Here is a 112156-nt window from a genome sequence, read left to right on the forward strand (position 1 = left end):
AGCATCATGGACTCTATCAGCCTACCAATTTTTATCCAAATCGGAGATGTGATCCAAATGTACAAACTTTTCGGGAATTGCACAAGTGCGTTTTCACATTATCCGATCCGATATCGGATGTCGGACCGATATCCCATACATCCAAGCCGCCATATTTCAATTTTGCCTTTGAAATCCTTTAGACATCCGATATCGGATCGGATAATGAGAAAACGCACTAAGAAGTAAGGTTGGTTAGGGTAGGATCTGCGGGCCGATTTTTGAGTCTCACGCGTACGAATTTAGAAAATTGTCACTGAAAATAATAAGCAAGTCACCGTTTTCAACCGGTATTTTAGTGACAAAATCCTGTATGCGTGATTCAAAAATCGCCCTCCCGAGGGTAGAAACTGTGGTAGAGAACGTAGAACAAGGGTGTCGACTGTCGGCGCGGCGCAGCAGCGGCGGCGGTCGCGGGTGCGCGCGCACTGTATCGAGCGCGGAGCGGACTTACACCACTCTGCCCACGTTCGTTCGCTTGCTGCTACGCGACGCGCGTACCACGTACCGTACCTAAGGTACCTACTACCTACACAAAATCTATACTGATTTTGCTGAACAGTTATGAATTATTTGTGCTGAATATCCAAACTGAAAAATTACTTCAAACATTGACTTTGGACGCTGTCAGATCTCAGATCACATCCATATCAAATCTTGATCAAATTCATTAAGTACCTTTTGTTATAATTCGAATGCGCCTCCACTAGGCTCGCCGATTCGAGCCTCGTCAATTCGCTTTCTATTTCTTAATCATTGAGACTGCGTCCATTAGCGACGCGTCGAGTCGCATTCAATTGTATGAGAACACGGTGCGACGCGGCTCGATTTCGCCTTAGTGGATTAGGGATTTAGACTAAATGACGACGTACCTTTTTTGCGTATTTGAAAATAACCGTAGGTACAGTCTTCTTCGTCCGCTGCAGGTTTAACCCAAGGCTGATTTATAATATATTATTGACAATGTTCATACTAGGAATCGTAAATACATCAATTTTCTAATGCCAACTATTAAATACTGTCATAAAACTATACTGATGATGCCTACAATTTTTAGGGTTCCGTACCAAAAAGGTACAACAGGAACCCTTATGGTGCGACTCTGTCCGTCTGTCTGTCCGTCTGTCACATTCCTAAATATCTCGAGAACTACTAATGCTATCAACTTGAAATTTGGAATAGTTGTGAACATTGTAAACCTCTACAAATAGAAAGTATAATTTTTTTAAATATATTAATTTTAATTGTAGAAAATGGCCAAAATGAAAGGGGGGCAAACTGTAAATTTCAAGTTACTAGGTCAAGTGGGGTATCGTTGGAAAGAGCTCAAATTGAACGTAAATAAGCTATTTTTTATAATTTTTTTGTTGTGGAAAAAAAAAAGAATTTTGAAGGAAAATGTAAAAAAAAATACCGTTCCCCCCCCCCCCTTATCTCCGAAGTTTACCAACGAAAAATTATGAAAATTTTAGTAAACATTGGTTTTATGCTATATATTACAGGAAAAATATAATCGTGTTTGTATTTTGAAATTTACTTTTTTTTTAATTCACAAAAAACTTTTCAGATTTTTACTTTCAATTTACCCACCCTTGCGGATGTATATCGTACTTCAAATTAATACGAGATGTTACGTAAACCATCTTCTGTCCAATAAAGTAAAAACTGTTTAAATCGGTTAACATTATAAAGAATTATCCCTGAAAAACCAGGTCGCGCAAATTAGTTAGCAAATTGACCGGGAGATGGCGCTATACACTATAATACTCATTAGTGCCTATACTTTTGTCTTCTAGTCAAGTCATTAGAGTTATATGAAAATATGAGAATATTTTTACTAGGTAGTTTGAAAGAAAGTTTGTACGGAACCCTCGGTGGGCGAGTCTGACTCGCACTTGGCCGGTTTTTTTTAATGTGTATTGGCGTAATATCATGATAATATAATTTTTAAGAAAAAAAACCGCCGCCTTTGGGGTTCTGGTGAAAGTTGGGTGAAAGCTACTTGCGAATGTTGGATTATGTAGAAATGTGTAGGTATTCTTTGTAACTGCTTTTAATGCTTTAATTATTCGATGGCAACAAAAATCAATATACGTATACCGTTAAGTTAAGGTTAGAGGAGTTTCCTCAATTCCTCATGAATCCGATTATATAAGAAATCGAAGCTTGACAAAATTTGACTTGAAAACTCAATATGCTTAACATACATACATACATACATACATATAATCACGCCTGTGCCCCATGAAGGGGCACTGAAACTAGTAGTTTCAGTGCCACTCTTGGCAAATAAGGGGTTGAAAGAAACCGAAACTGTGACATTGCAGTGACAGGTTGCCAGCCTCTCGCCTACGCCACAATTTAACTAAATAAATGTTACTGTTCTGAACTTAAATGCATGCTGTTCTAATAAAAATACCAAAGTCACTATAAGTGTACCGTTCAGATTTGAGGAGTTCGGTTCTGACCACCATCAGCAGTTCCACTGCACCAAATGTCACTATTCTGGACGTAAGTGCATGCTGTTCTTATAAAAATACCAAAGTCACTATAAGCGTGCCGTTCAGATTTGAGGAGTTCGGTTCTGACCATCATCAGCACTTCCACTGCACCAAATGTCACTGTTCTGGACGTAAGTGCATGCTGTTCTTATAAAAATACCAAAGTCACTATAAGCGTGCCGTTCAGATTTGAGGAGTTCCGTTCTGACCATCATCAGGAGTTCCACTGCACCAAATGTCACTGTTCTGGACGTAAGGGCATGCTGTTCTTATAAAAATACCAAAGTCACTATAAGCGTGCCGTTCAGATTTGAGGAGTTCCGTTCTGACCATCATCAGCAGTTCCACTGCACCAAATATCACTGTTCCGTACGTAAATACATCAGAACTGGATCCTGAGAAAAATAGGACCAATCTGTATGCATATACATTCAATCAAAAAAAAAATTCAAAATCGGTCCAGTAAGACCGTTTTCACATTATCCGATCCGATATCGGATGTCGGAAGGATTTCAATAGAAAAATCCAAGATGGCGCCTGTAATGTATGGGATATCGGTCCGACATCCGATATCGGATCGGATAATGAAAAAACGCACTAACGACGGAGATATCGTGGAACAAACATAAAAAAAAACATACAGACGAATAAACATACAGAGAACCGTCCTTCCTTGAGAGATTTGAGGCGGTGGTTAAAAATAAGGATGAGTCATTTGGTGTTATAAAAAATAAAATCACGCAAAAATATTTGGGAAAATATGATTTCTGCCACTTCCAGGCTGCGAAACAGCGCCATCTAGTTTTATCCCTAAGTTTAAATAAAAAAGTATGAAAGTTGGCATGACCATAGACATGGATGTTTAGGTCAAATGAGTCGTGGGCCGTGGCAAATGTCGGGGAGGATGATGACGTCAGAGATTGGTTAAGAAGAGGTACCGAGGTACCCACCTAAAGTGCTAAAATATAAGAATGTTTCATCATCATCTTTTCACCATATCCAATAGGACTTTTTAACCACCAACTGCCTCCTAATTTAGTATCTCACAACTAATCCTTTTTAGGGTTCCGTAGTCAACTAGGAACCCTTATAGTTTCGCCATGTCTGTCTGTCTGTCCGTCCGTCCGTCCGTCCGTCCGTCCGCGGATAATCTCAGTAACCGTAAGCACTAGAAAGCTGAAATTTGGTACCAATATGTATATCAATCACGCCAACAAAGTGCAAAAATAAAAAATGAGAAAAAATTTTTCATTAGGGTACCCCCCCTACATGCAAAGTGGGGGCTGATATTTTTTTCATTCCAACCCCAACGGGTGATATATTGTTGGATAGGTATTTAAAAATGAATAAGGGTTTACTAAGATCATTTTTTGATAATATTAATAGTTTCGGAAATAATCGCTCTTAAAGGAAAAAAAAGTGCGTCCCCCCCCCTCTAACTTTTGAACCATATGTTTAAAAAATATGAAAAAAATCACCAAAGTAGAACTTTGTAAAGACTTTCTAGGAAAATTGTTTTGAACTTGATAGGTTCAGTAGTTTTTGACAAAAATGCGAAAAACTACGGAACCCTACACTGAGCGTGGCCCGACACGCTCTTGGCCGGTTTTTTATTTATTTTTACATTTTATAATGTGCCTCCAATTATGGATCTTTGGGTTGAATGAAAATCTTAACCTTAACAGAATTATGTTATCTGAAATCTATTATAACATTAACAACTACTTCAATCTGATATAGGTATGTATAGGTATAGGTAGTATAGGTAGTTATTATACATGTAGGTATTTATTATTAGCTTCGATCTCCGTTTCCTTTCTAGCCACATTCTAAAGTGCCATATAGCTGTGATAAATGCGATATTTGTAATTTATCGCCACCTGATGTTCCAGGTAGGTAGGCGCTTCATTGAGAGTTGCCGCCGTCGCTCCTGCGCCCGCGCGCCGCGTCGATATCTCATAATTTCATAAGCGCCAGCGACCACTGACTCAGTTCACATACAGGGCCTCTAAGTAGGTAATATTTATCTGAGATCTCAGGCTGAATTGAATCGACTCGATGCCGCAGCGAAAGTCTCAAATGCTGTTTTAACTGCAACATCATTCGAAGATCGTTGCACAAACAGTTAGGTACGTAGTTTAATACGAATTAGGTACTTATAAGACTCGTAGAGCGAGCAATGAACTAAAAACGAGTTTAATTTTATTTGTAAGTATTATAAGTACAAGGGCGCAAAGTTGAATTTTAACGCCGAGTGGAATTGAAAAACGAGCACGCTAAAGGATTCTATAGGGTTGAACCTGGTTCGAGAATAGAATCCTGAATTTGCGAGTTTTTCAACACACTAGAAGTAAAATACATTTGCACCCGAGTTTAACACAAAACTTTACCCCTCACTATAGCGCGGAAAGTACAACGCAAAAAAACGCCTTTATCACTGCTTCCAGTAATTTCACAGGCGGTAAATCATCTTCATCACTAGATTCACCCCTTTATCAATTTTAAAGTAGAAAATTTGACTTGATTTTTATTCAAGGTCAAATTACTTTATCCACCAGTGGATAAAATGCGTTTTTATCCGCTGGCATTAAAGGATAAACCACGTGTTTCCTAGCTAGTGAGGGAAAAAATCCATTCAGATAATATGTACCTACTTAAAAGTACCATAAACTACCAAAGTTGCTATTATAAAAGGGATGTCTCATTTCTTATTATTGATAAATATTACGGGTAGAAAAAAATTAAAAGAGTCTAACGGAAGGCGCCTGGTTTATTTTTATTGTATTTGTGGATCACAATGACTAAGAAGGCACTTTGTCGGCACATCGGAATGGTGGAATGTTTTTCTGCTAACTGACACACTAGGTAGAGCAAAAAGGTTAGAGGTGGTTGAATTCGCGCTAGCTTTCTTGCTAACTACTTAGTTAAATTATATTCGAGCTGCGTTTTATACACTGCCTGCATATTTTTCTTTTCGATTGGAACGTAATAAATAAAATTAATAATTTTGAATCCAGTTCTCATTAGAGACTGCACTTATGTCAACCCTCAACGAAAGGAGTTGACTACCGACTTTCGGTTTGCGATGACTAATAGCGCCTCAAGGCATTGTATGTTCCTAGTGTTCCTACAACTACATAAAATACTTAGGCACCTTCGCTACCTAGCTGTTTCCTACAAGAATAGCCTAGGTATCTATTTCAAAGCTCTTATTTTCATTGTGAAGTAATTACTCTGATTCTTTGAAATGTCAACAACGTTTAAATACGTGCCACTACTAGTTTCCTAGGCTCTCCACCCTCTCCCCGGCTGTATATAGGTACCTAATTAAATGTACAAGTTCCGTATGGATGCAGTACATAACTATATATATTATGTTAACTACTCTTTTTTTCTTAATACCTAAGTACAGTTACATACTTTTATAGACGTGATATGATATGATTTTGATAAGTATGTTATTCCTAGCTTCCTACTTGCAGAGTGTCACAAATTGGTGCACTGTGATTATTGCGAAGCGAAGATGGATAAGAAAGGAAAGGATCGGCATTTACAAAATTTGTATTACTGACAAAGGTGAATGAAATGTTACGAGGCATGTTCCGTCTTGTCGTCACAGGTTGGCATGACTAACACAGCTCGACCCAAAGTCGGCCAAAAAAACTATGGATTGGCGTGAACAATGTGCGGATCAAAATATTTTAACCATGAAACAACTTAACCAAATAAATATTCGATTATAACATTCTTAACCAGCTAATACTTTAAATATTAAAACGTACTAAGTACGGACACATTTTGTATATAAGTAAATAAACTAATTATGCAATCACAATCAGTTAGATATCTAGAAATGCATGGGTGCTAACGGATTATCTCGCGCTTGTCCTTTGAAGAACGACCTGCGGCTAACGTTGAAATAAGTTTGTAACAATTGTACTATTATAATTATATTCTGTGGTAACAGGTAGAGTAAGTTCCTAATGTCAGATAAATCCACATCCACAATCAAACATAATTCCATCAATTGACTCCATAATAAGTGTTTTGTTTGCATGTTCAATTCTTCTAAAGCAGTATGATAACGACAACATAAACTGGTGGTCGTAATATACTCGTATTGCACCCCGTCCCCGATAAAAACAAATCAGTGTGCGGCGCTGCACTGCAGAAGTGCAGGCTGCGCATCGGAGCCCGCGCACGGCGTGAGCATGAGCAACGCGATCGGAATGCGTCCTCGTTCACGATGCGCAGTGCACACGCCGCCGCCGCGCGCCGTGCCGTCCCGGGCGGCGCGCTGCGGCTTAGTTAGACCTCCGATCACGCGCATTTATTGACTCTCTCGAGGACAAGTTGTATTAGACACTAACTTAAAGCGAAGACAATGTTTGGTGAACAGAAGGTGAGATGCGCGGGACCCGCGCCATCGCCCGTGGCGTTCGCCTCCCCCGCCCCCGTTTATATATGATACTAGCTTTTTTTTTTGCCCGCGGCTTCGCTCGCGTTAAATTCAATAATCGCGGAATGCGCCATACAAATTTCTTTCCCCCATTTTCGCGAAGTGGGGGATTAGAAAGAGACAAATAGTATGCATGTCACTCTCCACCCCTAACTAATCTTCACTTAAGAAATCACGTCAATTCGTCGCTCCGTTTTGACGTGAAAGACGGACAAACAAACAGCAAACAGACACACACACTTTCCCATTTATTATATTAAGTATGGATTCACAGCAATCTAGATATTTTATTAACTAATCGTTTTTTTCTCTAGGCACCTCTGGTTTATTTACTTTATCTTTATGATTTACCTACTTACTCAAATAGGCTACTTGACCCTTTTTTAAAGTTTGTCTTATATTACTACTTACTGTCCAATTAAGCGAAAAAAAAAACACTATATCTATAAACAGACAAACATTTTTTTAAAGAATACTTTTACGTAATCAGGCAAAAACATCAGCCATGTCATCTATAGATTTTCTGTGAATAAAGTCATTCAGTGCGAAAACAACACTTTCTGACACTTTAAGTACGAGGCATAAAGGTCATTATGTCAGTGATTGATTTGACATGAATTCTATGACGTCACTACACGGCAGCCAGCGTTTTCGGTGGCCAACAAAAAAAAATACTCACATTTTTGAATTAAAAATACGTAGTCAATAGTCATCGACGTCATCGTATACATTTAATACCCAAAATCATTAAATATTGGTTTCTTATGTCAAATATTACAGAAGACAATCATTTATTGTGCCACATTAGATATGAGTCTAGTAGCTTAATGTAAAGTACAGTCACGTCTGTAAACATCTATTCATATCGAAACTTATTATCTACTGGAGAAGAAGGTTCAACATTGAATATAGGTGTGTACATATTTATGTAGCTGACTGTAAATATTACTTAGTATATTTTTAGGGTTCCGTACCAAAAAGGTACAACAGGAACCCTTATGGTGCGACTCTGTCCGTCTGTCTGTCCGTCTGTCACATTCCTAAATATCTCAAGAACTACTAATGCTACCAACTTTAAATTTGGAATAGTTGTGAACATTGTGAACCTCTACAAATAGAAGGTATAATTTTTTTTATTTATAAATTTTAAATGTAGAAAATGGCCAAAATGAAAGGGGGCAAACTGTAAATTTCAAGTTACTAGGTCAAGTGGGGTATCGTTAGAAAGAGCTCAAATTGAACGTAAACTATTTTTTATAATTTTTTTGTTGTGGAAAAAAAAAATTTTTTTGAAGGAAAATGTAAAAAAAATACCGTTCCCCCCCCTTATCTCCGAAATTTACTAACGAAAAATTATGAAAATTTTAGGAAACATTGGTTTTACGATAAATATTACAGGAAAAATATAATCGTGTTTGTATCTTGAAAACTTTTTTTTAATTCACAAAAAACTTTTCAGATTTTTACTTTTAATTTACCCACCTTTGCGGATGTATATAGTACTTCAAATTAATACGAGATGTTACGTAAATCATCTTCTTTCCAATAAAGTAAAAAATAAATTTAAAAGTGGAAAATGTCTGCCTTGGGTGAGACTTGAACTCACGGCCTCTGGATCGATACTCCAGCGCTCTGCCAACTGAGCCACCAAGACTTCAACCAAGCCAGCGAAATTTTCCACTACTAAGGTCAATGGGACCCGTAGCGACATCTACCGTAAGAGTGTTAAACTTCTTAAACGCCAACCGGACGATTGCAGACGTTTCTGCTAATCAGAAGTTAAAGTAAAAAATGTTTAAATCGGTTAACATTATAAAGAATAATCCCTGAAAAACCAACATACTATGGTCGCGCAAATTAGTTAGCGAATTCACCGAGAGATGGCGCTATACACAATAATGCTCATTAGTACCTATACTTTTGTCTTCTAGTCAAGTCGTTAGAGTTATGTGAAAACATGAGATTATTTTAACTGGGGAGTTTGAAAGTTTGTACGGAACCCTCGGTGGGCGAGTCCGACTCGCACTTGACCGGTTTTTTTTAAATATATTTATGTAGATGAGTATGATTTCAAATCAAAGACCTTTACAGTTACAGGGGACACGGCAATCACATTTTTTGCCATACTAAATTGAACCTTATCTTATCACTGATACAGAAAGGTGATCGTATCAGACTAGTGAAAACGGTCCATATGAGAGGGCATTGTTTGGTTTGGTTGCCATAGTAGTAGTATTTTTATCTGTATATTACCTGACTTTATAACTTCTTATATATTATTTTAGTGTTATATTCAAGCAAGGATTTCGATAATATATTTTAAAGAATTGGCAAATAATTATAATGTAATTATTTTGATGCCAATAAATCAAAGATTTGTATAATTAAAAAATACCTTCAATTGGGTATTAGTAGATTATTTGGTCTTGGGGACTTTGAAAATTGACTGGTATCACAGAATATATAATAGTACAAGTACAGAAGGCCCACTGCTTTGATGTTCACGACATGCCGCCTTTTTAAATGCCTACAAAATTCTTACAAAGAAACGAGCCGCACGTGCGCGGCGTCCGGCGATAGGGTTGCCTATGGATTAAAACGAATTTAATACTCCGATAAAATGTTATACTACTTGGGTACTTTCTAGGTATATCTATAGTATTTATATATTTTTGTTTAAGTTCCAACATCACAAGCCTTATTGAACCTTTCCGGGGTACTTATTAATAGTAGATCTGTGTAAAAATGTCCTATGATATTTATTTTATTCATGATATCTATTTAAATAAGCATTATTAGCCATTCCACAAGCGGACATCGCATAAGAACCTTAAAAAAAACACTCGCGACGGAAAGTAACAATAGAACGTGCGAACGTGCGTTCCGTGAGAACGCGCGCCACCCCTGATTAGGCCGCGAACTCGCGGCCGCAAGCATGTACTTGCAGCGCGGCGATAGAATCGCAGAGTGAGCCGCCCCTGCTGGTATCCCCAATTTATGACAGTGATGACGTCACTGAATAATGTTGATATTGTCAGTAAGTGCGAGAGGGACACCAGGCCACCAGCCCAAACAATGCCCTCTCATGTGGACACATTTTTTGACCTACCTACTCATTCTGGCTATGTACTTATAAGAAAACACGTAACCTAGCACTTGTGTTATAGTCTGGCACAACCATTTTGTCAGTAGAAAAAGACACGAAATTCAAATTTCGTTCACTTTTCGAAGCTTCCTAAAGCTGAGTTTAGAGTTGCAAGTTTTGAAATAGAACTATATATGCAAGAAAGAGATTCAGATATTTACCACTCACTCTTACCTATAGTTGCGTCTCAATACTTGCACGTCTAAACTCAGCTTTAGGAAGCTTCGATAAGTGAACGAAATTTGAACTTCGTTTCTTATTCTACTGACAAAATGGTTGTGCCAGACTATAACACATTGAGTGCTAGGTTAGCGGGTTCTCTATTCCTAGTATAGGGTAGGTGAAGTAAGGTGTATGTTAACATTAGTGTTCATTAAATTCAATGTTATTGAAGGGAATTTCCAAAGTTCAGGGGTGTTTAGACGTTGATCAGTCCATCAGGGATGCTGATACGCAATAATGTGTTATCCCACATGAATTTTGCAATAAAATGTCAACTTTAATCATCAAATTTTTGAGTTGACATCTTATTGCAAAATGCATGTGGGATAACACATTATTGCATATCAGCATCCAGTTATGGTTAGTACAGTTGACCCTTAGTTGCTTTATCTGCAAAGCAGGAAAACTCTGTATAGGCTAGGAGCGTAGCCCTAGGGAATTAAAAGTTGGCAGCGAGTTCGTTTAATATGGAGTGGACCTATGAGAATGTAATAAGAAATATATTCAAAGGTGTGTGTTTAATCTAATTTATTTAACAATACAAAAATGGAATTAGAACGAATTGACGTAATACACAGAGGGCGGAATTGCTCATGGCAAAAATCAAACGTCAATAGAGTTGGAACGTTAAATTCTATCGACTATCGATTACACTGAAATTATCAGTATATTGTTGAGTTGTTTTCGACGTAAGTACGACAAGGATAATTCTTTATCCATTTGTTGACTGTTTTCCGTTTTGGATTAACCATTTTTTTCAAACGTGAATTAGTTTCAAAAGGACTAGTGACAGAAATGGTAATTGTAATTATATGTCATACAATTTACTTTTAAATTAATCAAAGAGGTCAAAATCAAATGGTCGAATAGCTAATCAAAGAGGTTTAAAGTCAAAGAGGTTAAATGTAAAAGGAGACTGAATTTATCGATAGCTGAAAATGTCGATAAAATTTTACATTCCAACTCTATTGACGTTTGATTTTTGCCATGAGCAATTCCGCCCTCTGGTAATACATCATTAAAAGTACTTAAAACAACATCATTATTCATAAAACGGAACATTTTAGTAAGTAGTGTAAGTACTTATAGTAAAATAATGCCATTACAAATTTGGATGTTGATATGCAATAATGTGTCATGCATTAACTTTTTGACGACGACGACACAAAATTTGACGATTAAAGTTGACATTTTATTGCAAAATGCATGTGGGATGAGGATGACACATTATTGCGTATCAGCAGCTACTTAACACGATTGTTAAAAGAGCTATTTTTACTAAAAAACAACACAAATTGACAAAACTCATGAATAATGACAGTAGTCGGTAAAGTTATGATGCAGCCTACAAAACTAAAAAGATCATAAATTATTCTAGTTGCATTTCTGTTTGTCTAAATACTGTGAGGCGATGGTCGAATCCCCCGCGCAATTTATGGTTTATAACTTGAAGGAGAGATCATAACATAATGTAGGAACGTACCGCGTGGACAATTGAAATGCAACGAAAATATCTTAGCACTAAATATAAAAGGTAGTGGTAAGGTAAGATTAGGTGCAGTAGAGGCAGGTCACATGAAGGTGATCTTGGTGCGCACCTGGTTGACCTGCCACACGTTCAGGTTCTCGTACTCCTCGATGCACGCCTCCACCTGCAACGGCCGACAACTCTCTTAACACCTTCCTCACTACTACTCTTCTACCTTTACACATTCATTCAATACACCAATATTCGAATAATATCATTGCTGAATTTTCATTATAAGCAAAAAGTACAAGATGTAAAGTATACGAAAAAACCGTGCCCGTACTTGATAGATAAGATGTATGTGAAATTCAATCTCCCAATTGCTCTTACAAAATTACCAATGTATACATATATTTGGAAATGAGAATATATCTGAAAGTGAATTAAAATGGCAATAGCGTTGATCTGTTCAGTGTATGGTTATGTAGTAAGCACGCAAAATATGTGCAGCCGCTGTGGACAGAACAGGCACCTGGTCGGGTTTGAAGCCCTTGTCGACGCAGCGCTCGATGACGTCCGCGATCCGGACGGTCTGGCTGGCGCCCGCCAGGTCGCGGACCACGGCGAAGATGCGGTCCGTCGAGCTGATGCCCCTGCATACAAACATTACACTCTTTATCCGAACATCTAAACCTACAAACCAACTACAATCGTTTACAACTTTTAACAATCAAATACCACGCCTACCACGAGTCAATAATTATTAATCTTGTTGAAAAGCACATGTAGGTTCCGCCGCGCGAGTACGGCGGTAGGCAAGCGCGAGGCGGAGGTACGGCGTTGACTTTGACGGCGGCCAAAGCGTTACTAGTTCGAATGCGCATTGTACCCAGAATTATGCTGTTCTCGAGGTCCTCGAGGATTTGTGCTTCTTCATCGCTCGTTCCTCGTACTCTACTGACCAGGGAACGTTATCGAGAATAGCACAACTCTATCAGTACCAGATTAAAGTTCCGTCGTGCACACAGTCAGTCATAATTAATTAATGGTTTGTTAAGAGTCTCGTTGGTGATCTTACCTCTGAACATTTTCATCGACATGCTGTAGCGACTGTTTAGACATCTCCACCAAGCGGATAGCCTCTGAAACGTCTTCTTTTTCTACTACGTCTGACAATCTGAAATAGATTGATTACATATTGATAGTACATAGACAAAAGAAGAATATACAGTCTGTCAACAAAGTTTATAAGTAGTAGCAAGACATTAAATCTTAATCAAAGTATTGGAGTTTATCGTGTCACCTGTGATCCATTTTCAAAGCTAAAATGTACAAGTTAGAGGTACAGTATTAGACAGCGGCTATCACTTGTAATTTGTAGCTTCGTAAATGGGCCACTGATCTGATCATTTCTCAACTACGAGTAAATATTGGTTGCTTTTAAGTTTATACCTATTACGAAAACAATAGGGAACTTGACTGTAGTTAAAATAAAATATTTTATACCATGCACGAAATAAAGCATCAGATAATTACAAGAAAAACCTTATTTTTAAATCTAATTTCAATTTAACAAGTCAGGTAGAAATATATAAAGTAACTGAATTGACCGTGATGTCACTCAATTCGATTTCATATAAATTCCATATTAGCAAGTCGTTCAAATTCGTTTTGACAGTTCTTAAAAAGAAGCTGATTTGGCTAGGAGGCAAGTAGCCTATAGGGAATAGCCGGGGTTTTGCTCGGCAAAGCAACGGCCTCGATCAAAACACGTCTACAATGAATGTATGCCGCGTGAGCACGTTGGTTCGCTGTATGGATGCACCCGGCTAATTTGAAGTGTAAATATTTGATTTCGATGAATGGTGAATAAGTAAAGTGATACCTGAGCCGAGCCAAGGCGGTGGAGAGGCGCAGGATCGCCAGCAGGTTCCGGGCGGAGGTGAAGGTGACGTCGCGCGCGCTGCGCGCCTCCCGCCGCAGCTCCACGTACGACGCTGCCGACAACATCCGCCCATCATTAACCCCACTCACCCACCATCACGACTTTCCACCGCAGGTGGCGTTCTTCATTAACGCTTTACAAACACTAATTACCTAATAAACGTTAGTTTTTATCTGTCATATAAACTTAGGTATTTGTGGGAAAGAGATCACATAATTTAACCGATTGAGATCCGAAGTTTTTATGAATGACTGGGTAAACACACACCGAGTTTACGCAGAGCTCAAACCGGAAAGATATTCACTCCTAAAGTGCTACGTTTCGTTGGACGCAGTTCTAAATTAAAGGGTCAACGGCATATGACCTTATTTTTTAATCCTGCAAAGTTTCCTTTGAATAGAGCTTCTATATTGAATAGATATTACTCAAGGACTTACTTAAAAAAGAAATGTTTACGACTTTACGCCACGACAATCGACTAGACGAAATGACCTGTAACTTGAAGTTTTACTGCCTCATTGTTCATACGCCGGAATAGATTCATCAATTATAGATAATTGACGTAGACGATTCTTGCCTTCGTCTTGTTGGCATTACTTACAGTTACTTTTCTGTATTTATTAGTGTTACTTGCGCAGTTCAGTTCAGTAGAAACGCAAAAATCAATCTTCACCACACTAACTGGTAAAGCCTCTTTTTGCTGTTCGAAAGTGGTATCCACTTTTTGATATTGGAATCTTTCGCTTTGAACGCGAAACAACTTTGAAGCTTTGTAAACAAATAACTATTTTCCACAAGAAGCTCACAAGGACGAGTGATTAGATCACCTCTTCGGGCTTCATTTTAGTGAAGTGTAGGTTGGCGTATGCGTGGGTAGGATATGGTAGGGTAGGGTAGGGTACTCACAGACGATGTAGTCGGCGAGGTGGCGCGGCACGACGGGCTGCTTGCGGCGCGCGAGCGCCACGTAGCGGCGCACGAGGCGCATGGGCAGCGCGCGCGTCTCGGCCGCCGGCTGCGCGCCGTGCTGGTGCACGTACGCGATGTGCTTCGCCAGCTCCAGGTCCTTCTCGCTGTGCACACAACGCCCAATGGTTATACCGACAACACATTACACGTTACACACCTAAGGGCCGGAATTATTGCATCAAACCGTCTGACACCGTTAAAGCGTTCGTGAAATTTTATTGTAGCGGAAGTTCCATAGACATCTGCTGCATGACGCAAACATGATGCAAACTGGTTAGCAGAAAAAAAAAGTTTCGTTAAGCACGTTAATTAGAGGAACGGTCATCTGATAAAATAAGTTGGGTTACGCGGTTATTGCACATGTTAGCTTTATATAATTTACAACGTAATGTTTGCATTAATTTCTACTTATCGATTAGTCTAAAAATATTAAATGTTCTGTTTGGGCCGAATCTGGCAGATCAGGCAGATGCTACGTCGACTAATCCGGCTGCACTGCTGACGGCCCTTTTGACAGTTCTGTCATAACCTTGCTTTGCGAAGGAGTTCACAAATATTCAAGTAAACTTCGAAATGTATAAATTGCCGAAAACCATAACTTTAATGTTTGTAATTGGTGAGTTAAGACCCCTTACTCCTTAGAGCGCTCATCAATTTCACGAAACGGCCATCGATAGATGGCGTTGGCGCTCGGTACGCGAGCACCGGCAACTCAACGCGCGTTTCAACGCAGACACAAATAATCTTGATAGTTTTGAATTAAATTGCTAATAACATAATTTTCAATTTTATATGGGGACTCTTTATTTAATTTCATATTCATGGTATGGTAGTAGTAAATAAGGTATATGAATGTAGTAAAAGTATAGTATTAGTCTACATGTACATATATAAATTCAGGTTTCCTAATTGATTGATTCAACAACCAACACCGCTGAGCCGAAACTACGAAAGCTAGAGTCGAAATTTGTATAGATTGCATTAACAAAATTTCGAAGAGATAAGAATCGATTATGAAAATTTACACCCCTAGTAGAGGGAAAAAGGGGGTGAAAATTTGTAGCGGGATCAATTTGTTTTTTTTTTATTAGGAAAATTTTAGTTAGGAACTTGAAATTAGAGAATAGTTTAATAGTGATTTCTGTTTTTTAGGATTCCGTAGTCAACTAGGAACTCTTATAGTTTCGCCATGTCTGTCTGTCCATCCGTCCGTCCGTCCGTCCGTCCGTCCGTCCGTCCGTCCGCGGATAATCTCAGTAACCGTAAGCACTACAAAGCTGAAATTTAGTAACAATATGTATATCAATCACGTCAACAAAGTGCAAAAATGAAAAATGGAAAAAAATGTTTTATTAGTGTAAAGTGGGGGCTGATTTTTTTTTTCATTCCAACCCCAACGTGTGATATATTTTTGCATAGGTATTTAAAAATGAATAAGGGTTTACTAAGATCGTTTTGATAATATTAATATTTTCGGAAATTATCACAGTTATACTGACTTTCATATTTTTATAAGAACAGCATGCACTTACGTCCAGAACAGTGACATTTGGTGCATTGGAACTGTTCATGATGTGTCACTTTTTAACCGTCGCCTCAAATCTGAGAGATTTGAGGCGAGGTTCTCAATTCGTCTGTATGTTTATTTATTTATTTCATTTTTTTATGTTTGTTCCTCGATATCTCCGTTGTTACTGGACCGATTAAAAAAAAAATATTGAATGTATATGAATACAGATTGGTCCCATTTTTCTCAGAACCCAGTTCTGATGATGGGATCCTGGAGTAATCGAGGGAACTCCTCGAATCTGAAAGGCATACGTATGGTGATTTTTGTGTTTTTAATCTGTGTTCTTCTCAAATCTGAACGGAACACTTATAGTGACTTTGGTATTCTTATAAGAACATCATGCACTTACGTCCAGTCCAGAACAGTGATATTTGGTGCAGTGGAACTGCTGATGATGGTCAGAACACTCAGAACCAAACTCTTCAAATCTGAACGGCACGCTTATAGTGACTTTGGTATTTTTATAAGAACAGCATGCACTTACGTCCGGAACAGTGACATTTGGTGCAGTGGAACTGCTGATGATGGTCAGAACCGAACTCCTCAAATCTGAACGGCACACTCATAGTGACTTTGGTATTTTTGTAAGAAAAGCATGCATTTAAGTTCAGAACAGTGACATTTATTTAGTTATGTTTGTTAAGCATAATTATTGAGTTTTCAAGTCAAAGTTTGTCAAGCTTCGATTTCTTATAATCGGATTCATGAGGAATTGAGAAACTCTCAAACCTTAGCGTTATACGTATATTGATTTGTGTTGCCATCAAATAATTAAAGCATTAAAAGCAGTTTTAAAAAATACCTACACATTTCTACATAATTTAACATTCGCAAGTAGCTTTCACCACAACCCGAAAGGCGGCGGTTTTTTTTTCTTAAAAAATATTAAACGTTTTTTTATGGGATAGGAGGCAAACGAGCAGACAGGCTGCCTGATGGTAAGCGATCACTGCCGCCCATGGACACCAGAAGCACCAGGTGCGTTGCCGGCCTTTAAGATGGATGTACGCTCTTTTCTTGAAGGTTTTATGGTCGCATTGGTCCGGAAATACCGCTGGCGACAATTCATTCCACATTCCTAATTCATTTTTAAATACCTATCTAACAATATATCACACGTTGGGGTTGAAATGAAAAAAAATATCTGCCCCCTCTTTACATGTAGGGGTACCCTAATAAAACATTTATTATTATTAACGACCTTCCACATATTTAATTATAATGAGCCCAAACATGATGGGGTTATGATGAGGAGAATAGCAGTTCTGTTGACCACCTCCTGACTCCATCATGAGAACTTGGACCTCGTCTAGTTCGATGGTGCTCGTCAGCCCAAATCTAATGAGCCCGAACATGATGGGATTATGATGAGGAGAATAGCAGATCTGTTGGCCACCTCCTGACTCCATCATGAGACCCTGGACCTAATCTAGTTCGATGGTGCTCGTCAGCCCAAATCTAATGAGCCCAAACATGATGGGGTTATGATGAGGAGAATAGCAGCCCATATAACCATAATCGGTCGCCGTTCCTACGCAAATCCTCCTATTTTGTGTACACACAGGTCTTCGGGTCTCAATGCTTAGTCGCAGTACGGTCGACGTTTAGTCGCGGCGACCCAAATGGGGACGATTGGTAACAGGCACAAATGGTCACAGAAGTGACAGAAGTGTGCACTACGCGTGCACACATTGTTACCGTTTGGCGACTACTTTCCCAAAATCATTCGTTCATTTCATTCTTTTCAAATGGCGACTGTCAGAGACGTCAAAGTAAAAAAGAAATAAAATCATTTGACATTAAAATGTAATGGCGTAAGAATTTGTTAAAGATAAATATTGTTTGCATTTGTAATATAATGTGGGCTAATTACCATGGCCAATTAAATTGCTCGAGTGATTTCATAAAATAAGTCTAAATTTATCAACGCGCCATCAATTTACCTCAGTTTAACCAGTAATAATATTATTGACTACTCGGTGTTTGCGTGTTATGTATATTGATTGGTGAAGTTTTAGTGCTCTGGTGCATATACTATACTGAAATAATAAAAATAATGCCTAGAAAACCAATAAAGTTGTTAAAATATGGATTAAGACGGTAATATTCCATGTAAAAAACAGTCGCCAAACGGTCACCAAACGGTCAACAAACGGTCGCAAAATGGTCGCGGCGTACACGCGTGACCGAAAGCAGAATGGCTTCTTGTATTCATTTTTTTTCAGGTATCCTCAAACTTTATAAACAATTAAATATGCCGTCGTACTCAGTTGCCCTCACTAAAGAAGATTAAAAAAAAATTGTAACGTGCGTACCGAGCTGCTGGGTTGTAAAGGATCGGGGATCATATTATTATGGTCTTCTATAGTATAGATAAGTGTCTACAAATTTGTAATGTTAAAGAGACATAAATAAAACGTAGTAGAGTAAATAATGTGTTTTTTTTGTAACCCAAACAAAATACTTGTAGATACGAGTGCGGAAAAGAGGAAAATCGATACAAGTAGCAATAAATTAATACACGAACGAAGAGAGTGTTTTAAATCGACACGAGTTGTGAATGTCCTTTTCGCACGTGTATCGTACGACGATTTTCAGTACCTAAATCTAAGCTAAGAGTTTCGACCAGACAAGAAATGAATCATTGCTTGATTTGCTCGCACTACTGCGTTAAAAAAAGCAGCATCTGTACTGAAAAAAACTATCATTGCGCAACAGGAATTCTATTAATATCACAGTAAATACTCTATTTCATTTGATTCCTACTTTTATTGTGTAAAGCAACACTACACTTCATTTTTATCAATAAGAATTAAAAATTATATATTTAATACATTAAGTAACTATAAAGTGCTTATCTATTTGTATTATCATTCTGCACTTTTCTTAACTTTCCCACATTTCTATAAAATGTCGAAGAGTGCTTAAATGGTCGTCGTCGTTTATTATTATTTAATTCGCTCATATTTAAATGATTCAAAGCAACCAGTCCACAACTTCACAAGACAGTTTGAGAAACCTTCGTATTTCAGATTGTCATTTGCGGATACAGTGGTTTAGGAGCAGTTCGGTAATCAGACCTACACATGTGTGTACAAATTCTGTCAATGTCACTGTCAGAAACCGTTCTGACAGTGACAATGACAGCCACAAATTCGTCCACATGTTGTTACCGTTAAACGTCGACTAATAAAGTGTCGTTAAAAGTCATTCTGACAGTGACATTGACAGCCACAAATTCGTACACATTTTGTTACCGTAACGAGTGCACACGACGACTACATTTTGTTATTGTATCAATACGGTCGCATTGTTTGCACGCCGTTACCACGCGTTATGTCACATTTGACAGTTAGTTACTGATTTGAAGATTTTGCGACTGAAATGGTTGTATGGGAGTTCTGTTGACCACCTCCTGACTCCATCATGAGACCTTGGACCTCATCTAGTTCGATGGTGCTCGTCAGCCCAAATCTAATGAGCCCGAACATGATGGGGTTATGATGAGGAGAATAGCAGTTCTGTTGGCCACCTCCTGACCCCGTCATAAGACCTTGGACCTCATCTAGTTCGGTGGTGCTCGTCAGCCCAAATCTAATGAGCCCAAACATGATGGGGTTATGATGAGGAGAATAGCAGTTCTGTTGACCACCTCCTGACTCCATCATGAGACCCTGGACCTCATCTAGTTCGATGGTGCTCGTCAGCCCAAACATGATGGGGTTATGATGAGGAGAATAGCAGTTCTGTTGACCACCTCCTGACTCCATCATGAGACCTTGGACCTCATCTAGTTCGATGGTGCTCGTCAGCCCAAATCTAATGAGCCCGAACATGATGGGGTTATGATGAGGAGAATAGCAGTTCTGTTGGCCACCTCCTGACCCCGTCATGAGACCTTGGACCTCATCTAGTTCGATGGTGCTCGTCAGCCCAAATCTAATGAGCCCAAACATGATGGGGTTATGATGAGGAGAATAGCAGTTCTGTTGACCACCTCCTGACTCCATCATGAGACCTTGGACCTCATCTAGATCGATGGTGCTCATCAGCCCAAATCTAATGAGCCCAAACATGGTGGAGTTATGATAAGTAGAATAGCAGTTCTGTTGAACATCTCCTGCCTGACTCCATCATCATGAGAACCAGAACCTCATCCTGGTCCCAAAATATAATAATAATTCAAACTCTCAACAAACTTTACGTATAACTTAAAATCCAAAATCATATGAAAAGCATGTCGAATGTTAAAATTGCATAAGGTGTAAAAAGGATCAAGATTTGTTTAGTCGCAGTTTACGGCACTTCTCGGAACTATCGAGCTGCTTACGAAAGCTAGGTGCGCCGGACGATCAAACGCAGGTCCGTTGTCTTCGAGCGCTCGGCGCAGACAGAGCGGGCTCGCGTTAGCACAGTGTCTTTTATTCGAATTTTAGGTGTTTTAAAAACATATCTATCGACAGAAAGGTATGTCTTATATGTATGATTTATTTCTTATAGGTCAATAAGAAGTTCTAGTTTAGGATAATATTATTTAAGAGTTACAAAAAATGCAGGAATCGCAGGAAAAATACATAATGTAAACCTCTTTTTATCGAAAAAATGGGGAGGATACGGAAGGTTATTTATCCACCATTTCAAGTAAATCTTAAAATGTCAAAGTATTAGCTAACTCGTACAGGATATAACAAATAGGATTGTGATCATTTATTACCCCAAATAACATTTTTAACAGCACTATCACGATTCTAAACGAGCTATCCCACTATGAAAATTGAAAACGTCTTCCGAAAAAACTGATTTTTCGGAAGTATAAAAAGACATATTTTAAAGTAGTACCAATTGACTTTCTAGCTTAAGATATGTACTTTTAGGAACATTATCATTTTTTTAATAATCATTTATAGTTTCTTTATAATTTTGAATGAAAAAGGTTCTATTTTGCAAAAAACGCTCGTCTTTAGGAATAAGGCCTCTTAAGTGTTTAGAAAACACTGATAATAAATAGTAAGTATTTGATTCAACTATGATCTTTTATTTACTCCAATTCCATACCTTGGTTACAAATGACCGGTAAGGGCATTTATTTGTGTGATGAGCACAGATATTTGTTCCTGAGTCATGGATGTTTTCTATGTATATAAGTATTTGTATATTATATATATCGTTGTCTGAGTACCCACAACACAAGCCTTCTTGAGCTTACCGTGGGACTCAGTCAATCTGTGTAAGAATGTCCTATAATATTTATTTATTAAATGGCCGCCAAGAACAGTAAAATCAGCATCATGCACGAACACATATCGCATTGAAACTCTGGGTTTACGCACATAACCACGCGTTTAGTCAGTCACATGGCATATTTAGGAGTGTTGATTCCTCCTTTTTAGTAATGATTGCAGCAGTAGGTAAGGTACCGATTAGGCTGATCGCGGATGAGCCACAGCAGGTCGAAGCGCGAGAGCAGCGCGGCGGGCAGCTGTATGTTCTGCTCGACGCTGCGCTTGGGGTTGTAGCGGCCGTAGGCGGGGTTGGCGGCCGCCAGGATCGACACGCGCGCGTTCAGACACGTCATGATGCCCGCCTGCAACACACACACCTCACTCCTTACTCCTTACCATACCAACCAATAAACGACCACCGGTCTGGCGCAGTCGGTAGTGACCCTGCCTGCTACGCCGCGGTCCCGGGTTCGAATCCCGGTAAGGGCATTGATTTGTGGGATGAGCACAGATATTTGTTCCTGAGTCATGGATGTTTTCTATGTAGATAAGTATTTACATATAATATACATCGTTGTCTGAGTACCCACAACACAAGCCTTCTTGAGCTTACCGTGGGCCTTAGTCAATCTGTGTAAGAATGTCCTATAATATTTATTTATTATTTATTTATTTAATAAAGGGAATATCTACTCTAATGTATAACATTCAAACCACACATAAAGGGTGTACCGAAAGCAAACTGTAAATTTTAAATGAAATATTTTTTAAGAAAAAAAACCGCTGCTTTTGGGGTTCTGGTGAAAGGTACTTGCGACTGTTCTCAGTTTTATCATTACAAATTTACAGTTTCTTTCCGGTACACCCTTTACATTAAATTCTGCAGTATTTGACTGTAAGGCCACGAAGCGTATGCGCCCGTTCACTACCCTCTTTCCCCTTGTGGGTGTCGTAGAAATTAAATATGAGATATGGGTTCAATTTCACGAATGACGTGCCTTACGAATAATGCGATAGGGACGGCCTGCCGGCGTATTATGCTTCCAATTTTATCACTTACATATCTATATATGTGGATAAAGTATCCGTCACGCTTTGGCAAGTATGTCAGTGTGAGAGTGGCAGATGTCTTATCCACGTGGATAAGTGATAAAATTCGATGCATAATACGCCAGCTGATGTTTTATCATTTATCGCGCGACCATGCTTGCCTGCCTGCTTCGTTGATAATTCGTTTATCGGGATACTAGCTTTTGCCCGCGGCTTCGCTCGCGTTAAAAAGAGTCAAAAAGTAGCCTATGTCACTCCATCCCTTCAACTATCTCCCCTTAAAAAATCACGTCAATACGTCGCTCCGTTTTGCTGTGAAAGACGGACAAACAAACAGACACACACTTTCCCATTTATAATATTAAGTATGGATGGTCACTTAAAATCACAGCAGTCGTAAAGCTGCACGGAGAGGTTTAGAGGTAAGTCATCGACAAACCCCAAAGACATTTTATTAGTGAGAGGTTGTGTTGTGTGGATTGTACCTTGGCGATGCTGATGGTCTGCTGCTCCATAACCTCGTGGATGGCGGTGCGGTCGGCGTCGGCCATCTTGTCGAACTCGTCGATGCAGCACACGCCCTGGTCGGCCAGCACCAGCGCGCCGCCCTCCAGCATCATCTCGCCGGTGAACGGGTCCTGACAAACAACTCCTATTAATAACAATACCACATTTCTACACACTTACTATAAGGGCCAGTTGCGTCAACCACATTTGACAGACAAATCATCGTCACGCAGCAGACGTCTATGAAACTTCCCATACAATAAAATTTAACGAAAACTTTAACGGTGACAGAGGGTTTGATGCAATCAGGCCTTAGTCTGTGTAACATCTACAACACTTTTGTAGTGGGTATGCAGAGTACCTACGCAAACTATATACATATAAAAAATTGTACTCATAGAAAACACCCAAAACTCAGGAACACATACTTGTGCCCATAATGTTTTTGGTGTATGTTTTCCGATTTTACAAAGACGACAGAAATTATTATTTAAAAAGAACATTAGCAACAAGGTCCCAATACATATGTCTAAGGTGTTACAATAGGCTACTAGACTCATATTAAAATTGGCACAATAAATGATTGTTTTCTATAGAATTTGACTTAAGAAACCAATATTTATTTATAGGTTTGAGGTATTCAAAGTGCATGATGACTACGTATTTTTGACTAATAAAAATGGTTATGATTTTTTGAAAAATTTTGGACACCGATAACGCTGTCAGCGATGTTGTGACGTCATAGGACTCATAGGATTCAAAGGGTTCCAACCTATTTCATGTCGAATCATAAATTACATTTGTGCCATATGTCAGTAATAGTACATTACATCAGAGGCCGGGAAAATGAGGATTTCCGGCCAAGTGGGTATATACGGCCGAGCGAGCGTGCGAGCGAGGCCGGATAGGGATACGAGGCCGGGAATCCGTTTTCACGCCGAGGCATGTATAGTGCTTTTCTCAAACATACAATGAAATAAAAAATTTTGTCGAAATTTAAAAAAAAGTTACTTTGCGGGCCTAGGCCTAAAAAATAATATGAAATCCCTTTACAGTCCTCTCGAGTTGTTGCGCCCAAAAAGCGATATTTCCCAGCCCATTTTAAGGAACGTAAAGACAATATTTCATTGCATGTTTGAGAAAATGTTATTTTCCAGCAGAATGACGACATGCACAGATAATCGATAGACTAACATGGCTGATGTTGTTTTTGCCTGGTTAAAAAAAAGTATAAGTACTTATATTTTTTGCGGTTTTCAAGTCATAATAAAATATGCAATTCTTTTTTCGGTTCATTGAACAGTAACTAATAATATAAAAGAGACTTTAAAAAAGGGGCAAGTAGCCTATATGAAGGTAGTGCAATGTCTGTGAGCACAAGGATTCGTTTAGTAGTTTTTTGTTAGGGAAGTGTACAAGGCGCATGAGCGTGTATGTATGTATGTATGTATGTGTATGGACACGACACATACCTTCATGACGGCGGCGGTGAGGCCGACGCCCGAGGAGCCGCGGCCGGTGGTGTACTGGCTGCGCGGCGCCAGGCGGTCGATGTAGTTGAGCAGCTGCGACTTGGCCACGCCCGGGTCGCCCATCAGGCAGATGTTGATGTTGCCGCGGATCTTCATGCCGTTCGCCCGTCTACATACAAGTTACAACATACACACTTATTACTTCAAACGAGCAGACGAGCCGCCTGATAGGAAGCACTCATCGCCGCCCATGGACATAAACAACGTCAGGGGAGTCACTTATGCGTTGCCGACCTTTGAGAACCCTAAATACCTGCTTCTTCAAGAACCCCGTCATAGCGCAAGGGGAACATCTCAGAAGGTAGCTCATTCCACAACTTGCATGTTCTGGGCAAAAACGAGCGAGAGGCCAGTTTGTTCTTATTACTTATACATCTATTATTCTATATTGTACAATCAAGGTACTATACATATATGTATAGATGCGGAAAGTGACAAAAATATGTATACACGAATTTAAACTTACACGTTAAATTTTTGGCACTTTTTCCGCATCTGTATGTAATATCTTGACTGTACCTACGTAAGCATTCAACATAAACTTAAAAATGTTAATTTCTGTATACACATGTCATCAGAATAAGATCATATTTACAGACTTTTTTACGATAGTATCATCTTTAGGAACCAAATAAAGGGGAGCAGCGAATTACGAGATAGCGGCATTCAAGTAAATAAGTTTCTTTTGCGCAAGCTCCTGGAGCGCTCGCACCTGACCAGCGTGCGTAGCCGAATGCACAAACGCTCACGAAACGAAACGCTCGTAAATATCTATCTCTATCGCTCTTGCGTATTGGCGCGACAGAGCCAGACTACCTTTCGCGGCGTTTTGTTTTCGTTTCGCGTCGTAGAAATGCCATTCGGCTACAGGGCCAGTTCGAAACTGACGTGGCAATTTAGTTTGAAATATCGATAGTTCCATGGATAGCAATTGGGTCTAGTAGCAAATAAATGAATTCGTTTTAAGCATGAATCTGTGTATACAAAACAGGCCTTAAGTCAAATGTAGACGTTATTTGGAACACCGGTTACTTTAATAAATAAAAATAATGAATGTCCAGGCTCGTTCAAATTAAGGCCTTGGCGTACACGGCGCCGCTGCCGTTCAAAAGAGGTTCAACAAGTGTATACGTTTTGTTCGGTGTCGGGAGGCAGCGGCACGAGCGAGCCTACTGGGGATCCAAAAAAGCAAGATGGGTCAATCCGCGGCAAGTGAGTCACGATTTAATGACATGTTCCATTTATTCACGATGCAAGTTCAAGTGATATTCTATCTATAAATAAGTGTTACTTTCCCGATATAAGCATAGATCCTTTCAGCTGTATTTCAAATAAACACTCAATGAAGTCGTGACTCACGTTACTTTTACGTAGATTCATCCAGGTGTATAATAAATAAATATTGGGGACACCTTACACAGATCAACTTAGCCCCAAACTAAGCAAAGCTTGTACTATGGGTGCTAAGCAACGATATACAATTATACATACTTAAATAGATAAATACATACATACATAAGTATGGATAGAAAACATCCATGACTCAGTAACAAATATCTGTGCTCATCACACAAATAAATGCCCTGCCCTTACCGGGATTCGAACCCAGAACCGCGGCTTAACAGGCAGGGTCACTACCGACTGAGCCAGACAGGTCGTCAAATGTTATGTTACACCTCGCTCGGACACTGGCGATCAAATGAAAGAGGCGCGTTCCTAGCACACAGTCTAAGCCCGTGTAGGTGAACGCGTACCATGCTTGTATGAGTGAGATATGAAAGGTCGACTTCGCGTTTTTGACAGGCGGCACTTTCAGCGGGGAGCGGGAGTGGCGATACTGTAGGATAGTACTCTTTATTATAGTGTAGTATATTATTATGTTATGATGTGAGTGTGGACCTGTCGACGCCGCCAACGAGCAGCAGCAGCAGCGCCTTCTTGACGTCCTCGTGGCCGTAGATCTCGGGCGCCAGCGAGCGCGCCATGCGCGCGTACAGCTGCTCCTCCGCCAGCTGCGCTAGCTCGTCCTCCGACAGCGCCTCCGCGCTCGCGCACTCCTCGCTCTGGCTCACGCACGTCACGCCCTGCAACAACACACACACCACCTCTATTCTACTAATCCGCCGAGAGACACTTACAACACTCATTTCATTTAGTTTTCACTAGATCGACCTCAATGTAACGCCCGGTGCCCACTGTCAGCACGGCATCGCAGGGCACCACTGTCAAGGGATACCTTGTAACACCTCGATATGCCTCGGAATCCTAAGGCATACTTATTTTTTATTTATTTAATAAGAAACAAACAGTCGCATATATGTACATTAACATAGATTAAAGCACTTAAATTGCAGACTTACAGTTTCCTTAAAGAGAATATTACTTACAAACCATAACATGCTATAAGTAGATCTAGCTCGATACATTTTCAATATGTGAAGTGCAAACTCGAATGAACTAGAAAAGAAAAAAAAAAAAACAAACTAAATAAAAAGAAAACAATCAAAAACAGAAGAGGTAAACCGTATTAAGCAAACCAAAAACTTAAGGACGCCTCGGCATACCTCGGTCGACTTCGTTAGTCTAAGGCACACCTAACAACACCTCGGCATACCTGAGAATTTTTCGGTATCGTAAGACATACCTAAGGTCACCTCGGCATAACCCGGAAGTTTTCGGTAGCGTAAGACATACCTAAAGATGTAACCTTTGGCTACTTTCGGGAGACTTCGGGAGCTCCGAAGCAGGAACCTGGCGACACGCTCGCCACCATTTGCATTTGTTTGATTTGAAGACAGAGCGAGAGCTCCTCGGCATATCTGAGAATCCCTCGGTCTTCCTAAGCAGACTTCGGCATGCCCGAGAACTCCTCGGCAATAATTGCCGCCAGTGTGCGACTAAGCGTAGGCATGTCCAGGGAGCCCTTGCCATGCCGTGCCGATAGTGGACGCCGGGCCTTAAGGTACTATGAAGCAAGGTACAGGTACAGGTCGCTTCATGAAAGCTGGCACGAATGGAATCAACAAACAGGCGTCTGCTTCATTTTCTTTCACCCATTCGGTCCATTCGTACCAACTCTAGTGAATTGGCCTGTAATGGCAAAAATAGAATTGAAAGACCAATTGAAGCAAAAGTTAAAGCAACGTCGAGAGAAACTTTGGACCATTAATCGGGTGGGCTTTATAAATTTGTAGCGCTTCAGTTAAAAAAAATGTAAATAAAATTTGGCGATGGTTAATGGAAAGAGGCTGGCTGGTCCAGAAAAGCACAGTGAACCGAGCATGCGCCGCGGTTATTCGAGCGCCCGATCGCGCGCACCAACTCAACCTACTAGCCAACGCTAAGAGCTGTCAGCTGTTATACTAAACAAAGTGTCCACCAAAATAGATTTATTTATGTACACTGACTGAATTCACAGAAGTTACAAGCCGTAATTGTGTCTCTTGCCGTAAAGTAAGTACTCATTGTATTGTATTAGATTCTAGGTATGTACTATTTTTAATGTTTTTGTGTTTTTATATGTACGTGTTGGGCTATAGTCTGTAAGTTTTACTTATGTACAATGTTATTATAATAAATAAATAAAATAAAGACTAACGTGAGCCTCGAGGTAGGTGTCGGAGAGCAGGCCCTGCATGAGCTGGCGGAAGCCGGCGCCCAGCAGCGGCAGGAAGACGCCGCTGACGGCCACGTGGTCGCCCGGCTGCGCGCGCCGGCACTGCTCCCCGCGGCAGTACACCGCCAGCTGCCGCGGGATGTGCCCCACCGGCACCTGCTCCGACTGCGCACAAATTACATTCAATATATTATTCATTCACTTTTGTTTTAAACTACAACAGGCCGGCCGCCTTTACACCTGTGAGTTTTACCGCTTACGTAAGCGACTTATGCAAAACTTTCAAATGTGAATGGTTTTTGTAAGCAGCTTACGGTAAGTTTTGACTACTTTCGTAGGCTGAAGACTTTCAAGTGTAAATGGGTACGAGTTTGCTTACGGAAGCGACACGCTTATCGAAATAAATTGATAAGTTTTGGACTTATGAATAAATAACTAGGGCTGTAGTTTCTTTTTCTTTTCAACTTTGATTGCTTGCAACAATGTAAACTTCCAGTAAGTTGAAAACCACAAAACTTCTGTAAGCAAAACTTACGATAAATTTTTCATAAGTGTAAATGGATCCATAAGTTGCTTACGAAAGGTGTAAAGGCGGCCTATGTTTATTTATACTATCTATACTCCAGAAAAATGCCACGTCCTAATAAGGTCCATAAGTGTACTAAGAATGTACCTAACCACCCTTGTAAAACCATGACTACCAAGTAATCTACTTGATCATAACAATATTTTTTTAACATTATTGTTTATTTAAACTTTATTGTACAATAAAAAAAGCACAAACGGCGGACTTGATGCCTTAAGGCATTCTCTACCAGTCAACTATAGGACAAAACAGAAATTCGCATGTGGGTGCAGTAAGAAAAATAATACACACATAGTATATCTGAGAACCGTATAAGGGTAACCGGGCATCTTAATGAGTTTAAAAGCCACATTACTACACACAAAGACAATTCAAGTGTCATATCGTCCCATATTAATCTTTTCAACACTTAAATAATATAGTAGGTACATATTGTTTAAAGTATTATTTTTTCTCTTTTCTTAATTCCACTTTCCAATATTATATTACTTAAAATAAATAAATAATAAAAAAAATATAAATTGGGGACACTTTACACAGACCAACTTAGCCCCAAACTAAGCAAAGCTTGTACTATGAGTGCTAAGCGACGATATACATACTTAAATAGATAAATACATACTTATATACATAGAAAACATCCATGACTCAGGAACAAATATCTGTGCTCATCACACAAATAAATGCCCTTACCGGGATTCGAACCCAGGACCGCGGCTCGGCAGGCAGGGTCACTACCGACTGAGCCAGACCGGTCGTCAAACTTGACTGACTTGACTTGACTTGATATTACAGTCTGTTGGATTTGTTGTCAGCTAGTGTTCACAGAACAAACGTTATCAAGCCAAATGCGATACGAGCAGTCAGGTCCGACTAGTTAGGCTAGGCGAGCAACAGTGGGTGGGGCAACAGTCATGGGGTGGTAGTATTGTACTAGAGAGAGGGAGAGACTGACATGTTCCTGTATCTTGATCTCCTGGAACTTCTGGAAGCGCGAGCCGCGCGTCTGCAGGTGCAGCTGGCCGGCCGCGTTGTTGAGGCGGCAGGCGTCGGCGGCGCAGGCGGACGGCGGCGTGAAGTGCAGCGCGCGCACCGGCTGGTACGTCTCGGCGCCGCACGCGCCGCACGAGTACGTCGCCACCACCAGCAGGGGCTTCACCTCCGTGCACCGCGTTACTATGCCTGCACAAGGACACCGCGACACATCGTCAACACTTTTTAAAAAACTTGTATCTTCGTCTGTCAATGAAAAGAAAATTGTAGTAAGATGTATGGAATGCATATACATAGACTTACTGCGTATTAACTTTGAGGAACAGCGTGATACGAGATTTTTTAAAAGTAGTGACGACATACTTACCTACTAATCATCTATACACATTACACACGCACTTTTATTATAACTCAACATATATTGAAGATTCAATTGCAATTACAACTGATAATACCAAAGAGGATCGAGTATTATAGAGTTACTGTCAAAGTAAAATGTGTAATCACAGTGCATAGATACTGCCATCTCTCGACACAAGCTTAAAACTTTTAAACATCAATTTTGACAATTTGTACCATATTCTTAGCTTGATATATGTTTAAATGTCATATACTAATATTAGCGCCATATAGCCGAGCGTCTCCCAAAGGTGTAACGCCATCTAGACCACCGTACCTTTTTCTATATGGTTCTGAGGTACGTTTTTTTCTTAGACTGTAGCTGTCTATACGGAGTTATATGTCTTTGATAATACTAATTCCAACTAAAGTATAGTATGTTATGTATATAATACGTTATCAAGCTATCATACACTCTGCCATATAAATATTATTTTGTGATCACTGATCAGCAACAACGTCAACTGGAGTAGTTTGTGGAGTAGTTCATGTGCTCTACCTACACCTTATGAAAATACAGGCGTGAGTACCAAAAATATGTCTCCACCTCCTTAACGTATAAGCAAAGACATATGTAACTCCGTATAGACGGATAAAGTCTAAGACAAAAACGTACCTCAAAGCCATAGAGAAAAAGGTACGGTGGCCTAGATGGCGTTACACCTTTGGGGAACGCTCGACTAGCTGGCGCTAATATTAATATTTGACATTTTAATACATATCAAGCTAACAATATGGGCCAAATTGTCAAAACTGAGGTTCAAAAGTTTTAAGCTTGTGTCGAGAGATGGCAGTCTGTGCACTGTGATTACACATTTTACTTTGACAGTAACTTTATTTAATACTTGATACTCTTTGGTATAAGCAAAAATCGTGTATACCTATTTTTGGTCTCCTTCCGTGACGTGATATACATAATTATTATAAGACATGGTACATTTGTTTTGGTACATGCCAGTATGCTCAAGTAGAGCAGGACATTCATGGTTGTAAGGGATTTCAGCATTGCGATACAACGAGGAAATGTCGCCAGTATCCTTAGTACAATACTTCAAGGGCCTACTTTAGACATTACCTAACTTTTAAGTTTAGTCTTAGTTTCTTATTAATGTAAATAAAGGTTTCAATTACTCAAAAATATTATAGATACTTGTATGTATGTATGTATGTATAAGCTTTATTGTACATAAAGGAAACAAAAGAGACACAGTTACAGAGTCAGTAATATACAATGTAGGCGGACTTATCCCTTAATGGGATCTCTTCCAGTCAACCTTTACTTCTTAGATGATGTTGATTCAAAACATACCTCTTACTGTTGTCAATTTGCCAATGTGTTCAGCCTTTACTTCTCTAATTGGCACAGACTTTGCACTGGATAGATCTTTGAAGTACACTTCACTGGAACCAAAACATGTTTTGGAAATGTTTAAAACATTGAAGACCAATTTTTGTTAATGGGTAAATTGTATTATTTGAAGAGGTCAATGGCCACTAAATAAGACCAAGGACCTCTGAAACAGCATGACATATCTATAGCCTCGTAAGGCCTAATGTACATTACAATGTACATAGTTGTTGCAATTTAACTTGAATCTTTCAAGAACCAAATAAAGTAGATTTTCCTTTGTTACATTGATTTTTGAAACAAACGAAATTCTTACCAATTTACTTATACAACAATAAGGTTAAAAATCAAAATGGGAAAACTAACTATGGTGGGGTTACGAGGATAGAGTTGAGATGTTTGGTGGTATTGAGGTGAAGAAACAAGTTGTTACTTATAATTATACATATAGTACGAATAAATGTTTGATAAAACTAATAATGTATAACAATATGTATTGGTTTGATACAAATAAATTGTTCATTTAAATAAATAGAAACAATTATACACCGTGTTTTTCTGTTTTTCGTTAAATTCGACACGCCGTTATGTTCATTATCAGGAACCCGGTAGGTATATCACTTTTAATTAAAACAAAAAAAAATCATCGTTTTCATACATTTAAATTAATAATAAGTGTGGGAGACCCTTAACAATAACATTAAAGTTAGTGTTAAGTTACTGACGGCTCATGTCATAAGTCATAATAAATAATACTAGGAAGTTATAAAAACCGTACTATCGTTATTCAGGCTCAACTCGATAACAGTAAGAGTTAAGACTCTAGTTCCTTAGAGTAATTAATTGTGTTTGAAATTGGAATCCAATAAAAAAAACCGGCCAAGTGCGAGTCGGGCTCGCGCACAAAGGGTTCCGTAGCAGCAAATATAATAAACTTATTATGTCAATTTATACACCTGCCAAAATTACAGTTAAATCAACCTATCTCAAAAACTATAAGAGATACTTTGATCAAACCAAAAATCGTTGAAAGAGTTAATTAGCATGCATCACCTCTATTTTTTTTAGAATTTTATACCCCGTAGTTATAAAAATAGAGGGGGGGGACATACTTTTTACGACTTTGAGAGCTGATATCTCAAAAACCGTTCACTTTAAGAAAAATGTTTTTTAGAAAACTATCGGCTGTGACAGACGGACAGACGGACAGACGGACAGACGGACATGACGAAACTATAAGGGTTCCGTTTTTGCCATTTTGGCTACTGAACCCTAAAAACACGTTGTATATTGTAAACTGAAATAGATACCATACACTAAATAAATAAATATACGTTGTATATTGTTTGACATGTAACATACGCCTCATGCAGATGCTAAAATACTTATACATGATGTTCTAAAACATATGAACAGTAATCAACACAGACTGAACTGCGGCGACCAACATGACTTTGTCTATGATATGACTTGATAAGTGCATATTTCAGATTGCGTCGAATATTCTGTGAAGTAGGGTAAACCACCTAGAATTTAGGAATTCAGTTTTCCGATAAATATACAATTAATAGAAAGCTGCCTGTCACGTAAAGAGTTAAATGTTATATAATAAAATATACATAATGTGGATTTATTATTCGTATATAAATTTATTATTTATGCTAATAAATTTAATATAAGTAGTATGCATTACACATACATAATTTAATATAGCATGCTAATAAATGTAATATGTATACACAGATGTCTATGCCATGGATTAAGCAAACGTATATATTAGCGTGTCAAATGAAAGTAAAATCCACTGAGTTGTCCGTCTTTATTCGCAGTTTGTAGGTTTCGGGCGTCAATAATTTTTGTCAGTTGAAGTCAACGAAAACATAAAAAATGCCTCGTTACGTGATATTTAATTGCAGCAATACAAAAATTATGAACACTCAAGGGCCTGAGACATATTTAAAATCACAGGCAAGTAACAACTTGAGTACAAAATCTGACACGGGCGACCCCTATACTATACAAATAGATGAACTTGTTTCTTCTATCTAAATCTAGTTGTATGGTAATATAGGATGAGGTCTTACAATCGTCTGATCAGCTCAGGGGGGTACCGATTCCTGGGATCCCTCATCTCCCCGGGGACCCTGTGGTTCCGCGCCTCCAGCACGATGCGGTGCTCGATATATACATCTAACGCATCTTTAGCAGAAACCTGCACACAAACAAAAAATGGCACCATTTCATAAAATAATTGAGGTAAGTACTTATATGTTTGCAGGATCGTATTACATAATTATAAGGTACAGCGGGGCAAATCTCGACTGGGGGGCAACTGTAACTTATCCATCTTTTCCATTATTACACTATGATGTTGAGCTATCCACTGAACACGCCTACCATATATGTATACCCGGTGGACACTCTATTTAATAATGCAAACATTGTAAAATATGGACCAGTTACATTTGCCCCCCAGTCGAGATGTGCCCCGCTGTACCTTAGATAATATTTATTTTAGGAACACCAACAGCTATAAACAACAATATGCATATACCTACAGGGTATCCCAGAAGTACCACAGCGACACCGGAGATAGGCCAGCTCAAGAGGAACGTAACCAGCCTAACATGACTTCAGTAAATTGTTCACCATTTTAGAGTCATTTTCAAAATAAGATTTTTTTTACTCCTCTTTCATTTGTACTAGCATCAAATTGAAATCCTCTAGAAGTTATATTTTTAACCACCGATGCAAAAACAATGGGGTTATAAGCATAGCTGGGCATTAACTCGTTAATCCGTTAATTAACGAAGTTAACATTTTGGTTAACGGATTAACTTTTAAGTTAACTTTAAAAAATGTTAACGGATTCGTTAACTTCCGTTAAATTTTTTCGAGTCCGTTAATCGTTAATCCAGTTCCGCGCGTGCCGTGTAAAACTTGCTGTGACCGCTACTGTAAAAGGCCGGAGTACGGCGAAACCTAGGATTTTCCCGTAAATTCACAGTCTACAGAGTCCAGACCAATTGGTGCCTTTTGGATCACTTGTTGGAGACCTGCTAAAGTTTATTAGTCCTACTGCACCCATCACTAACTGGGAAATAGAATGTAAATCATCAAGGCGTACACAAATCGCGCAACCGACGCATCAAGCCAGGGTTCGGCGGGCCGCGCTATCTAACAAGTTACCGTGGATCACAACTTCGACTAGAGGTGTCTCAATCCGAGGAACCTACGCACCATGACTACGACCGCATGAATGACCCAATATCTACAGGTCACCAATTTAAAACCTAGGATGTACCGAACCAACGTCGGTGTAAGTCCATAGAGAACATTTATTTTATTAACATTTCGCTTTTATCAATTGGCTGCTGGGATCTTTTAAGAGATTTTGGCGAACTTCGGGCTTTTACAGTAACATATAAACTTACGCACACTACAGTAAAAATATTTTTTTATCACGATTAACGGATTATCGATTAACTTTAACTTCCGTTAAATTTGTTGAAATGTATCGCTTTAACGATTAACGAAGTTAACTTTTATAGTAACGGATTAGCGATTATCGAAGTTAACTATTTGATTAACGGTGCCCAGCTATGGTTATAAGTTTGACGTGTCTGTCGTCTGTCTGTCTGTGGCAATGTAGCACTGTGGCAAGGAACAGGTGAACCGATTTAGATTTCGTTTTTTTTGTTTGAAAGCTGAGTTAGTTGGGAGTGTTCTTAGCCATATTTTAAGAAATGTCGGGGGTTTTTTCAAAATTTTAATTTGTTTAGGTTATGTGTGTATCAAATCATGAATAGTTAATATAGATGGCAGCTGTCTTATTTTGTCAGTATTTCATGATAAATGCTAAAACTTTAACTGTCACAACGCTACTAGTCCTATACATAAACAGGGTATTATAATACTTTGTTATCTATTGTCAGAAAAAGTCATTTATGGTCATAGCTGGGCATTAACTCGTTAAATAATGAAGTTAACATTTCGAGTAACTTAAGTTAACTTTAAAAAATGTTAACGGACTCGTTAACTTCCGTTAAATTTCTGTGAGTCCGTTAATCGTTAATCCAGCAGGGCAGGCGCCATCTGTGTTGCGAAAAACACGTTGTGATCGCTACTATAAAAGCCCGAATATAACAAGGTTAACGGTGCCCAGCTATGTTTATGGCATGCATGCTCGCTCATTACCAGCAAATTAGGTACTATTGTTATACTCAAGTGTCATATTGCTCGGACCTAGAGTTAAATTAAAACCACAGACCAACCCCTATAGACATCTATTACAAGACGACTCGCGGTCGCCAGCCTTCCTAGTATTTGCACTGATATAAGCGCGGGCGCTCGCCGTGCCCGATCAGTATCGACCAAGTAACAGACCCGAAAGCAGCGCTTTTTCGCACTAAAAAATTGGAAAAGGGTATTTTGATGCCTTAAAGATGTCCACCTGTAGTGTGAAATGGTGAAAGGTAACAAGAAGCTCAAATTTAAAAACAGACAGCATTACATTCCACAAATAAGTCATATTTATAATTTATTCAGAGCCGGCATAGGTCAACTTACATTGGCCACTTACGCATCAGTAGAGGGACAGTCATACTTCTGTCCCTTTTCATCTGGCGCGACTGCCCGCCGTCCTTGAAACGGCCAATCACAGCCAGCGCTGGCCCGTACACTCGATCAGGGTAGAGCGAGTTTGAGTTTCGGCGCCCTTGGGAAGGAGTTTTACGACGTAGAAAAAAAAATTGCGAGCGTAGCGAGCGCGAAATTTTTTCATAGTAATGGCGTAATTTGAAGATGAACGCTATATCTACGCTATAAATCTGCATTATGGATTTCATCATACAAAGTACGAAAGGGACAAGGGTTGAACTTTCTCAGTCGCACCCTAGTATAGTTACGTGGGGCTGAACGTGGATATCAAAATAACAAACAAAATGGAGTACATATAATAAAGTGGCCAAGTCAGGAAACAGATTTGAAATGAAAACGCGAGCGCTGCGAGTGCGGAATTTTTCCTGAGTAACGTTCTAAAACGATTTTTTTTCCTTTTGATGCAATTTATTAAGACTCAACCCGCTTGCGGGGAAGCAGCGAGCTTCCAAGCTTTGATCAACTGCAGAGCTGCGGTCTTTGGCATATTTTGGGGTATTTTGACTTCACAGGGCGCCTATGTTCCAGGCTTTTAGGCCTTATATTTCGCCTTATAATATTAACTGCGAACTCGATCGTCACCGTCGGGATGCCTATTTTGGTATTTTGCCACTAAGTGCCCTTCGGGATCTTAGTCCTTTGAAGTTCGCTCATCATCTCCTGTGACTTACAAAATTGCGCCTCCTCTGAAACGTTTTGCGCCTTTGGCTTTATGAGGAACTCCGCTTTGGACTATCGGATATACTCATATTTTTGCATTTGAATAACGACGTAACTTTGTCGTTGGGCCGCACAATAATGTGGTTCGTCAAGGGCTAGAATCCTCCTTTTACGGCGCCCTAGCAACAGCGCCCTTATGATTATTGGTATATATTGGCAATATGGTGCAACTTTACACTTTATCTAAATTACAAATCTAGATTTTCAATAGCTGGATTAATTCCCGACTCCTCTCGCCATTTTGTGATATGTGCGCGCCCACGCAATGTATAATTTTTTTGTATGGATTTTTCCACATTCTCGATTTTGGCGCCCCCTTACCATGTGGCGCCTAGAGCGGCCGCTCCACTCGCTCTACCCTTAATCCGGCCCTGATCACAGCGCTCTTAACACATTCCCCGCCCGCTCCTCGCACCCCAAACACTGGTGACTCGTATCGCGAACAAAATATACAAGATTGCTACTCTATAGGAGGTTCTCTGTGATTAAAACATAAAAAGTGGTTGGTTGTTATATGTGAAGTCATACTAACCGGACTCTACTGTAATTGACAATTCTATTCTAAAAGGAAAGGGCTAAGAGACAGAAGGAAATTTTAGCTTGTAATAGACTTTTGAAAAATTGTAATATTAAGTCTTTCTGTTCCGCCAAAGTCTGAAGAACTTAATTCAAATCACCATGCATCAGAAAACAATAGCACCAGCCCATCTCGTCCTGTGGGTGTAGTATAAGGCAACTAAGGGAAAACTGATAGTGGCAGACATGCACATGAGCATCATGGCTCGCCTATATTTTTCGCTCGGAGTCCTTGCTCGCGGAGTCATGAAATCTGTGCACGACGCTACCACAATAATTATCTAGGATGTCATAAAAACACATAAGAATTTGATTCTCACCTCTCTGTGTTTGTAGTCAGGAAGCATCTCATACACTACATCCGACACCATGCTCGTGTAGCGACGCGTGTTCTGGCGCACAGCCTCGACCAGATCTTCATTTGTTTCGTGCAGGTCATCCAACTCCACAGTAAAGGCCACCTGTACAAAGCCGTAACGTTGCATTTAACCGTCAAACATAACCTACTAACAAAGAGTACGATAATAAATTGCTTTACCTGTTCCCTGTGCGCGACTCTAGTAAGTTGTTCAGCATATTTAAAATGCTTATGCCCCTCATCATCGGTCTGGCAGAAGTCTACGAAGAAATTCTTAAGCGTTTCTGAAACAAAGATGTCAAGCCTCAACGACGTAAGCCTAAACAATTGCTGATAAAATTAAATTAAGCAATATATACCTTTGTCAGCTGCGTAATCTCGCATAGCCATTGCAATGATGAAATAATTAACGTTATATTAATAGGAAACTCTAACCGGCCGAATAAGCGGAATAAGCAACTTGTTCTCGAGTTGTGATGACACTGACAGCTGTACAAAACGGCGCGAAAATGGTGGTATAATCAATTGTCTATGGCTAGACGTCAGGCACGCGTGCATTTTATTCCAACGCACTGCGATATTCTGAAGTCGTTTTTTGTGCTTTCAATATTATAAAGCTAACAGACATAGACCGCCTTTACATCTTATATAAAGAAAGGCGCGCCAGCGGCCCGGGAAGTTGGAGTGTTAAAGCTAGGAACATACTACGCGGACGTCCGTCGTAAATCGACCGCGACCGCGACCGATCAGTGTGCACGGAACAAAACATCCAGCGAGCCAGATTTCGATCGGACGTCCACGTGCTCAAGGCCACGCCCACGTCCGTCGACCGATAGTTTGCACGGTTATGTGTATTTCCATTGTCCAGATTCCCGACCGCGACCGATCAGTATGCACGGTCACAAAACATCCAGCGAGCCAGATTTCGATCGGACGTCCATGCTCTCAAGGCCACGTCCACGTCCGTCGACCTATAGTTTGCACGGTTAAAGCTAGGAACATACTACGCGGACGTCCGTCGTAAATCGACCGCGACCGCGACCGATCAGTGTGCACGAAACAAAACATCCAGCGAGCCAGATTTCGATCGGACGTCCATGCGCTCAAGGCCACGTCCACGTCCGTCGACCGATAGTTTGCACGGTTATGTGTAATTTCATTGTCCAGATTCCCGTCCGCGGTCGATTTACGACGGACGTCCACGTAGTGTGTTCCTAGCTTAAAGCTAGGAACATACTACGCGGACGTCCGTCGTAAATCGACCGCGGCCGCGACCGATCAGTGTGCACGGAACAAAACATCCAGCGAGCCAGATTTCGATCGGACGTCCATGCGCTCAAGGCCACGTCCACGTCCGTCGACCGATAGTTTGCACGGTTATGTGTATTTCCATTGTCCAGATTCCCGTCCGCGGTCGATTCACGACGGACGTCCGCGTAGTGTGTTCCTAGCTTAAGTGTATATTAAAGCTGAGAGCTACGGACAGACAGTGCTCCCACGCAGAACAACGAGGACGATATATTATATCGTCCTCGTTGACCGGGACAGAAAAAACCCATACAAAAAAGCGTCCCCTGAAATGTATGGGACTTAAGGCTCCCCACAGACAGTCTTAAAAATTCATAATCTTAAAAAAAACTTGTATGCAATCTGACAGTTCAAACTGACACTGACAAGACACTGACAGATCTGAACTGTCAGATTGCATACAAGTTTTTTTTAAGATTATGAATTTTTAAGACTGTCTGTGGGGAGCCTTAAACTAGATGGCGCTGTTTCGCAGCCTGGAATTGGCCATAATCATATTTAACCCAAAATGTTTTTTATGAATTAGGTAATGTATTGAAAAGGGACGGATATATGCTAGTTATTTCTATTTTTTTCGTCACTAGTTTTGAGAGGTTTCGTGATTTGCCAGGCATGTTACTTGGATGTTACTGTATCGATAAACATTGCTCCGACCTTGGTACGACGCGGTAATCTGATACGGCTATTATACTCTGTCAAACAAGCCTGTCAGTAAATAAAAAAACTAAGAAAACTATAGGTATCCTTTTCTCTAGCACCCTAAAGAATAGGATGGATATAGTTTTCTTTGTTTTTATTTACTGACAGAGTATACTAACAAATTGGATTTGCAGATAATTTATTTCTCTTATGAGATTTCTCAATTTAGTAATCGAATTGACCGTTTTAGTATCCAATAGAAGCTAGCGCGTGAGTTTTAACAGTGGATCCTACCATCCTACCATTGCAATCATTAAGACCAACCTACGCTCGAAAGATATGTCTGATACACCCCTAATAGTTCTAGAAGTCATGTACCAAGCATGTGAAGCATGTTAAAGCACTTAAAAAAAAGTTTTCGCGCCAATCCAAATCTAAAATGTCAAATTCAATAGAAAAACTAGCGTGAAGTGTCAGCGTCACGCGATTCAGAAAAGCTTTTACCTGTATAATTATATTGTAAATACTATACGAATGAAGTGTGTTTATTAATAACATTTTAAAATATGGCGGAATCTTTAGGTAAGTATCAGAATAAGATATGATAACTCTCCGTATTGACATAAAAAGTGTTTTACTTTTAACTAACTGTAATCCTTGTTTAACTTTTAGCTGGACAAAGGGCTAAACGTCAGAAAACTGATAAGTTCGGAAGGTTATCGGCACTAGAGAAGCTAAAAAATTTGAAAGGAAAAGGCTCTAAAAATAAGTACGATGTGGACGACATGGAGAACGTTTATGACACGGTGGACGAGCGCGAGTACAGCGCGCGCGTTCAGAGCCGCCAGGAGGACGACTGGATCGAGGACGGTGAGCTAGCTTGGCCGTGTCCCGGCTCCACGAGAATCTCTTTCTTTTCTGGCTTAAGTAGTTTAGTTGAATCTTTAATAGCACACCAGTATGTTATAAACACTGCCATGTAGCTGGTAACTGTTGTTACTAGCTGTCATAATTATGGTTTTATTAGTCTACTAAAGAATTTCAATAATTTGAGTGAATAGGTACATAATGGATCCTGGAATAGGCATAGATTGTTTACAATATTCATTACAATACAATACAAATAAATACTCTTTATTGCACACCTTGATAAAATACAATAATAATATAAAACTAGGAAGCAACACGAACAAAAGTAAACAACAGGCAGTCTTACCGCTAAAGAGTGATTTCTTCCAGACAACCAGGGTATTCATTATATGTAGCGAAAATCTAATATGTGTTTGTTGCACACTTGTCATCTCATTATGCATTTTGGTTGATAACTACTCACGTGATTTGGATCTTCTTAAAAGGTGCTCTAAATTGCTTGGACATTAAATTAATCAAACATATCAATACTCCGCTATGTAGCCACAGCTACTGCAAGCAATTCAGAGGTGTGCTCGTCACTCTAGCTACTGGAACCATCTGAGTGGTTAAGAAGACATTTCCACCACTAATTTATTGATTTGCTTTACCAGATGGAACAGGATATGTAGAAGATGGCCGTGAAATTTTTGATGATGATGATGTTGATGACACTTATGTATCATCCACAAACAAAGAAAGTGGACGTGGTCAGAAACGGAAGGCTCGAGTGGCAGCCCCTTTGGCCAAAGGCAACATAAGGAACTTACTGGGGGCTATGCCAACTAAGAAAAAAGAGGTACAATGACTATACTTTGTAGTTAAATCTGTTGCTTTAATTAAACAGAAAAAATGTATATAATTATGATTTTCTTTTATAGGACAGCAAAATATCAGAAGATAATATTTTATCAGATATTATGTCGGACTTGGATGGCAATGTAGCCTCAGCAGCTGTCCAACCCAAACCTCTGATTGCCCAGAAGTCTGTCACAGTGAATTCTAGCAAGAAAGATGCTCAGAACTATTTCAAAAATCTGTCTTCTTCAGTGAAAAAGACTTCTAATATTTTTAGTAAGCAGCATAGTCTTGGAGTAAAAACAGAGAAAGATGACAATGTGAGTACATTGCCTATTAATAGTTGTCCATGATTTTTTTTTTGCTCTTGGTGCAGTTGGCCCAGTAACCTGCAAAAAGATTATACTTTTGGAAGGCCGCAAAAGTATCTTAGTAGAACAGTAAGAGTAACACATATGTGTCATTATCTGGGTGAAGGGACCTTATTGTCGATGTCGCTTACGGTGTTATGAGCGACGTTCGTGTACAAATACGACGCCGCGGAACGTACTTACGGTGTTATGAGCGACGTTCGTGTACAAATACGACGCCGCGGAACGTACTTACGGTGTTATGAGCGACGTTCGTGTACAAATACGACGCCGCGGAACGTACTTACGGTGTTATGAGCGACGTTCGTGTACAAATACGACGCCGCGGAACGTAAGCGCTATCGACAATAAGGTCCCTTTACCCAGATAATGTTACATATTTTTTCAGCATTTAATGTGTAAAATGTTATTGCGGGTGACTTGTACCCTATGGGCTGTGGATTAAAAAAGCAGAAATCTCTTTTCAATTACTCCTTTTAATTATAATGTTATATTTGGTGGTGATCTTATGTAATTGTAATTTTTTATGTTTTCAAGGCCATAGATAGTGAGGGTTCCAAGTCAAATGAAAAAACAGTATACAGTAAGCCGGAGTGGACTATTGAGAAAGATATTAAAAAAGAATTGGATGACAGTGCTTCACAAAACATTGAAGAGTTTGAAACACAAGATATTAACTTTGATGATGATTTTCATAACAATGCTTTACCTACACACATTGATGCTATAAAAAAAGCAGAAAATAGTATTTCCAGTTCGGCTGCCACCATTACTGATGTGGCTGATGAATTCCTTACTGAGCAATTTGAAATCTTTTCTACTACAAAGGAAGAAACTTCCCCTATGAAGCTCAAACAATTATCTAACAACTGGATGAATGAGATGGGTGACAACCAAGCCAGTGTATCTGTCCAAACTGATGGGTTATTGCCACTACAGACAAATGAGAATGGGGAGCAAATACTTAGATTTTACTGGCTGGATGCATGGGAGGACCGCTATGTCAAGCCCGGGGTTGTGTACCTGTTTGGGCGCGTGTATGTCAAGCCCGGCAACAAGTCTGCAGGAACTGTATCCTGCTGTCTGGTGGTGAACAATATTAATCGACAGCTATTCCTTCTACCAAGAGAATATGTGAGTATATTATTATTTTATTATAAATAGTATTCATATTAAAAGTTATATGATGGCTTCAGTCAGTCTAGCTTGCAAAAACTGTATTTTATCTGTTCATTAGTGGAACAGAAGTTTTTTTTACCATAAAGCCATGCAGGCTTTTTCATTTCCACATTTTGTAAACTTTACTATGCTAAAAAATTACTAAATACATATTCTGCACCAAGTATTAAGATTGATTTCTGTTTTAATTAACTAGGTTATAAAGTGACTCAGTGGGTGAGCGATTCCCGATAATTTTGTACATTTGGATCATGTCTCCGATTTTGATAAAAATTGGTAGTTTGTATGAAACCTTCCTTTTTTGTTACCAGATTTCTATACATTTTCGGTAACAAAAAAGGAAAGTTTCATACAATCAACCTGGGACAATTTGGGAAACCTAGTGGATCTTGCTCAGCATCATGGACTCTATCAGCCTACCAATTTTTATTCAAATCGGAGATGTGATCCAAATGTACAAACTTTTCGGGAATTGCTGAGGTTATAAAGTGACGTGAGTGAGTGAAAATGATACTTGGTCCCTTCATAACTTGTAAAGATTTTGTACTGTTTTACTATACATATACACATACAGTTGCAAATTTTTCTTTAGAGCATAATATCCAAATTTAAGTTGTATACATGCAACTTGAATATTAATTATGGACCATTAAGAGTAAAATGTATTATTAATTTTGCATTACTGCGGGGCTGTGGTAATATTTTGTAAAGCCAATGAAGTAAAAGCTTTATAGAGCTACCCAATTTAATTATTTACATGGACACAACCTAATTTAAACTTGTTATTTTATGCAAGTAGCCAAATATTTGGATATAGGTACATATACTTATTGTTGCCATTATTAGGGTTCTGAGTTTGTCTATCTGTCTCTGTATGTGTACGCATTTTTCCTTGATGGCTGTTTCAATAACATTGTCTTTCTATTTCTACAAAACTATTCAATAATGGAATAATATTTCTAGGAATAAAATAATAATGAATTGGTAATAGGTATCTACTCCTTTTTTGTAATTGTTATTATAAAGTTAGTATGTAAAACAATTTCAATTTATGTTGATGCACAAAACTGCTAAGCTGTATATTTCTAATTATTTATAAAGCAAGGCCACGCATTGCGAATGTTGGTAACATTCTTAAATAAAACGTACCATATTGTCGCTTACCAATACCTTACAACAAATAACTTTGCTTGTAATACGAATATTACCTACGAGTATTAGATTGACAATATGATGACCATTGGCTTGGGAATAGCACATTTATAATAACGCAAAAAATTATTTAGTGCTCATAACTATATTATTTAGGTGTCCGTGCCTTCGCTTGAACCACTAATGAGATTAACACCTTCATAACTCGGCCCTAATCGAGTGAATTCCTCGACTAGTAGCGCCATCTGGCATCATGCATATCAAGAATCTGCCCGGCGCAATGCGATTGTGTACATAATTATCTTTTAGGCACTTGTTTGTAGCCGGGTTCTTTCACCACCTCCACCTGGTTCTTTATCTTCAAGGTTTCATGCCACATACATAATACATCACTCCAATAATGTTAAAAGCATTAGCACCCATATTTTATAGTCATAGTGATTAATAACATTAAAACTCAGAAATGCTTGTTTTTATGAAAATAAGTTTAAGTACTTACATCCAATAGTTCCAATTTACGAGTAGGTACCATTACTAAGTACTTTAGGTAAATTAATAATTTATTTAATCAATCTTAAAAAAAAATATTGAAATAACAACTCCATTACCTTCTGTGTGAAATTTGCCACCGCTACTCCGGACCCTAGACATTTACATAGCCAGGTCAATGTTTCGACATGAAGCTAATTTCATCGAGATCATTAGAACCGTTTCCGAGATCCCCGAAATATTTTCATAAATCTCTGGGTAAAGGTATGAGATGGTTTAGTAATAATAATGGTTCTAAACCAAATTATACAAGTGAACTCAAATTATTCCCGAAGTTCCGTGCCTGGTGTTTCTCGAAAATTTACAGCTGTGTGCTTTCTGCGAGTTCAACGTATATTTGCTATTTGGTACCGTTAGCGTTTAGTCGCCTATGTATTCGTAGTAATATGTAGTTGCAATAAAAATCGCAGCTGACTTGTTTCTGTCCAAGATTTGCACATTTTTTTATGTGATAGAGTACTTACACTGTATTAAAATGTAAAGATGGTCAACCAAATCTTGTCTTGGCAATTGTCTTCGTAAAACTCGTGCCTTCCTAAACCTTGACGTCGGCGGAATCATCGACGAGCCATAAGGCCGTTTTCACATTATCCGATCCGATATCGGATGTCGGAAGAATTTCAATGGAAAAAATCCAAGATGGCGCCTGTAATGTATGGGATATAGGTTTAAGATCATTTAATCTCATAAGAATTACATACAATTCACTTAACGAGATTAGTATACAACAATATATAAATTTAGTTTAGAGCGCACAAAGAAACTTAATGACTTAATTTAACTAAACTAAAAGAGGTAGTTATACAAAATAATGCTTATTCTAACAGGCCGCGCGCAAAGCGGGCGGCGCCGGTGATGAGTCGATAACGCGCAAGTCGCTATGCAAAACAAGTTTACAATTTGGTTCACGGAAAGGCTACTAATAGATGCGGCATGCGTACGCTGAGCGTAGTTGGATTTTATATTCATATATTAAGAACAATATTGTTTAAATCATATTTTTGAGTAGCAGTATAGGTATTTTATCGTTATTTTGTTTTATTTTAATTGTGTTAATTACGTTAAAGGCACGTATTAAATATTTTTACGTAAACGGTATTATAATTATATAAACTAACCATCTAGACATGTTTTAAAATATGAATTTTAAGTAAGGATTTGAAATGTGGCATTGATTTTGCTTCTTTAATATTTTTTGGCAGTTTATTGAATAATTGAGCACCTTCATAGAGAATACTTTTACGTCCATAGTTTGTTCGTGACGGACGTAAAATTAAGTCATTGGCATTACGTAATTTTATTTTTTGCACATGGTGTTTTCTAGTGAAATTTAATTGACTTCTTATATCATTGTTAAGTATTTTTCTTACTAATAGGCAATTATAGTATATGTAGGTTTGATTTATGTTAAACAGTTTCGTTTCACTATAAATGTTTTCTGTTCGTGTTAAATAATTATATTGAAATAGCACTTTCACAAGTTTATTTTGCGCAATTTGTAGAGTTTGGAGGTTAGTTTTCGCCGCCGTACCCCATACTTCAATTAAATAGTCTATGTGCGGTTTTATAAGTGAGTTATATATGGTGTACCTTACTTGAGTTGGAATATTTTTTGCAAAGTTCCGCAAGGCTCCGGTTAATGATGTTAGTTTAGATTTAACTTTGTCAATATGCGGCTTCCAATTTAAATTTTTGTCCAGTATTAATCCTAGATATTTCTCCTTGTCTACTTTCTGAATGACTGCGTTATTAATTTTAAGAGGTGGAAATTCCGGTATTTTTTTATTCTTTGCTGCAAATATGATAAAGTTCGTTTTTGAACTGTTGATTGTTAATAAGTTAGACTGAAACCAAACATTTAATAGGTCCAAATCATTTTGCGCATCGTTTATAACAGTACTGATTGAGTTTCCAAAATAAAAGAGGCTAGTATCGTCTGCATATAGTGTAACATCACCTTTAAGGCTAAGTTCGTTTAGGTTATTTATATAAATAAGAAAGAGTAACGGTCCAAAAATTGAGCCTTGAGGGATACCGCACGATATGGCTTTTTCTTGGCTTTGATAATTTTGTATTTTGACTATTTGGCGTCGATTTGTGAGGTAAGATTTAAGTATATCTAATGCTGTACCAGCAATACCAATTGCTCGTAGTTTTTGTACTAATAGGCTGTGACTGACGGTATCAAATGCTTTTTTTAAGTCTATAAAAACGCCCAATGCGATCTGCTTATTATCTATGTTAACTTTGAGTTAGGGAATGCAAACCGGTAAACCGGTTTACCGGTTTCCCGGTAATTTTGCCAAATTTGGGTTCGGTAAATTACCGGTAAATATACTCAAAAACCGGTTTTTTACCGAAATTTAAAATTACTACAAAAAGCACTTCTGTCGCTGTTTCTTCGTAAATAAACATTTGTAGATACTTCTGGTAATCACTTTATTTAGTAAGAATTCGTTTTCTACATGAAAACGTTTATTTTTTGTATATATTGTGGTATTGAAAACATGTCTGTTATATCTTACTCACTGTAATACGTCGACAGTCAATACGCGCGAGAGGGATGACTGGTTGTCGTTTCATAAACGTACTAAGTACAATTATGTCTGCCGACATGTTTCGTGGCGTATGGAGAGTATGGAGATCCATCATGCTCTTGCAGCGGCTAGAGTCCGTGCATTGTTGCCTGCACTGTGCGTGCCTGCATAGTCGATTCCAAGATAAAAAAAAACCTGATTTCTATAAAACCAACTAGTTTGGACTGTGGATAATCAGTTCACTATCCACAGTTGGGTTTATAAACTCCAAATTTAGACCCCGAATGAAGAATAAGACCATTAATTCACTCATTGTTATTTAAATATTTGATTAGCTTTAATAAGATCCGGGTCCTCCTCGCCATGGTATCTTCATTGCTGAGGGTCGTGAAGTCCCAATATAATCAGTTTTATTCTGACTTTCTGTTCCGGTTCTGAAGTTGGGTGTAGAGGATAGAATAGAATAGAATAGAAAACGTTTATTTGGTGAAAATATACAAGTAAAACAACAATAGCCTCAAAAGAAATAGAAAGGATCTCATCTGTCCATCTTGCGACCTCTGGATCGTTAGCCATCAACCTTGCCAGTAATGATTAGTTGCTCAAGGTTGTGGCCTTTTTCCCTCCAAAAACTCCAAAATTCTACGTAAACAGATGGTTGATAACCTGGTGTTGATTTTCAATTCGCGTAAGATAGACACATTTGTACGGAAGGCAATTCAGGGTATTTGCAAAATCTTCATCTAGCACCGCATCTCGAAAATCTCAATGCGGTTGCAGCCTTTTTGAGACTAGATGAAAATGGAGAAGACTAGAGCGTAAACCAATCCGGTTTTGGTTTTTCTAGAGACATACGGTTCTCAGGAACCAAGACTTATGGAGATAATCCTTGTAGCTAGGACTCTTTTGGCCATTCCTATGCGTATTCTGATTTTCTTTTTCAGAAGAACCGATATTGTCGATGTTTGCGCCGAAGTATATGAAGTCATCTACTGTTACTGGCCTAAGAGCATCTGTGTGTTGTATCTACCTACCACAATCCACCACCATGAGCTTGGTTTTTACTGTGGTTAATCTTGAGATGCGTTTCCAGACTGATGCGTTCCATTTTACCAGTGCTGTCAACCATTTCCGCTTCATTGGCGGCCAGAAATTTGGTGTTATCTGCCTATCGAAGATTCGTTATTTTGGTGCGCACCAATGATGATTCTTCCCTCCCAGCTTCCGCAGGCTCTTCTGATGACATATTCACCGAAGGCAGGTGACGGGTAATCTTATCAACACCTTTTACAAAAGTAAAAGGGCTCGAAGGTTCTCTGCTAATTCAGTTTCCTTTTTCAACGGAATTTCAATTCAATGAAAGCTACCAAATGCTTGATGACAAAACGATGCAGTCAAAGGCTTTGCAATAGTCGATGAAGCAGAGGATCATCGAAGTACTGAATTCATAAACCATCTCTATCAATGGACGTATATTTAGGATCTGTTTGCACCTTTGCCCTTGACGAAACTTGCCTGTTTTTGCGGGATCTGCCAGTCCAGCATGTGACATATTATAATCTGCTGTGTAACACAGCACGTTTCTGGTGGGATATAAGAACCAGGGTCCTGTAGTTGTCCTTTACGCAATTACAAATACGTGATACTTATATGAATAATCTATGATAATTTCTAGTGTCTTTATTGATTTTATCGAAGATGAGTGCTAATTGTAAGATTTAGCATCTAAAATGTATTTATTTTTTGTAACAAAGTCCTAAAACCGGCTTTTTTCAAGATTTCATTAATCATATTTGTCTTTTGAAAGTGGTAGTTTAATTAACACTACTAAAAAAACTACTTAATTATTGATTTTGACGGAAAATATTGATTTTTCATGAAATAAAATCAAAACCGGGAAATTACCGGTTTACCGGTTTTTGCGACGCTATGTCGGTAAATTACCGGTTTTGAAAAACGACCGGTAATTGCATTCCCTACTTTGAGTCTTGTTACTATATCAATTGTTGCCGAAAGGGTGTTTGATTGGGGCTGAAACGCGTATTGTTTTTCGTGAAGAAAATGTATAGTGTCCAAATATGTTTTAATACGGTTATATAAGACTTTTTCGTATACTTTTGAAATTACTGGGAGAACGGAAATCGGGCGATAGTTATTTGGGTCAGATTGGGTACCAGATTTATAGATTGGTGACACTTTGGCTAATTTCAGGCTGTCAGGAAAAACACCTTCGTTAAGACTTTTATTTATGCAATTTGTTAGGTTTTCTTGGATTAGGATCGGTCCGACATCCGATATCGGATCGGATAATGTGAAAACGCACTAACACTTAAAAAATAATTGAAAATGTAGGGGCAAAGGTGTAATTGCCTGTACAGTGACAATCAATTATATTAAGGTCAGTGTGGGGAAGGCCGTCTACTCAGAAAGACCGTCTACTGGATATAACTTTTGTATTTATATGTCTATCACTTCTTACACCTCCGAAGGTATACCAGTTTTTCATCCTTAATCCATTGGTCTTCAATAGATATCCCTAGGACGAACACTAGTTAACAAAAAACGATTCGTGTTTCGAACTCGACCATCGAGTTCAACAAGGTTACGCAAAAAATAAAAATAAAATAGAAGCAATTGGAATATTTGTGCATTATGTATGTAACGTGTTAATTTAATAATCGTTCTTCCTGTCTCGTACAATTGATGCTCTTAAAACGCGTTCAATTTACTGTTTTATGTCCTGAAATATGTAACTTCGAAATTGTGCCTAGTCGGAAAGACGATATAAGAGTAAGGCAGCTTTTTTAGACTTTATGGGAAATAAGTCGAGTTTAAACGGGTGTTGTAGGTTAATTTTAAGTATAATTTTTGGCTTTGCTTGTGTCTGGAGTTCTGGACCTGAAAAAAGAAGGTTATCAACCACATTTAAGGGGCATATGACGGTCTTGCCTTATAAATAGAAAAATGCTGATATGTTGAAAATATCAACGTTATTTGTTTTAATATCTATTACATTACTCCTTGTTATTACAGAATATAACAATGAACATGATTTTTATACTTATTTCCATAAGAAATTACGCGACAACGAGGACTAGACGGTCTTTCCGTACTCAGCGCGTGGGGATGGTCAACCCGCCGAGCCTTAAAAAAAGTGTTTTTATCACATAAGTTTACTTTCATTCACCAAAGTATTATAAAAGCTGTGTAGAATATAAAATTTGCTAGCCCATAGGACCATGCAGATCACTCCAGACTACTTTAATAATCTAGTTTTATCCACTCAAACTTTATTTTAAATAAAGTATGTCGGTCTTGCCCGCACTGACCTTTGTGATAGCCAAAGCGTCAAATATGTCTATCTGGGTTCGAAATTATCATATCCGATAATTATCACGTGTATAAGAAATCCACATATTACATTTTTTCATGAGAAAAACATAGGCTAGGTATTGTTTCTTAGCAAATTCTAACACAAGATAAATCCAAATAGAATTTATAACTTTTCAAATTTAATATCCAACAATATCAATTAGTAGTATTTTATACAATCGTGATATAATACAAAGCTTTTCAGTCGAGTACCATGTTTAGGCCACGAAGCTTGCTGAGTGGCCTAATAGTACGGTACGAGAGTGAAAAGCTTAATTATATCACTATTGTATACAATACTTTTTCTACGAGTCATCATCTTCATCATCAATGGACGGAAATATCATTCATGCAAGTTAAAATTAATGTTAATAGAGTCCAGGGATAGAGTCGTTCACCGTTGTATCAACATCGAATTACCTAGCAACCAATTGTTTGTAATAACCGTCCCTGATTGGCCGATCACGCGACAGAAAAAAAAATGTGTTTCAGATGCAGGAAAATTTGCCAGGTATCGCAAATTAGTATAGAAATTGTATGAAGTTCTATTTTTGAAATTATTACAGTTAACTAAAGTCAACTATAATGAGCTTATTATAATTGAGTCGGAACTGCCATAGAGTATCCAACACTGAAAAGTTAGCACTTATAGTTTAGTCTGTGGTGTCCTAATTGACAGATTACAGTCGACATCGACAAGTAGAAAAAGATAATTTGAGTATATTCTATTTCCATTGGCTTTGATGCTGCTCATTAGTTCTAAATGCCGACTGAGATCCTTCATTTTGTTTGTTATTATCAATTGATAATTATCGACCTATTATTATCATTGATAATTAATATTATCCTTTTGAACCCTATGTGTCACTATATGTATACTCATTCATTACTACACTGCTTACGACACTTGTCCCTACTAGAAATGACTAGTAAATTAACACGTTCGACGCCGGTGACACAGCGTCTGTGATCAAAAAATCCTTACTCCTATGCCTGTGACACATATGTGTGTTTTAATTTATGAGCCTTTTTGTTGCCAAATTTCAAATTAAATAAAAAATGATTGAACATACAGTTATGTTATTCAAAATTAAATCTAAATACGCTTTGGTTTCAAAATTTGTAAGTTTTTGATATTGCACAAGATTACCTTTATACAGTGCCGGGTGGCACAAATATGTGTCATTTTTAAGACAGATTTCAGCGGTTCTCAAAATTTTCATTGGAACTTACTATAGTAAGTTCCAATGAAAATTGCACAGCCAATATGAAATAAGTCAACAATTTAGTACTAATTTTGTATTAATAGTATTACGTACGATATTAATAGTATTTCGTACGATTGTAACATAATTAAGATTTTAATAAACCGTGTTTAGGCCAGTTTTACTGACTAAACTTATGGAACTTTTTTATCACAATTAATTTCCAATTTAGGTAATAACTTTTCTTAGTACTTGGATAGGGTTTGAGATCCGGATATCCGAATTATCTGGATATCCGTTGAATTTGAGATCAGGATCCGAGGTCTCATCGGATCCGGATAAAACGGATAATACGGATCCGTTAAACATGGGCATCGATCCACACCAGAAAGAATTTTCGAATGAAATTTATGAATTATTCCCTGTATTTTGTCGCGTAAAATGTTTATTCACATTTGTTTAATTCAAATACTACAGAATATCAAGCTAGGTTAGGTTCGGTACATTACGCCATGCAATTAATCCATAAAACTATACGTATTAATGTTAACAAACTAAAAAATAAAATGAACAGTAAACGGAGTAAACCATAGTTTTTAAAACTTTTTTCGTTACTAACTAGATGTATCCCGCAGGAATAACGATAAATTATTCATTTTCTATAAAGCAGAAACGTTTGCCATGGATGTTCTTTAGCTTAGTGATTAATTAAAGATCATGGAGGTAATTATGTAATTACATACGTAATCATTTTATTAGCTCATTTCAGATCCAATTTTTTTTGTATTTAATGAGATGGGAGGCAAACTAGTACACCCAAACCACCAGAATAGGGTTGCAAAAAACGGTTTTTTTTTCTGGCTTGAAAAAAACATGAAGAAAAACCGTGAAAAAAAAAACAGTTTTTTTTTCTGGAGTATGTTTTTTTTCTAAAGTACGAAATCTCAAAATTTGCAATATAGTTATACTTTTATACGGTTTTTTAGACTTAATGTTAACTATTAAACGAATTTAATCAAATCCTATAATTTCTGGTCTTATAAAAGTTACATTTACGAAATCTGTAGTTGATAGTTATCACCATTTACTGTTGGCAACACCACCGCCTCTCTACGCTACACGCAACATCGGGGATTCCCCAATAAACGTTTGTATACTGAATGTTAATTGAATTAAAATGTACGTTATTGTTATTGAAACACGTTACAACTCACGAAAAACCGTTATTGTCGTATTATTTGTTCATCTGAAAAAAAAAACACATTTAGAAAAAAAACCATGGTGCTCGGTTTTTTTTCATGTTTTTTTTCATAATTCTGAAAAAAAAAACATTTGGTTTTTTTTCTATTTACAACCCTACACCAGAAGGATTGGAGTGGACCTCCATAATACTTTTTGTGTAGATAGTTAGATACATACATATTGACACTCCCGGGTCCAACGCAATAAAATTATATTATTTTAAATTTTTTTCCTACATCTGCTATTTTGCATGGATATCATTATAGGCTGTGGTTACGGATATTTGACGCCCCAGGAAAACGGAGGTACTAGAACAGGTTCACTAGAACAACACTAAATTACCCTGCATTAGCTTATGTATGTTAAACAAAAAATATTGGCCTACTGTTTAATGTTATATGCTGTAGAATGGGAGTGACATTCATTGTGAATTTGTAACTTCAAACTCTAGTAAATCCATACTGCTTTTTTTTGTAATCATCCTTAAAACCGAATCGATTTATCCGAGTTGAAGTTAAGCGACACAATTGTGTTAAAAGTCCGTATATTTATTATGTCTTTTTGTGAGTTTAAATCATTTTATTTCAGTAACAGCAGCTTAGATTTGACGAAACCCCTATAAAAAGTGACCATTTCAACACGGATCCGTTTTATCCTAAATATCCGAATATCCGGATCCGGCAAATTTTAAGATCCGAAATATCCGGATCCGAAAAATCGGCGGATATTGCAAACCCTATACTTGGGGTACTGAACTTGTCTAAAAGGCAGTAAATATGAGAAATTTTGACAAATGTTAATAACTTAAATTATAATAGCAGTAATTATTCCCTATTATATATAAAAATAATCGATATATCAGTCACAATTTTTAAATGGACATTTTCGGCCGCCTCCTAAGTATCTATGTGTATAATAATCTATGTTGAGTTCATTAGTGCTAAAGTTTGAGAAACACTGAGTGATAAAGTAATTACTTACGGTTTTCTTCCATTTTGTGAGTTTTAAACTATTTTTCCGTCTTTTTCGAGCATTAGCACCATCCCACAGCACGTCAGAGAGATGACTGACGCCGCGAAATCAAAATAATCGCATTTTAGTAATTTACCTCTGAACTATGCCAGTTGACACATACCTTGTGACCATGTTATTCCTATGCCAGTAACACAAATATGTGACTACGATAATTACGCCCGCCATAGCTAAAGGGCTTAGTGAAACGCTGCCGGCGTCGAACGTGTTAAGTAATTATAAATAATCATAATATCGTTTTCATCACATTTGCTGTTTAAAGGTCTCATTGCGTCTACGTGTACTGAAGAATAATGAACTATTTTATTCCCAAGGGAGTAATGGATTTAGTTTTAAAAATTAATACAATCCGTTCAATAGGCAAAGGATGTTTCAATCAGCGAAGGATTTTTTTTGCACAACTAAAATTTGACTATTAAGCTATAAAAAAATATTATACGGTATGAAAAATGCATTTTTTTTATGTTTTACAATTATTTCAGTGTGTTTTACATTTATTTTGTAAATTTCACGTTGATAAATCGTTATAAATTGCAATCTGGCAGGAAATTGTGACGTCCATCTCGATTTGCGCTTGACCGCGTTGCCATAGCAACGGGCAGCACAACACCGCCATTCATTGAAGGTTTTGCCTTATGATTTTTTTTCTCTGTGTTTTCCTCTCAAATGTGATGAAAAATATTGTGTGTAACTCAGGAGGTACCTAAGGATTTTGTAAACTCGTGTCTTTAACTCTCTCCAGCCTGCGGCTGTCGCGAGTTATTACACTCGTTGACAAAATCCCTCTTACCTCCCTTGTTGCACAATATACTATTATTGCAGCATGGTAAAAAGTTGTTACAAAACATTATAAAGAATCTCATGGACCCCAGTAGGGTATTGCAAACAAGTTCCCAGACTTACGCTAAGTACTAAGTACTTATTTAGATTAAGTAATTCAACATTAACTTTCTCCATACAAAAAAGCGTACCCCTGAAAAAAGCTTAGTTTTTGTTTGTTCGCATGTTGTCTAACTATTGCCAAATAAAATGACTAGATGACGTTGGTGGACTAGGAAAATGTCACATCCGTTTCGTTGTCATTAATATAATATACTTAGTGATAATAAACCTATATGTTGAGCTCAAATACGTTCAACAAAACGCAATCATTGTGCCAACAGATGTGACATCCAGTGACATCTGACATCCATGTCACATCACAAATGTCATTGTATGATTTATTGAATATTCATAATATATGGATATTAAATATTTTAGAATCGCAGCAGCAATGCGAGTAGAGATACAGAATTAATAACTGTATAAATTAATAATTGTATGACCAATGACCTCATACATAAAATTACCAGTTTAGGTGACAGAAGGCGAATCCAATTTGTAAACATTAAATTTAATGTGCTAAGGAAAAGAATCTTTCCGATTTTCAACGGGACACGGCTGAAGGGGCGAGCTGGTTTCGACTGCGCCCATGCATCTCAATTGTCCAGAAAGTTCATTCGAAGATCATTTTGCTTATAATAATCTGAGTAATCACAGTGAATGGTTTGACAGTATTTCAGCTAACATGTAGAGAGACTTGCTAGCTTCGTCGGTCAGGCTTCGTCTTGGACACAACGCCGATAGTTAGGCCGCCAGGTGTGGCACTTTGGATTACGTTTTTATAATAAATTAATGATAGTTTGTAGATATTGTTTTGGTAATATATTTTCTACTCGTATACTATACTCGTTTGGTACTCGTATAAACCTAAACTGAGATAATAAATGAATAAAAGGAAATAATTAGTGAAACTCTGATATAAGTAATAATTAATGAGACTAAATGCGTTTTCACATTATCCGATCCGATATCGGATGTAGGACTGATACCCCATACATTACAGGCGCTATCTTGGATTTTTTCCATTTAAATCCTTCCGACATCCGATATCGGATCGGATAATGTGAAAACGGACTAAGACAATAGATACCTTGTTAGTGTTATATACCTATGCCTATGTATATCCCACCAAAAACATTCTGTAAAAAATAGCCGTCTCGATGGAGCTGCTTGTTTATCTCTAAAAAGTAATGAAATCTACATAAAGTTCCTTACTGCGATTTCTTTATTATTATAGTTAACTAGCCTTTGCCCGCGGCTTCGCTCGCGTTAAATTCGAAAATCTCTCCACAAACTTCCATCCTCCATTCTAAGGAAGTGGGGGGATATAAAAAGAGACAAAAAGTAGCCTATGTCACTTTCCATCCAGTCAACTATCTCCACTTAAAAAATCACGTCAATACGTCGCTCCGTTTTGCCGTGAAAGATGGACAAACAAACAGACACACACACTTTCCCATTTATAATATTAGTATGGATGTTGTGTGACTTGGCCGTTGAAGTGTAGCGGTGCTGGCGACAGATTGGTGCAATGGTGTCATGGAGCACCTGGTTATAAACTTCTTTATACCCTTGTGTACAAAGAAGTTTATAAGTTTCATATTCGAAGGTTCGTAAAGCCATGAAGCCGAGCTGATAATCATTGACGCTAAACGCCGATCGAAACGCAGTCTGAAATGGGTGATAAACGTACGACACGAGCAGGTATGCGTACTTATGGCTCGACCACCTTTTTCGATTGTGTGTCACCGTAAGTACGCGTAAAAACCGCTGCGCATAGTAGTCGACCATCCAACGCGTACTTGCTCGTACGCCTATCACCCACTTGACGTCGCGCCAACACTTTATGGAAAAAGCGGGTTTTCGACAACTAAGTACCAATAAGATTTTAGACATTCAAAAATCTTCAATAATACTCAACTGTTTCGGTCGCACTCGTTCAAATATAGGATAGGATTGGTATGAGCGAGACGGTCAGGAGATTGATTGTCAACATGATATCTATCATAAACACCGTTCGAAATGGCCTCATTAAAATCTAAATTTTAAATATATTGAAAGTAATATTACTAATCATTGACGTCACGCTCAAAATGAAAGAGATAGAAAATTGACAGTATGGTACTCTTTTGCATGATTGTCATAATTCAAAATAAGAACGATGGTTTGCGTTGTAAACAGGGACTGAAACATGACACGGGCCCCTAGCGTCATCTATATACTTTTCACTGTATCACTTGTAATGCCGTTGAACTACCGCGTGCGTATTTAAAAAAAAAACGACATTTTTATTCAAATGACACTCTTAGTGACATCTAGTGACATAGATTTACGGCTGCCAACGGGGTACGGTATTTAGTATGGACTCTGCTGGTCCTTTATAATCGTCCTTGATAATACCATAGGAACTGTCTCAGCTTTTTTAGGCATGCAGTTATTGTCAAATTTTTTATATCACTAACTAGTACCTACTGTACGTACCTTACCTAATAGGTAATGTACAGTAATGTGGTAATTCTAATCGGAGGATTTAGGATAAAAAATGATAGGATAGCCACATTAGATGTAGTCATATTTAGTAATGTTATTTCTGTAATGTTCATGAGTGACCCTTTCCCAGATAACTCCACCAATGTGCCACCTGTTCCAAATCCCAATCTCCGTCCTCGTAAACTCCGTCGGAGCTGTAGTGCTGATTAACAGTAGCTATAGGTATTTTCCAATGACGGCAATGACAATTCATTGGACTTATTTTCAACTGAACCGAGATTCTTAGCCACGGCCGGGCGTTGATTCGAGGCTTTAGTCGCCCCATGCACTATTTAGTACTGCTAAGATTATTGAAGCGTCCTATTTGATGATTGGTGTATTCTGTAATAGGCTACTAGACTCATATCGAAATTGGCACAATAAATGATTGTCTTCTGTAGTATTTGACATAAAAAAAAACAATATTTATAGATTTTGGGTATTAAAAGTGTATGATGACTACGTATTTTCGATTAAAAATGTGTGTAATATTTTTTTTGGCCACCGAAAATGCTGTCAGCGATGTAGAGACGTTATCGAATTCGAACTTACTCCATGTCAAAACAATCACTGCCATAATGAACTTTATGCCTCATACTCAAAAGTCAGAAAATGTTGTTTTCAAATAGAATGACCTGATGCACAGATAATCTATAGTATATATACATGATTGTGTTGTTTTCGCCTGATTACGTAAAAGTAATTTTTTTTTTGCTGTTTTTAGGTCATAATAAAATATGGTAATATTTCATTTCGGTTAATTGGACAGTACTTAATCATATAAGACAGACTTTAAAGCGCACCACACACATAGCGCGGGCGCGGGCGGGTGCGTGCGTCTGCGGGCCCGCCGCGCGTTGTGTTAGCCAGTTTATAATGTACATCCACACACACAGCGCGGGCGCGGGCGGGTGCGGGTTCCGTAGTTTTCTCAAAAACTACTGATCCTATCAAGTTCAAAACAATTTTGCTAGAAAGTCTTTATAAAGTTCTACTTTTGTGATTTTTTTCATATTTTTTAAACATATGGTTCAAAAGTTAGAGGGGGGGGGACGCACTTTTTTTTTAACTTTAAATACCTATCCAACAATATATCACATGTTGGGGTTGGAATGAAAAAAAAATATCAGCCCCCACTTTACATGTAGGGGGGTACCCTAATAAAACATTTTTTTCCATTTTTTATTTTTGCACTTTGTTGGCGTGATTGATATACTGGTACCAAATTTCAGCTTTCTAGTGCTAACAGTTACTGAGATTATCCGCGGACGGACAGACAGACATGGCGAAACTATAAGGGTTCCTAGTTGACTACGGAACCCTAAAAAGGGTCGTGTAGCCTATTGAGAGCATAATAAATAAATATTTGCAGAAAGTAGACCCGATCACGCTGGAGGCGACCGAGCAGCTGGTGAGCATGACGGACGTGTACGAGGAGTTCAGCAGCAGCGTGGCGGGCGCGCTGGGCCTGCCCGAGTTCAAGTCGCGCAAGGTGGCGCGCCGCTACGCCTTCAGCCTGCCAGACGTGCCCGCCCTCTCCGACTACCTCCAGGTCAAATACTCGGTCAGTTCACTACTACTACTACATCTCTTAACTACTACACTCATTCATCATACGATGGCATGCAGGTACCATTTCAATTTACTTGGTTTTGGGATGTCTTTTTAACATTATACTGTTTTTTTATTATTTTGAATACCCTGCATGGCTGGTAGGGATTGATTTTATCATCTTGAGTGGGAGTATTATTAGCGTGTCCCTCTGACCGCTCATGTCGTTAACTGACAGCGGCTACAGCTCTATAGCAACCTTGTATGTATTTCGACAAGGTTAACAATGACGCGTCGCTCACGTTATAGTCGATACGTGTGTGGTGAAAAAGCCCGCAAAAAATAGTACTTTACGATACAAGTGCGTAAAAAAGGGAAGTTCGAAACGAGTGACGATAAATTAAAACACGAATGAAGGTAGTGTTTTAAATCGACACGAGTTACGAATTTCCTTTTCGCACATGTATCGTACGACGTTTTTCAGTACAGATGGCCCTCCGAAGTTTCGACCTGACATACTTATATAATGAACCACTTCTCGCACTATTGCGTAAAAAAACAACATCTGTACTGAAAAAGATTGTTGTAGTAATGTAAAGTTTGTAAATTGTCCGTATTAATCGGTGTGCATTTGTTTGTATCGGATTTGCAGGCAGCATTTCCTGCTCCCCCAACGGGCAAGAAGTATCTGACGTTCTCACATATTTTTGGCTGCAACACGTCTTCGCTGGAGACTTTCCTGCTAGAGAGGAAGATCAAGGGGCCGTGCTGGCTGGAGGTGCGGCAGTGCAGCGCCGTGCAGGCCAAGGTGTCCTGGTGCAAGCTCGAGGGGGCCACTGACAAAATGGAAAATATAAGCGTCATCAGGACTGGGGATCTGGAACCTCCACCAATAGTCACATGCACGGTAATAATATTGACTACCAAGCTACTAATGTACCTACTAGAGGTAGGGTCTTATTTGAAAACTTAGCGGTGATTGGGGTCATACTCAAAGTGCATGAAATCCAAGTCTAAGATTCGTCCTATTATAGCAACTCTTCCTCTTTTTAGTTTTTAGGGTTAGTAATATTTGATTACTATTATTTGATTTAAACTATCACTTTATGATTGAAAAAATACTCTTTTTCCAGATTAACATGAGAACAGTTATGAATGAAAAAACTAGGAAACAAAAAATACTAATGTTAAGTTGTTTGGTACATAACAACTTTCCTGTACACAAACCACCACCGAACCCGCCTTTCCAGCAACATTTCTGTGGTAAGTATCACATGTGTGTTGGCGCAAGAGTTGAATGCAGCGGGTGAGCGTGACTCGTGAGTGTAACGTGGTGTTCTGTTGCAGTGGTCACCAAGTGCGCCGACCTGTGGCCCATGGACCTGAAGCAAGCGCTGGCGCAGTACAAGTCCACCAAGTTGACCAAGTGCGATACAGAGAGGGAACTGCTAAACTATTTCATGGTGCAATTTTGGAAATTAGATCCCGATTTGGTCATAGGCCACGATCTACAAGGTTTCCAACAAGATTTATTAATAGGGAATGTATTGGACCTAAATATACCGAATTGGTCTCGTTTGGGACGACTAAAGAGGTCCACGGCGCCACAAAGAAAATTCGCAAGTAAAGACGCTTTTTTGGGGCGGCTGGTCTGCGACATTAAAGTTTCTGCCATGGAACTCATCTCGTCGAGGAGTTTCGATATGGATACGCTCTGTGTAAACGTTCTCAAAATGGCCGAAGGCGAACGGGTCGACGTGGCCCTTGAAGATTTACCCAGATATTACGAAAACAGTGCTGATCTCCTCCAGCTAGTGTCGCTGAGTATGCAAGACGCATCCTACATCCTCAAGATGATGTGCGAACTGAACGTGATTCCGCTCGCCTTACAAATCACGCAAATAGCCGGCAACGTGATGTCGCGGACGTTGCTGGGCGGGCGCTCCGAGCGCAACGAGTTCCTGCTGCTGCACGCCTTCACGGAGCGCGAGTACATCGTGCCCGACAAGGCGCCCGCCGCCGCCGCCGCCGCCGCCGCCGCCGACGCCGACGCGCCGCCCGCCAAACAGCCCAAGAAGAAAGCCGCCTACTCCGGCGGCCTGGTACTCGACCCTAAGAAGGGCTTCTACGACAAGCTCATTCTGCTCATGGACTTCAATTCTTTATATCCCAGTATTATACAGGAGTACAATATTTGCTTTACTACAATAAAAAGGAAAAACACTTCCGCTCCCGATGACGACGTAAGCAATCTAGTGCTGCCGGGACCTAATAGCGAATTCGGCGTTCTACCGACGCAAATTCGTAAGCTTGTAGAAAGTAGAAGAGAAGTAAAAAAGTTAATGAAGGCGAGTGACCTATCCCGGAGCAGTACATGCAGTACAACATCCGGCAGACGGCGCTCAAGCTGACGGCCAACTCCATGTACGGGTGTCTGGGGTTCGCGCACTCGCGCTTCTACGCCAAGCCGCTGGCCGCGCTCGTCACCTTGAAGGGCCGCGAGATCCTGCTCAACACCAAGGACATCGTGCACAAGCTCAACTACGAGGTGGTCTATGGCGACACCGACAGCCTGATGATCAACACCAACTGCCTCGACTACGACTACGTTTTCAAGATCGGCAACGATTTGAAACGAGAGATTAACAAAAAGTACAAACAGATCGAGTTAGATATTGACGGTGTGTTTCGATACCTGCTACTATTAAAAAAGAAAAAATACGCAGCGGTCGTAATTAGTAAAAACAAAAGCGGAGAATATGTAATGAGTCAAGAACACAAAGGTCTGGACATCGTGCGGCGCGACTGGTCGCAACTGGCGGCCGAGGCTGGCCGCTTCATCCTCGCGCAGATCCTGTCGGAGCAGACCGCCGACGACCGCCTAGAGACCATACAGGCCCACCTCGGCAAACTGAAGGAAGACCTCGTCGGCGGAAAAATACCACTCTCTATGTTGACTATAACGAAGCAGCTGACGAAAAATCCTAGCGAATATGCTGACAAACATAATCAACCGCACGTCCAAGTGGCTCTCAGACTTAATGTGAAAAATAGTAGACGATTCAAAAAAGGCGATGTCGTTCCTTATATTATTTGCGAAGACGGAACTACGAACTCTGCGACGCAAAGAGCATACCATATAGAAGAACTCAAAAGTAGTGAACAATTGAAGGTAGATTACCAGTACTACTTGGCACACCAGCTTCACCCGGTGATTTCGCGCATCTGCGAGCCCATCGAGGGCGTGGACCCGGCGCGCGTGGCCGGCTGCCTCGGCCTCGACCCCTCGGGCTACAGGCAAGCCGTCAAGAAGGAAGCCGCTCAGGCGGACACCTACGAACTCGAAAATGAACAAGAAAAGTATAGACATTGTAAAGATTTCCTTTTCACTTGCGTCGGAGAGAGCTGCAAGTTCGAGAATAAAATCAGGGAATCGTTTGTGAAAATGGACAAGGAGACCGTGTCATTCATGGAATGCTGCCAAAACCCAAAATGCAGCTTGAAGCCGTCAGATTACTTGTCGAGCGTGCAGAACGCGCTGAGCGCGCAGCTGCGAGCGAGCGCGGCGCGGTACCACGGCGGCTGGCTAGCTTGCGAGGACCCCGCGTGCGCGCACCGCTCGCCGCGCCTGCCGCAGGCCTTCGCCGCCGGCTTCCCGCTCTGTCCGCGCTGCGAGAAGGGCGTCATGTTCAGAGAATATACCGAGAAAGACCTCTATCTACAAATTAACTTCTTTCTCTTCCTCTTCGACCTCAACAGAAGCAATAACTCAAGTAAGTTGATCAAAAGTATTTTTTTTATTTGTGTTTATGCTCTTCAAAGGATAATTCCCATGCACTAAGTATATTAAATGTCAGTGTATAGTCTATTTAGCCCGCAAAATAAAATCGCTATTTGCCTCCTTTTATGGATCAAATTCCTTACAGCCAGTTCAGGTATTTTATAAAACGCGACCACTCAATTCGTTGACCTTAAATTGTATGATTAACCGGCAGCGGTAGGTACTAACAGTACAATGTTTGCGAGTAACGTCCACTCTTGTTACAGAGGTCCGAGTCGCTTCGCACGTGGCTTCTGCTCTGCAAGTGCTGAAAGAGATGACTGAGGACTGGCTGGCGCACTCGGCCTACTCCATAATAAACCTTGCCAAGCTGTTCCGCTTCTTCAGCGTGGAGCCGAGACTCGGCTGCCGGTCGACGGCGGAGCCCGCCGAGGTCGACATCCTCCCGGAGACTGAACATATAGACGCTTTCATGGAGTTAGGCTCTTACTAGTTTACACCCGGTATTTTTCGATTTATATATTTAATAAACTTACTCGTAGATACGTATGGTCACTCATTTCATTCAGTATACATTAACATACGTTTCACGTACTTATAACGTTTTGTAAGTATACGTTTAATTCGCTCTAATAACGTTTCCAAAATTCAGTTGTTGTTATGGTCTAGAACCACGATTGAATGATTAATGTACTATGTAGTTAGAGTTACATACTAAAATACTGCCTGTTATTAAGGCTGCTTTCAAGAAAAACGTCAAAATAATGTAAAATTGATAGTTTTAGTTGGTGAAATACTACACTTTCCGTTATCTAACAGATATACAGGGCCTGTAACAAAGGCGAAGAATTGAACTGTAGGCTGTTCTCCTTATACTGATCAACATTTGTTCAGTGACTTTTAAAAATTATAAAGTCTTTAAATTTTTAATTTTTCAATCAAAATAAATATTAGCTTCAATGTACGCCATTATTGTTGTCATTGACGTTGTCTGTCACACTTTAGACTTAACAGAATTCGCAATACATTACCTCTTAGAAAAAACTTTCAAGGGTGATAAAAATCAAAATACAAGTTATTTTTAAAAGTCGCCGAACAAATGTTGATCAGTATAAGGAGAATAGCCTAGAGTTCAATTCTTCGCCTTTGTTACAGGCCCCACTCTGTATTTAATTCAAGTTTCAATTAGAGAATCTTATTATGTCGATTCTTATAAGACTGGATTTTGGAAAACTGACTCACTAAATTAATTATGAATTTTTATCTGATGCACGTTTAGGAAAACCCGCGTATAGCTCTGAATTTGTCGATCTTATTTGTAAAATTTGGAAAATGTTGAATACTGAAACTGGTAAATTTATAATACGTATATCCTGTACAACAAACTTCTCAGACTACATTTTAATTATAAGGTTTTGGAAAAGAGTAAACGAGGCTAAGACGAATTAAGTTTTTTTCAGAAATTACCTAAAATTAAGTGACAATTTCTTTGAAAATCTACATCACATAGAAGTTATTTTCGTAATAAATTAGTCTGCAACGTTTACTAAAATTGCTCTTATGCCTTAGTGACTATAAATTTCTATTATACATTTTTGGCAATTTTTTGAAAACAATCCTTCACCGTCACAATTATTACCACTTCTGGACATTTTCTTATACTTTGTTAGACCAAGTAGAAAAATTCCTATTATATGTTATATATTTGTAAACTACTCAAAAAGTCCGTTAATTTGATACCACACACGGTATGATTAAGCGCTCGGTTGCGATTTCACTATTTTTCACATGAGAGAAAGAGAAAGTTAAAGAGTGCATATTTGTGTTTTAACCCCCGACGCAAAAACGACGGGAAACGATAAGTTTGACGTGTCGGTCTGTCTGTCTGTCTGTTTGTGTGTGTGTGTGTCTTTCTGTGGCATCGTAGCTCCCGAACGGGTGAACCGATTTAGATTTAGTTCTTTTTGTTTGAAAGCTGAATTAGTCAGGAGTGTTCTTAGCCATGTTTCATGAAAATCGGCCCACTATGTCGCGGTCAGGAGTTTTTTCAAAATTTTAATTTTGTGGTTAGGATATTTATAAGATTACCATTAATGGAAGCAAATATTTTTATAGTGATTCACTTCTAAAAAAATTCACTAATGTATGGAAACGAGAAATATGAAAAGAGGCCTTGTAGAAAATGGTTCCTGTACCTCTACATATATGATAATATATTTTTACAAAAAAATACAACTGACTTCAAAAAGGAAGAAATAAAATATTATCAGTATTTTAAGTATACGCGTTACCGACGGATATGTTTGAAGTCGGTGCCAAGCCAAATAGTAAAAAGTTTTGGTCCTGTAGATGTTCTTAGAATTGTTTCATATTTAAATGTAGCCTCCCTAGACAACGCAAGGAGAAAAAGTCAGTTTCCATCGCATATTTGTGTGATATGGACATTGGGTGGTTAGAAAATTAGCTAAAGTACCTAAGTAGTATAAACTGTTTATTATATAGTATAGAAGGACAAAAATGCGTTAGATTTATACTATTGCACTTACTGAAAAACATGGTACGGCGGCGCCGGTTTGTAGAAAACTTTTTCCACATTTCCCCCATAGTAAAATGTTTCTACATATCTACAAAAATAAAACAATTTTTTTAAAACAGGTTTTTTGATTCCAATCGATTCCATTCTTACTTGCTTTGCACTAAAAACCCACAAATCAATGGATACATTTTCCATACATTTTGTTATGGGGAAAATGTGGAAAAAGTTTTCTTCAATTTGTAGCTCTTTAGTACATTACCGCAAGTTGAGCTCAAAGAAACATTCGATACTGAATAGGAATGGAATCGTTTGGCATCAGAAAAACACCATGTGAAAAAACATTTTTCTCAAACATGGTATGAAATATTGATGTTATGTGCCTTATAATTGGCAGCGAAGTATGACGTTGCAGGTGCGGCTAGGACGATTGATAGATAATGGAATTTCATACGAACCTTGCAGGCCAAGGCCGGCAAAGTCCTCTTTTTTCATTTCCAAACACAGATAATTGTGACATAACATCCAGGTATTTAGCCAATTAAAAAAAAACTATAAGGGGCTTTATAGACGTGCCGACTGCAACAGTAAATAAGCCAAACTAATTTTATTTTGGGGTATATAAAATTGACTCATTGAGTATCAGTTGGCTTTAAAAGTAAAATTTTAAACTTATTTCACTGTCCATAATGGGTAATCCATTATTGGAGAACTGAAGTCCATGATTGGAGAAAAAACACCTCGTTTTCATTTGTTTTTTATGAAAAAACCAATAGAAGTATCAATTCTGCAATACGCTTGAAATGTAAAAGAAGGATAAAAGACATTCAAATTTTAACACGCTCAGCGGTAGGTAGATGTTATACATGTATCCCAGAAATATCAAAAATAGGCAAAATTTTATCTTAAACTGTCCATGATTACCCAATCATGTTACCTTATATCTATATCGTTCAATAATGATCTATTGTATACATAAATGAAGACATGGAAACGTATAAGTCTTACATTTTACATCCTTCCTACGTCCTATATCGGATCGGATAATGTGAAAACGTCCTAAAGGGCTGGCGGGGGCGCTTGGGGAAGTGCAAGCGCTGGTTGAGTGGATGAAAAGAGGGGAGGCCTTTGCGTCAAAATCTAGGAAACAGTGTGTAATTTCAGTATGTGCATAGTCGTAGAAATAGTATTGTATAAAACGATGTTTAACCGAGTCAAAAAATACTGCCGCATTTTTTTCGGCTTCGCCCTCAAATTGTTACCAACGCCACTCGCCTTTTTCGACCTCCTTTAACCACCAGTTGCATAAAATACTATAATAATTATCGAATTCTAGATATTAATACTAAATTAGTAAAATAAAAAACATTCAAGTTCTTAAAAGTACGTATACTGGCAAATAGGTATTAAAGTTAACCGGTGACCGACGGCACCCGCCGCTTGTGCGAGCTGCATACTTATATTTCCACTTGCGGGGAAAATACACGGTGCCGATTGATATCACAGCCTAGCTGAAGATTCAATGAGATTTTATAACTATAAAATCCTCGAGTTGAGAGGATCCACCATTTTCCCAGCCATGAGCGCGACGTGGATGCTGGCGTCCATCACGAAGTACAGGAAGGGATACGTCGCCGAGAAATGAACTGGGGGCCGATTGACATACCCTGAAACAATACTTATTTGTTTTACAACGGGTCAACTTGTTGATTAAGACGCTGACAACACCCAATGACCTTGACGCTAGCGTACACTGTCTATTCGTATGGGAGTAAGTGAGAGTCACTAAAAGAGGGCGGCTAGGTACCAAAAGTACGGAAAAATATTAAAGAAAGATGCATTATTTGTGCAATATGTTTCGTTAGTGTTTTAGATATGTATATTTATGATATATAGATGTGCCAATAGTGCCCGAGCAAGCGAAAGAATCCAACCAATCCAATTTACGATTTAAAATCATCATTTATAGGTAAAATGTAATATTCAGCTTAAGACATCAATTTAAAAGTTATATAAAATTACTTAGCACTCTTGTGGAATAAATAACGCCATTTTGCTGTCTGTTTTCGAATAGCAAAGAGAGCCTTTACCAGTGGTGTGGGTAAGATGTACAAATAAGTATTAAGTATTTATTTCTATCGGCACTAACTATTTAGGTCATCCGCATTATCCACATTATAATTTCATAAAAAAATGACCTAGAATAACATGTAGTATCGATGGTTATCATAATTGATGAAACAAAATAACCGAACTGTAGCAGACCGGAAACAATTATGTGACCAAAATTTTGCTAGTTACTGATTCATTGCAGACGCATGCATAAAACGGGCAATTTAAAAAATCGCAATTTCAACTCGCGATTAAGCATTCAGGGCGAGTAATGTCGTTATCATGATGGTGATTGGTGAGCACGCGAGAGTGGTTCAATAGACGCACACGCCCGTGTCGCCGCGTTGCGCCATCGTCACTGCGCTGAGCTGCCGCCGCCGCGGACACACCAGTATCTCTGCCTTATTAGAGTAGCTTAACCCTCTGTAGTAGATACGAATCTACAAGTAGATGTTAGGGTGCGCGCCCACGGGGGAGACAGTTGCTCGGCGACTTTCGTATTTGTATGAAAAGTTGCGTCGCCTCGTGTGCGCACTTTCATATTAGGCCATGGTCGCGACAAAAAAATCGCTGGCTACAGTTGCCCGTGTGCGCGCTCTCTTAGAGGACCTATCTCGAAAACTGAAAGACATTGGCACTCTAATTACGGCTTAATTAATTGTAATCAAAGAGCCTGTGTTATGCGCTCCACGTTGATGTCATTGTAATGTAAATTGCTGGTCGCTAGCCGTGCCTTTTGTCTTTACTATGTACAGTACAGAGCGCGTTAAAACAATGGACGCATTCAAAGTTCGGTAGAAAGTGGAGAAGTAGGTAGATGACAATCAAATGTATCACTGGCTAAAACGCCTTAAAATTTGCTATTAATTTCCCTGAGAAATGATACTTATGCTCGTCTTACTCTTGATAGTCAAAAAGAGGGGGAAAACAATGTTTTATCTTTTTCGAATAGTTTCCCTTAAATCCAAATAAGAAATAATATTTAAAATATGAAAATGGGCCGTGTATAAATCACTTAAAAGCACTGTTAAATCCGCAGTAGCACAATCCCGAGCCGCAGCGAATGAACATTTCTACAATAGGCTGGAAAAAGCAGAAAATGAAAACGCTATACAGGGTGGCCCATTCAAATCGGTCAGTATGGGAAAGTCTGAAACTGTAAGACATACGAAGATTTGTTCTTAGGAACCATGTCACCGATTTTGATAAAAAGAAAAACTGCATTCATACAATTAAAAAAAAAAGTGTACCCAGCTGGGGAATCGAACCCGGTTGTTTTGAAAAAATAAACTTACACTATTTCTATTCAGATATCGTTTGTGTAGGTCTTAAGCAGTAAATATCTCTAAGAAACATAATGTCTAAAATGAATAAAATGCATTTTACCCCATTTTACATTTCGAACCCGGTTGTTTTGAAAAAATAAACTTAAACTATTTCTATTCAGATATCGTTTGTACACAACATACAATGTCTACATACATAATGTCTAAAATGAATAAAATGCATTTTATTCATTTTAGACATTATGTTTCTTAGAGATATTTACTGCTTAAGACCTACACAAACGATATCTGAATAGAAATAGTGTAAGTTTATTTTTTCAAAACAACCGGGTTCGATTCCCCAGCTGGGTACACTTTTTTTTTAATTGTATGAATGCAGTTTTTCTTTTTATCAAAATCGGTGACATGGTTCCTAAGAACAAATCTTCGTATGTCTTATAGTTTCAGACTTTCCCATACTGACCGATTTGAATGGGCCACCCTGTATACAAAACCGCGCGCCAGCGACATAGACTGACACTAGATATCAAAGGTAACAAGTACGTAAGGAACGCCCTAGGTACCCTGCTAACAGCGGACAAAGACATCACAGAAAGGTGGAAAGAGTACTATGAACACCTTATGAATGAGGAATTTCCCAGCGAGCCAATGCTTCATACACCACCAATCGAAGGACCCATAGATACTATAACCCTGGAAGAAACCAGGAAAGCAATCGCTAAAATGAAATACCACAAGGCGGTTGGCCCAGACCAAATCCCAGCTGACATTTGGAAGAAACTAGGATCCGCTGCTCTACCGTGGTTAACGAAGCTTTTTAACCACATTCTTAGTGAGGTAAAAATACCATCGTCTTGGCGCAAGAGCACACTATGCCCAATATTTAAGAACAAAGGGGACATAGCAGAATGTTGTAACTATAGAGGCATAAAGCTTACTTCGCACACTCTAAAGATATTAGAAAGAATCTTTGCCAGACGCATAATGGATATCAGTAGTATAACAGAAAATCAATTTGGTTTCGTGGCCGGCAAGTCCACCATCGACGCAATTCACACCATACGAATCCTTATGGAGAAACATCGAGCAAATAAAGAGAACCTACATCTACTCTTCATCGATCTAGAGAAGGCTTTCGATCGAGTGCCTCGGGAGCTTGTCTGGCAGTCTTTGAGAGCACACGCGATCCCAGAACGTTACATACTGATAATTCAAGATATGTACAGAAATACCACAACTTGTATTAAAAGTCCCGCAGGTCTAAGTGAATCATTCTTAGTAAAAGTAGGAGTGCACCAGGGCTCAGCACTGAGTCCCCTCTTATTTAATTTATGCATGGATTATATAACACGTGGCATACAAGAGCCTACCCCGTGGTGCATGCTCTATGCGGACGACATCGCGCTATTAAGTAAAACCGCCACTGGCCTTCAAGAATCCTTAAATAAGTGGGTGGAGAGAATAGAAAAGCATGGACTACGAATTAGTCGCAGTAAGACGGAATACATGTAGTGTAATTACGGAGCAACAGCGGACCTAGAAATTGATGTGTGCATAGACGGTACACCATTGCCTAAAGTAGAAAGTTTCAAGTACCTTGGGTCCGTCATTACAACCGATGCCAATGTTGATAAAGATGTTAGCCATCGAATAAATACTGCATGGCTCAAATGGCGGTCACTAACCGGGGTCCTGTGCGATCCCAAAATGCCAGTTAAGATCAAGGGAAAAGTATATAAAACAGTGGTGCGACCAGCCTTAACCTACGGAGCAGAGTGTTGGACTATGAAATAAGTTCACGAACAACAACTGCACACTAACGAAATGAAGATGTTGAGGTGGGCCGGCAGTGTGACGCGTCTAGACAAAGTCCGCAACGACTATGTTAGAGGTTCCTTCAAAGTAGCTCCTATCGTGGAAAAAGTGAAGGAAAGTCGCTTGCGTTGGTATGGCCACATACAAAGGCGCGAAGACGACTACGTGGTTAAGAAAGTACTCAACATACCAAACTCGGCCAGGGGAAGAGGAAAGCCGCCTACCACTTGGTGGAACAACATCAAGAAAGAGATGGACCGGGACAACCTAAGTACTCAGACAACCCAGAAACGAGTTCTCTGGCGCAAGTGTACAGGGAGACCCGACCCCAGATAAACTGGGAACATGGGTAGGACAAAGAAGAAGAAGATTTAAAATATGAAAATCACATTCGTAATTGAAAACCGTCCGATATTGCAAGCCCTAACCTAATTGCGTAAGACGAATTATGAGCATGAACAACGCAGGTATTCATTGGTACTGTATTTACCTAAATACGCCTGCTGATTATCTGTAGCTAAAATGATTGGGGCACGACGACGCGTAACGTCGTCCTTCACGGTTGCCAATTTAATTAATAGTGTAAAATCAATTTAGTAAACGTATGTTAGGTATGTATATGTAGGTATTGTAGGTACATGGATGCGAGTGAAGGATGTTTGGCGGAAGGCGCGCAAGCGTGACCGCGCGGTCGCGTTGACCCCAGCCTCGCGCAACAACGGCGCCGTTTGCGCTCCACTACTAATATATATATCAACATTATCAAAAGTGTTCTGCGAAATAGTATTTTATACAATCGTGATATAATACAAAGCTTTTCAGTCGAGTACCACGTTTAGGCCACAAAGCTTGCTGAGTGGCCACAAAGCTTGCTGAGTGGCCTAATAGTAAGGTACGAGAGTGAAAAGCTTAATTACATATATCACTATTGTATACAATATTTTTTCTATGAGTCATCATCTTCAATATCTTCATCATCAATGGACGAAAAAATCATCATTCAAGCTAAAACTAATGGTGTGCGTGTGGATTGAGTGAGCACCTTCCGAAAATTAAAAAAAATATGCTGATCATTTAGTAAAGGTTCTAAAACAATTGTAAAACGAATCTCTGAATTTGTAAAAAGATAAATCAAAAGATACAGTCATTAATATGTGCTCACTCAGTTCTCACAAACTACCAACGAAAACAGTGAATGTATTCATTTAACATATAATATTTATATACTAACATTTAGTAAAAAATATGCCAACCTACCTCTATAAATTTTAGATCACCTAGTTACGTATTTAATTTTTTACAAATAGTTTCTTATGCTCACTCAATCCTCACACTTTTGAAGAGCCGAATTTTGATGAAAAACATAAGATTTAGACCCCTATTATTATGTGTATGGAAGTAAAGTGCAATGGGAATTTGTAAAATACCAAACGAACCACTAACGTGTCAGGTTTTTTTATAATAAATTTTTGTAAGTGCTCCATCGATGAAGTGCTCACTCAGTCCACACGTTTTGAGAAAGTTAAAAATGTAAATATCTTAAGATTTGTAGCACCACAGACACTCTAAAGTACTTCAACATTTAGTAAAAATTTTTACTAAATATCCACCATCTAATATTTTATATTCGTTGTCTGGTTTTAAAGATATTCAGACATAACTTTTCTCATACAAATGTATCATGTAGGATGACCACACCACACTATGTCGGCTCCTGATTTTCCCCGCCTTCTCATTGTCATATTGAGATTGGGGAGTTTCGTTAAATTTTTATAATAGTTTATATTAAACTAATACCATATTAATTCTCCATCTGCAAACTGTTTTTAGGTTATGTTCTTGGCCTAGTGATGATATGTATTGTGTAATTTTTATCGACGTCAGGATAATAACCATATCGACATTCGTGCATCAAAAAGGACATGAATGATAATTGGTAAGAAACAAAGAATATAATACTTCACTAGTAAGAAACCAGAAATCAGGAGCCGACATAGTGTGGTCACCCTACATGATACATTTGTATGAGAAAAGTTATGTCTGAATATCTTTAAAACCAGACAACGATTATAAAATATTAGATGGTGGATATTTAGTAAAAAAATTTACTAAATGTTGAAGTACTTTCGAGTGTCTGTGGTGCTACAAATATTAAGATATTTACATTTTTAACTTTCTCAAAACGTGTGGACTGAGTGAGCACTTACAAAAATTTATTATTTAAAAAAACCTGACACGTTAGTGGTTCGTTTTGTATTTTACAAATTCCCATTTCACTTTTACTAAACTATACATACACATATATTAGCGGTCTAAATCTTATGTTTTTCATCAAAATTCGGCTTTTCAAAAGTGTGAGGATTGGGTGAGTATAAGAAACTATTTGTAAAAAATTAAATACGTAACTAGGTGATCTAAAATTTATAGAGGTAGGTTGGCATATTTTTTACTAAATGTTAGTATATAAATATTATATGTTAAATGAATACATTCACTGTTTTCGTTGGTAGTTTCTGAGAACTGAGTGAGCACATGTTAATGACTGTATCTTTTGATTTATCTTTTTACAAATTCAGAGATTCGTTTTACAATTGTTTTAGAACTTTTACTAAATGATCAGCATATTTTTTTTTATTTTCGGAAGGTGCTCACTCAATCCACACGCACACAAACTAATGTTAATAGCGTCGTTCACCGTTGTATCAACATCAAATTACATGGAAACCAATTGTTTGTAATAACCGTCTCTGATTGATCAATAACGCGATAGATAAAAAAAAAATGTGTTTCAGATGCATACAAATTTGCCAGGTATCGCAAATTAGTTATAGAACTTGTATGAAGTTCTATTTTTGAATTTTTTTCAGTTAACTAAAGTGAAGTGTAATGAAATATTATAGTTGACTAAGTGTCAAAGACTATCCAACACTGAAAAGTCAGCACGTATAGTTTAGTCTGTGGTGTCCTAATTGAGAGATTAAAGTCCACGACTAGAAAAAGGGTTTTCTTCGTATTTATCCGGAAACGTTCGTATTTATCATGCTAGTTCAGTCAATGTCAGTACATCTTGTACTGAGACCAAACTGGGACTGACTGAAATAGAAATAAAATGACACGTTCGTACGTTTCCGTAACAATACGAAGGCAAATCGAACGGTGTGCCGTTCCGATTTGAGGAGTTCCGTTCTGACTATCATCAGCAGTTCCACTGCACCAAATGTCACAGTTCCGTACGTAAATGCATGCTGTTCTTATAAAAAATACGGAGAAACTAAAAAGTCAAAAATAATAAACCTTCGAATTCAGATTTCTTATCGGATTGCAATAATCTAAACATCCAAATTATAAACAAATCAATTATTTTTGTAGTCGGTACCAGACCTGTTCGTCGCCTTGCTATTTCCTGTTTGTCCCACCCAACCATACGCAGGCTGGCCCCGACTCCAAAAATAATTGATTTGTTTATAATTTGGATGTTTAGATTATTGCAATCCGATAAGAAATCTGAATTCGAAGGTTTATTATTATTGACTTTTTAGTTTCTCCGTATTTTGTAACACGCTTTTTTTGAAGGCGGTTTTATTTTTTGTTAAAAAGTTAATTTATTTGTTGATTTTTAGTGGTTCCTAGTGATATTATATGTATCAGTCCGAATATATGTACAGTAGTGAAAGAATTATCCTTTAACTCCTAACCATTGAGGAGTTGACCTTCCATCATCAGCTCAGCCACATAAAATTATTACCATCAGGCGTAAATACTGGTGTACCTTTGAAAAATACACTAAAAACATTACATGTGCCTATAACATTTGAAGAGTTCCCTCGATTTCTCCAAGATCCCATCATCAGACCCCGACTTGGTGCCAATGGGACCATCTCGGGGTTATACCCGTTCGATCAAAAAAAAAATTTTGAAAATCGGTCCACGATTCTCGGAGATATCGAGTAACATACATACAAAAAAAAATTCAGTCGAATTGAGAACCTCCTCCTTTTTTGAAGTCGGTTAAAAACACAAACATCACCATATGTACGAGTATGCCTTTCAGATTTGAGGAGTTCCCTCGATTTCTCCAGGATCCCATCATCAGAACTGGGTTCTGATAAAAATGGGACTAATCTGTATGCATATACATTCGATCAAAAAAAAAATCAAAATTGGTCCAGTAACGACGGAGATATCGTGGAACAAACATAAAAAAAATATACAGACGAATTGAGAACCAACTTCCTTGAGATTTGGGTGCGGCGGTTAAAAATAAACTAAAGTACTGAATAAATAATTTGACGACCGGTCTGGCTCAGTCGGTAGTGACCCTGCCTGCTAAGCCGCGCTCCTGGGTTCGAATTCGAATCCCGGTAAGGGCGTGGTTTGTGTGATGAGCACAGATATTAGTTCTTGAGTCATGGAAGTTTTCTATGTATATAAATATATATTTATCTAAATAAGTAAGTATGTATATCGTCGCCTAGCCAGCCATAGTACAAGCTTTGCTTAGTTTGGGGCTGGGTTGATTTGTGTAAGGTGTCCCCCAATATTTATTTAATTATTTATTTAAATAATGTTGAGTGTACTTCGAATATTTTATTAAATATATTTTTGTTTTATTTGTATAAAGGATTGGGTGTGTTCTAAACATACTGGCTACTTTATGATTAATTGCCTTCCAACATCATTAAAATCAACCTTATTTTATTAAATAGCATTTTATTAAAATCCACAAATAAGTAGCAAAAACATTATGCAATATGCATGCAAGTACGGTCAGTATGAAATAGTTGGGGACAGCCAGAGTAAAATAAAATAAATAAATATTATAGGACATTCTTAAATGGATTGACTGAGTCTCACGATAAGCTCAAGAGGGCAGTGTTGTGGGTACTTAGACAATGATATACTTATATACTTAATGTACATAGAACACATCCAAGAGTCAGGGACAAATATCTGTGCTCATCACAAAAAGAAATGCCCTAATTAAATAGGCTACTTGACCCTTTTTTAAAGTCTATCTCATATTATTAATTACTGTCCAATTAACCGAAAAAAAACTACCATATTTTATTATGACTTGGAAACCGCAAAAAATAGTATGTTATATAACGGTAACGTTATGAAGGCTATAAAAGTTGAGTACCGCGGTTAGGCCACGAAGGCTTGCCGAGTGGCCTAAGTAAGGTACGAGACTTTTATAGCCTTCATAATGTTACGATTGTATACTATACTTTTTCTACGACAGCCACATAAATACCTATTCAAGAATAATAAAATGGGTTAGTTACTTACTTCATATAATGAATGGGAATATTTGTGTGGATCGTCGTAGCATTGAGTATTCTGTCCACAAAATGTTGATGGTGAGATATTGTTGCACAATTCTTCATAATATGCCAACAATGCGATTTCAGAGAAAGTTAAAAACATTTTTTTGCAATTTCAATGTCATAAAACAATCATAACATTTTTGCTACGCTGTATCCGACTTTTCAGGTAACAAATTGTCAGTCACTTTGAGCGCCATAGCCTTGATTTCTTGGGGAGTATATTGTTCACCAGAATCACTCATAATTACTTAAGTTTTTGCACAACGTCGACTTAAAATAAAGTATAAAACACTAAAATAGTTCAAATAAATTTTTTTAATTTTTTTTTTTCTTCGTCCTTCTGGACAGGCTAGGACCATAGGCCATACCGCCTCGTCTTGAGTGAAGTATTTCTATTTTCCTTTATTCTTCTTCTTGTTTTAATACTTATAAGTTATAAAATATAATTTCATTAGTCTTCCTTTTAATATCATGTGTCAAATCCAGTAAGCATGTCTTCAGTTGTCTTAATAAAAAATTCGTCTCTTTCAGTTGTTTCGTCATAGCCTTTCTTATTCATCTTGTTTTGAATTTCATAAGTCTTCCTTCCAATATTATGTCAAATCCAGTAAGTACGATAATAAGTCAATAAAATGCATAATGCGTCTCTTCCAGGTATTTAGTCAAATCCGTTAAGAATATTAATTTAATTAAAGAGTACTTATTTACAACATATTTACAGTATTATATACAAATTTATACAAAGAAATATAAGTTTTAGTCTCCTTTAATAAATCCGTTACTGAAGACGGGATTAAATTAGGTGCCCCATAAATATTAACCCATTAACGGCTGATTTTTTTTCATGTCGCCGATTTTGATAATTTTTAAATATATTACTATATTTCTTTCCAGGATCAGAGACCGAAAGTTAAAATTTAAATCGGACCAATAGTTTTGGAGAAAAATACTGATGCCGTATGGCACCTCTAGCCTTGTACCGTGTCAACAATTACAAGTTGTTATTTTTTAAATATTTATGTAACTTGTAAGTTTTACGTACATTAAGGATAAAGGCCTAAATCGTACTGGCAACTACGTTATCTGGATTGATTTTTACACTATTATAACACCCATCTAGGAGGTACACCCTCAGCGCATGGTATCAGAAAATGACTGATTGTTTAGGTAGATTCCAGACATAGCCAACTGCTTTATATTGATCTCACTAATTTTGTTGTAAACCGTTTGTGAAACAGTCTGAATATATCTGTATATTATTAGTAACCACTAAGTGACCAAAATCTTCATCACAATGTAGCATTGACATCCTAATTGTTCTATAATGGCTATAAAAACGAGGTATATGAAGCTCTTAATTAACTATACTATATGAAGCTTTTAATTAAATTGATACCGGTATTGAGATTTCTTAGCTGTAAAAAGCATCATCCTACCACGCCATCATCCTATCTTAATCTCAACCAGTGTTGTTAGAAATTAATTTATAACCAAGTGGGTTGAACCTTGATATACTGTATGGGCAAGAGGACCAACATAGATGTTATAACTCAAAACCTTACTTTTCTTGAAGCAATTTCACTAGATATGTTGAAATAGGACAATAATAGTCTAAAACTGTAATCAAAACGCTAAAACATAAGAGGAATTAAAACATAGTACACGTAATATTATATCATTTGAAAAGACAACATACTCGGCTACTGATGCCGTACGGCATCGGTAAATTTTGCCGTGCTATACACGGAAAGTGAAATTAAAATTTAATAGTTTTTGAGTACCATCGGATCAATAATATATACCAAAATAGAATAAAATGCATTTAATTTATACTTTACTAGAAATAAAACCATTTTTGACCATTTTCCTCAGACCGAACATGAAGAATTTGCCCATTTTTAGATACTATATTTTTGGGTACTCGAAATTAGTAGATATAATCCAAATTGCTACAATATATGTGGTTATAGTGATAACTGGTACCCTTAGGTATCTAATTCATCAAAAATCTGTTTAGTTTTTCAATAATTGTAACCTTAGACAGCGAAATACTAAGCACAGGAAAAGCGATGCCGTATGGCACCGCTAGCCGTTAATGGGTTAAGTAGCTCATCCATCAGCACAAGGCGCTGTATGCCGAAGGACGGGCAAATAAAAATGATGTGGTCCAAAGACTGAGGTTCTTGCATTTGACAGCGATCACAAAAAGGAGAGGGAACTATATTTTTACGATGAAGATGGTAATTTAAACAATAATGGCCAATGCGCATTCGGGTTATTGTAGAGTAAAATTTTCTATGGACAAATTTTTTGAGTTTGCAAAACCAAGGTTTACTATTAACAGAGACATCTAGTAATGAATATGTATGTGCTTTATTTTCTACTTCTGTACAGTAGTACCAAAGTTTTCCCCAATGACTAGCCATGCGCTTTTTTAGGTTGGAAATTACATCCGAATATGGTAATGCCACATTCAAATCCCTGTTGACAGAACTAGACGACGCAGGATAAGATACATTAACAATAGTCCTTGCTAAAAAGTCTGCATTTTCATTTCCTTCAACTCCTATATGCGATGGTATCCAGACAAATTTAACATCAATGTTAGTTAAAGATAATTCCCACCATAATTATTTAATAGCAAAAATTAGATAGTTAGTGCTAGCATTAATTTTGTTATTACTAAGACTTTTTAAGACACTCATGCTATCACTAGCGATTATCCAGTTTTTGTCAAGTTGATTTTTCTCTTTAATATGTTTCAGAGCAAAAAGGATGGCTGTTGCTTCAGCAGTGAATATACTAGAATATTTATTAATTTTGAACCCCACTCCCTTATTACTTTCAGTTTGATAAATTGCAAAGGACACAGCATCATTATTTTTGGACCCATCAGTATAAATAAATTTATAATTAGTCCATTCTGAGAATAATAAATAAACTTCCTCCTTAGAAGTCAGATTTGAGTTAATGATTATATTCATTGCCGAATATTTACTTTGAAATGTACCTGCGTAACAGGGAAGAACATCATCATTTAGATATATATGAAAATCTAGAAGGGAGTGATAAAAACAAGAAAAATCTTGTAAAACAAACATTTTTTTCTGAAATGAAGCAGACTGAGAAGCGATCAAGTTGGTAAGAAGCAAATTCTTTGGCAAACTGTAAAGCTTTAAGATAAATCTTTCCTTCAAATAACGAAATCTGACAGCAAGAGGTGGAAGATTTGATTCAATTTGCAAAGCACCAATGGGACTAGTTTTAAAGGCACCTAGTAATGTACGCATACATACGTTATATGCTTTGTTTGCTTTAGTTGTTATACTATTAATGTATTTTGTCCATGAGAGTTTTGGAGTGAAAGTAACACCTAAAAATTTTATGTCTAATGATATAGGCAGTGGAATACTATTGTATAAAATATTAGGTAAAGCAGAGCATTTACGACCAAAAACAAAAACTTCAGACTTAGCTTGATTAACATTTAAATTGAGGTATGAAAAGTACTGATTTAAATTTACAAGTGCCTCATTTAACGTAGCAGCTAGTAAGTTTATATCAGTTCCTGACGCATAAACTACTAAATCATCTGCAAATTGTAAATTTTGTACATTTGGTCCCAAAATAACATTTAATTGCCTAATATATAAAATAAAAATTAATGGAGATAGAATCCCTCCTTGACAGACACCTAACGACGAATATCTTGGACCATATAAATGCTTATTAAATTTAACAAATACTTTTCTATTGCTCAAAAATGCTTGTATCCAATTTATTATTTTTCCAGGAATTCCTAATATTGACAGCTCATTGCAAAGAACAGAAATATTGACACTATTGAAGGCACCGGCGATATCAAAGAAAACAGACAAACAATACTGATTTTTAGATAAACTATCATGAGCATCAAGTAAAAGCTGACAAATGCTTTCACGAGAAGACCGCCCTCTGCGAAAACCAAATTGATTGCAAGGTAAAAGACAATTTTGCTCTACAAAGAACTCTAGACGTTGTTTTAGAAGTTGTTCAAATATCTTACCGACGCAGGACGTGAGAGCTATGGGTCGATATGAATCGGGCAATAGCTTGTCTTTATTAGGTTTTAAAACAGGAACCAAACAATTTGTCTTCCATTCGTCAGGTATAGAATTTTCCTTCCACAAACGATTCAGTATATTTAGAAGAATGTTAAGGCAATTTGAGGTTAGTTTTTTTAATAAAATGTATGGAATACCATCAAGACCAAATGATGTATCTCTTCTAGAAAACAACGCAGAATGAAGCTCCTGATAAGTAAATGGATCAGTCAAATATTTATTAACATTATTTTCACTATTATTATAATTCAAGGGCTCATTGGAAACAAAATCAGGAGTGAATTTACATAGAAAATCTGGGATCCAACTGTCATCAAGAGAATTATTAGATGTAAATGTTTTATTAAATTTTCGCATGTAGTTCCATATTGTAGACAGTGGAGTACATCTATTAAATGAATTGCATAATTCAACCCAACTGTTAGTCTTTTCTGTTTTAAGTACAAGTTTTTTCAAAGCCCGCAATCTTTTAAATTCAATATAATTTTCTTCAGAAGGGTTGTTTTTAAAAATTAAATAAGCATTTTTTGACTTTTGGAAAGCTTCTGAACACTTAGAATTCCACCAAGGTAACCTAGGATACTTTAACGGTCTTGGTAAACAAGGATTTACAGGATGTGTGTATGAATTAGCCAAATTTTTTTGCGGAATAGATTGTTTAACAACAGAATGAACTATGTTACAAAATGAGTTAAAAGAATCAATTGGTGACATAGCACTAAAGTCAACACTGTTTAATTTTGTGTCCATTAATGGTGTGTACATTTTCCAATTTACCAGTTTATAATTTGGGTAAATTGGCAAATGTACATTATTGCATTGTATATTATTAAGTAAATTACTTTCATGTCTGACAACAATTTTTATTATTACAGGCAAATGATAACTACTACCAAGGGGATATTCACAGACAGACCAATCACATGAAAGTGCCAAAGAAGGGGAAACTAAAGTTAAATCAAGGGCATTTGGACGCCAAGATGAAGAACCAGTTGTTGTAGGCATACCATTATTCAAGAGGACAAGATCATTTTCATCAATAACATCTAAAACATCCCGACCTCGAGGCAGAGTATCAACACACCCCCAAGACATGTGATGAGCATTAAAATCACCTCCAAATATCATAGGTTTAGGAATGGACTTTATCAAATTGTCTAGATTATTTTTATTAAAAGTTGGAACTGAATTTGTTGGGCTGTAAAAACTGACTATACTAAATTCATTGTTATAAATTTTGATTTTTATGCAAACATTTTGTAAGGAATTATCAAAATCAGTTGAAATATGAGTATATGGTATATTATTATGAATTAAAATTGCAACACCATTGTGCTTGTTACCACAATCATTTCTAATAATATTGTAACCTTTAATACAAAAAGACTGATGAGGTTGCAACCAAGTTTCAGAAATTATGGCTATATGTATGTGGTTATCATATAAAAATTTTGTTAGAACTAGCCTATTACTAATTAAACTTTGAGCGTTCCACTGCACTATATGTAAAATATCCATAAAAAAATTAAGGTGTTTTTTTATTAAAAGTTGTATTCAAAACTTCTCGAATACTTTTAGAATTTTTCGGCAGTTCATTATTTGAACATATTTGAAGCATAGCTTCGACTAATAAATTCATGAATTTTTCATTTTTTGTTAAGTTGGAGAGTTGATTATTGACATATTTAGTGTTTAATTGAGGGAATGCGGCTCCATTAAACAGGTCTGAGTATTTAGCGTTTCTAGACTTTATTTTGTTTTCTTCTATTTTTTCTTTCTTTAAAGGACATGTGGAAGAAATCGCTATATGATCACCACCACAATTGGCACATTGAGTTTTAGATTTGTCACAAGATTTAAAGTTATGGTTGCCAGAGCAAATTGAACACACCTCATTGTTTTTGCAGTATTTGGCAATGTGATTAAATTTCATGCATCTTAGACACTGCTTTACGGGAGGAACATATATACCTACTTCATGTCTCCAGTGATCTAGTGTTACATATTCTGGTAATTGTGTTGAGGCAAAGGTCACTGCAACAGTTTGTGTGGGGACAAAGGATACACTACCTTGAGCATCCTTCACCCGTCGCATAAACCTTCTCACACTTATTACTTTCTTGGTGGAGGCTATGAGTTGAAAGATTTTTTTATTGGAGTAATCACAGGGGACCGATGTCAGCACCCCTGTGACTTCTGTCTCTGATGCAGGTATAGAAGCAATCATGTGTAATTCATTCAATAGCTTTTCATTTTTTATAAAGACGTTTGCATTATTGGACACATCAAAGGTTATGGCAATTTTGTAGGCATTAATGGACCTAAGGTGCATCACGCCGGAGACACAATGCTTCCTTATGCCATTTGACAGAGCTAATCTATCTTTGTCGGAAATTTTGAGATTATCTTCCTCTCTGTTAAGGAAAACAATGAAGTCCTTTTTCTGTGAATTCTCGTCGTATAATCTGGCATAATTACTGGCTTTATACGGTATGTACTTATCCTTTTCTCTTATCCGTGCAATAGGACGCTCCTTATTTTCAGCTTCGGCATCTGATGAGCTGGTCGAAGAGTAGGAGGAAGGTAACTCCTGCTCCATTGCCTCCGCCTCCGGTGGTTTTTCGCCTAAAATACGCGACCGCTTGCGGCCGCTCTTCCCCGTGCGCTTCCCTCCCCCCATGATGGGAATTGAGGGAACGCACAAACTATATATTTACAAAACTAATACTATAAGGACTATTTTACACTAAAAATATACAGTGAAAAGTTAAAATGTACAAATTAATTTAAGTTTACAAAAAATATTTTCAGCAGCGCGCCTTTTCAGTTCAACGTTCCCGCCAAAAAAAAAAAAGTTTTCAAATAATTTTTTAAAAAGTTTACAAATGCGGGAACCAATAATGCACAGCCAGAGAATGCTCAACCCAAGAATTTACGACCCAGGAATTGGCGTCCATGATGTACGAGAGTTCTTGGGCCGTGAATTGATGGGTTGGGCATTCTCGGGCTGTACACGTTTGGTCCGGGCGATAATTCGAAGCCACTTTTTTTACAGGGCGGCAGTATTGTACGACCCCGTAATTCGCGTCCAAATAAGTGGACGCCGATTTTGGGCTGTACATTTCTGGGTCGTACATTAACCGAACTCTTCATGCCTTAGGCTCCCCACAGACAGTCTTAAAAATTCATAATCTTAAAAAAAACTTGTATGCAATCTGACAGTTCAAACTGACACTGACAAGACACTGACAGATCTGAACTGTCAGATTGCATACAAGTTTTTTTTAAGATTATGAATTTTTCTTCATGCCATAGACAAGAGAAATAGAAAATAAGCCGGTTTTCAATTACGAAAAATGTGGTTGCGTTCAAGAATATTTAAATGTCAAATGTAAAATTATTTGATAAACTTATGATTTTTACCTTTGTTTTGCAATATCTAATATGTAAAACGCATTTCAGTTTATTTTTTCATCTTGATTTAAATTATGAACCTAAATATTATATTATTTATTAAGAGTTATTTATTATTGCAAATGAAAACATACCTGATAAATGGAAGTTGTACTTTTAAAAATAAACTTACAGAACTCCTATATTCATATGAATACTGCTCAGCAGTTATCATATTAACCTATAGACAAATAGACTTTTCTATCGTTACTCAAATGAACTTAATTTGGATACCGCTGACAATAATCTAATTGACAGATTTAAGTGCTGGAGTAGAAAAACATTTTTAAAGTATACTACGAGTGAATGATGAATCGTTAAAGTCGACGTTTTTCAGTACAGATGGATATAATGATTAATGAACCACTTCTCGAACTAGTGCGTAAAAAAGCGACCATCTGTACTGAAATAGTACATTTCGATACAAGTGCGAAAAAGAGGAAGTTCGAAACGAGTGGCGATAAATTAAAACACGACCGAAGGGAGTGTTTTAAATCGACACGAGTTACGAATTTCTTTTTCGCACGTGTATCGTACGACGTTTTTCAGTACAGATGAGCCTCCAAAGTTTCGACCTGGCATATAATGAACAACTTCTCGAACTTATTACACGTATTTTTAATCGAAAATACGTAGCCATCATACACTTTTAATACCCAAAATCTATAAAACATTGGTTTCTTATGTCAAATACTACAGGAAACAATCAATTCTTGTGTAAATTTCGATAAGAGTCTAGTAGCCTACAACAGTCAAGGGGGACATGTTTTACAAGGCCTTTATTTGTACATATTAAATATTAAGAACTGTCTTAAGCAACCATCTGCTCTTTAATCTTGATCATTATACGTATGTATTATCTACAATAAAAGAGAACGACAAACAAGAGGGAGCCGTGGTAATATACCTACACCGACAGTCAAGCGGCACTAAAGGCTTTAAAAATAACATCGGTGACCTCATCCCTTTGTAGGGAGGAGATCAACTCGATAAGCAAGCAAAGAAGTGTAACGGTTGCTTGGGTACCGGGACACCAGGGAGTTACAGGTAATGAGAAAGCGAGCGAGTTGGCAAGGGCGGAGGCGGAATTTTTGGGTCCGGAACCGGCTCTGCCGATGTCAGCTAATAACATCACGAAGGGAGTTAATGAGGAAATAAAAGAAATGGAAGCACAAAGAGACTGGGAAAGAGAGACCAGATGTAGACAGACGAAGATGATGATAGAAGGTAGAGACCAAAGGAGAACTAGGTATCTTCTGAAAATAGGTAAGAACAGTCTAAGAGTGTTGACCGGTATCATTACGGGGCACAACACTCAATAGACATATGAAGATTATAGGTAAGTAGTGACGAATCCTGTCCATACTGTGGCAAGGAAGAGACAAGCTTACACTTATTAGCAGAATGCATCATGTACGCGGCAACGCGATATGATACATTCGGTAAAGACTGAGAGAAGATGAACTCAAGGATGTCGAATTTAAAGATGAGGAAGAAGGATCTGTTCTGCAGGAAAATGAGAAGATTTGAGGAGATAAGTGTGGGGGTGCAGCCGGGACAGTAACCTGCAGCTCCAACTCCAGGGAATTGGGCTGAATGAACGCATCATGTGATCGACAGCCCGCTTGTTTCCGACCAGGCGTCCATGCGCGGATCCAGGGGGGGGGGTCATGGGGGTCATGACCCCCCCGGAGCCTAAGTTGGCCATACAAATAGACCACGTGACCCCCCCCCTGGGGCCCCGGGCCTTTACCACGTGACCCCCCCCTGGGCACGAAGCTGGATCCGCGCTTGCAGGCATCCCTACACTACACTACATCTCCATATTGCGAGAATCTGCCACCGTGTAAGCATCTGTAGCTTTCATAATAATTACTATGTTTAATCTTTACATATTAAATTAAAACGTAGGTATATTATACGCAGAAAACTGTTAAATGTCAATGTCATTGTCAAAGCAACTTTTTTCTGACGACCGTCGAAATGTAGGCACAGCGAGTATTTCTAATCTCCCGTTAAATGGGTTTAATCAAGTTATTTTGAATTTTCTCAAGAATAACTGAAAGTAAAAATCCAATTTATTTTTATATGTGCTCAGCACAAGCCCTAATCTACAAATAGACTTCAATTTTTAGCTATTATGAAAAAATGAAATGTTGTCAATATAATTTTTAAGAAAAAAAAAACCGCCTTCCTTTGGGGTTCTGGTGATAAATACTCTCAAATGTTGGATTATGTTATCAATTCGTCTGTATATTTTTTAATGTTTGTTATTCGATATCTCCGTCATTTCTGAACCAATTTTGAAATCTGGATGATTCTGAAGTACTTACAGATGAGAATGATTATCAGAACGGAACTCTAACCAGGGGCGGCTCACTCTTCATCAGCAGTTCCACTGCACCAAATGTCACTGTTCTGGACTTAAGTGCATGCTGTTCTTATAAAAATACCAAAGTCACTATAAGTGTGCCGTTCAGATTTGAGGAGTTCCGTTCTGACCATCATCAGCAATTCCACTGCACCAAATATCACTGTTCTGGACGTAAGTGCATGCTGTTCTTATAAAAATACCAAAGTCACTATAAGTGTGCCGTTCAGATTTGAGGAGTTCCATTCTGACCATCATCAGGAGTTCCACTGCACCAAATGTCACTGTTCCGTACGTAAATGCACGCTGTTCCTTTAAAAACACAAAAATCACCATATGTATGCCTTTCAGATTTGAGGAGTTCCCTCGATTTCTCCAGGATCCCATCATCAGAACTGGGTTCTGAGAAAAATGGGACCAATCTGTATGCATATACAATCAATCAAAAAAAAAAAATTTTTCAAAATCGGTCTAGTAACGACGGAGATATCGAGGAACAAACATTAAAAAAAAAAAAAAACATACAGACGACTTGATAACCCCTTCCTTTGAGATTTGGGAGGCGGTTAAAAATTACATGCTGACATCATTTGTTTAAACTTCGTCCCTTGAATGAAACCCACGCAACGCTGAAAATTCCACTTTTTGAACCACTTGCTACACTCGCGGTTCAATAAGTATTGGAATAATATTTTCACCACACCAACTTTCTTTGCTATTCGAAAACATATAGGAAAATTGCATTTTATCCACAAGGGGGCAAAGTAATTTCATACAAATTTTAACTCGATGTCGTAATCTGGCTGCTAGATTTTACCCATAAATGATGATTTTTAATCATAAAATTGATGGATTTGATGTATGTATTTTGATGTTTTATAGTCAGTATTTTGTTCGTGTTGGTGTGAAAAAAATTTGTGTTTCACTCGGTGGCAAAGTTTGTTTGCCACCTTCGTGCCTTGACACCCTCGCAACGCTCAAGATTCCAGTTTTTGAACCACTCGCTACGCTCGTGGTTCAATATTGGAATCTTTCGCTTGCTCAGGTATCAATATTGGCACGTGCGGTTAAACAACTACTTTGCCCCCTTGTAAAACAAATAACTATTTAATACACCATGTAATAATCATTTAAATAAATTTTGACGTGTAAGTCCGTTTTCACATTATCCGATCCGGTATCGGATGTCGGAAGGATTTCAATGGAAAAAATCCAAGATGGCGCCTGTAATGTATGAGATAGATATCGGTCCGACATCCGATAGCGGATCGGATAATGTGAAAACGCACTAATATGACATGTAACAGTGCATGTAACAATATAAATACTTACTAATATTATAAATGGGAAAGTGTGTGTGTCTGTTTGTTTGTCCGTCTTTCATGGCAAAACGGAGCGACGAATGGACGTGATTTTTTAAGTGGAGATATTTGAAGGGATGGAGTGCCATAGGCTACTTTTTGTCTCTTTCTAACGCGAGCGAAGCCGCAGGCAAAAGCTAGTTATAAATAATTGAGTATGAGTATTGGAGTAACAAAAGTAGGTATTAAAGTATAAGTAGTACTTAGATGAGTATTAGGTAGGTAAATTAAAAGTAGTTGTGGTATAGGCACAGAATATATAATAGTACAAGTACAGAAGGCTCACTCCTTTGATGTTCACAAAATGCCGCCATTCTAAATTCTTACCTACATTAACAAACGGACCGTACGCGAGGAGCCGACATTGAATTCTATTGCGCCGCGTGAAGGTCGTCACCAGCGAACGGGCCGCGAACTCGCGGCCGCCGGCATGTACTTGCAGCGCGGCGATATAATCGCGGAGTGAGCCGCCCCTGGTATAGGATAGACATAATTGTGATAGAAAGTAACTTACTACTGGCGTTGCGGTCGTCGGCGCCGTACTTGCGGATGGCCACGGAGACGGCCTGCTCGATGCTGCGCACGAACACGCCCGCCTGCGGCGTCATCGGCGCGAAGTCGCGCTGCCGCGGCTCGAACACCTCAACGATGCCCAGCTACAACAAACGTCTCACTTTATCATCTGTTAGGTGTTAGGTACTTCTACCAACTAATAAAAAGGTATTACTTACCAGCTACGACAAAACATTATTAAGTACCTTGTTGTACAAGGGGCCAAGTTCTAGTTTATCTTTAGAACAAACAACCGAACAAGCGTTACCGAAACCGCGGCCTGGCCACGGACTTGGTCTAAGCGGTGAGCGGGGCGGCGCGCGGCGTGGTGGGGAAGCGCGGCGCGGGGAGCATGCCACGTACTTCGCAGTCGCGGCAGCGGCATCGAGCGGAGGGGACGGATTCAAAATGGTGTTATCCAAAATTGCTCGTCAGTTTCTCGAAAGCAGCACATATTTCGGGCAGGATATTTTAAATCTGAGAGAAGGAGTACACGAAACTAACAGACGTACACATGGCGAATTTACAATTTTGTATGAAGAACACAGAAAGTACCCGGAGAAATTTTACGAGTACACCAGAATGAGCATCGAACCCTTCGATTACATATCTCAATACTAAAACAACTATAAAATTCTCAGTACCAAATATTTAAAATAACTAAAAACACTACTCTCTGTATAATACTTACTAGTATGAAATCACAGCCTTTTGGTAACGTCAAAATCACATTCAAAAATGTATACCTAATCATAAGTTACCTATCTAATATTTCCGTGATAAGCGCTTCCGAGTCCATTTCGCGAGCGAATCGTGTAATAATTTTTGGTCGGAAGCGAACCGCCCGATACGTGCCGCCAATATCGCTGGTCGCGCCGCTGTAAGTGTGGCGTCGTCCACTAGCCCGGTACGTTTGTTTCCCCCGCGCGTCGCACCGCGCGCCGCTGCCGCCCGCCGCTCAACAAAATTCGCGCGCGTTGTCGCCAGCGGCGGCGGTTCGTGGCATCCTAAATGCGTTTTTAGGCTTTTGTTTCTCCCGCTCACCGCTCGCCGCTGCCGCTGCCGCAATTCGCGCGTGTCTGTGGCCAGGCCGAAGCGAACCGAATAACCATAAACTAACCACAAAATTAAATTTTTGAAAAAAACCCCGACATAGTGGACCGATTTTCATTAAACAAATAAAAAAAAAAGTAAGTCTGAAACGGTTCATCCGTTCGGGAGCTACGATGCCACAGACAGACACACATACAGAGAACAAACAAACAGATAGACAGACACGTCAAACTTGTGGCACCCCGTCGTTTTGGCGTCGGGGGTTAAAAATGAAATGTTAAGCGATTAATGAAATATGTAGTATTTATGTTGATTAACCTTTTGCAAGTCAGCAGTAAGCGTTACATGGCCTTTGACAGTAAAGCTGGGCAGCGTGGCGCGCACCTGGCGCGGGCGCAGCGCGGCGTACACGTCGCGCAGGTCAGAGTGGCGCGCCAGGCGGGCCAGCAGGCGCGCCAGTTCGGCCGGGTGCGCGCGCGCCGGCAGCAGCGCCAGCAGGTAGTAGCGCTCGCTGTCGAGCGGCAGGCGCAGCGCCGCCGCCTCTAGGTGCGGCAGGAAAGCATGCTCCAGCACTGCGTCGTATTGCATATACGACACCTGCACATTACATACACATACACACACTTTCTTTACTTACTTATGCACTTTGCACAATATCTCGTCGTTCGTCCTATACTAGTAGTAGGGTATTTCCTATGCTTACCAGAGAATACCTCCCATACTTAGGGGAAGGTTGCGATCATTGGACAAATTAACTTCGCTACTCTATAATTTACCTACAGATTTTATGTCAAGTTATAAGTTTTAATTCTTGAGTTCTTGACATGTATTTATGAATTACCTTATTCACAAGAAATAAGCCAGTCAAGTGCGAGTGTTCCGTACAAACTTTCAATAGTTGAGTCATCAAAATGTTATTCATAGAACTCTACAGACTTGACTCCATTTCCCACATAACAAGTAATATTTTTATATACAATTTTATTGTTAGACTACGTCCAAATAAATCAAGACTATTCGACTTTAATAGTTATGACTTACGACATGTCGCAAGGACGCTCCTGAACCGACCTCATTAGGTATATCAGGAAAAACGCGATGTAGGAAATGAGCGTTCATCGTACAGAGACATCTATCGGCAAACTGAGTAAACTAATGCGCGCGAGCTATTATAGTATGGAGATGGAAGATGATTTTTATGGGATAATTTTATTGTTTATTGCAATGACCGATATTAACCATTTTGCCTCTATTTGAAAGCAGGTAATTTATTTGTTATTCTGTTAAAAAATATACCCGCAAGGGTGTTGAAATGAAAATGTAAATCTGAAAGGTTTTCTATAAATTAAAAAAAAAAGGTTTTTGTACTCGTCGACTTTAGGCTTCCCACAGACAGTCTTAAAAATTCATAATCTTAAAAAAAATCGTATGCAAATTGACACTGACAGATCTGTCAGTGTCTTGTCAGTGTCAGTTTGAACTGTCAGATTGCATACAAGTCTTAAAAATTCATAATCTTTTTTAAGATTATGAATTTTTAAGACAAGTTTTTTTTAAGATTATGAATTTTTAAGACTGTCTGTTGCCGGCCTTAATCTGTCAATTAGGACACCACAGACTAAACTATATGTGCCGACTTTTCAGTGTTGGATAGTCTTTGATACTGAGTCAACTATAATATTTAATTACACTTCACTTTAGTTAACTAAAAGAAATTCAAAAATAGAACTTCATACAAGTTCTAAACTAATTTGCGATACCTTGCAAATTTTTCTGCATCTGAAACTCATTTTTTTTAATATATCGCGTTATCGACCTATCAGAGACGGTTATTACCAGTTATTACAAACAATTGGTTGCTAGGTAATTTGATGTTGATACAACGGTGAACGATCTATTAACATTAATTAATTTTACCTTGAATGATGATATTTTTCGTCCATTGATGATGAAAAGGATGACTCATAGAAAAAGTATTGTATAAGTACAATAGTGCTATAATTAAGCAACTAGGTATCGTATCGGAACAAATGGCTAGAAACTGTTGTTTAAAATTGGCTCATTAATAAATGTTTAAGCATTATACGTCTACACACAAATTCAATTGCAAATGTAATTATACATAAGTAATTTTTCATCACATTTGCTGTTTAAAGGTCTCATTGCGTCTACGTGTATGTACTGAAGAATAATGTACTATTTTATTCACGAGAGAGTAATGGATTTAGTTTTAAAAATTAATACAATCCGTACAATACTTCAGGCAAAGAATGTTTCAATCAGCCAAAGATTTTTTTGCACAACTAAAATTTGACTATTAAGCTGTAAAAAAATATTATACGGTATGAAATAGTATTTTTTAATACAGTTGCTCAAAAAGTGCCCGTTTTTTGGCTGTTTAGCGTGCGAGAAGTTGGTTTTTATGCATTCGTGCGTAAAAAGTATGCGTTCCATTTTACGACTACTTACCGAGCTGTTTTAATATATTACTGTTAATATAGATTACTAAGAATATTTTACTAAGACGGAATACTCGTAAAACTATAAACATACTATTAAGTGATTAATGTTTAAAACATTGATATTTCATATGTAAATTGTTTATTTTTAGTCATACTAAACATAATTTATAAAATGGTTTATACTTTGAAAAAGTGGCTCATAATGAGTCGTGTAAACAGAACATGAAATGGAACGAAACGCGTCGTCTGTCATTTAGGCCAGCAACAGACAGTCTAAGGTCGGCAACAGACGAGTCTTAATTTTCATAATCTTAAAAAAAATTGTATGCAAACTGACACTGACAGATCTGTCAGTGTCAGTTTGAACTGTCAATTTGCATACAATTTTTTTTTAAGATTATGAATTTTTAAGACTGTCTGTGGCCGGCCTAAGGCTTGCCACAGACAGTCTTAAAAATTCATAATCAATTCATAATTAGTTTTGTCTCCGTCGCTCGGTCTATGGGCTAGTATGAAGGTGCGCACACGTTGCGACGCAACTTTTTTGTCGCAGGGGTCGACGACAGGCCTGCGACGCAATTGTCTCCTTCCCTATGGGTTTCAATGCAAGTGCGCACACGGCGATAAAACAGTCGTCGGTCGGTTGTCAATGTTGCCAGTTATTCGAAAAAAAACATAATTTTAAATGCAGATTGTTGAAGACGACATTGATATCTGTCTTTTAATTGAAGAAGTAGAGGAAAGACTGATTTTATATGACAAGAATTTAAAAGAATATTCCGACAATATTAAGAAAAAACGATGCCGGGTTGTAAAATCATCAAAACTTTTAAACACTCATTCTGAAGTACCAAAAAATTATTTTAGATAGGCTCTCAATTTCATGAAAAAAGAAAAAGTTGCATCCGAAATATCCAAAGATAATAGAATTAGTCTATGGTAATAGCTTTTTAGTAGTCTGTGGTTACGTCGCTGTCGTTCCCGTGTGCGCACCTCGGAGACTGTCGCAAGGGGTGACGACAGAGACAAAAAAGTCGTCGAGCGACTGTCGCCTCCGTGTGCGCTCAGCCTTAATTTTCATAATCTTAAAAAATCATAATCTTATAAAATAAGATTGACTGCCTTGCCACACACATTCTTAAAATTCAAATTATTCGCAATCTGTCAGATCAATCTGAAAAAAATCATAATCTTAAAAAATAAGACTGTGTGTGGACAGTTGCGAAATTGTATGGGAATCCGTGCACTCGATCTGATTTCATAAGATTATGATTTTTTAAGATTATGAAATTTAAGGCTTCCCACAGACAGTCTTAAAAATTCATAATCTTAAAAAAAATTGTATGCAATCTGACAGTTCAAACTGACACTGACAAGACATTGACAGATCTGTCAGTGTCAATTTGCATACAATTTTTTTTTAAGATTATGAATTTTTAAGACTGTCTGTGGGAAGCCTAAGGCCGGCAACAGACAGTCTTAAAAATTCATAATCTTAAAAAAAAATTGTATGCAAATTGACAGTTCAAACTGACACTGACAGATCTGTCAGTGTCAGTTTGCATACAATTTTTTTTAAGATTATGAAAATTAAGGCCAATGTTACCAACTTAATGCAAGCACGTTCAAAAACCTTAATATGTTACGCGATTTTTCATAATTATTTTATTCTATTTGCAATACTTCGAGGCATAAATGGTCGATTGAATTAAAATGTAGGTATATATTATAGTAAATGTTTATGTTTTTATGGCACACAATGAAATAAATAAATTGTGTTGGATCGATAGCAAAATCGAAAATATGAACGCGTTTAAAAGCTTTATAAGATAGGTAGAGGTACGTTAATGTCAATGCGAAAATTGGGAGTTCGGATTGTTTATCGTTTTATTTAGTTGTAATAGTGTTTTTTCGCAACTGTATTAAAAAAAGTCGTTCGTTACACGTGCGAGAATGTCATTCTTCACTCGTCTCGAGTTTTGCCACTCGCGTGCTGCTCGTGGCAAAATGTCTCGGGACTCGTGAAGTAATGACATACTTCTCGCACTTATAACGAAATGTACTAAATATTATCAGAGATCGGACGGATTTGCGACATTCTTAGTGACTTACGTCATTTTAATGACTTTTAGTATGAGATGACGCACAAAAATCCGATCTCTGACTATTATACAAAGCTTTTCAGTCGAGTACCATGTTTAGGCCACGAAGCTTGCTGAGTGGCCTAATAGTACGGTACGAGAGTGAAAAGCTTAATTATATCACTATTGTATACAATACTTTTTCTATGAGTCATCATCGTCATCATTAATGGACAAAAAATATCATCATTCAACTTAAAATTAATGTTAATAGCGTCGTTCACCGTTGTATCTTGGTTGTATCAACATCGAATTTGGCAACCAATTGTTTGTAATAACCGTCTCTGATTAGTCCATAACGCGATAGATAAAAAAAATGTGTTTCAGATGCAGAAAAAATTGCCAGGTAAGTATCGCAAATTAATATAGAATTTATATAAAGTTCTATTTTTAATTTTTTTTTCAGTTAACTAAAGTCACACCTCCGCGTACTATGCTTGTAAGAGTGAAATATGACAGGTCGACTGTTCGCGTTTTTGACAGGCGGTAACTGTGAGGTAACCGAGAGGGGGTGGGCGGCACTTTCAGCGGGGAGCGGGAGTGGCCATACTGTACGATAGTACTCTTTATTATACTGTGCTAAAGTGAAGTGTAATCAACGAACTCATATAAGCATGGAAGTCGCCTTTATGAACATTACCGTTCAAATTTTCACCGTTTAGCACACATAGGTACACAATTACGCCAACATTTACACAAGACAATACGTTTACCACGTAATGAATTATTATAGTTGACTAAGTGTCAAAGACTATCCAACACTGAAAATTGAAAAGTCATATACAAACAGAAGTTGTAGTTTAGTCTGGTGTCCTAATTGACAGATTAAAGTCGACGAGTAGAAAAAATGCATTTTATTTATGTTTTACAATTATTTCAGCGTGTTTTACATTTATTTTGTAAATTTCACGTAGATAAATCGTTATAAATGTTATAATTAGCAACCTGGCAGGAAATTGTGACGGCCATCTCGATTTGCGCTTTACCGCGTTGCCATAGCAACGGGCAGTACAACAGAAAATTTAATCAGAAAATGTCGACAAATATTTTGACGGACACGTAAAATGAGTTCAATTGTATGCTTCTTTGAACATTGCATTTATATGCGGTATTTTAGTGTTTGTTTGTTGTGCTCATAAAGCGTTTGTTATCAACTAATTAAGAACAATGGATTTATATGAAGAATCCGATATTGGTGAAGATAGGCTACTGGTCGCAGCGGCGCCGCCATTAATTAATTAAAGGTTTTGCCATATGATTTTTTTCCTCTGTGTTTTCCTCTCAAATGTGATGAAAAATATTGTGTGTAACTCAGGAGGTAAGGAAACTTTTGTAAACTCGTGTCTATATTGGTCTGTGTGTATAACTCTCTCCAGCCTGCGGCTGTCGTGAGTTATAATATAACACTCGTTGACAAAATCCCCCTTACCTCCCTTGTTGCACAATATACTATTAAAATTTTTAGGTATAAATATAAAATGCTATAATTTAGGTACTAACCTGAACATTTTTCAATCCATTTGCTAAAAACATTTGGTCATTTCCAATGTTAGGGTTATTCTGTACAGGTATCGGTATGTCAAATCCTCTGTAAATTACGTTTTCGTGTATGTATGGAGGATTCGTAAATATAAAATTAACGACAGATTTTTTACGACGCTCTATTTCCACGGTTGATTCGCTATTTTCTGTTGTTCTAATAGTTTCTGTAGTGTCTATAGCCTCAGTAATAAGCTGCTCCGTAGTTTCAGACTCCAGTGCTTGTGTGGAGGTGGTGGCGGCGTCGATAGTAACCGTGGTAGACAACTGGCCACTTCTTGATGGCGTTTCTAATTCTTCATTTGTTAACGCTGTAGATGACTCAGATGTGGAAGAAGAACTTGGAGCAGTCTCCACTTCAATATCAGTAGCATTTATTATTTCTACCATCGTTGTACTGTCAATCATTGTAGACTGTACATTTTCAGAAACATACTCAGTGTTCGTTCTGTCTATATTAGTAGTGGCTGTACTGAGCGAGTCCGCAGTGGTCGCACTGGTAGTTGTGTCTGTTTGTAGTGTACTAAAGGATGTAGTAGTCTCAGAATGAGGCGCAGCTGAATTGGCAGTGGTTGGTGAGGAAGTGCTCATGCGGATGTCAAGGTCGCCGATAGTCTCCGCATTAGGGTTGGTGGTGGTTGCAGCGGCGCTGGACAGGTCCTCGCGAGCCAGCGTGCTCGCCGCGCCCGTGGCGGCGGTGACGGGCGCGGCTGTGGCCGCTGCGCTCTCCCCGTTGCTTGGGGTTGAAGATGCATTCGTTTCATTGTTTACAGGGGTAGTCGGCAACTGGTCATTGTCCAGATCGAACCCATAAAATCGTAGGATTTTTTTGTAACCTTCATTGAAGGTTACGTTTTCGTTGTTTAATGCAAGTCCTGCGAGAAAACCTTCTTCTGGAACAAAATATGTCTGGAAAAAAAGATTACATCATTACAGTTTCTGTGTTAGTTACGAGTAAGTACACAGCAAATAAGAGTGTACAAGTTCTAAGGAGGGTTTGGGTTGCCGACGACTCAAAGGACAATAGACGGAACAAATTAGTTTCGTAGATCCTTCCGTCACCAGCACACCGCACCCTCATTGAGCTCTGGCAGCCTTACTCACCGGCAGGAACACAACACTATGAGTAGGGTCTAGTATTTCTAGATCGTAGTCTAGATATTTGAACGAGTTGGACTCCTTTTTGAAAGAATGGCCGAGGACTGCACAAAACCGGGAGGAATGGAAAAAAAGGGGGGCAGGCCTTTGCCCAGCAGGCTTTTAATAATAATAAAACATAATGAGATGATTGTTACACCATACTCTTGAACGTAGCCTCCCGAACATGGTCGCCGCTTGGTCAATACGTATCCAACAATCTCTGCATCAAGCGAGAGATTGTTGGATATGGTCGACCTATAAGGTAGCAAAACTTGTCGAGGACTTCAATTTTATGTTTTATTCATAATTTTACAACAAATGTACTAGTAAACTCTCAGTACCGAAAAGTACCGAAGAACCGGGATTTCCCGGTTCCTTCCCAGTACCGGAAATCTCAGTCCCGGTTCTGGGACTGGTACCTGTTCTGCATTCCCTAGTCTGTCATTCGCTCATCTCTCCGCTGCCACGTGTTGCGAGTTGCGATACTAAATATCAATTGCTTCATTCGATTTTCATGTGCATGGCTTATATCTACGATCCCCTTAGAAGCAGACTGCAGGAAGATAAAGCTGCCAAGCTTTTGTTTATTAAATACAATTTACCTACTTCTTTTAGAATCACTCCATTTAATTTAAAAATTTAATTGTGTGCTAACAATTACACATAAGTATAACTTTAACTGGTTAGTTTTGGATTGTATTATACCTAACGGGTAACTTTTCTTTCCGTTTCTAAAACCTTTTACGGCATAAAAAAGGTTGATCATTCTTATGAGATTTTTAGTGAGTAAACAACTAAGGTGATTTTTATTTTTGGATTGTATTAAGTAATATTCCAAGCCAATTCTTAAATTCTTAGTTCATAAACACCTAGAAGTTCAGGGCAACATTATAGCTAACCCCCCTTTAAATATACCCCGTAAATTTGGCCTTGTGATCGCCCAGTGTGAGTATGTAGAACCCTTCGATGTGAACCGCGATAACCTAGATCCTTTAATGAGTATCAGCTGTATTTTTGACTAATATTTAAAATTTTATTTATTTATATTTTAAAGAAGAATAAAGGTTATTGTAGCATAATAATATAGTGTTATAGTAGAGTATTTTATCAGATTTAGGCCTAGAAAGTTATATGTGAGAAAATTAATGACGTAATGAAGAAATTTTTAGAATAGAAGTCAGTGAGTGAAGCATATATGAAATAAATATTAAAAAATATTTTGGTAATCATCCGCTACGCCTTATTAGTGGTCCCGGCTTGGGCAAGGGCTTGCGATGCGGTATGGGACCCCTGACCCGACCAAACCACTTTATCAGGATCCTAAGCAGGTAAGCCTGAAGGGCTATCTAACTACGAACTAACCCCTTTTTTGTTTTGTTTCTTTTTCCCTAGCTAAACCCCCCTTTTCCCCAATACTGCTAATAGACCATAACTTCTCGATCTTTCTAATGTTTTATCGAAACACCGAGCAGTTGCTAACTTTTATAAGAACTAAGTCTACTAACTTTTCTAAGCTTTTGACTTTCCATCAGTGGACGGCGCTCGCATGCCACTGGGCCCTATAACAAACCTATGCTTTTTATTCCAAAGAATAGTTTGTTTCCCTAACCAACTTGATAGAATTTACCTTGAAAAACTAGTTAGCAACACTAAGTGTCCCGCAGCGACACCGAAAGATCAGAAATTGCTACCACAATTATTAATTTCACTCAAATAAATTAAGTAATAAGAGATTTTATAAATTACCAGTTTTACCACATATTTTAAGATAGTAAACACCACATTTAAAGTCCATTTAAACCATATAAATACACGCCTATCAATTATACTTCAAAACCAATCGTAAAACAACCCTAATTTCATAGAAATACTGTGTGACGCTACCCTAATCCTATTGTTTTCCCTACTCTAACATATCTGAAACACAGACCCTCACTTACCATAGATCTTGTGTTCAGAATATGTACAAGTGTATCCCTACTAGAACTGTACAGTTCAGCCAGCGAAGCTGAGATAGGCAACCTATAGGCTTGTGTCGGTCAGATCCCCCCCTCTGCTCTTGCCCGCGGGCTAGGGTAGCAGAGAGTAGATCGCCCTATCCGTGTATATATCCAGTATTCTAGGACACACCTGTACCAGCCACATGGGAGACCCAGCTGCGATCAAACTTTACTTAGATATGGATCAATCACAACCGAAATCCCCAGCGACCAACGCCAGCATGAACCAGAGCACCGATTAAATAAATATATATATATATAGGACCCCAGCCTCAAATACTGCCGACTTCAGTGAGCAAGGATTACTCCTAATGTCTTTCGTCAATCGTGAAAGTCCTCACTTCCATCTAACAGTTGGACTCTTTGAGACCGGTGAGAAAATACGCTTTTGTAAGTATAAAAAACCGGCCAAGAGCGTGTCGGGCCACGCTCAGTGTAGGGTTCCGTAGTTTTCCGTATTTTTTTCAAAAACTACTGAACCTATCAAGTTCAAAACAATTTTCCTAGAAAGTCTTTATAAAGTTCTACTTTTGTGATTTTTTTCATATTTTTTAAACATATGGTTCAAAAGTTAGAGGGGGGGGACGCACTTTTTTTTCCTTTAGGAGCGATTATTTCCGAAAATATTAATATTATCAAGAAACGATCTTAGTAAACCCTTATTCATTTTTAAATACCTATCCAACGATATATCACACGTTGGGGTTAGAATGAAAAAAAATATCAACCCCCACTTTACATGTAGGGGAGGTACCCTAATAAAACATTTTTTTCCATTTTTTATTTTTGCACTTTGTTAGCGTGATTGAGATACATATTGGTACCAAATTTCAGCTTTCTAGTGCTTACGGTTACTGAGATTATCCGCGGACGGACGGACGGACGGACGGACGGACGGACGGACGGACGGACGGACGGACGGACGGACGGACGGACAGACAGACATGGCGAAACTATAAGGGTTCCTAGTTGACTACGGAACCCTAAAAAGTGCCCAAGCCTCCACTTGGAACAAAAAGACCCCTAAACGCCTTATGTTTAACAACCGCAAGGTATAAAGCGCTTAGCCGGACAACAGTCTGTCACAAACAATGATCTGGCTTATAACTTTCACAAAATAACCCCATAGAAAATTACTAAATTCAATTTTACTGACCAACTAAATAAACGAATGAAGTTTCCTTTACGTGCTATAATCTAAGCTTAGTTTTGCAAGAATTACTCCCTACAAAACCAAACACAGACTTATCTCCAAGCACCAGCCATACATCGACCCAGTCTTTGTATTGCTTGACGGCACTCGTGAAACAAAGCACAGAAAACTTCACTACACATTAATTTAAATGTAACACTACACTATAAATAGAACACTAAAATAACCCCACAACTGACGGTAAAGCAATTCCACCATAGGTCTAAGTTTAACTGTACGACGATATTGTCCCCGCACAATCAAACAGAGACACAATTTCAAAGTTTACAATCACTTAGAATAATTTTCAAGTAAAAACAAACAGAGAAACAATAGCAGAACAACTTCACTCACCAGTATAACACACGAAAGCCAGGGACACTGTTAGTCTCGTAGATATTTTAAGAATGACGCGCGTCGGCTCGCTCCGACCCTTTTATAACTTCAAACATCGACATACCATCGACCATCGACAATCGACACAGTATCGACGTTTCATCGACACAGTAACGACATACCATCGACACAACATCGACAATCGACACAGTATCGACGTACCATCGACGTACTATCGATAATCGACACAGTATCGACGTTTCATCGACACAACATCGACAAAAAGCCATTAACTTGCGCACATAAGAAAAAGATCACAAGTGCTTTGTTTACACTCATACGCTCTACGCAATAAAGTTCACGATCATCACGCGGATGTTTGCTTATTAACACGTGCAGATTGCACCTGTTTTAGAGAGAGACAGAGCTATTGGTATTGATACTTATGTAGTCCAATAGTGGAGCGTTCCGTAAATATTTTTACGTAAATATTATTTTGTGAAAGATTGTTTAAATCAATTTAGTAAGTAACTTCGCAATGAAAGATCACATTTGTTCCTAATTGTTACATTGAATGATATATTCAGGAAGTATAATAATCAATATTAGTCATTATTACCTCTCTGACTTGTAATTGGAACCAAGACATAATATCGGAACGCTATGCAGTTGACAACTGTCAGTATCAGTATTTCGTCCATGTGAACGTAGTTTGTTGATAAATACGTTTTCCCAACCTGTTTTACATTAAATAATAGTGAATTTTATCAGTGATGACGTAACTAAACATGTGATTAACCATCAAAGATATTATTTGTTAAAATATTCAATGAAATCCCGAAGGAAATATGCACCAAAAAGTTGGTCAAGGAAAAGTTGATTCGCCGTAAGTTTTATATGTAATAACGAGTCCATTTCCTCGTCATAGACGCTTGTTCTGTTACACCGCACTGACAGTTCAAAAAACTTTGATTTTTCATTTTCACTTTTACCCCCAAAAGTGGCCCCAATAATTAATTTTCTTAATTTAAATATTTTAAATAACATGTCCGTCTCTGGGTCACAGATTAACATATTTGTGCCAAATTTCAAGTTAATCGGTTCAGTAGTTTTGGAGAAAATTGGCTGTGACCTGTGACAGACATCAAACGCACGACTACGAGTGATCTTATAAGGCCGTTTTTTCCTTTTTGAACTACGGAATGCTAAAAATATTAAAATATAGACCTAATAGCGACTCATTACCCATACAACCATTTCGGTCGCAAAATCTTCAAATCGGTAACGAACTGTCAAATGTGACATAACGCGTGGTAACGTCGTGCAAACAATGCGACCGTATTGATACAATAACAAGTCGACGTGTGCACTTGTTACGGTAACAAAATGTGTACGAATCTGTGGCTGTCAATGTCACTGTCAGAACGATTTTTAACGACACTTTATTAGTCGACGTATGCACACATAACGGTAACAACAAGTGGACGAATTTGTAGCTGTCATTGTCACTGTCAGAACGGTTTCTGACAGTGACATTGACAGAATTTGTACACACATGTGTAGGTCTGATTACCGAACTGCTCCTAAACCACTGTAACCGCAAATGACAATCTGAAATACGAAGGTTTCTCAAACTGTCTTGTGAAGTTGTGGACTGGTTGCTTTGAATCATTTAAATATGAGCGAATTAAATAATAATAAACAACGACGACCATTTAAGCACTCTTCGACATTTTATAGAAATGTGGGAAAGTTAAGAAAAGTGCAGAATGATTAATACAAATAGATAAGCACTTTATAGTAACTTAATGTATTAAATATATAATTTTTAATTCTTATTGATAAAAATGATGTGTAGTGTTGCTTTACACAATAAAAGTAGGTATCAAATGAAATAGAGTATTTACTGTGCTATTAATAGAATTTCTGTTGCGCAATGATAGTTTTTTTCAGTACAGATGCTGCTTTTTTTTAACGCAGTAGTGCGAGAAAATCAAGCAATGATTCATTTCTTGTCTGGTCGAAACTCTTAGCTTAGATTTAGGTACTGAAAATCGTCGTACGATACTCGTGCGAAAAGGACATTCACAACTCGTGTCGATTTAAAACACTCCCTTCGTTTGTGTATTAATTTATCGCTACTCGTATCGATTTTCCTCTTTTCCGCACTCGTATCTACAAGTATTTTGTTTGGGTTACAAAAAAAAACACATTATTTACTCTACTACGTTTTATTTATGTCTCTTTAACATTACAAATTTGTATCTCTACAAAAATCTTGACAAAAGAAGTACAGATCGCTGAAATTAATGTTGATAGTAATATTAATGACGACTACTTCAACAAGTGTCAATTGTGAAATGCCGCAAAATACTAGTTGCTCTATAGAAGACCATAATAATATGATCCCCGATGCTTTGCAACCCAGCAGCTCGGTACGCACGTTACAATTTTTTTTAAATCTTCTTTAGTGAGGACAACTGAGTACGACGGCATATTTAATTGTTTATAAAGTTTGAGGATACCTGAAAAAATGAATACAAGAGCCATTTTGTAAATCTAATAAATATTCACTGCTTTCGGTCACGCGTGTACGCTGCGACCATTTTGCGACCGTTTGTTGACCGTTTTGTGACCGTTTGGCGACTGTTTTTTACATGGAATATTACCCAGTCTTAATCCATATTTTAACAACTTTACTGGTTTTCTAGGCATTATTTTTATTATTTCAGTTTAGTATATGCACCGGAGCACTAAAACTTCACCAAACTACGCAAACACCGAGTAGTCAATAATATTATTACTGGTTAAACTGAGGTAAATTGATGGCGCGTTGATAAATTTAGACTTATTTTATGAAATCACTCGAGCAATTTAATTGGCCATGATAATTAGCCCACATTATATTACAAATGCAAACAATATTTATCTTTAACAAATTCTTACGCCATTACATTTTAATGTCAAATGATTTTATTTCTTTTTTACTTTGACGTCTCTGACAGTCGCCATTTGAAAAGAATGAAATGAACGAATGATTTTGGGAAAGTAGTCGCCAAACGGTAACAATGTGTGCACGCGTAGTGCACACTTCTGTGACCATTTGTGCCTGTTACCAATCGTCCCCATTTGGGTCGCCTCGACTAAACGTCGACCGTACTGCGACTAAGCATTGAGACCCGAAGACCTGTGTGTACACAAAATAGGACGATTTGCGTAGGAACGGCGACCGATTATGGTTATATGGGTAGTTTTTGTTCCCTGACGGTCTTTAATTTGAACTAATAAAATTATTATTAAATCCATTCAATTACCACGAGTTCATTCATTTTGTAATGTTATCCAAAGAAGTAACTTAAAGAAATAGAGCGTGTGTATTCCATACGGGCGAATATTTTAACAACGATTAGTATCGGACCTAAGGAGCCTAACTACATTGTTTTTTTTAAATAGATGAGTTTTTTTTTCATACATAATAATTCAGCACGCAATGTATTACGCCTCCCTCCGTCATATTGACCTGACGTTTATGACTTATGTCATGTTAGCATTAATTTGTGTGCTTTTTAACAAAAATACCCAACGTGGTGTTAATGTGTACCAAATTAATTCAAAGCCAAACGTTGTGATTTTATTCAATAAAAGTCTAAAATAGCTAACTCATTATTTTATTAAATAGGTTTCTGAACTAATCACGCCGATTTAGCAACCGTAGATACTTGATGTCTTCTACGTCCTAGCCACGCTGTTCCATGCAAGTAATGAAGCGACGGTGTAAAGAGTGTTCAGCAAGAGTAGATTTTACCTACGTCCAATTGGTTGTTTCGTTGGTTCCAGACACAGTTTCTACTGAACGTGCTTGAACTGAACCGATAACGGTACAAACGATGTCTGATAGAAATTCCGGAATTCCTTGAATTGGTCACACCGGTCACACGTCTCAACGTACAAAATAATAAAGTTGCAAATAATAGGATAGTGATAGGCAGATCATCGTGGATACGCTGAAACAATCACTCTTGCGTAACATCACGGGGTTCGATAGTCCGAAAAACGCTCTTCGGACAGTTCGGACGCGTTGTTGAGTTTCGCCGTAAATCAAAATCATATCAACGAGTTTATTAGGAGGATAATTCGTTGATTGTGGTATTTTCAACAATTATTGTTTTGATCACTGACGGCAACATGACAAATTAAATGTCAGGAAAGCAGAAAGCAGATTTTTAACCGTCGCCTCATATCTCTCAAGAAGGACGGTTATCAAGTCGTCTGTATGTTTTTTTTTTTTAATGTTTGTTCCTCGATATCTCCGTCGTTACTGGACCGATTTTGAAAATTTTTTTTTGATTGAATGTAATATACAGATGTTTATTTATTTAACGAAACAAAATGAAATATAAAAACAAAAAACAAATTGAAATATATACACTAAAGAAAATACATTAACTAAACTAAACTATGTACAAACTTAAAATTAACTTATAAATAAAAAATGCTCCCCAAGTCGTCACTATATGTTGTGGTGCCCAGAAGGCTGGCAGCGTTACCTCTTTGGATGGCCAGACTTAATCTCTGGCTGAAGTAGCTGCCAGCTCTCTGGTCACCTGAGGCATCCACCAGGCGCTGGGATATCTCTTTAAAAAGAGTTTTCGCGCTGGGCCCCCACGGTCCTAGAGTTTCGACGCCGAACGGCGCAAATATATAGCCCTCGCCGAGGACAGCATATTTGCGCCGCTTATTTTGTTCTGCCGTTATGGCCGCAGCTCCCGCCTTGACGGAGGTCGCCTGTAGGTGGGACGGCGCGAGCGTGTCAACACAGGTGGCGTCCCACACAAGCGTCCTCCCTTGCATCCACGGAATGAGTGTCATCCCATCGGGGCGCTTGCCATCGTCGCGTGCGATACCGTTCGGCTCAAGGATAGCCGGTACGCTAACGGAGGCGAGCGCCCTCTTGATGACATCATTCAAGGACGCATGGCGGGAGATGCGACCTGCGCTTCTTGGACAGGATAAACCGTGATGGCCCAGTTCGGTCACCTTAGCACCGCAGCGGCATCGATGGGGCTCATTTGTTTTGGTGCCCAGACGCAAAGAGGTAGCCAGGGTTAGGGTGGTTTTGTCCAGCAGGGTTCCGATTTTGGCTGATGGTAATGCGCGGAGCCAATAACCCGCTTCCGGTTCTGCGACTGCCAACAAATGAGCGCGCTCTGCTGAACTCTGGGCAGAGTCAATAAGTTGAGTTATCGTTGCCTTGCAGAGCGGCTCGTCCCATTGCCTTTGCGACTTAAGGGAAATCGGAAGCGGGCTACCCGGGCAAGACTGCAACCATGTGTCTTTGGCCTCGTTCAGTGTGGTAATACGCTCGCTGGCAGAGGATGAGCAAAAAATCTTGTCAGCGAGATCTTGTGTGCTGTGAAACGAGGCCAAAAACGCAAGGAGGGCGACACTGACAACTTGGCGTATACCCAGACCGCCGTGGCGAATTGGCAGAGAGGCCTGGGTCCAGGCGCGGTTGTCTAGGTGAATGTTTAATATGGATGAAAGGGTGGTTTTCAAAATGGAGTCCAGTGGTTCGATGAGGTGAGGATATGATGATATGATGTACCTATACCACAGAGAACCTCCTATAGAGTAGAAATCTTGTATATTTTGTTCGCGATACGAGTCACCAGTGTTTGGGGTGCGAGGAGCGGGCGGGGAATGTGTTAAGCGCGCTGTGATTGGCCGTTTCAAGGACGGCGGGCAGTCGCGCCAGATGAAAAGGGACAGGAGTATGACTGTCCCTCTACTGACGCGTAAGTGGCCAATGTAAGTTGACCTATGCCGGCTCTGAATAAATTATAAATACTTAATAAATTATATAGACTTATTTGTGGAATGTAATGCCGTCTGTTTTTAAATTTGAGCTTCTTGTTACCTTTCCACACTACAGGTGGACATCTTTAAGGCATCAAAATACCCTTTTCCAATTTTTTAGTGCGAAAAACACGCGCTGCTTTCGGGTCTGTTACTTGGTCGATACTGATCGGGCACGGCGAGCGCCCGCGCTTATATCAGTGCAAATACTAGGAAGGCTGGCGATCGCGAGTCGTCTTGTAATGGATGTCTATAGGGGTTGGTCTGTGACCTATACAGATTGGTCTCATTTTTCTCAGAACCCAGTTCTGGTGGTGGGATCTGAAAGGCATACATATGGTGATTTTTGTGTTTTTAAAGGAACAGCATGCATTTACGTACGGAACAGTGACATTTGGTGCAGTGGAACTCCTGATGATGGTCAGAATGGAACTACTCAAATCTGAACGGCACACTTATAGTGACTTTGGTATTTTTATAAGAACAGCATGCACTTTCGTCCAGAACAGTGACATTTGGTGCAGTGGAACTGCTGATGATGGTCAGAACCGAACTCCTCAAATCTGAACGGCACGCTTATAGTGACTTTGGTATTTTTATAAGAACAGTATGCACTTACGTCCAGAACAGTGACATTTGGTGCAGTGGAACTGCTGATGATGGTCAGAACCGAACTCCTGAAATCCGAACGGCACGCTTATAGTGACTTTTTTTTTATAAGAACAGCATGCCCTTTCGTCCAGAACAGTGACATTTGGTGCAGTGGAACTGCTGATGATGGTCAGAACCGAACTCTTCAAATCTAAACGGCACTGTCATAGTGACTTTGGTATTTTTATAAGAACAGCATGCATTAAGTTCAGAACAGTGACATTTATTTAGTTATGTTTGTTAAGCATATTGAGTTTTCAAGTCAAATTTTGTCAAGATTTGATTTCTTATAATCCGATTCATGAGGAATTGAGGAAACTCCTCAAACCTTAACGTTATACGTATATTCATTTGTGTTGCCATCAAATAATTAAAGCATTAAAAGCAGTTTTAAAAAATACCTACACATTTCTACATAATCCAACATTCGCAAGTAGCTTTCACCAGAAACCCAAAGGCGGCGGTTTTTTTTTTCTTAAAAATTATTTTATTTTTATTTATTTATTTAACATCACACATTACATAATAATATTTATTTTAGAAAGCATCACTCTTTAAACCATCGAGGTTTTGACAGTCTCGTGTTATTTAATAAAAACATATCGTTGGGCCTATGTTGGACAGTGGCGGCACTTCGTTTGAGCTCTTTTCTTCTCGATAATCTCGATATGTACGTATGGTGCCGAAACTTGGACCATGAAAAGCTTTGACATGGCTAAGATTGACGCTTTTGAGATGTGGTGCTGGAGAAGACTGCTACGTGTATATGTTATGGACCAAGTGATTATGTAATAAGGGTATTATGTATAATGCCCGGACATTATGAATAATGCCTAGCTGTATTGGGCAAAGTGATTAATCATTGTGTAGACGCCATTTTTTATTACATTGCCCGGTCATTATGATACTGCTACGTGATCGTTGGGCAATTTGATAATAAGTTTAACAGGTTTGTCTAAACGCCATTTTTTATCACATTGCCCGGTCATTATATGATAATGCTACGTGATTCACGTGATCGTTTGGCAATTTGATGGTAAGTTTAACAAGTTTGTCTAAACGCCATTTTTTATCACATTGCCCGGTCATTTTGAATAATAATTAAAAAGTCTTACCTAATAATAATTAAAAAGTCTTACCTTCTGTGCTATGTATATATGTACTATGTATCCATTTGTCGCGTGTTTGTTTCGTGTTACTGTCTTTTCCATCATTAATTGTATTGTCAGTCATTGTTTCATATCGTGGACACTCTGTCAATTTACTTGTATAGTATCGTACCTAACTGTTCCCTGATGTTTGTGCTGTCACTCGTTCTAGTTTTAGTTTAGTTCTTAGCTTAGTTTATTAAGTCAGGGTCCCACTGAAAATCAGCGCCTCGGCTTGCCGTGGCAACATGCTGAGTGGGATCCCATTTAGCATCTAATTTAAGTTGTATGTACCTCTACCTTGTATTTGTCCAATTTGATGTTAAATAAAGTATATTCTATTCTATTCTATTCTATAATACTACGTGATCGTTGGGTAATTTGATGGTAAGTTTAACAAGTTTGTCTAAACGCCATTTTTTATCACATTGCCCGGTCATTATGATACACATGATCGTTGGGAAATTTGATAGTAAGTTTTTTAAGTATACTGAGTGTTTCCTAACAAATAATGAAATGTAAATTGTGCTTCTTTCATGAGGATAGGTACTTTTGTTGAGTAGACTTGAACAATTAGTAGTTTTCCGATTTTTTTATACAAATTAAATACCTATTTCATTGTACGCCATCATCGTTTTAATTGAAGTAGACTTTAAAGTATAATAAAAATGAATACAAATTATTTTATTAAGTTGTTGTATATAGTGGTTAGTCAGGTCAGTAAAGATGATCAAAGTTAAATCAGTTTCACAAAACATACCTATAATTTAAAAAAAAAAAAACATATTTCAAATAGCGGTTACAGTTGGACGGAAATATAAAAAAAATATTACGTCCCACTGCTTGGCACAGGTTGCTCTCTTGTGTGAGAGGTATATAGTGACTGACCGAGCATAGCTGTTCTTTTCCGGAATTATGTTATGCAGCATCCCCCTGAACCGAGGAGGATTTAGGGGACTCTCACCTCGTGGCGCAATGGACGGATCCATTGTGAAAGAGGGGGATGAGCTTACACCGGCGTTTCACTATCTTTGCCGTTCGTACGAGTGCACTCAGAACGAGGTCATTTCACCACGGGCCGACCTCTCACTACTCAGCATAGCCTCCATTATCCCATGTTCTCGCTACATCTACAGGTCTGCAAACCTCGTTACTACCTTGAAGGAAGCTCTTTCCGCGGCCCAACGACTGTATTCTCCCAGTGTGCTGGCCATATTGTCTGTCGAGCCACATTTGACGCTATCATTGGTCATACCTGCTAAACAAACTAGGCGTTTTACCATCTTTGCCATTCGTGAAAGTGCACTTTTATCATGGCACTTACCGGTAGCCGTGCCTTATGGTTAGAAGCTGGTCTGACGGACCGAAACTCTTTATTGCCCTCTCCCGATATCATCTATGGACCCTGCCTCACTAAGACTCAAGGCGAGCTCTGCTCTGCGGCCTATATCGGACTTTTCGTTTAACTCTAAATCATTTATCATAAGAGTTTTAAATGATTCACAATTAGTTTCATAAGATTTATATTAACCGGGATATAAACCGTGATTACTTTTTTGAATTTTATTGAAGTCCCGATATTTCGACGCAGTTTCATGCATCATGATCACGGGAAACTGAAGACGGCGGGTGGATGTCAAAGTTGCAGCGGCTGCGCGTCCTTTGTTGTTCGATATGAAACTGCATACAGTTTCTTGAACAGATCGGCACGAAAGTATGCTGAAGCTACGCCAATCCAGCTATTAGCTTTGCTACATGTTTTATCTCTCAACACTGCCCAACAATGGATGGGCATTATATGCTCGGGAAAAGTACAGCTATTCGGTGTGTTATTATTACTTTGCCCAACAGAGGATGGGCATTATGCATAATGCCCGGGCAAAATTCAGCTATTCGGTATGTTATTGTCACTTTGCCCAACAGAGGATGGGCATTATGTATAATGCCCGGGCAAAATTCCACTATTCGATATGTTATTATCACTTTGCCCGACAGAGGGTGGGCATTATGTATAATGCCCGGGCAAAATTCAGCTACTCGCTGTGTTATTATTACTTTGCCCAAAAGAGGATGGGCATTATGTATAATGCCCGGGCAATTTAATTATTTGAATAGTTATTATCAAACTGCCCACTCACAATGGGCATTATTCATAATGCCCGGGCATTATGTATAGTGCCCGATTTATCACTTGGTCCATAACATATATATAATTTGGGAAGCTAGAAGAACTAACGTCTCTATTTTGCAAGAACTGAATTACACCACAATGCTCTCCGTAATATGCCAGGTTTAGATTTTTCGGACACATTATGAGACCACCAATGCATAATATGGCGAATTAGTGGTAAACACTTGAGGTGGGGCTCGTAAGAGATGGTCTAACTGTATGAAGAAATCGAATGGAGGTGGCAGCGTATACCGTGCTGTCCACATGGCTTATGAGTTATGAGCGTATCACCGCGTTCAATGGCGACACGCTACTTTGTGGTCGCGATCCACAGCATTGAGGAAACTAGGAAGAAGAAGTTATTTTAAAAGTTTAATTTCAATTACATTATTTAATACATGACATTTTAGTATTATAGTAGCTACCTAGCTACTTACTTACCTGTGCACAGGCCCAGTTAAAGTAACGTCGTTGCCTCAGAGCGAAAAAGTAGATTTTTATTGTTGTTACGCATTTTTAAGCATAATAGTGTGGTGCAATAAAAACTACTAATCATATTTTTGTTTATTTAATCAAAATGTTTCCGATTAATTAAATAAAGACTCGAGACTTTGGGCTCGAGATTTTTGAAACTCGAGACTTCAAATAGGTCGAGAAATCAGAAACCCTAATCCGAACCGTACATCATCCGCTTCATCAAGTAGGATAACTACGCCGACTAATTGGGCCAGAACTATTATAATTTTTTTTTCTCTCTTCGATTAATTATTTAACTTATTAGTATTATTTTTATTTATTATAAGTTCATTTTTATGTTAGTTAGTTTAATTAGTTATATTTTAGTTTTGTATAGTTATTTTTAAGTTTTTGGTTATTATTAAGTTTTATATTGTATAAGCGGACCCTGGCGCTAGGCCGGGAAAACGCTAGGTTGAAAAAGATTAAGGTTTATATTGTATATAATATGTATTGTTGTTAAAAATAAATTAAATTACATTCCCACATAATAAATGTAATTCTTAGATACTCACTTTTAAAGTGCGGTGGATATCTCTGAAGCCTATTCTCATGACATTTCTATTCCAGGGCAGCTGCATTCCTTTCTGAATTTGGTAGGAGCTTTCACCGTCAACTCCCTCATACAAGGCCACTAGTATACCCATAAGACCATAGGGTGAAAAAGCTATGTTATTTTCATTTAGGAAATTATGTTCTGCTAAAACCTTTAAGCCGAATTCATTGGTAACGTCTACCATGTGCGACAAGGGGGTCCTCCCGGTGTCCCATAGTTTAATCTCTACAGGCACTCCGTACTCCGAGGCAAAGACGAAGTTTCCGATTGAGAGCACACCGAGTAGCAAGGCTGCGCGTCCGGCCGGCCGCATGGTGTCCGCAATTGTGACCACGCTACGCTGCCCACTGGCACTGTCCAACGGTTTGGGCTAATCTTTGTGTCTAATTGTCATTGAAATGAAATTCAAACCCGGTGAACGCCCTCTGCAAACTCGCAACGTCTTATAAGTTTTCTGAATACCTAAGTAGATTCAATTTTAGATAAATAATTATATTATTATATTAATGAATACACGTATCGTAATTTGGGGTGAGTAGCGCAAAAATTGACTTTCAAACTCGACGAAAGACATTTTTTACACGTGGCTCGTTGTAGGATTTACCGTTGGTTCGGTAAATCCTAGGTTTTACCTTGGTGACCTGTAGATATTGGGTCATTCATGAATGCGGTCGTAGTCATATTATAGTGCGTAGGTTCGTCGGATTGAGACACCTCTAATCGAAGTTGTGATCCACGGTAATTTGGTAGATAGCGTCGGCCCGTCGAACTCTGTCTTGATGCGTCGCTTGTGCGATTTGTGTGTCCTGCCTGATGATTTACATTCTATATCCCAGTTAGTGTTGGGTGCAATAGGAGTCGGACTATATCAAAATCATAGTCTTGGTTATTACCTGGTTACCAGGTTGATGATGAAAACTATTACTTGTAACACTTTTACTTTATTCGTTAGTTATAAACATAATAACAACCTATTTACAATAAATATTTCAGGACTTCTTCACTACAACTCGTCTCTACTCGAACTGGCCAACCGTCACTGCATTCCCGGTGTTTTATATCAATCCAAGATGGCGGGAATCAGTGACTAATACGAGTCAATTGATATTCTTTAATACGCTCATCATATTCTTTATTACGCTCATCATAAATAATAATTCAAAATATAAGCCATTAATAAATAATTACTCTTACAATATGTGATAGAATGAATGACAGAAAGTACATCCGTTTATTACAACTCCGATTTTAACGATCCTTACAGTTCAGAAGTTGGAAGAAACAAGAATCGATAAAATTTGTGCCACGCCGCACAATCGTAAGGTTTTCTTTTTTTTTGTGTAAGTAAAAATAATAATAGTACCGTTCAAGAATGCTACCTCTGTTCCAGGCACTCGAGCCATCCATCACCGTGTCGGAGCAGCGGCTATCGGATCAGGTGCGCGTCATTCAGCGGTCAAAGCGGTTGGATGACGCCACACTTGATCGGCTCCGCCAGGAGGCTCTCGCTACTCGCGCGGACCCCGCCTCGGGGCGGGATTTGCCCGCCATGTCGCCGGACCC

At 38.3% G+C, this 112156-nt stretch overlaps 3 protein-coding genes across 3 annotated transcripts; 1 reads left to right on the plus strand and 2 right to left on the minus strand.

Moving 5' to 3' along the window:
* Nucleotides 1-11114: 11114 nt before the first annotated feature.
* LOC125241603 (DNA replication licensing factor Mcm7) lies at nucleotides 11115-38379 on the minus strand. The gene is made up of 16 exons (XM_048150164.1): nucleotides 38244-38379; nucleotides 38065-38168; nucleotides 37847-37987; nucleotides 33656-33783; nucleotides 31533-31624; nucleotides 29787-30013; nucleotides 28228-28410; nucleotides 26529-26713; nucleotides 24570-24738; nucleotides 23076-23228; nucleotides 21736-21902; nucleotides 14686-14852; nucleotides 13720-13831; nucleotides 12913-13011; nucleotides 12367-12487; nucleotides 11115-12018 (listed from the first exon to the last, which is right to left on the minus strand). The coding sequence occupies exons 1-16, from the start codon at nucleotides 38272-38274 to the stop codon at nucleotides 11938-11940; spliced, it is 2160 nt and encodes a 719-aa protein (XP_048006121.1). The 5' UTR covers nucleotides 38275-38379; the 3' UTR covers nucleotides 11115-11937.
* A 1934-nt stretch (nucleotides 38380-40313) lies between these two features.
* On the plus strand, nucleotides 40314-63465 carry LOC125241601 (DNA polymerase alpha catalytic subunit). Its single transcript, XM_048150159.1, is given in 11 exon segments — nucleotides 40314-40413; nucleotides 40504-40701; nucleotides 41355-41539; nucleotides 41622-41858; nucleotides 42447-43043; nucleotides 58961-59152; nucleotides 59792-60046; nucleotides 60273-60402; nucleotides 60487-61497; nucleotides 61500-62912; nucleotides 63187-63465. Coding segments are annotated over 11 exon segments (4461 nt in total). The 5' UTR covers nucleotides 40314-40397; the 3' UTR covers nucleotides 63414-63465.
* A 3362-nt stretch (nucleotides 63466-66827) lies between these two features.
* Nucleotides 66828-110906, minus strand: LOC125241843. The gene is made up of 5 exons (XM_048150505.1): nucleotides 110553-110906; nucleotides 94990-95937; nucleotides 89205-89483; nucleotides 87796-87937; nucleotides 66828-67120 (listed from the first exon to the last, which is right to left on the minus strand). Exons 1-5 carry the CDS (start codon nucleotides 110904-110906, stop codon nucleotides 66990-66992), a joined length of 1854 nt encoding a protein of 617 aa, XP_048006462.1. The 3' UTR covers nucleotides 66828-66989.
* Nucleotides 110907-112156: the final 1250 nt, after the last annotated feature.

This window comes from Leguminivora glycinivorella, chromosome Z, assembly GCF_023078275.1.
Source record: "Leguminivora glycinivorella isolate SPB_JAAS2020 chromosome Z, LegGlyc_1.1, whole genome shotgun sequence".
NCBI classification, from domain to species: Eukaryota; Metazoa; Arthropoda; class Insecta; order Lepidoptera; family Tortricidae; genus Leguminivora; species Leguminivora glycinivorella.

Coding starts and splice junctions, on each gene's coding strand:
- LOC125241603 (XM_048150164.1), bottom strand. CDS start 38,274: ATGGCTATGCGAGATTACGCAGCTGACAAAG. Junction 28,411..29,786: donor AGATCAAGATACAGGAACAT/GTCAGTCTCTCC, acceptor ATTTGTGCGCAG/TCGGAGCAGGTGCCGGTGGG. Junction 13,012..13,719: donor ACCGCCTTGGCTCGGCTCAG/GTATCACTTTAC, acceptor AATCTATTTCAG/ATTGTCAGACGTAGTAGAAA.
- LOC125241843 (XM_048150505.1), bottom strand. CDS start 110,906: ATGCGGCCGGCCGGACGCGCAGCCTTGCTACTCGGTGTGCTCTCAATC. Junction 89,484..94,989: donor ATGGATTGAAAAATGTTCAG/GTTAGTACCTAA, acceptor TGTAATGTGCAG/GTGTCGTATATGCAATACGA. Junction 87,938..89,204: donor TTACTGCTGACTTGCAAAAG/GTTAATCAACAT, acceptor CGTTTGTTGTAG/CTGGGCATCGTTGAGGTGTT.